General features: G+C 37.7%; 1 protein-coding gene across 1 annotated transcript; it reads left to right on the plus strand.

Moving 5' to 3' along the window:
- The first annotated feature begins 56,800 nt into the window (after positions 1 to 56,800).
- On the plus strand, positions 56,801 to 112,730 carry LOC139725230 (uncharacterized). Its single transcript, XM_071636320.1, has 22 exons — positions 56,801 to 56,958; positions 84,801 to 84,865; positions 86,017 to 86,195; positions 89,990 to 90,130; positions 92,130 to 92,305; positions 93,628 to 93,815; positions 94,074 to 94,272; positions 95,228 to 95,292; positions 95,888 to 96,508; positions 96,991 to 97,260; positions 97,849 to 97,946; positions 100,084 to 100,363; positions 102,030 to 102,143; positions 102,795 to 102,925; positions 103,176 to 103,322; positions 103,617 to 104,031; positions 104,685 to 104,881; positions 107,469 to 107,633; positions 108,088 to 108,197; positions 108,775 to 109,037; positions 110,547 to 110,616; positions 112,166 to 112,730. The coding sequence occupies exons 1-22, from the start codon at positions 56,801 to 56,803 to the stop codon at positions 112,728 to 112,730; spliced, it is 4,617 nt and encodes a 1,538-aa protein (XP_071492421.1).
- The last annotated feature ends 13,408 nt before the right edge of the window (positions 112,731 to 126,138 follow it).

Genomic DNA, 126,138 nt, shown 5'->3' on the forward strand with positions numbered 1-126,138 from the left:
GAACTCAATCAAGTTTCTAAACCCGACCGTTCAAGTACTGCCGGGGCAAATACCGCGCTCATTCAGAAATATCAGCAAGATTTCTGAGGTTATGCATCGCGCTACTGGTTCGCACTAATTTTCTGTTGTGTGTGTGTGTGTGTGTGTGTGTGTGTGTGTGTGTGTGTGTGTCCACATGTGCAAAAGACTGGAGTTTGCTAAAGGGTAACAAAAATTGAGTTCTGTAACATGCTAATTTGTGTACGTGTGAACCCCCTATTACAGGTATGTTGTAAGACTTTTGTTGGACTTTCCTACAAAAGGAGATTTGATTCTAGCCTGCTCGCTTGCTGTGTTCTATCATTTATTTTGCAGTAACGTGTCTGTTTGTATTGCTGGTATGCCATACGGAATATTGTACCATGAATCCACCTTCCTGGGGACCGTTTCATGAAACTTTTTGTCAGTGATTTACACTGACTACTGTTAAAAGCTACTGAAATCCTTGCGTCTGATTGGCTGATGGCAAATTTGTCGGTGAAAACCTCCGACGAACTCGTTGATGAAACGCAACCCCCCCCCCCCCCCCCCCCCCCCCTTGATCTACTTTGCGATTCGTTTGCTTTGTATACGCCCTTGAACGGGTGGCGGTTTTTTTCCTTTCTCTCTCTCTCGCTCTCTCTCTCTCTCTCTCTCTCTCTTTCATGTCATGATGATGATAGTCGTGTATTGAATGTTATAGGATATGACTATAAAACTGATCTGAATAGCAATGGTGATGACAATTACTACTGCTGGCATAAGTGACAGCTAAATGAACAGATGTTTCCTTGTTCTGATTTCACCTCTCCCTCATTTCTCACTCTTGTTTGCCCCCTCCTATGAATGATAAAAAACAACAACAACAACAATAACAACAACAACAACAACAACAACAACAACAACAACAACAACAACAACAACAACAACAACAACAGACTTAACCGCACAAGTCAGATAAATGCGTGCTGGCAACCAATAGACCTACGTGACACGTATCTTTTAGGTTGAAACTAACTTAATGGCCACGACAAATCATATCAGAGGAAATAATGGCAGAAGAAAAAAAAAAAAACTGACAACTTTTCTAGTGTAAATTTCTGCGAAAACAGGTGGCCAAAAAAAAAAAAAAATGCGCGCACTGCAACTATTTCAGGTTATAAGCAGTCTGTAAACCGACCGAACGGCATAATTCTATTAAAATGTCGCCTTATCTTGGCTTCTTTAACAGTAAAAAAAACCACACGTTGAACAGTATTGGTGTATTACACATTAATGTTAACACTACAACAAAACAAAGGGGTTATTCGTCGCTTCATACTTACAATCAAATCACGTGTCAAAAAAAAATAATGATGATATAAAAAAGGTCCCGAATGCCGAAGAAAATATCGCTTTCCTAGATGCCGTTGCAACAAGCTGAAGTTTATAGTGTAAGAGCTATACCTACCCAATTACACAACAGTAGGCCTACATAATATCATGGCAACATATATTGAAACTTCTTTCGATCTCACACTCATAAAATCTGCGTACCACTGCGTGTGAAAATTAGAATGAACATCACGGACATATCAACTGAGAAGTTCCTCTAGATACTTCTTCCCAACTTGGCGATCATCAAACAGTAAAAGACGTGACTATTAATTTATTTGTATCGAATGTAAACTGTTTACTGTAAACGAAAAAAACTATATGGAGTGCCTCCTCCGTTTATTGTCTTTGCCGTAACCATGGAGCTACTACGAAACCAAACAAGTAGCACGCATGGACGGCGCGTTTCATTGAACTTGATAACCACGTGTTTCGCACTTCGGCACATATTGCACTGCGCGAAACGTAGCGATTACCGTACTTGTGGCGGACATACTGACTTTGGTCAAGGAATGAAAATAGAATACATTAAGAAAAATATTATGATATTGAAATACCGACATCATGAAAATGTTTGGAAACAACGAATGATTATGGAGTATAGAAATGAAAATGCCAAACAAAGATTTTCATTCGCTCATAGGGAAGCTCTCTAGAAGAGATGAAAGCATCTCCCCTCGTATGGCAGTATAAGTTTCCACAACAAGCTGAGGTTAGTGAGGTGTACACCAGGGCTCGACACTAACGGTGGCTCGGTGGACAGGGGCCACCAAAAACGCACGTCGGGCCACCAAAAAAAGTCGGATGTTTGCCTTTACTTTTGGAAATGGACAGCGGTAACAGTCGACTCCGTATAAGATGCTAAAATAAATGTCAGATGTTGTTTTTATTTTTGGAAATGAATAACGGTAATATTCGACTCCGTACGGTACTAAAATAAATGTCGGATGTTTGCTTATACCAAGGATGCTTATACTTTTCGATTTGAATAACGGTAAGATTCAGCTCCGTACGGTGCTAAAATTAATGTCAGAAATTCGATTTTGCGTTCGGAAATGAATAACAGTAATATTCGACTCCGTACGGTGATTAAATAAATATCGCATGTTTGCTTTGACGTTCGGAAATGACTACTAATGATATACAACTCCGTACGATGATAAAAAAAATGCCGGGTATTTGCTTATGCGTTCGAAAGTAAATAGCAATAACATTCAGCTCTGAAAGATGTTAATATAAGTGTCGGAAATTTGCTTTGAAGTTCGGAAATGAATAACAATGATATTGAACTCCGTACGATAATAAAATAAATGCCGGATGTTTTCTTTCAAGCTCTGGATTTGTGGAAAGATAATAATGTACGTTCATCACTTTTTTTTCATGATTCATTCAAGAATTTCGGGAGTCTGACAGCCATCGGATCTCGTTACGATGTTTTTGTATTGTTTACAGACAAGTATGGCAAACATGAGAGCAAGGCTTCATAGAAGATGAATTACCCTGGTGGCAATCATTGAACGACAATTTCAATTCAATGGGCAATCGTCGGGACCACTCGCGATGTTAGAAAAAATAAACACCTCAGCATCGAGCAATTTCTATCATTGAATGAGCAATCGTCGGGACGATGTGCGACGTTTCAAACTCATACCAAACGGTGATTTAAGTTCAATGGGCAAGCCTAGGGACAATGCGCGACGCTTTAACAATTACTAAACGCGTCTCTGACCAGTGATTCAAGTTGAATGGACAATCGTCGGGACGATAGGTGCGACGTTTGAACAGTTATGGATTAACAAACTCGCCACGGAACGGTGATTTAAATTCAATGGTCAATCGTCGGGACGATGAGCGACGCGAAACCATCACCAAAACCTTTACAAAACGGTTAGTCAAGTTGAATACGCAGTCGTCGGGGACGATGTGCGACGTTTGAACAATCACTGAAACGCTTCGCCGATCGACAAAAGACCTCCTTAATTGATTAGTCGAGACGAAAAGAGACGACTTCGTTCCGACTCGTCGGAACCATCTTTTGTTGATATTTATGAGCCAAAAAGAGCGCAGTAATGGGCACATGAGGCCCAAAATTTGGATCGTCGGGGACGATTGGCGACGATATTTTGTCTCATATCGTCGCGACGAAGATATCTCCCTAACACAGTTTTTCTGTTGTGCCTTACCCGAATCTTATTTTGATGTGCCCGCCTTTAACTCAAAATATAAAGATGCCAAGTTTTCTGATTCATTTTCATTAGTTCATTTCAATTGTAGAAGTTTGTCGAAAAATTTTGATAATTTGAATATGTATATAAGCAGCATTGATCATAATTTTAAGGTAATAGGACTTACTGAAACTTGGTTAAGTGAATGTTCTTCAGTTGAAGCTTATATTATTTAGATGAATATAATTTATTTTGTAATAATAGAATTAATAAACGAGGTGGTGGAACAGGTGTTTATGTTCATAATTCATTACATGTATTTATTAGACAAGAGTTGACAATTACATCTGAGTCGTTTGAAAGTATTTTTGTTGAGTTAGTAAATAACAACACCAAATGTAAAAAAAAACAATTATTGGTGTAGTATATCGTGCCCCGAATTGTAATATTGATATTTTTTTGAATGAATTTGCAAATTTTTTACATAAGGTAAATCCGCGTATATATAATTGCTTCATAATGGGTGATTTGAATTTAGATTTAGTGAAAATAGGTTTAAATTCCAAAATTGATTTATTTATGGATATTTTGTATGGATTTTATTTGGAACCTTTGATTAGCAGTCCCACTCGGATAACTGCAACCTCTGCCACTTTGTTGGACAATATATTTACAAATGTTAATATTTGTACTCACTCAGGAATTTTGATTAGTGATGTAAGTGATCACCTGCCAATTTTTTGTATGTCTTCATCTATTGCCCATTGTACAAACAAATCACCTCCCATTTATGTAAAACGCAATATTACTCAGTCAAATATGATTGCATTTTTAACACATTGAAAAATGTTGAATGGGAAAATTACATTGGTGTAGGAAGTGTTGATTTCAAGTATAATAGTTTATTGCAAGTATTTAAAGATATCTATGATGAATGTTTTCCTTATAAATCATATGATTTTAAGAAGAAGAATAAGAATCCATGGTTGACTAAGGATTTGATTAAGCTTTGTTGTAAAAAATCAAGTATGTATAAAACATATGTTAAGAAACCAACCCCTTATAGAAAAGAGGTGTATAATAAATTTCGAAATTATGTTACACTTCGATTAAGGCAAGCAAAAAAGAAATATTTTAATGAAAAATTTCATCAAGTGAAAAATGATATTAAATCAACATGGAAAATTATCAATAATCTTTTAAAGGGTACAAGAAATACCAAAAGTAGTTTAATAGAAAGTCTTGAGATTGGGAATGAAAAAATAACAAAAAATAAAGATATAGCTGATTGTTTTAATGATTTTTTTGTTAGTATTGGGGAGAAACTACAGATCTGTAATGACAAGAGAAAGGAAAATTCATATGATAAATATTTGAAATTTCCTAATAAAAATAGTATATTTTGTAAGCCAATATCAAAAAAGGAAATAATTACGATTGTAGAGGAAATGAAAAGTAATGTTAGTTCAGGTGTAGATGGTATAGATATAAAAGTTATAAAGTTTGTAGTTTCTATTATATGTGAACCATTAAGTTTTCTCTTCAATGACTGTATGTCTGTTGGTTTTTTCCATCAAAAATGAAAATTGCACGTGTAACGCCTATTCATAAAAAGGGTAACCGTAATGTCATTAATAATTACAGACCAATATCGGTGTTAACTATATTTTCAACGATATTAGAGAAATGTATATTCAATAGACTGATTGAGTTTATAGATAAACAAAGTATTTTGATAAAAAGTCAGTTTGGATTTAGAAGGGGTCATACAACAGCCACAGCAATATTAGATCTTGTGAAAAAAATAAATGATGCTATTGATAATAAAGAATATGCTGTAACAATATTTATTGACCTTACTAAGGCTTTTGATGTTATAGATCATTTTATTTTATTACAAAATTATATTATTATGGTATACGTTCCCCCCCCCATTCAAACGTTTAAGTAGTTATCTTAAAGATCGTCAACAGTTAACTGTAGTTAATAAAATTGAATCTGATATCAGAACAATTAACTGTGGTGTTCCACAAGGATCGATTTTAGGCCCTCTTCTTTTTCTTATATATATTAATGATTTACCTTTATCAACTCAACATTTAAGTTATGTTTTATTTGCAGATGATACCAGTGTATTTTGTAAAGGCTCAGATCCATTTAAACTATTTGATATTGTTAATAGACAATTGCGTAATATTAGTGACTGGATGGAAGCCAATAAGTTGATTTTGAATATAGATAAAGCTCATTATATTTCATTTGGTATGCGAATTATAACAGACCACAATTTGCAATTGTATTTTAAGAATATGAAAATAGATAGAGTTGTAAGCACAAAATTCTTAGAAGTAATTATAGATGAAAGATTATCTTGGAATTATCATATTGATTACATAGCCAGTATTATATCAAGAAACATAGGGGTTTTGTATAAATTACAGTATCTTCCTTGGAATGTCCTTAAAATGTTATACCATGTTTTGATTTCACCACATATTAATTACTGCAATATTGTATGGGGATTCACTTTTAATAAGAATATTGATCGAATTTATAAATTACAAAAACGGGGAGTGCGTTTAATAACCAATTCAACATATGCTTCCCCCAGTTTACCTCTGTTTTTAGAAACTCAAATATTACCCATTCAAATTCTAATTTCATTAGAGTCTGCAATATTTATGTTTAAACTTAATAATAGTTTTCTCCCTGATGTATTCTCTGATTATTTTACCCTCAATTGTTCAATTCATGATTATAATACCAGAAATGCTCAGAGTATTCATCCTCCATTAAATCGCACATCATGTACGCAGTCATCAATATTTTACAAAGGTACTATTTTATGGAATAATTGGAATATAATTTTCAGGATCAGTAAGACCGTAAGACAATTTAAAAGATTATATAAACAACATCTTTTTGATGCAATTAAGTTACAAGCTGACGAATAGTTAAATATGGAGTTTTCTTCTTTTCTTCTCTATTTTCATATCTACACGTATCTGGTTTTTTTTATTGATTCAAGTTGTAAACCTTATCGTATTTTGTATTCATGTTTGTTTCAATTCAGTTACAAACCAATGATTATAAATGATTACATATATTTACATCACAATATTTCTTAAGGGATCATTTTCAATAAGCCTACTTTGTGCTTCCCATGATTCCGCCACTATCATATTTGACACCATGTATTTTTGTTTGTTTGTTTGTCTGCCTGTTTGTTTTTAATGCAAAGTTTGTAAACCAATTATGAAAGTGGAAATAAATGAAATGAAATGAAATTAAAACATAGTATATAACATATAAATATATAACATATATAGTATATAAAAAAAACTAAATGAAGAGTTTTGGCAACTCGTCTAAATTTAAAGTGATTAGGAATTGGTTTTAAAAGAATCGATAAAAATAAATCGTTTAGCAACATATCTAAAATGCCATTATTGATATGTTCTCAATTACTTCAAAGTCACATATTATTATATTCTTATTTTTCTCCATTTCTCGCCACTGATTTGGCAGAGACTGGTTGACTGTTGGAAGGTAGGCCTCGTGACGTGTTTAATGTGGCAAGATATTATTATCGTTATGTATCAAAACTACACACCAAACACATTCTCATCATACAGCCATATTCCAACGTCCTGAGTTATGACTCCACTCGATTTACTAATTATAATTACAGGCGTTGACAACAGAATATTATGTTCAATCAATAGTATACACGCTTTATTGTCGTGTACATCATTATATCACACGCAGGTGATAATTATAGGATATTTTCTACAGAATTATGGATTAATCAGTGAATTGATTATAAGACTCTCCATGAGCAATTGCACTAAATCATATCTGCTCAAACGTTTAAACGGAGGTCTTAACTTGAGGGGACATACTACATGTGGTTATATTAGGAAAAGGGGGCTACGTGGCAAGTATTATGGGATAAGCCTACGTGTACCTTTTTACATAACCGTGGTCAAAGGACTGGTCAGCAAAAATTAGCTCTTTTTTATCTTTTGCCATCGGAGAGCGTCCGTAGAGGGTAACATGATTATACCGATTAAAATAGCTCCCTCTTTCGGCCGGTGACTTACTGTGAAACTAACGGGGTACGTGCTGCTACATGACTTACAACTTTTGTTTGCGTTTCTCTTTACTCTGTCACGTGAAAGATACTCTCTCCCGACCTCCCCCTGTTACTCCTCCAAGTTCATATGAGAAATTTCTCATTGCGCAGGTTCCTTCGTACCACTGCTTTTTTTCTTACTACAAATTCTAGCTGTTTGTAGACTATCAGTAACAGTCTCTGTCCAGACGAATCGGCGCAGGAGCCCCTCACGACAGCTTCCCTTGAAACCCTGAAGCCCACTGATCCCGACGAGGTCCAAGCTCTTCTTCGCAGATTACCTCCAAAGTCATGTTCTTTAGATCCAGTCCCCACTGTATTGATAAAAGATTGTTCATCCATTTTCGCTCCTATTATTTCAATGATTGTGAACCTAAGTATTGATCAGTGTTACGTCCCCTCATGTTTGAAATCTGCATACATAACACCTCTTTTGAAAAAACCTTCCTTAGACCCAGATTCACTCCAAAATTACCGCCCCGTGTGTAACCTTCCATTTTTGTTTAAAATTTTGGAAAGGATTGTTTTCTCCAGACTTACAGATTATCTCTTGGTTAATACTTTATTTGATCCTTTTCAATCCGCATATTGTCCTTACCATAGTGTAGAAACCCTTCTCCTCAATGTGTCGAACTTCATCCTACAGGAAATGGATCGTGGAAATGTCACTGCTTTGATTTTACTTGATTTGTCCTCCGCCTTCGATACTGTTAATCATGCAATTTTGTTAAACACCCTCCAATCTCTTGGTGTAAAAGGTCAGGCATACGAATGGTTTAAATCTTACCTTTCATGCCATTCACAGGCAGTGTATGTCAACAGCTGTAAATCAAACGCTATGCCTCTCAAATGCGGTGTTCCACAGGGCTCTGTGGGCGGGCCCACCTTGTTTTCCATCTATCTTATTAGCCTGGGACACATATTGCGCCAGCACAAAATTAATTATCACATATACGCTGACGACATTCAATTGTATTTGTCTTTCAAACCTAACCAGGCCGATGCCTTACATGCTTTGAGTCAGCTTGAGAATGCAATGAACGATGTTTATTCATGGCTGAACTCACATTCTTTGAAATTGAATACGGATAAATCTGAGTTTTTAATGTTTGGTTCGAAGACACAATTAGGTAAACTTGACATTAATTTCATCTCTTTTTCCGGCATGTCAATTAGTGTGTCCCAAACCTGTCGCAACCTGGGTGTAATGCTAGATTGTAATATGACTATGTCTCATCAAGTTTCTAGCATTTGTAGATCTGTAAGATACCAACTTCGTAATATCGGCTTCATTAGAAAATATTTGAACCGCTCTTCTACCGAAAAATTAGTCCATGCCTTGATATCCTCTAGGCTCGATTTTGGAAACTCTGTCTTATTTAACTTACCACAAACTCAGCTCTCCATGCTACAGAGGCTTCAAAATGCGGCAGCACGCATCATCACACTATCCAAGAAGCACACTCACATCACCCCTATTTTGAGATCACTTCATTGGTTACCAGTCAAAGATCGCATTATTTTTAAGATTTTACTTTTGATTTTTCATTGCATTCAGGGCGCTGCTCCTCAGTATAACATTGACTTACTCCATAATTACATCCCTGCTAGATCTTTACGCTCATCCAACTCCGGTTCTCTGATAATTCCAAGATTCACTACAATATGGGGCACACGTGCCTTTGGCCATGCTGCTCCCACCTTATGGAATAACTTACCTTCAGCCGTTAAAAATTGTTCTTCATCAGACTCCTTTAAAAGCAGTCTAAAAACTCACTTGTTTAAAGCCTCAATTTGATTACTCATTACATGTACTTGATATTTGTATGTATTTTACTTCGTCACTTTCTCTTCCTTCCGCGCCTAGAGCACTCTGCAGAGTGGATTTGGCGCTATATAAATCATATCAATTATTATTATTATTATTACTGCTGCATAAACTCCTCAGAAGATATGGATATCTTCACTCTTCTTGCTCCGGTCTGAAGACTTTTGGCCTTGTGCATTCCAGTTTTGTTCTCCCCGGTTTTGGTTCTTGAATAAACTTGCCTATAATAGATTACACTTTAAATTATTTTACAAAATCATAAACATTGGGGCAGGCAAACCGTACACCCAACACTATTGGTCTTAATGGATACACCCCTTTGCTCTGGAGGAGTGATTTTTGAGGAGTGAGAAAATGTCTTTAGGAGAAACACGTTGCTTTATGTGACCACCAGCCGACACCAGTGTGGACATTTGGCAGGTTTACGACTCCCTCTCCGCACCCTGCATGAGTCACACTCTTATTCTCCGCTGCTGACATACACAGACCAGATATTGGTACCACCTGAGGTGGCAATATACCTTTTTGGTGTCAGTTTGTTTGTCGGGCATAGATATGCTTATCAAGCTATGATAGCATTTCCAAATGAGTAGCTTAGTCATAATAAATGAATTTTAAACCAATTTGGTTTCGTTGTTATATCCCTATACTTCTGAATCGAGACCAACCGCTATACAAAGAAGAGCACTGTCTTCTGTACGTTCACAGGTGTTCTGTTGTAAACGCGGTGCGCTTAGTCTTTATTCAAGGCAGCGAAGGGAATATCCAATGGTTATGATGTCCACAGCGCTTAGTATAATATTCAAGACGGCGAAGGGAATATCCAAAGCTTATAATACTGTGTATATCCCTTTACCTAAAAACAACAACAACAAAGCAATTCCTCGTGAATTTTTCCGTATTTTTCAATTATTTATCATTTTCCTGTGAAAAAGCTAATACCACGCCAATGTCGCTTTATTTCCATCCAACAATGAAACAATGAAAGACAATGCAAAAACAATGTACCGGTACACTACAATACATTATTATAATAATGTTGTAAATGAACAGAGTGATTTTTGTTTAAAACTGATGTATTTGTTGAGAGAGTGGTATAAAAACAGTATAGATGATCCCTTTTATTAGGAACTTTAGATATGATAACGGTACATTGTTCTAGATAAAGACTAAGCGCACCGCGTGACAGCTGTGGACATCATAACCCTTTGGATATTCCCTTCGCTGCCTTGAATAAAGACTAAGCGCACCGCGTTTACAGCAGAACACCTGTGGACATACAGAAGGCAGTGCTCTTCTTTGCATAGCGGTTAGTTTCGATTCAGAAGTATAGGGATATAAAAATGAGACCAAATTGGTTAAAAATGCATTTATTATGACTAAGCTACTCATTTGGAAATGCTATCATAGCTTGATAAGCATATCTATGTCCGACAAACAAAATGACACCAAAAAGGTCTTACCACCTCAGGTGGTACCAATAACCCATTTTTCGGGTCTCGGCCCATGGACTAAGAGGGGTGATTGCCCTCGGTCGGTCCTCCGCAATACAAACACGTGGTATGTTTTTATAACACACATACACATACAACCACACATAATGATCATCGATTTGGTGGGAGAGTCTTACTGTAAGGGGGATTAGCACATGAAAAATGTATCATAATTAACAATGACGTAGTAATAGATGACAATTTGAGGACCAAAACGATGAATTAAATGTAGGCCCTAAGTGAAAATAGTATCATTGAATTCATATGTTGCAAAACAATTGATTTGTATCAATAATTCATCGAATATACCTTGATGATCATTTAGGGAATGATGGATGTGTAAATCTCTCATATATAGTTATTTGTATTTTGAACATTGTTCTAAAAAAGTTAGCAGTAGTATGCATTCCATCTGAATATCAGCTGAAAACTAATGTTCCAATTCCCTGTGCATTTCTGCGCTAAAAAAAAAAAAAAAAAAAAAAAAAAAAAAACACGCTCGAATTCACAGTTGAATTCCGGCGCAAAACTAACGCTCGAATAACCTTTGTATTTCTGCGCTAAACTAATGCTCGAATTCACAGCGATTTTCTGCACTGAACTGACGCTCGAACTCCCTGTGTATTTCAGCGCCCAACTAACGCTTGAATTCACAGGTGAATTTCAGCGCAAAACTAATGCTCGAATTCACAGGTGAATTTCAGCGCAAAACTAATGCTCGAATTCACTTTGTATTTCTGCGCTAAACTAATGCTTGAATTCACAACGATTTTCTGCACTAAACTGACGCTCGAACTCCCTGTGTATTTCAGCGCTCAACTAACGCTCGAATTCACAGTTGAATTTCAGCGCAAAACTAACGCTTGAATTCACTTTGTATTTTTGCGCTAAAATAATGCTCCAATTCACAGCGATTTTCTGCGCTGAACTGACGCTCGAACTCCCTGTGTATTTCAGCGCTCAACTAACGCTCGAATTCACAGTTGAATTTCAGCGCAAAACAAACGCTCGAATTTACTTTGTATTTCTGCGCTAAACTAATGCTCGAATTCACAGCGATTTTCTGCACTGAACTAACGCTCGAAATCCCTGTGTATTTCTGCGCTCAACTAACGCTCGAATTCACAGGGATTTACTGCACTGAACTAACGCTCGAATTCCCTGTGTATTTCTGCGCTCAACTAACGCTCGAATTCCCTGTGAATTACTGATATCACATATTCAAATTTGTGACATCAATAATTCAATTTGTGATATCACAAAATCTAATTTGTGATATCAGAAATTCGCATTTTTGATATCACAAATAAGAATTCTTGATATCACAAATTCACATTAGTGATATCACAAATTTATTTCGTGATATCACAAATTCGAATTTTTGATATCAAAAATTCATTTTGTAATATCACGAATTACCATTGGTTTTCACCTGAAACCTATTTTTTATATTAAGAATTCAAATTTCTGATATCACAAATTCATTCAGTGATATCACAAATTGAATTTTTGATATCACAAATTCGAATTTCTGATATCACAAATTGAATTTGTGATATCAAGAATGCATTTTGTGATATCACAAATTCGATTTCTTGATATCACAAATTAAGTTCATGTGCTACACTTACGGGAATTTGTGATATCACAAATCTAATTCTTGATATAAAAAAATTGATTTTTTTTTTGATATCACAAAATGGAATTCGTGATATCAGAAATTAACTTTAAATGTAAAAAAGGCTTGCCATACGAGCGAGCGAAGCGAGCGAGCTTGAAAATTTTGACATTTTAGAGTCCCCAAATTGCCGTTTGTAGCTATATTTTTCGCTTTGGAAATTAAGGGGGGCGCATCGGGCGCAACTGCTGTCAATCACTGGCAGCAACATCAGGAGAATGGAATAGAAATAGAAAAATTTTGACATTTTACAGTCCAAAAACTGCCGTTTGTAGGTATATTTTTCGCTTTTGTTTGTCCCTTTTCATGAGGGAGCTTTTGGTAAGTGAAAGATCTGCGGCACACTCTTTGTCAAAATGAGGAAATATACGTCAATCTCATAAGTGTACAAAGTCTATCGAAAGGGATCCAGTGTAGCGGAGCTTTTGCATGTTTATGATTGTAATTCAACGATCTGGTGGATAGTTCTGGCGGTATTTGGACAATTTTCCATAAAGAAAGTTTGAGATTTGTTCTCATCTCGGGAATTGCTTTGGGGATAAATGATATGTCTGCCCAAACACTTCCGTAGGGGCGGGTCAAATACCCCTTTGCCGCCCCCCCCCCCCCCCCCCCCCCGAGATAGATTCGACGCCCCTGATATTCCCTGGGTACGCCCATAGATGTATCCTGACTGAGTCATCAGTCATTGTCGTTTCTCACGAATATGATTCGGGAAATGGAGGGGGTTCAATTATGGCGATATGGTTTTTGTTATTGTTTGTTTGTTTTCGTACATATTTTGCAGATGGTCCCCAGTTACTCGCGTCATAGCATGTTTACATGTAGGCCTATACTCTTTGACGTTGTCAACGTCTGAGCCAAACCTTACAGTGTATGTCGATGTTACTTTCTTCGCGAGCGAGCGCTTGAGAAAATTATGTATACAATCATAATGTTACCTGTCTGAAGACCGGCGTACAAAGTAGTAGTAGTAGTTTATTCTTTATTAAAAATCACACCCGTCACACGGACGGCCGGCCTAAAAAGGCCTATGAGTGATACATCAAACATCATAATTAATACAAAATATATATATGTATCATGTAAGACATACAGACAATAAAAAATAATTTAACATAACAAAAGAGAGAATATGGTGGGCTAAATAATACATAAAAGAGATAATCTGTTGTGGGAATATAATAAATTATTACGGCACGTTAAAATAAGGTTGGCAAAACTGGCTACTTGACAGCACAGTGACTCTGATGACATTAAAAAAAGGAATTGTTGGTAAATAGGTAACTGAGGGAAAGCAGGATCTCTTTCTGATATAATACTGAATAATTGTGATCTGAAATCATCATATGCAGAACAAATCATAAAACAATGAAACTCATCTTCTACATCACCAGAATTACAGATTATACAAAATCTTTCATCGTGTGGGACATTTTTATAACGTCCGGTTTCAAGGGCAATAGGGGCACTACCACTTCTGAACAGAGCTAATGCTCGCCTGTTAGATCTATTCTGACACTGAATAACATAATTAGAAGTATTCATAGAATGTTTGAAATTACGATAAGTTCTGAGTTTGTTTCTGGATTGGGGAACTCTCCTCCTATCATCAAACAGTGAACATTTCCACTTATTTTCAACAAATAATTTACATGCTTTGGATACGGTACTCACAAAATTATGTGTACTAACAAGCTCAGCCAATGGTTCAATATGTATACACTGCAATTTTGCAAATAATTGTTTAACCTTATAACACCAATTTTTAATACCATTATTTGCCAGGGACTTTGACCATAAGAAAATTTTTCCAGGGTAACGGTCACTAGTATGCTTACTCAGGTTACACCAAAGCCTAGCAATTGACTGACACTGATAATAAAAAGGGGGATCCCAACCCGTATCATCCATAACTGCATCATTAGGGGTATATTTCCCCACTCCAAGGTAGAAACGACATGCTCTATAAAAAACACTATTAATGGCTGAATATTCTTCTAAGCCCCAAATACCGCTTGCATATTGCGGTATGGGCAAAATCATAGCATCATACAATTTTTTGTAGGTCATAAACAGAGAACCACCGATCAATTTAAATTTACTAATAACCACTCTAAGGGCCCTAGTTGCAGATTGAGCCAATATCTTGGTTCCTTTTTGTAAACTTAAAAATTCATCAAACCACAATCCAAGATATTTATATGAGTCAACAATATCAAGCTTTTGACCATTACAATAAAATATAGATGTGGTTTTTGCTTGGGCTTTTCTCCTGATATGTACAATTTGAGTTTTTAAAGTATTAAATTCGATCCTCCACTTCTGGGCCCACAAACATACACTATCAAGCTTCAACTGAAGATCATTTTCATTGTCAGCAATTACCACGATGTCATCTGCATACATAAGCATATCAATGTTTGTATCTAACACCTGAATACCTCTGTTGCACAGCCTCACACTATCAACTATATCATTAATGAAAATATTAAACAGGACTGGGGACAAAAGACAACCTTGTTTTACCCCTAGATCCACATTAAAAAAATCAGTAAGATTACCATTTACATTCACCGTACATTTAGTATCTTGATAAAGAGCCTTTATGGAGTTATACAACTTGCCATGAACACCAATAGACCTCAGCTTGTACCATAACAAAATCCTGTTAACACGGTCAAATGCTTCTTTTTTTTTTTGCATCAATAAAACAAACAAAAGTATCTTTCTTACGGAGCTTTCTGTTTTCAATTATAGAATAGAGGCTATATAAGTGCTCAAGACAACTCCTTTTTTTTTCGAAACCCGTTCTGTTCCTCATTGATAACACATTCTTTTTCAAGGAAATTAATCAATCTTTCTTTTATAGTATCACAATAAATCTTACAAATCACAGATATCAATGTAATACCTCTGTAACTTAAAGGTTCACGTTCATCCATACCAGGTTTAAGAATTGGATGAATAATACCTTTTTGCCATATCTGAGGGGAAATACCATGTTCAAAACAAAAAGAGTATAAAGCATACAGAAACTGAATAGAAACTTTATTTTTTACTACCTCAGCAATAAAACCATCTATTCCTGCTGCTTTATCTAATTTTGCTCTGTTTACTGCTGAAGTTACCTCTGATAAACCAATAGGATGATTCAGATCATCTCCCCGTATATCAATTTCCTGAACATTTAATTTCAACTCCAATAATTTCTTTTTTATACCAAACAAAAAATCATCATCAAAACCAGCATTATCAGTAAAAAGAGAGGAGAAATCATTTTGTGATTTACTCAATACAATATCAAAATTCTCAGTTATTTCTCCATCACTATTGACTACCTCCATAGAAATTTTATGACACCTGTTATTTTCATCTGAGCCAATCTTCCCTATCTCCTTCCAGAAACTACTAGAGTCTTTATGAACCATTGCATCCAATGCATTAATTTTTCTATGCTAATATGCTCTTTTTGCTTGACGTACAGCTTTATCAAAATTTCTATGTACAGCTTTATAATCATCAAACTTGATCTTTCTACCATAAGCATTTTTACATTTCAACCATTCTTTTTTTTTTACATTTCACTCTATTCCACAAAGACTGGAGATTTTCATCCCACCATGCTTTAGGAGTGTGAGGGAGACCTTTTACGGGTCTATTGGTTTTCTTTTTCCTACAATGCCTGTGTACTGCATTTTGCAGAACTTTTTCAAATTCACCATATACTTCATCCAAATGCTCTTGTGATAGTACACCGTCTGCTAATCTTCTCAAAAGAGAATCTACTGCATTTTTACTTTCCTCATCACACATAAATCTATCATTCATATCATTTAAATGATACAGTTTTGACAGATTTTGAGGACTAGAATTAACAGGCTCTGTGCATTTGGCTCTGTCACCTGAAGGATTTCTGTCGAGTGACCAGCATAGAATAGAATGGTCAGGAATTGAACCTAACACTGGAATAGACTGCTTGTCAATTAACTCTGCAACAAGCAGAACATAAAAATTGGAGTATAGGTTTAAATCATGGTACGGTACGATACAGTAGTCCACAACTGAACTTCCTTTATAAGATACACAAGTAAAATCATCATTTGTATACCTACCACTTAGGCAGCACAAATTTGACGAAACACAAAAATCCATAAATGACCTTCCTTGAGAGTTTGTTTCAAAGTCAATAGTCTTTCTTTGCCTAATGCAATCTATGCCTTCGATAATATCTGATAAATCTCCAGTTCTCGCATTAAAATCTCCACAGATTTGAATTTTACCACAATCTTTATATCTGTATACTCCGGAAAGTAGCTTGTCAAAAAATTCTTCACCATGTCCCCCTCTGCTTGAGTTTTCTGGGGGTAAGTAACAGACGCATATATAAAACAAATCCTTTCCTTGCTTGTCTTTCAACTGCAGCCATAATATCCCATCATATGATTTCTCCAAACATTTAACAATAATACTGAAGCACACGACGATGTATCAAGCAGCCGACTCCACCAGATCCTTTCCTTGCATTTTTGTGCAATTGTAACCGGTTATGCCCAAACCAAAGGTAGTTGCTAACTTGAATTGTTTGACTTTCAACAAGATGAGTTTCCACCAGACAAATAATATCAAAATCACACTTCGCTAAAATGTCATGCAATATGCCAAAATTGATAAAATCTCATTTCTGCTTCCTCCATTTCTTTTTCAAATTTCCAGGGGAGGGGGGGGGGGGGTGATTGTACAGGTCATTCCCCCTCCTCCATTTCATACCCCCCCCCCAATCCCCCGGGTTTTACGCCCATGGTTTACATGTAAGCCTATGCTATTTGACGTTGTCAACGTGTGGACAGAGTCGATATTACTTTCTTCGCGAGCGAGCGAAGCGAGCGAGCGCTTGAGAAAATTATGTATACATTATATATCCAACAAGATAGAATACTGTTCAGCTCTGTTACGTGTCTGAAGTACGGACGGACGTACGGACGTGCGTACGGACGTATTGCAATATGCCAAAATTGATGCAATCACATTTCTGCTCCCTCCATTTTTTCCTCAAATTTCAGGGGGGATGATTGTACAGGCCATCCCCCCCCCCCTCCTCCATTTCGGGGGGGGGGGGGGATATATCCCCCCATCCCCCCCCCCCCCCCCCCCCGGATTTACGCCCATGTCATCTTGACACATTGTCGCCTTTCAGGGGAGAGCTTTTAAAACAGCTCTACAAAAGCATTTGCATCTGGACTAAGCGCACTACATTCACAGTCACGTTATGAGTGATGCTCAACCTGAGCTTTCAGAGTAGCAGAAGATCCAGATCCAGATCAAGAGCACTCCTGCACAGCGTAAATTTATATCTAACATTTTCAATTATATTTTGAACTGGCCAATAATCGTTCTATTATAGCTAGAGCATCACTGTGCAATAAAACGTCTATACCATGGGCCAACAAAAGACTTAAGATTCTACCCTTATACACACCTTTGCAACTGACTGTCATTAAACTTTGATAGAATCCCAGACATAATAATTATATCTCCTCAAATAGGGTCTGTAACAATGGAGTAAGCTCTACCTTCTAGCTGATATAACTTGGAACGGCTGTGATATTGATCGATATATTTTTCAATTTCATTTCAATTTATTTTCATATTTCTCACATATATCACAATAAAGTACACAAATACGAAAATTATACAAAACATAATTTAGATGAGACTTCATCGGAATGTACAGAAGTTTGATTTGGTATAAACACAAGGTCTGTATGCATGCGAATTAAACTGTGGTTATGATGCGAAAAAATATAATGGGGCCTGCGTAAAAGCATTAGCTTGTACAGCCGCAGGTCCCTTGTGTAATCAGATTAGGGGAAGTTTAGAATGCGGATGTTTTTTTAAGACCAACTATAACTGGGGAAACCGATAAAAAGAAACAAAACAAGAAAATCCAATTAAATATATGTCACTAAATAAAAATACACAAAGGTACTGTTGCAGCAGTATAACCTACTATTTAGTAAGGATATTGGTAGAACAAAAACTGGGATTGCAGAGATTCAAGGGGTGTGTTGCAGAGTATAGAAAATGGCGTAACTGTAGCTGTGTTCAGACGGAGGCAGTTTTGGTCGGAGTAACTTCGGAGGAAGGGTCGGAGGAAGCTCGGTCGGAGTAACTTCGGAGGATAGGTCGGAGTAGTGCCCGTCTGAACAAGGTCGTGGTAACTTCCTCCGATCGGAGGAACTTACCACGACCTCTTCCTCCGAACGAGATACTCCTGAGTTTTCTCAGGAGTATCTCGCTACCACGACTAGCCGGTCGGAGTAAATTGTCCGTGCGGACAAGCCCTCGGAGTATCTATGAACTTACATGCCTTACGACCTATAGGTAAAACTTCCTGGGTCAAATCGCAATGTTGACATTTTGCGACTTGAAGTGCGCGTGTAGTGCAATTCTAACCTAGTCGATTGCGACGAAGAAGCTAGCGCTCGTGCAGAAATTTCTGTCAACAAGAATGAAGAAGACAAATAATGTCACTGGTAAAAAAAAAAAAAACAATCCCAAGGTCGACGAATGCGGCGCTACCACTTCCGGAAGTTACACCGACCCTCGCACATAAATTGGTCGGAGTTTCTTTCCACGACCAGTCGTGTGGCCACTATAGGGTCGTGGTAAGATGTGCATTAATTTGAATTTTAATTGTCGTGCCATACATTTTTACTCCGACTAGAAATACGTCTGAACATCGCTTGTATGACATAAATACATAAGTAGAAGGTGCAATAATGATGAGATCTGTCGTGAATGTAAACAATACCGTGTACTAGGGAAATAAAGCTCAGGAGTAACATTCCAGCATGGGTCCTAAAACCAAGCATTCCGTGTGACCATAGAAACCGACAGCTTTCACGCGCGAGAATTTCGAAAACCGAGTAGAACAATAGGTGCATGAACAGCGCAACAGACAGACTGATCAAAAATAGTGTTCATGGTTAGGATCCCGCCGGACTACTAATAAGGGATAGACAAGGGGTAACATAAAGAGCAACAAGAACTATACACTATGCATGCCGTACAATGTAGCTGCTAAGAAGATATTGCTTCAGTTTTCGTTTGAATGAGGTTACAGTGGTACAACTTACAAGTTCCGTAGGGAGTTCGTTCCAATATTTGGGCCCAGTGAACATAATAGTTTTTTTTTTTCGCGAAAATTGTTCGGGTAGGTGGAAGGTGATATGCGTAACGTTGACGAGTTGGATGATCTTGGACTGTATAATTTCTTGTAAACATTTGGGAAAATACGTCTGGTAATCGGCCAGTTGAAAATTGAAACATAAACAGGCCAACGTTGTAATAAAATAACTCGGGAATTTTCAAAATTTTCTTACTAACAAATAGTTCGTTCGTGTGGGATAAATATCCAGTGTGGTTAACAATTCTAACAGCGCGGTTTTGTACAAGAAATAACGAATCGATAAGGTTTTTAGAAGCATTTCCCCACGCCAGAATCCCATAGTTGAGATAGGGAGATATCAAAGTTGAATATATGCTCTGTAGAATATTACATGGAAAATAATAGCTAAGTTTGTTAAGAACCCCGGTATTTCTAGCAATAATTCTGCTTACATAATTAACATGGGTTCTCCAAGATAAATCACTATCGATATAAAGACCCCAAAATTTTGTACTGTTGACCTGTGACAGATCAATGTTGTTTATCTTGACAGAGAGAGATAACACAGGTGGCGAATTACTGAATAACATATACTGAGTTTTATCAATGTTTAAGGATAATTTGTTGGCAAAAATCCAAGATTGAACAGAAACAAGTTCTTTATTTATTATGTTTATAAGCGCATCAGGATTTTGATGAGAGAAGAAAAAATTTGTATCATCTGCAAAACAAACGACAGAAAGAATCTTACAGGAGTTCTGGATATCGTTAATATATAAAATAAAGAGAAGTGGGCCTAACAAGGAACCCTGTGGAACACCACAAGAAATCAGTTTTGGTTGGGAGTCATGACCGTGGATACTTACAAATTGTTTTCTATTTGTTATATAATCAGTGAACCATTCTAGCGCCCTTCCCCGAATTCCGTAATGATTTAACTTATAAAATAAAATATCATGGTCTATTGTATCAAACGCCTTGGAGAAGTCAAGGAAAACACCGACAGTGTGAGAAACGTCATCTATAGCATGAGCTATCTTATCAATAAACTTGAGTAATGCGTGGGTTGTACTATGTTTTTTCCGAAATCCAAATTGAGATTCAGTAAATATTTTTGCCTGAAGAAAAAAAATTAAGGGTGCGTTTATACACAAGTCTTTCGAGTATCTTTGAAAAGAGTGTTAAATGAGAAATGGGGCGATGATTATTGACAAGGTCTTTTCGCCCTATTTAAAAAATGGGAACAACTCTGGCTACTTTAATTTTTTGAGGAACTTTACCAGTAGATAAAGATTGATTGAAAATATAAATAAGAGGCGAAATTATTTCATGAATCACATTTTTTACCAAAAAGTTTGCGATTCCATCATATCCCGAACTCTTTTTTATTATTTAACTTATCAACAATCTTTATTATTTCATCTTCGACAATCGGGACAAAAAATAAAGATTCCATATTCCTACCACCCAGTAAAGAGTGAAATTCCCGCTGCACTTTAGGAATTCTATCAGCCAGATTTGGCCCAATGTTTAAAAAAAATCATTAAAAACTTCAGCTATATCTATGGGGTCATCCATACGAACATCATCCTCTTGAATATAACAAGGCGCGTTGTTATCAGTATTACGTTTCAACGCTCGGTTTATCACCCTCCACGTACCCTTCACATCAACTTTACATTCGTGGAATTGATTCATAAAATACATCCGTTTGGCTGACCGTAATGCAGAAGTGAGGATATTACGATACTGAGTATATCTGGACTTATTTGTAACTGTGGGTACTTTGCGATATCTATAATAAAGTTTATTTTTCTTATTGATTGATTTTAAAAGTGATTTTGTAACCTATGGCTGCCGGGGTACTTTTTTATGATTTGTATTAGAGAATTTACGACAAGGGATAGCAATATTAAGCTGAGTTATCAAAATTTCTATAAAGATATCAAAAGATAGATTTACATCATTTGATTATATACAATCGACCAATCAACGAGTTTCAACCTTTCTCTAAAACTATTCATGTTTGAGTCTGACATAACACGAAAACCGGAATTTTTGTGCACACTGTCAGCAAGAGGGTGGATACTACCAATAAGTGCATACACAGGAAAATGATCAGAGATATCCGTAACAACAATACCAGATGAAATATCAGAAAATGACTTGTTAACAAATATATTATCTATTAAAATAGAAGAGAGGTCGGTGATTCTTGTAGGTCTTCTTATGAGAGAAATAAAAGACTTAGACAACAGTTGATTAAGAAACTCTTGACAATTATGGTTATCATAATTTGCGGGATTTAAATTAAAATCACCCATAAGAAAACATAATTTGTTCTTGAAATACTTATTCGACAAAATACCGTGGAGTAATTCACCAAATTCAGTAAAATTAGAGTTTGGTGGCCTATAAATTTCTCCAACAATTACATTCCCTTTATTTGGTGCTTTTATCTCAATGAAAATACTTTCAAAAAATTCTGTCATAAAACTGAACTTTTCTAATAACCGATGGTTTAAATTTTCTGCTACATAAAAACCAACTCCACCTCCTTTCTTGCACAATCTATTGTTTATAATCAGTTTGAATCTATCAATATGAAACAAAGAGGAAGATGACACCCCCTGTAACCATGTTTCACCGAGGCCGATGACACCATGTGTGAATCGTAATTCATCAATGAATTAGCGAAATTGATCAAAATGTCAATTGGTTTAAGCTCCTAATATTAAAATGAGAAACAAAGATTTGATTTGGGTCCGAATTGGATAATGAAATGACATCTTTTTCGAAGCAGTAACTTGTAGAAAACATGTGAGGTGGAATATCATTAGGATCAAAATCAAGTTTTAATTCATCGGTTTCTGTGGTTGAAAAAAAATTTGAGTCAGTATTGTCACCGTTCTCATTATTTGTAATGGTTACAGAACTTTCACCTTCCAATGACTGAACATCTACAAAAGCATTACTCATATTCATTGTGATAAAACTCAAAGCAATTCATCCTATTTTCGTTGGGAAATGTAACAGAATGTAGAGCAATGTTGGAAAAGCCACATTGGCCGTTGACCTCGACACAAAATGGTAGAAGACACGTAAACATGTTTGTCTTTGAGACATACAATCCCATGCACCTGGACAGTTGATGCCGACATTGGAAAAACATGTTTATGCAAGAAGGAGGAAAATAATACACCAGCTTGAATGCATGGAATTCGGAAATGCGAATAACGAGTGAACAATTAAGAAGAACTGGGGCACTGCAAATGGGAATGGAATGTGACACTAGGTGGGATAAAGCATGAAACAATTTTCCAGAGGTAAATATGAGAACATAGGGATGCATAGGTTCAACTTGTGCGGATGACACTTCGGTACGTTCAATTAAAACTTGCAAACATGTAACCTTCCTTAAGAGCAAACGTGCACATTTGGCGTTGCTAATGAATACAAAGATGAAACATTTAAACATCAATGCAGAGACAAACGAAAAAATAAGCATGTACAACTCTAGCTCTACCTTAGAGCACATCACTAATACTAATGATAATAAAGTGACAAAAAATGACTAATGATAATAAAGTGACAAAAAAATATCAAACTACACATTTCTTTCGAATCATAGGATATCGACAGCCAATCCACCCCCTCTCCCTCGTGCGATTTACAATCGCAGAATTAAGTTTTAATCCATGATGTGAAATAAATTATTAAAATCTAATTATCACAGTTTATGATAAAGTTCATTATATAGTACATAACGGCATAAAAAGAAAGAGACTCATTACATTATACCTTGTGCATGTCACATGAGTTTAAAACATGGAGGGAATAATTATACTCCGGTAGCCGTGGAAGAAGAATATACTATACAAATGCACTCAATTCTGGCATTCTCCCTACTCAAGCACTATAGATCAGAACACATTTGAGAGAGAGAGAGAGAGAGGGAGACACAGAATAAAAAAAGGCAGCACCATATCTATCCGGATATTATAAAAAAATATATATAATTTTTCCTATTGAGACATTTATAAACCTAAATATACTGCTGTAGTAAGAAAGAATATAGCTTATGGAATAATGTGACAGATATTCTCAAACAAAAAAGACTAACTCTATAAACCAGTAACAATTAGTGATTTTAATACAATATATATCATACTGATGTTCAGATTATCAATAAAAAAGGACAACTTGACGTTTATTCCATATACCCAGCTTACGATACTATATCTACAGTACCCCCCCCCCCCCGAAAAAGAAAAGAAAAGAAGAAGATGCCTTGAACATGCATGTTATGGGAATCTTTCCTTTATAAGAGGAGCAAAACAGACAACGAATGCATAATACTAGTAACACGCAGTTATTAAACCTTCAGTTAATCGTTGCTTAAATCACCCGAAAGCCTCCTGACCCACACACACAATACACGGAGTCGCAGCTAGGCCGCCAAACTCGCAACCTCCGCAAGCAAAGCCTGCATGGTTCTAAAACAACATGGCGGTCGGTCTACTTCTCTGACCCGTAACCGATGCACATATCGGTAAAATATCAGAATACAATTTATCAATACAAAGTTATGATTCAATTCTTCTTCACTATTGTAACAATAATAATGTGGGTATCATCATCACCTTTGTATACAATTATAGCCAAAGAGTATAAACCAATTACACAGAGTATTGTATTTATAGGAACTCAGAAATGGCAGAGTTTAAGTGCAAAATGCGTGAATGAAAAAGACGAAATAAATGAAAGGACAATACTCATGTTAAAGATTCCAGTCCGACGCAACCTTTTCTTTCCATTTTAGCACAACCTTGGTTCCAGCGAGAAGTATTTTTGTAGAGACACCTTTCTGCTTTCGTAGGTCGTAGGCAATCTTCGCGAGCTCACCTCTCCGAGCTTTTAGACTGGGAGGCAGGTCGGTACGCACGGTAATTCTGCGGTTGGAGGGTCCTGGGTCATCGCCAGCCCGCGTATGACGCTGCCGTGTCTCAAACGCGTTGAGAACGAGGTTCCTGTCACGTATGAACACAAATCTGGCGATGATAGCTCTCGGGGGAGGGTCGCGGGATGGGCCTCCAGAGGCCTGGTTGGAACCGAAGTCGCGGCGAGGAAGCCGGTGGGCATTGGCAAGCTGGATGCCATCAGCATCGGTCGCGCTGAACCTAAGATGAATGAAGGCGTCACGAAGAACCCGGTCAATTTGTTCGTTCGGTGTTTCCGTAAGGCTGCGTTCACATAGCAGGCCCGTAGCCAGGGGGGTGCGTCGGGTGCGTACGCACCCCCCCCCCCCCCCCAAATTCTGAAAGGTCCACTTTTTCATAATAACGGTTTTTAGCAATTCTCAAGATAACAATCCAAATAAATATAAAGACACATTATATGCTACGTAAATGTGGAAGAGTACGTTTAACAATGTTAAAAATAATTGTACGAAACCCTTTTGTTGTATGAACCATCGGATCGTCCCCATGCACACAAACACAAATGTTATGTATCAATTTGTGCGAGCTATTATTATATTGGCACTGCATGCCATGGCCCTTGGCGCGTGTGACCGGTGTTTTTTTTTTTTTTTTTCCACTGGCCGCCCGAGTACGTGCGATTCGTGGATGACATTGAGGTTGACACTTGCATTTTTTCACAGGAACAGAGGTAAGTGGATGAAAATCTAATAGCCTCAAGTTTACATATATGATAAAAATTAAAGAAATTTCCTCGAAATTACTATAATCGAAAACCTGAGACATTTTATATCTACGTCTCACAAAGATATAGTACATGTATACATAAGTACATGTTGGCATGATAATGCCTGGGGATAGATTATTATGTCAACTATTTTCCATTATGAATGCATGCTCCAATCAAATTGTGAAAAGGTGGTCATGAATTAGCATTTCTTACGAACGATCAGGAGAGACAAAACAAAATGAAAGGCCTGTCTTACTCCAGTTCTCTATTAGTTATACATTTTCTCATGTTGTGACAGTTCGATTGGTTCTCATTTTGAAGTGAGCCAAAACCTAAGAACATTCTCACTTATTTCCAAAGAGTACTATGCAGGCACGCAAACTCAATTTAGTTGTATTTCATTTAAATGTAATGGGTAAGAGGGTATGAGAGAGAATGCTGAGCTATGAAGTAAAATGGTAAAGTAAAAAGTTTGTCAGATAGTATTACAAAGCCTGAATATTGCAAGAGCTCCGGAGTAAAAACAGTCAGGGAAAAACCCTATGTATGATAACATTGTGAGAGCGTTAGACTGCATTGTGACGCGTCGTTATTTAATTTACATTCTTTATTCATATTTTTCATAGAAAAACACAGGTAATGAGCCGGATTGGGTTAAAATTCTCACTTACAGCTTTGTAGAAGTCTGAGTCAACAGTATCACACAGTACTTCAAGACGTATTAGTACAAACGATTTCTTGAGCCTGCACCGTTTCAGGCTCTGTTCTGGATACGGCGGTAGAAACTCATTCTTTTTTGTTGTTTATTTTATCATTATTTACTAATCTCTTTTCTAACTTACAGGTAGCGGATTTCTTTGCAGGCCAAATTCGGAAATGTACTGTTGATTATTACTGATACATTTTCTCATGTTGTGACAGTTCTATTGGTTCTCATTTTAAAGTGAGCCAAAACCTAAGAACATTCTCACTTATAATTTCCAAAGAGTATTATGCAGGCACGCAAACTCATTTTAGTTGTATTTCATTTAATTGTAATGGGTAAGAGGGTATGAGAGAGAATGGAAAGTGCTGAGCTATGAAGTAAAATGGTAAAGTAAAAAGTTTGTCAGATAGTATTACAAAAGAAACTAATTCTTTTTTGTTTGTTTATTTTATCATTATTTACTTATCTCTCTTCTAACTTAAAGGTAGTGGATCTCTTCGCAGCCCAAATTCGAAAATGCCTAGAGACAGCTAGTAACCAAATATGCTACTATTATTTAATAAATAAGAAATAACCATTCCAGTATGTATCTTAGTGTGCACAGTAAGACAGATCAAATCAAATAGGAAAACATCTGAGCACTAAGCCTGAGGTCTGAATTTGCACTCAACTTCTTCCAATGGCTAACGGATGTTTAATTTTTGAATTTCACTGACCTCCAAATTTCACAAAGAAAACCTTCTTAGCATGATGGTTAATATGACATTTGACTGATATTAGAGATGTTTGCGAATCGGATCTACTACCTTTAATATTATTAAATCTAAAATGATTATTTGAAAGTTCGGAAATGCTGGAAATATCCTACCACAAGGAGGCAAAATATAAATGGTTCACATTTACAATTCATTTTGTTTAAAAAATTTTCTTATTCATTTTTGTTTTTGACAAACTCGCATACCAACGGCTGATATACTGTATAGTAAAGTGAATGTTTCATCTTCCAAACAGCATCCAATGGGATGGAAAACTCCAACTGAAAGGTGGACACCGTGACCATACTCGCTAAAGAAAACGCGTAATAGGGGTCGTTTTTTCTCACGGATTAGATGGAAAGTGTGATGTACGAGCGTATCAAAGGGTATCAGAAAGGCCGAAATTTGGGAAAATGGTATATCGTTCAATCATGATGAAGTACTTCTTTAGGGTGCAGGAAACATTTAAGGAATACTTGTTTTTAAGGCCCGAAAAAATCATATGATCATTACTCGTTTAGGGGCCATTTTGAAAGTCCATGTATGAGCATGGTGTCCACCTTTTGTTTGTCGCTACCCCTCCCGGGACAGTATCAAAGGACCGTTTTGTTAATTAACGCAATCCCCCCTTCCTTTAAAAATCCTGGCTTCAGGCCTGCTAACGCGGGTATACAATAGAAAAAATAGAAGTTTAAACAACACCAGGAAAATCACTATTCTCAATTTTGCGGCGCGCTACGCGCGCAGAGTCTCGAACACAATTAAACTTTGCAACTTCCTGGCAAAATGAGTTTTTACTATTTCCTAGATGAAATACCGTAACGCGATTGCATGCAACAGACAAAAATACAAATTTCCTCGAGACTTTAAAACGTCAATAAAACAGTCAAAATTCACGATTTGCGGCGCGCTTCGCGCGCAAATTCTTATACAACTTTTGTAGTTCGGTCGTCCAAAGAATATATATACATATATATATATATATATATATATATATATATATATATATATATAATTGTGTGTGTGTGTGTGTGTGTCATCATTGGTATTGGTACCGAAGGTCCGTTTTTTTAGTGACCGCACCCCCCCCCCCCTTGAAAAATCCTGGCTACGGGCCTGCATAGAAGTATTCGCTATTCGCTATTCGCTATTCGCTATTCGCTATTCGCTATTCGCTATTCGCTGTTCGGGCACCGAGTACACCATCACCCGCACCGTCAACTCACCATCCCATGCAGTGAGGATTTCTTCCTCCTACATCCCAGCAAATCTTATTTACAATTTCTAAACTGCATCACAATGTCAGTCTACATGCTTATTTTTGCTAAAGGGCAAATCCAGACCAAAATTGTCATTATTTCATAAACGAGAGACGGTATACGCTGCAAGAAAATCGAACAAGTTCGATTCCCACTTTGCTATACTATTCGCAGCTATTCGGTACTTTCCGAATAGTGCCCTCTTATGTGAACCGGTGTGAGAAAATCCTGTCGTTCTATTCAAGCTATTCGCGTGCCCTCGAAAACGAGCCCCGAATACCCGAATAGTATACTTCTATGTGAACGCAGCCTTACTCCGTAGAATCGGAGGTTACTCCGTCGGCCATGGATTTCCATAGCGGTCAGCTTATCATTGAGTTTGGAGATCTCGTCCGCCATCTTGTTCACGATATCTGGAAGCTTCCTCTGTTCAATTTCGATGATTTTATCGGAGTTCATTGAAACCGAGGCTTCCAGTTCCGAGAGTTTGCCATTAATTGCAGTGATTTCTAGCTTTAGGGCGTCCAGTTTCTCGCAGACTGAAGCGGATGAGCGGGAAACAGACCGTTGAATGTCAGCTAGAGTTAGGTTAGAAGCGTCACATGGCGTTTCAGTGGTATCAGCGTAAGAGCTGCTATCACTTGCGGGCGGGGCGGGTTGGTTGACATGTGTATGGAAGCAGGAGCCCGTCAAAAACACGGATATACGTCGCGTAGTAATTCGAATTGCTACGCGACGTAATTCCGAATTACTGCTCAACGACTTAACGTCATGACATTAAATGAATTAGTGTCGTGTTGTAATTCCTAATGCTACGCAACGTAAATAATTACGTCGCGTAGTAATTCCAATTACGACGCGACACAAATAATTACGTTGTGTTGTAAATAATTACAACGCGACGTAATTCCGAATTACTGCTCAACGACTAACGCAGCGAATTAACGTAGCGACATTAAATCAACCAATGAAATCGTTCGTTATTTGCTCAGTGATGCATCACGGTGCACGTGCCAAAGGGCTAGACACTCATTTTCCTACAGCATGTTTGTCAGTACAGAGTACTTGGTCAGCTGGTATACCTTGAATACATATATTTCTGATACAATGTAGGCCTTATAATGATTTAGGTTATAAACATTTCATAGGATTGTACTGTCAGTATTGCTGTATGTATGCTTGAACGTTAGAAATTAGTCGGGCACAGCGAACAGTCCCACACCAGACCTGTGTGGTGTTTTTTTCCCAACACTATCACAATTTCTTTGATTAAAATCCCGTTACAAAATATAGACGAATAACACATATCCTTTGCAAGAACCATGAATGTATTTGTGAAAGGCGGTTGTTCAATGTACAAAAAAAAAGAGAGAAAATCGTCCTTCACGCCATTCTTTTCTCGCCAAGTGAAATGTTATCTCGCATTGTCAAGATGTTAAAGGTCTAGTGGGAGAAATGATGCAAATACGTATATATATTTTTTTTCGTTGTGACATATGTTATGTGTTATGCATATGTAAACACAGTCACAGACACAAATTACTAATGACATGACTGAGATGTGATTTGTTTTTAACTATTGTTGCATAAATGTCAGTGGAAGCAAAATTTCTTTGCCCTATGATACACCAGTAAAGATGAATCTTAATCTTAATCTGACCTCAGCAAAATGAAGGAAGCTAAATTACACTTTTGGCTCCCTTCCCCCCCCCCCCCCTTCCCCTTACTCTATTGCTCCCTTTCATTGTGCAAACAATGACCTTCTTTTGAAAGATCTAGAGAGATTGATAGGCATTGAGGTTATTGTTCCATTTTCTGTGAACAAAGAGCCGGACCGTGTGGGGAGACTGAAATAGTTCTGGACGTCCGTATTAAACTGGATGATTGAATATTGCGATTGCTTTTATTCAGCAATGATGCCCATTATTTGTTCAACATTTCATACAAAAACAGTGAATGAAGGAATATATATATATATATATATATATATATACTCAGCAAAAAAAGTAAGTTCCCCCCTAACATTTTTGGATATATCTCAAAAAGTATTTTACGAATGTTCATAATTCGAACGGGAATGGATAGGGAATTTCATTACTCATAACATGAATGGCATATCATTGCCACCAGATATCATTATCGGTGTAAAAAAATCGCATTTTATGTCAAAATGCTTGGGAAAAAAAGTTGCACTTTAGGCCATAGGAAGCATATTGTTTACATTTCCTATGTAAGTTATCAAATGATCTTTTTAAATTGTGTAATTCTCAGGAATTTCTTCAGGTACAATGTGCTTCCCTATTAAACAGATGTTATGCATACTTTTTGAACAATAGGCCTTCTCAATATGAAAATATTGGCAGAAGCCATGTGATTTGTAATTTCAATTTAGGTTGATCACATTAATGTGCCTGTGGGCATTTTGCATCATGCCCTCAAGTTGTAGATCAGTTTGCTGAGGGAAATGGCATCGAACGTATAGAGTGGCCTGCAAGATCCCCTGACTTTAATCCAGTAGAGAATCTTTGGGATATCATTAAGTGGAAAGCGAGCAAGAAGTTGAAAGATGACACTTCACTGCAAGAATTTCAGCGCATCTTGCAGAGAGCATGGGCCAACATTGAGCAGCGCCAAGTACAAACTTTAGTTAATAGTATGAGGAGGAGATGGCGGCTGGTCATTGCGGGTGGTGGACATATCAATTATCAAATACTTCACTATATGCTCATGAAAAGAAAGAGATAGAGAAATATGCAATAACCCATGCTTAAATGTTCAGAATCATGAGTGATTGTTTGATTATTTGTGTAAAAGTCATTGCAAATCATTAAAGTGCAACTTTTGTTTCCATGCATTTTGACATAAAATGCATTTTTTTTCACACCAATAATGATATCTGGTGGCAATGATTTGCCACTCATGTTATGAGTAATAAAATTCTTTATCCATTTCCGTTTGAATTATGAAAATCGGTTGAATACTTTTTGAGATATATCCACAAATGCTAGGGGGGAACTTACTTGTTTTGCTGAGTGTATATACATATATATATATACATTATGTGAATACATAATTGAAACTTGTACTCCAATATCATAGGATCTACACGCCCTTTACGCCATTGTGCGTTATATTCAAAGTGGTACAAGTGTCCTCGTTAAACGTTGCGGTGTACAGTTAATGACCTTCCAGAGCGTCGAAGAGGCAATGCATTTGTTTTGTCTGTCCTTTTATGTCCGGTTTTCGGGATTGAAAGCACAACCAAGGGTGCTGCCTGACATGCCTGAAGGAAGTTAGATGAGATCCATGAGTGGCTGGCCACAAGGTCATCGTTTCCCGTGTGGGTATGAGTGTGGATAAGTCGGGTGCACGTCACGAGACCCACACCCACGAGTCATACAGCCCACAAGCCATACAGCTCACAAATCATACAGCCCACGAGTCATACAGCTCACAAGTCATACAGCCCACTAGTTATACATCCCACGAGTTTGACATTGAGTAAATAAAGCCCATGAGTTCGACATCAAGTAACATAAGCCCACGAGTTACACGGCCCATGAGTTCGACTCTACGCACAAAATGCTCACGAGACCAACAATAAGCAAAAAAAAAAAAGCCCATGAGACCGACACTACGCTTAAAAGGCTCACGAGACCGACACTAGGAAAAAGAGGCCCACGAGACCGACACTAGGCAAAAGAGGCTCACGAGATTGACACTAGGCAAAGACGAGACGAGACCGACAGGATGAACAGCGCCACCTATAGACCAATTAATTGTATAGGGTGTCCAGATAATAACATAAAGAAGCTATAAGAGATGGAAAAGGAGAGTTGCTAGGGTATTATCTCATCAATTGCCCTCCCCCACCCCCCGAACGGTTCAAGATCTCTAATTGTGTTTGCGTATGTGAGTGTTTGTGAAAAAATAAACAAAATTCAGTAAAAGTGCAAGAGATGTTTCAACATTACTTTCGAAAATGCCAAAACACCCTCGTTTCCTTTAATATCTGAAAAGCCCATACCGGTGTACACCTACTCAGAAAAAAAGTAATGAAATGATGTGGACATTCAGATCAACCGAGTAGAAAAACACCTAGGTATGAAATGAAGTTCACTACAAGAAAATTATTCACAAAATGGTCAGTGTTGTAGTACACACCTGCTTTACATGAATGGAAGGGGGGGGGGTAGTGATCTGCAAAGGCGTTAAAATGATTGCATAAATTCACAGAAAATTATGTAATCGTCAATTAACTCAGCGTTAAAAATTCGGAAAGAGACAGATACATAAATGAAAACAACTTTCCTATTTCATTAAAAAATGTACCGTTTTAAGAAAAATTATTTTACAAACACAAGCCGCTGAAGTCGAGGTGAATTGCTGCGATTAAAAAAAAAAAGACGTTTTCGTCCGTTGAATTTCATATATCATAGTTAAAAAAGAAATTACAAAATAAACTCTAAGCATGCCGATACAAGCAGGCAGACAGGTTATCTAATAAGGTCTACTTAACTTGTGAAGCGAGAAAGAAAAGGGAAAAAACACAAACTTAGATCCTGTCCACCGTCTAATAATAGAAATTAGGAAAACCTATTAAAGATATTGCACGATGACATCTAAAATGAAACCATTCATCGTTCTTGTCCTCTATCATTTTTTCATACATTTTTTTTTTGGGGGGGTGGTCCCATTAAGAGGACAATCTTATTCAAAAAAGAAATAAGAAGTAAAGAAAAATGGTAGCAATGTCGCTCTCCGTAGCGTGACAGAACTGCCCCTAAAAGCCACACGTGTACAAATACATACTAAAAGTCGATGATAATAACCCGTAGATGGTGCTGTTATTAGTTAGTTACAATCTCTCGCTCGACAGCGTAACGAAATTGCACCCGCCAGTATGTAATTTTCTCCTTAATGGAACACCCTGTACAGGTACATACTTGTAATTGACATGCAAAAGGCGCTGTTCATCCTGTCGGTCTCGTGAGCTTTCTTTGCCTAGTGTCGGTCTCGTGGGCTTTCTTTGTCTAGTGTCGGTCTCGTGAGCCTTCTTTGCCTAGTGTCGAACTCATGGGCTGTATGACTTATGGACCAATTTTTTATATCGGTCTCGTGGACCGTATGACTCGTGGGTGTCGGTCTCGTTGGATAACCCCGGATAAGTGTGTCTATATAAACAGGAGAGAATGGAAAAATGAATATCCTCATTGATTCGATGTGTGAAACTGATAAAGCATCTATGATGATGAGAATTGCTCATGACATTTTATAGAAATGAGTAATGATAATGATCTATTGCACAATATAAATACTACAAGAACACGAGAGAACATATTGTTTGTACAAGTAAGTGTAGGCGGGGCTACAAACAGAAAGCAACCTTTGTTTTTGTAGTGGGTATAGAAGCGTGTAATTAGTATTTAGCAAATTAGCATAGTATGAATACTACAAATGATGTACAATTTCGTAAATGAATTAGTACCTTGTGCTTTACATTGACCAAAATCAATGACAAGATATTCATAACGGCCTCGGACGAGCAAGACTACAACCTAGCATGCACTTTCATTAAATAATGCCCTGTATGCCTACGTACGGAATATAATTATTTCATATCAAAAGTCAAAATGAAACAGAAATGCACTATGAACATTTTCATTACACAAACGTCATTGATTGGGGATGAACTATAATCATGATATCTACTTCTCTCTCTCTCTTTCTTTTTCTTTACACACACACACACGCACACACACACGCATGCACACACACGCACACACATATATGTATATATATATATATATATATATATATATATATATATAAGATATGCAAAGATTTACAATACGTTGCAGTGATAAGTTCCTAAATAAGAATGGATGCTACGTGTGTGTGTGTGCTAAGATAATTCCTTCTCTGATCATACTCATGTATCATGTTCATGTGAACGATTTTTTAACTAAATAATTTCATTCATTTTGTCCACCCCCTCCCAAAAACAAAATAAAATATGGCAAAAGAAGCATTTCACGATAGGTCTGTTAGCTGTTTTGAAATCTTCATGTATTGATTCAAAGATATTACATTTTGATGCGATAAGAAGTAATGTTTTGAAAACATTTAGCAAGTTCTAGCAAGTGAAAGAGAGGTTAGTATTTCTTATTCCTCTTTATGACGACGCAGGAGAATCTCTTGGACATTAATCGCTAAAAATGCAAAATTCAGTTAGAGTTTAAACATAAGTTTCTGCAAGCAAAGAAAGAATAGACAAAACTCTGTGAGAGTTTCAATGTTGGCAGAAAGTTTTGCCTCCATGGACTACTACAATAATTTTTCAAGATGATTCTTCACAACCACAAAGCAAACAAAAACAGCCAAATGATGTAAAGATTAATCATATAGAATTTTGCTCCATACCAGATCTACAATCCTTCTCAAATTGAATCACATCTGCACAAGGTTTCTTGTAGGTCCAATAGGAAAATATACGTACATATCCCAGTATGTGTGTAATCCATGCTCGACACTATCATAGGGGTGGCTGTGTGACACGGCGTAACCTTTTCTTTTCTTTTTTTATGGAAATAATGTTTCGGTGACCCTTTCTTCATTTTTATGATCACAGATTTCATTGTCGAGCTAACAAAAATAAATTTTAGTGTCGATCCTTGTATCCTATAGCAGTATGATTGTGTGCATGTGTTCGTGCGCACGCATTTGTATCTGGTTGAACGAACGCGAGGAATACTTGAAAAGAGATGTGTATTTTGTCGGAAGAGCGCGTTGGAGCAATATAGGGCTCATACCTGTAAATAGAATGGAATGTCCCAGACCACTTCACAAATTCGTACCAAAGATACCAATCTAAATGAAGAAACAAATTAATCAAAAATCAAAAATGCAGTTTGGCAAAATATTAAATAGCTACAGATACTGAGTATGAATTCCTCTACAAACTGCATTTTGGTTGAAAGATGAAAGCTTTTCTCATGGGATTTGAAGGGACTGTGTTTCATTAGGTGCATGTACAGAAAATAGGTGATATTTTGAGTGAAAAGAACTCGTAATCTGGCTTTGCGGACCCTTGGACCAAGTTTGAGCTGAAGAACCCACCTTGGGAATTTGATGGATGAAAGGATATATCTCACTTGTCCAGGTTAGTGAAGATGAAACACCTCATTTCTCCCACCTATTTTAGAGAATTTTTTGAATTTTGAATTTTAACACACGTCTCTATGGGGAATTATTTACCCGTGTGAGCCCTAGAGAATGCACGCAATGCACACAAGTCAATGGCAAGAATTCATCCCATACAAGTTCTGCTCGTTCATGTTGATCTCTTCTGTCAAATATCTCCCTCCCCCTTCCCCCTCTCCTCTCCCCTACCCCCACCCACTCCTCAACCCCCCCACTCTGCTTAACTACAATTTGCTTTCTTATTATGTTCTTGTGGTACTAGATATTTTAGTCATCAGTGTCACACAACTTTAATGATTGTTGTATTTCAATGTATTTCTTTGTTTTGGCCACCACTGAAACAGGTCAAAATACATAAAGGCAATCTGTTTGATAAATCAAAGTCTTTTACAGTACTTCGTAGGCAATAAGGTGATGATGACTGTCACAAATGTACACACTAGTAATTATGTACATGTATGATGTACTGTATGCATGGTTGTTTTAATGTGTATGTACACAGGTTGACCAGATTAATGGAGAACATTCTATGTGGTATAGATATAGTACATACAGGCTGACCAGATCAGTGGAGAATTTTCTAGGTGGTATACAATGTAGCTATACAGTACATGCATGTAACAGGAAATACATTATAGCTCACTCAATCTAGAATGATTTCACCCCTTCCAGAATGTTCTAGGAAGTGCTTACACGTTTGGCTGAGTGAGGCACTGTCCCTGTAGCCCAATGTGATTAGTAGTTAATTTTGGCAATGATGTTATGCAGTGAGTCATCCAGGATTCCTGGAACTTGGACTTGCCAGTATGTTCAGGTGTGTGGTCCCAGGTTGGAGAGAGTTACAGAATGTGCTAGAAGGGGGTGAATGGATAGTATATAAGCCAGAGCAATTCTTCAGTAGGCAGAGTACCCAACACCTCTGCTCTGAGAGTTACGTCACTTCTGGCTCTGAAGCGACTTGTTATAGTCAGTCCTGTGTTACCTGCTGACCTGTTATGTTTATGGAGATAAGGCCTGGGAGACATTATGCCTGCAGAGAATTAATGTGCCCTCATTGGAGATAGACTCCATTTTTGTGTCAATGGACATTGCTACGACAAAGCTGTGACGGGCTGGACTCCTAGCTGAACATTATTGAGCAAATCATCATTCACCGCATCGACTGGACGTGGTTGTCATAACGTTGGATTCTGCACGTCTCGCTGTGAACATTATACCGTGGACCTATAACGTGGACATTTACCCTGGATTTATACCGTGGAGTATACCATTATAACCTGTGCCTTTGGATTTACGTTGGAGGTATTATTCATCGGTGCATCGCGCATCATTCATTTGTGCATCGAGCATCATATTTGGACATTTCCAGGGATATTGCATGTAATACATGTAAGTGATTCCATTACTGACTTATATTTGTTTCCAGTGATCATTATTGTACTGATGTGAAACCCGATTACGAGTCTGTGCCCACAATATCACTGTTAATAAACCGCCTGAACATTAGTTGATTGTTTCTTTTGTGCGATCATTCTCACAGTGATTTTGGTCGTAACAATGACAACCCCTTAATCAAGGAAAACTGCCCGCATGTATGTATTCATCTGATGAAGAACTAATCAATACTGCAAGATTTGTTTTTGAAAACACCCCAAAGGGCATCAGTTTCAAAAGTGTCCCTTTGACCAGCTTTACAACTCTTCAACGTGCAATTTCTCATATGATGCAGGGGCAAATATCATCAAAAACACATTTATGATGTTAAACACGCAATTGAGAAATATGACCTCTACTATAGGAAAGTTAATGCACGTTAGAAATCTCCGGAAGTCTGAGCCATTGGTTCGGTGTAAAAATGGCAGAGGTAAAAATGGCAGAGGTAAAAATGGCAGGGGTAAAAATGGCAGAGGTGAAAATGGCAGAGGTAAAAATGGCAGGGGTAAAAATGGCAGGGGTAAAAATGGCAGAGGTAAAAATGGCAGAGGTAAAAATGGCAGGGGTAAAAATGGCAGGGGTAAAATGGCAGGGGTAAAAATGGCAGGGGTAAAAATAGCAGGGGTAAAAATGGCAGAGGTAAAAATGGCAGAGGTAAAAATGGCAGAGGTGAGAATGGCAGAGATAAAAATGGTAGAGGTAAAAATGGCAGAGGTAAAAATGGCAGGGGTAAAAATGGCAGGGGTAAAAATGGCAGAAGTAAAAATGGCAGAGATAAAAAATTATGTCAGTGGTAAAAATGTCAGAGGTAAAGTTGCCAGTTGTCGAAATGTAAGTGGTCAAAATGCTAGAGATAGAAATGCCATTGATAAGGATTTAGTCGTCGAAATGCAAGAGGACGAGGTAAAAATGACAGAGATTTTTTTTTTCTTCATGTTTCTGACACCTTTCTCGCATTACGCGCTTTTCGTGCTTACTCCTGAAATAAAGCACGGGGGAGACCGGGGAGAAATGGGACACGGGGAGAAATATGGGACACTCATGTAACTTGAAAAATGCTCGGCCGGTCAACAATATAATTATATCAGTAAAAAGACGAGCCTCGGTACACCTGAAAATGGACATATTAACCACTATACAGCTCTACAGGTATCTTGCCAGTAAAATACCAAACTTACTATAGATCTGGTATAGGTCCTATAATATATTAATAGGTATTTTAATAAGTGTGCAAACTTCTGAAAATAAATTTGCTTGATAACAGACATGCAGGTATGAAAAATTGGCAGGGATCTTTTACTGTTTCTGTTACCACTGAGAGAAATTTAATAGGGCAGTGTTACATTTCTCCCCGCGGCACATGTAAATCCGTCTTTGGTCATGATGGTTATCCAATTTCTCTCCAGGTTGTCTCATTTCTCCCCGCTTGATGTCCCATTTCCCCCAAAATTAGGGGTTAAACAAATCATAAAACATGTTTTATATATAAAGGGGTATCACTAAATACTCTACTATAAACTTCAGAACCTATACTACATAATTATGATTATGACCTAGCTTGACAAAATATTTTAGTAAGTTACAAGGAATCTTTCATGATGATGCAAATATGTCCCATTTCTTCCTGGTCTCCCCTACACTTTCCTGCATTTTTTTTTCTAACGGATACCCTCTGCGTTTTAATGGAAAGGACCAAACCTCCCATCCAGCCCCCAACGTCTCTAAACTATTGCAAATGGAGCATGTACAAAAATTGTCCGGAATGAAACCTGCATTCTTTCACGACCAATAGGGCCTACGTACACGTACAAAATATTCCCCTCGTTTTCCTCACTTAAACAGGTAGAATCATAGCGCCTCACCTGGCCTCTTTCTGGTTTATCCGAAACATCGGGTTATGAGATAAGAGTGCATAAACCGTGACGTTAATTATGTACGATATTATAAACGTTAAAACGGGAAAAAAAAGTATACATGCGCGAGAAAACACGCGTAAAGATTTTATTGCACGTGTGATGTAAAGGGTGGCAAAATTGCAGAAGTCAGCCCTGTTCTCAAAAAGGTGACCCTCATGAAATCGACATGTTTCTATCTTGCCTAGCATTTCAAAATACTGTACAAGTAATTTGTAATAGACCCTATCACTTTTTGCAAACCCCTAAAATACTTTTTACTGAATCGGTTCCAGAAAAAAAAAATAGCGAAGCACTCTGAGAGCGAAGACCTCCGTCAAGCATGCAGCTCATTTCCACCACTGATCGTGTTCTTCCATTGAACATAAAAAAAAAACGGATTGTGAAATTATCTGGTGTAAATTAAATATGGCGGGGTCTAGGACTCTTCATATGGCTGCGTACTATAGGCCTCGTTAAAATGACGAAGAGAGTCTTGCAGAGCTTCAGCGATCCCTGTGTAAATTGAATTGCGATCATATGGTAGTCATAGGCGGTGATTTCAATCTACCTGGATGGGATTGGATTTTCTTTAATACTGTTGTTGTATAACGAGGAAACAACGTCATTTTCGGTGGCTGAATCTACCAATCTTTAGCAACACACCATGTTGATAAATTTACTACGTTAAACATAATGGAATCTGACTTTGGAGCAAGAGCTAAGTTTGAAATGCATCAAACATTTACATTTTTTCGCCTGCGAATTCGTTCAACAATGATTGAAAGAAATCCCATGGCAAACTATCGGTTTTTACTCTCACCAGAACAGTTTATTGCTAAAGTTCGTCTCCAGTTTTAATAGGCATAAGTTTGTAAAGTGACCACAAAGTGTTCATTAAACTTCGAGATGTTTGTTTTTGCGCCATATGATACTTGAACAATGTAATAAAATATTTTGCAAGAGCTTACTTATGTCTGCCGATACATCTGCTGTAGTTTGTTTTGTGCGTTTTGTATTTTTACTTCTACATTATGTCGTAATCAGGCCTTGTGAGATAAATAGGCTCCTACGAAACCTGAATGTGAGAAAATAACATAGAACAGGTGAAAAATTAGCGGTTTGCTTCGACTATGTCTCCTTCACTTCTTTACACTAAACAGTTCAAAAAATGAAAAATAATGACAATATACTAGCCTGGACATGAGCGGAATTCCTTTGTGTAAGAGTATGTATGTGAGAGTATGTATATATGCGTATAGAAGTATATTATGTTAACCAAAAGTGGGTTCGTGCGTGTGTGTGTGTGTGTGTGTGTGTGTGATAACTTTATTGGGCGAAACAACGTAGGATTATACTGTTTAAGGGCTTTGCAGCATTGTTGGAACCCCCTATAATGATAGATAATAGTAATAATAATAGTAATAATAATAATAATAATAGTAATAATAATGATAATAATGATAATAAAGACAATTTCCCAGAGGTCTACTAGGCTCTTAGCTGGTTTATTATTCCTCTGAGCAGACAGATTACGCTACTGCACTTGAATCAAACTAAGAATAATGAGAGTGCTCTGATCTTTTTAAAACATAATTTGATAAATATTCGTCAAATCTGCAATTTGGATTTGATCATTTGATAGATACAGTTTGCTCTGGCTAGGTTATCATTCAAAACCTATTCATTCGTTTATCTCTGACGAAATTGCTCTCATTACTTCTGACATTTTGCCTCTGACATTTTTACCTCTGACATTTTTACCTCTGACATTTTTACCTCTGCCATTTTCACCTCTGACATTTTTACCTCTGACATTTTTGCCACTGCCATTTTATATCTCTGCTATTTTTACCTCTGACATTATTACCTCTGCCATTTTTACCTCTGACATTATTACCTCTGCCATTATTACCTCTGCCATTTTTACCTCTGCCATTATTACCTCTACCATTTTTACCTCTGCCATTTTTACCTCTGACATTATTACCTCTGCCATTTTTACTTCTGCCATTTTTACCTCTGCCATTTTTACCTCTGCCATTTTACCTCTGCCATTTTTACCTTTTCCATTTTTACCCCTGCCATTTTTACCTCTGCCATTTTTACCTCTGCCATTTTTACCCCTGCCATTTTTACCTCTGCCATTTTTACCCCTGCCATTTTTACCCCTGCCATTTTTACCTCTGCCATTTTTACCTCTGCCATTTTTACCTCTGCCATTTTTACCCTTGCCATTTTCACCTCTGCCATTTTTACCTGGCACCGAGCCGTTACGGCCTGAGCTGAGCTAATTATATTCACCGTGAAATCAGTTCACACAATGATTAAAATGCTCTTTACTTTTTGTTTGACTTATTGAAGAATAATACCAGAAGATCTGTATGATTGTTTTCTTTGGATTCCTCGCGGTGTCTCTTAGACTATCCAAGTTTTGATTGAAATTTTCGTATGTCACCGCCACAATACACTACACCAACTTTCCAGACATCTAGTTACAACTGCTGAATAACGGGTAGGGAAAGATTTTGGCCATGATGGTCAAAGGTCAAGTGAAAATACTAAAATGACAGCATTCTCCACACATTTTTAAAAAATAATGGCTCAAAGTAATCAATTGCCATGAAAATAGATTTGTCAACTTGCGAGTAAAAATGCTCAAATGTCTTAATACTTGCTCTCTTAAACAATAAAAGTCATCCATTCACACCTACTTCAAGTAAAGTAAACATTCGACGCATTAAATTTTGTGACAAACATGGCATTTTTTCTTCTGCCAATTATGTGAAAATGTCGTGTAACATTGTCAAGACGAACTCTACACCTGCTAAGAGAACAATGCATGTAATATGACAAAGGTAGGCCCTATACCCACGCCGTTTGTACATCTTTGTTTTTTTAAATGTATTTCCTATCTATTCAATGGTCCCGGTCATAGTTTATATTTGGTACGGATGTCACTGAGGAATATCCATCATATTTTATCCAGGTAGGCCCTATAACTTGTGCTTTCGTTCAATAACAGGTCTTTTTTTAAAAACTTATTTCTAAACAGTTTGATATCATTTTACATAACTTAATACGCATTTGCCGATGATGTTTCATATGGTACATTACACATAGGTGTATTCCTTTTGAATTACAGGTGGCCTTCATGTCAGTTTCATACATACATGGTACTAAATAGGATGGTAATCGATCAATGTCGATGGTTAGTTATGTGCGAAACAATAATAACTGTTGAATTCGTCCAGTGGTGGATCCAGAGGGGGCGCAACCGGGCGCACGCCCCCCTTTAATTTTCGTTAAAAACAAAAGAAATAAAAAACCCGAAATGAAACCCGAAAGTGGTACCAGAAATATTAGTTGCGCCCCCCCCCCTTTACAGAATTCCTGGATTCGCCCCTGTCGTCTATTGTCTGTGCTCAGCTATAATTGTAATTATATCATTTTGTTATACAATATCCTTGTTCCCTTGACAACTTAGTAAATACTATAGCATACAGTCTAGTAAAAGTTTACGACACGGCATACTGAGAAATCTTCTTTTATTTTTACGGCAATGATTTATCTATCTAATCTATTTTCACGAATTATGTCCTGTAGACAGCTTCCCCTATTATTCATATTTAATGTGTGCTTGTGGGAATTTGAGTGTGTAAAACTGATTGATTGTTGGCTTTGTTCAACATGGATGGAATGAAAGAATGTCCTTCCCCAACCGTACACCCTTTCTCTCTCCCTCTCCGTCTCTCCCCCCTCTCTCTCTGTTAAAAAAAAATAGTCAAGCAGTTATGACAGTAATGACAATAATGACAGTAATTTATTCTCATGTCACTCCATAGCATTAAGGTATTGGAGAACTCAATTTCAACATACGTGAAGAGTTTGTTTGCAAAAACCGATAAGTCCATTGTTGAAGATTTTGAAGTACGATATCTGTCATAAAGTACAAAATGATACCTTTTAAATGATATATTGGTCACTACATATAAAGGTACATTTCTGAAGTTGTGGTGAAAAGAAGCAAACAATTTCTTATTATTCTCTTTATTTTTCTTGACCTTTAATCGCAAATATCTCCATTTGGCAAATATGGACTTATCGGTTTTTGCGAACAAACTCTCCAATATTAACATGAAACATAGTAGTCACACTTTGATGCAGATTTTTTTTTTACACTTTTACACATATTTATACTTAATCCAGCAAAGTGTCCAGTATGAAACTTATTTACACTGTATGATGAAACACATAATGGAAAGACCTACTTACTTATTGTTTATTTATTGAAAGGTTTATTTATTCATATCACATCTCGTAGCCCAAGGGCTAAATTGCGTATAATATAACATAAAATAATTTATATACATACAAATTCAAACATTCAGACAATTACAGAATAAAACTTATACACGTGTGATAGAAATGAGTGGGAAAATATATAACTACACAAATCAATAAGTTGAGCATTATGCAAGATAAGAACATATTCCGCATTTGTCAAAACAAACAGAACTACACAAAAAATACTATGACGACTGATTTGCCTCTACTCCAATAAAACTACAAAACATCATACACAAAACATCAGATTTACATGACTGATAAATAAAAGATATTTAGAAATTTGATTGCACAACCCCCAATATAATTAAATCAACTGTTTTTAAATTTCTTAACAAACCCTAACAAAAAAGTCCTGCGGTAGGGTTGGGGGTACCACGTATCGTCACCCTAAGGATCTGTAGCTTGTTTATTCTAAAAATATAACAAAAATCCGCCTAATTCTTACCTCAAATATGCCATAAATACTGCAGTTTTGAATGTCGCGACCGTCTCGTTGATTATGAATCTCCGTTTTAAAATAGCGCAATTTTAGTGCGTGCGTTCCGTTTTCTTCGCGCAGCTAAAAAGGGAACCTTGCGATCGGCACCCCCTCCCCTCCATAGGTATACACGTGAATTTCACAGCATAGGTAATACACGTGAATTTCACAGGCCATAGGTAATACACGTGAATTTCACAGCCATGCGTCGTTACTGAGCGGATGTGTAATTTTTAGCTTGGTTTGTTTGAGTTTGATTTTCGTTTCTTCGTTTTTATTGTCTTTATAGCTAATGACACTTAATCCCGCGCGTACCTTTTCGTTCTATACGCAAACAGCCATGATACGCAGGGTGCCGATGGATAGGTGCCCTGCCGATAGGTGGTGCCCCAACCATACTCCCTGTGGTACTTGTCGGTACCACACAATGTACCACACACTTGTAATGTTACCACAGGAAATGTGTGGTACTGTACCACAGGCTTGTAGGGTACTCCCTGTAGTACTTGTCAGTACCGCACAATGTACCACATAAATAAATGTTACCACAGGAACTGTGTGGTACTGTTTTACAGGCTCATGTGGTACTCCCTGTGGTACTGGTCGGTACCACACAATGTACCACACAAATATATGTTAACACAGGAACTGTGTGGTACTGTGTCACAGGCTCGTGTGGTACTCTGGGATGTACCACAGGGCAGTACCATAGGACATTACCCCAGGAAAGTACCACAGGACAGTAAACCAAGACAGTACCACACGAATTGCCCTGTGGTATTTTGGGACGTACCACAGGACAGTAACACAGGAGCTGTCCTGTGGAATTTGGGGACGTATACCACAGGACAGTACCACATAAATTGTCCTGTGGTATTTTGGGACGTACCACAGGAGAGTACAACAGGAAAGTACCACAGGATAGTACCTCAGGACAGTACCACACGATTTGTTCTCAGTACCACACAGGAGTACCACACAGGAAAATTGTAAGGCAGAACCAACTGAAATAACAAAAATATAAAATAACAAAAATCACATATTAATATTTCTCAATTAATTGATAGATGAGTTATGCTGTGAATTATAGCAATTGATTTGCCATTACTTAACCTGTCCTATACTCCTACAGTATTACCTATTTAGTGAAAGTGCTGATGTATAAGCATGAGAAATTTCATAAGGACTTCTGTGGTACTCCTGTGGTACTCCTGTGGTACTCCTGTGGTACAATTTTTTACATAGCTCATGAATATTCATAAAAAGCACTCAAGATTTTAGAAAATACATAAATGACTTAAAAAGTCAAAGTAGTAATGATGGGACTTACTTTGAACTTTATGAAAGATTGTCTAATTATGTTATGTTATTCCCAATATCATAGATATTGTTATGAAAGTGTAATTTCATATCTTGATAATAAAGTATAATCTAGTAAGTAACCATGCCTTAATGCTTTACGGATAGACGGCCATATATATATATATATATATATATATATGTACTGATACAGTCAAAGGCTACCTAGGAATAGGATATGACTACATAGATCTATTATAGGACTAGAATGGCACTTGGCCATTAAACTCTCGTTTCAGGTTTAGAAGTAGGACTGGTTATTAAGTAGGGCCATGTTTGTCCTGAAATCCATCACTCACCTATCAGGAATATGCCTTGATATGTGGCTAAAATGCTCCCAGATTTTTTTTTTCGATCTATCCTATGTGGTACTCTCCTGTGGTATCATGGTAATGCTGTGTGGTACTGCCCTGTGGTAATGCTGTGTGGTAATGATTGACCTGTGGTACTGTCCTGTGATACTGTCCCAAAATACCACAGGACAGTTCCTGTGGTACTGTTCTGTGGTACTAGTCCTGTGGTACTGCCCTGTGGTACGTCCCAAATTGCAAAATACCACAGGAATTCCTGTGGTACTGTCCTGTGGTACTGTTCTGTGGTACCGGTCCTGTGGTACTTTCCTGTGGTGCTGTCCTGTGGTACGTCCCAAAATACCACAGGACAATTCCTGTGGTACTGTCCTGTGGTACTTTCCTGTGGTACTTTCCTGTGGTACTGTCCTGTGGTACCGTCCTGTGGTAATTACCACAGGATTACCACAGGACTTTTTCGTAAGGGAAATTTCATTCTGATGGCTGAATTATCACATGTAACTTATACCCTGGCACTCTCAACCGACCCCTACAAAGCCCCGTGACCCACATTCTTCTTTAAACATCATCAAAATAACAACATCAAATTCACAGAATAATTCGTCTAACTGTCCAAAAATATGGATAAAAATTTCATATTTCTCCATTCAGAATTTGCAGAAATATGTGGAAAGATAGCGTTATGAGAGTGATTCTCAACGTAAGTATCAATACGGAAGAGATGTGGAGTAGAGATACGAGAGAGATAGGGGGAGAAGGAGAGATAAAGATAGGAATAAGTAGATTTATTTATTTATTTATTTATTTATTCAGTTTTATTTTTAAAAAAGAACAGGGTAGTCACGTTCAGGGCCCAAGGGCCTGCTTTTCAAGTGAGCCCTGTTACAAATAGTACATATTGCGAGTAAAAATCACAAAATACAACAGCAACAAAAAAGAAAGCAAACGAACACATAGAAACAAGCAAGATGTGATATCTACATAAGTAAAAAAGATACAGCATTAACAAATTAAAAGTAGAAACAGCAGGAGATTACCATATGCAAAAATGAAATAAATTATGTTACCAGAATGTACAAAAATAATGGCCAAAAAGTGATATGGCAATGGTTAAAAAGTACACTTTCACACTTTGTTCAGTATATTGAAATATTGCAGGTAGGTTTACACAGTGTAACGCAATCAAAAAGAAAAGAGAAGAAAAAAATAGTCGAAACAAACATACGAGAGGTAAAAGAAAAATGTGAGAAAATAGAGAAGCGTTATCATACACAGATGTAGATTCAAGGATAACAAAATGTAGCGCATATAAAAATAGTACCAAAGGCAAGATCAAAAATCATAATATAATAATGTACTAAAAACAATGAGCATTGAGAAACATAATGATACAGAAACAAATGCATACTAATATGTATAAACTCTTAATTGCTCGTCATTTTAACATATCAAAAAGCTGAGTTTATATTTGCTGATCGAATTTGTCTTTTAAACCTTTCGAGGCAGTTTGACGATTGAATAAAACTGGGAAGATTGTTGAAAAGAGAGCAAGCGAAGAAGGAAAATGTCCATTTTTTGTATTCTGTTTTGGGCATGGGGATGAACAATGGGCAAGATAAGGCATATCGAGTTTCGTACGTTACTTGACGCCTTGTAGCCATAGGACATAAGTATGATGGGGCTAATCCGTTCAAGACTTTATATACAGCTACGCAGTACTGATACTCAATGCGTTCTTGTACACTTTGCCACCTCAATCTGTTCAACAAGTTGTGAACGGGAGAATAATAGTCTGCCTTCATTACGAGTCGGGCAGCTTTGTTTTGTACCCTTTGTAATTTGACCCAGTTAGTCTTGGTGCATATGCCCCAAACAATGCAACAGTAGTCGATGTTTGGCAATACCAGTGAGAAGTATAGTTGCGCAGCTATTTTCATGGTAATACAAGACCGAATGCGCCGAATACAAGCTAATGTGCAGGCCGTCTTTTTTATGATACGTTCAATGTGAAGCGACCAATCTAGACTGTCTGTGATAATTACTCCAAGATATTTGATATCATTGACAATATCCAGATACTGACCATCAAATTTTAAACTCATATCTAAACCATTTCATTTCCTTTTCGAAGCAAATATCATAACTTTTGTTTTTTTCACCATTAACCCTAATTCCGTTGTTCTGAAACCAGGAAGAAAGAGTGTTTAAATCTTTTTGGAGCGAGGCCTGAATTGTACGAACATCCTTAGAAGAGTTGAAAATGGCTGAAAATTCTCGTCTTATCATGAAATTGCATTCTACAAATGTCGTTCATACATACACAAAAAAGAAGCGGCCCAAGGATAGAGCCTTGAGGTACACCGGATAACATTGGAAGGAGCCCACTCATTACACCTCTGAATGACACACATTGTTGTCTATTTTTTATATATGAGGCAAAGCACGTAAGTTCGTTGCCCTGAACACCATAATACGGTAGTTTTTCTAGCAGACCTTCATGCGGTATTATATCGAATGCTCTTTTAAGATCTAGAAATACAGCGCCGGTCATTAACCCTTTGTCTAAACAGTCCAAAATGGAGTCGCAAATTTCTGTCAGACAGGTAGTTGTAGAATGTCCTGGACGAAATCCAGATTGTCTCTCAGATAACAGGTGTTGCCTGTGTAAATAATCATATAATTGCTTATGAACAGTTTTTTCAAGGATTTTTGAAACGATGGACAGAATTGATATAGGTCTGAAATTCGACATCTCAGTTAAGTTTTTGGAGTTTGGAATAGGAATGATTTTCGCACGTTTAAAATCACTGGGTACGTCACCAGTTTGTAATGAACAGTTAAACAAAAGAGCCAATGGTTTTGCTAATAAATGAGATCCACATTTGAGAAGTCTTGGATGAATATCATCAAGTCCTATACTCTTCTTGCAATTGATTTTATCCAGTTCTTTCTGTACAAAATTTGTTGTTATCTCATCAAAAGTGAACCTTGAATCTACGGCTGCTAGTGTAAACATCTTATTCACATCAATTGAGGGGAAGTTGTTATTCATGTTCCCTATACGACAAAAGAGAGCATTGAAGTCGTTTGCCAGCCTTACACGGTCAGTGACAATTTCTCCATCGACAGTGATGCTATTATCTTGAACCTGTTTTTTTTTCTGTGTGTGTGTGTATACAATACATATACAGGTGTACACAATACACACACATACACAGTCATTTGCATGTACACACAAATAAACGAACCTTTCTATGGGGGGGGGGCAGAGTTTAAAGAATAACATATCTATGTCCTGCATAGCTTTGTCAGTAAAACATATATCATAAACCACACGTATTTTTAACAGATATTGAAAAAATAAAAAGATACTCGGTAATGAGCAGCAACATAATCAGAAAAGTAGCCCCATCAAAATAATAACATTATCAGTGAAAAATTTCGCCTGCCGGAGCAGATGGGAAGGACAAGGCAAACTGGATAAAAAAAGGGTCTAACAAATATTTGGATGTTGAATACATACATATACAGGTATAATCATACTGTACATACATACACAGTCACATGCATGTACATACATAAATGGAGACGTTTGTATGGGGATGCAGAATGAAAAGATGACACATTTATATTCTATTTACCTTTCACAGTAATAAATGCATACATACATATCATGGACCGCACATTTTAAAATTGCAAAGATAAAGAGATACAACAACGTGAAAGGGAAGGTGGCCCCATCAAAATGATAACAGAGTCAATGAAAGCTTTCGCCTGATGGTAGAACAGATGGAAAGACCAGGGTAGAATGGGTAAATGAGGGGTCTAGTAAAGATAGAGAGGGAGAAGGAGAGATAAAGAAAGGAATATGTAAGTGTGTGTATACTCAAATAGCTATACATATACGAACACAGCCATAAATGCATGTACAACCTTTATACTATACAATATCACTCTGTATCATGACGCCTAGGAGCTTCACTGACGTGACTTCGTTCATCACTTCGTTGCAAAGTGTAAAATCGAAATCTGGGAGGCTTCGTTTCCCGAAGGAAAGCCTCATGACACTGCACTTTTTGGGGTTGAGCATCACACGATTGTTGTCACACCAATCTTCCAAAGAGGTGAGGACATCCTGCATGCGGTTGTATGGGTTCCAACATCGATCAGAGCACAGGGTGAGCGACATGTCATCCACGTACTTCCATCTGTTGTCAGGATCACCACACAACGCGTCATTGATCAGAGTGAGGAACAATGCAGGACCCAGACGAGTACCCTGTGGGACGCCCGCTGTGACAGGTTGCCATGGTGACAACGCTCCTTGGTATCGGACACGACATCTACGTCTAGTGAGGAACTCACAGATCCATCTAATTATCGATGGGGAAAGCTGTAAGTCCACGAGTTTCCTCAGCAGGATTGTGTGGTCGATCCGATCAAATGCGCGGCTGAAATCAGTTGACACAACAGTAATCTCTTGGCCGGCGGTCTCCATGTTCCTGTAGAGGAAGTCCATCAGGTCAACCAGGCAATGCGTAGTAGAATGTCCAGCACGTGCTCCATATTGCTTTGGGTCAAGATGAGGAGCTAACTCTGACATAACGCGTCTGTAGACGAACAGATCAAGGATTTTTGCAAAGTGGTTAGTCAGAGAAATAGGGCGTAGTTTGTCTACAGGTGCTGGTGATTGTTCTTTAGGAACTGGGCACACAATTGCATCCTTCCAATGGTGTGGTACGTAGCGGCTTTCGTATGACGAGTTTAGCACTTCGCACAATGGTTCAGCTAGTTCAACGGAAAAAGTCCGAATAATCCGAGCAGGGATATCGTCTGGCCCACCGGATTTGCCAGGTTTCATTCGCCTCAATTCCCTTTCAACATCCCAGGGTTGAACGGGAGGGATCGACACAGGTGAGGGAAGAAACGCAGGAAGAGTGGAGAGATCAAGTTCGGGGATATCGTCAGCGATATTTGCAAGGTGGCAGTTGACGGCATCGGCTATCCCAGCTTTGTCTGAGGATGAGATGCCCGGTACCGTTATGGTAGTCTCCTTCTTCTCTTGGGAGGTCATAACTTTCAGAAATTTGAACCAGTCAGACGGGTTTTCGCGTTTTAGGTTGTGTACGCGATCGCCATAAAACATTAATTTGGCGCTCACGATTTCCCGTTGGACTTTGTTGCGTAATTTTCTCCACTCGTTCTTGTTCTTATGGAAGGCAACTTGTCTCCACTGAATCAGGGATTTCACACGTGGAGTAATCCATGGCTTGTCCCTCCCATGCAGTTTGACAATTCTGGTTGGAAAGTAGTTATTCAATCCTTCGGTTAGAGTCTCATAAAAGGCATCACATTTTTGTTGTGTATCAACACACTCAGCTACATTTGCCCAGTCCTGCTGCGCAATCCATGTGCCGAATCCGCGAATGGAGGAGTCTTTCATACACGTAGGTCTGGTCAACCGCTTCGTGACAGCATTAGTGTGGTTGGCGATAGGTGACTTATACGTCCATACCACAGCGTTATGGTCGCCACCGCGCCCAAGGGGAGATGATATTTGAGGTTCCTTGTACCACTGATAGATATTGGTAATGATCTGATCCAATATAGCGTCTCCACGAGTGGGCTTGTTGACGACTTGGCGCAGTTCTCCAAGGACGAGTGGCGAGATATCAAGTCTATTAAGGTCACCCAGTATGATGACTCCGGCGTCGGGATGTTTTGTCTTTATGTAATCTACTGAATCTGTCAGGTATCGGACAAGCTCCTCTTCATTTTCATTTGCCGGTGGTGAATATACGGCTGCCACGAAAATGGACGACACTGTACGAGGCAAGCGTCTTGGGCGGAGTTGTATCCAAACCACCTCATGCTCCGGTGGGACTGGTAGGAAACCGACAGAATCTGGCTCGAATTCAGGCTTCGCGTAAATCGCTACTCCTCCGCCTCGTCTGCTATTTCTTGATTTCGTAAAGACAGCATAACCATCTATCGTAAAGGAGTGTTCCGGTTGATCACCTTTGAACCATGTCTCTGTTACGGCGCACAAATCCACATCCATGTCCTTGATAACAGCCTCGAATTCATCAAGTTTGTTATTCAGTGACCGCGGGTTACACAAGTATACCGACGGGAATGTTAGATCATGCTGACACCGGTTTCGATTTGTCACGACACGTATCATTATTCGCTGTGGCGATCCTTTGAGGTCTGTCCCGATGTATAACCTTGATTGGTCCCCTTGTGTTCGAGCCGCCACGGCGGCCACGGTACTTAAAGATCCCGCATTCCTTCGCTGCTATATACGCACATTGGGTAGCCTTGGCTTTGATGCGTTGAGTAATAGGTGCAATTGGTCTACTGTGTATCTTATAGGTGTCAGGGGGCCTATTGAAATCGAATGACCCCAGTGCTGGGCGACCATCACTGTTCCTAAACGGCCTAAGTATCAGGAGCTCTCGGGCAGGCAGAACATCAGGCATCCGTATGTAGTTAGCAATGTTAGTGCGGTGATGAGCGGAGACATAGTTTCCACAAAAGTCGTCAGAAAACACAATTTTGATGACTTACGCGAAACGACGAGATCTGAGGAACAACACATAACTATAACATCCACAAGTTGCGTATCAGGAAGTTGGATATTAGGTGATAACCAAGACAAATCCAGGACACATTTTGAAGTAACTGAACTGCAACTGACACGGCGCCCTCTATTGATCTACGTAAAGAAGAACGAGAAGGCCTTCCCGATCATAATCCACGGTAAAGACGACATGTCTAAACTTAAGTAAATATTCTCATCAATTTTGATTTCTAATTGTTTATCTTATTATACAATGTTAACAAGATTCAATGTTATTGGAAACGAAACAGAAGAGTTTATTCACCATATTATTCATCATAGCCAGGAAGCAGACACAGTTGCTGAAAGGCTAAATTCTATCACAATGTCCCTTGAATACTGCATCGATGAAGGTTCTGAAACAATTTTACCACCTTCTTTTTACCAAACTGAAAAACATGTTTGTGAAAATCAAAATGCGAATGAAGATTTTTCCCTTTTTCACTTAAATATTCGTAGCATTAACAAAAATTTTGATCAGCTGAATTTACTCTTAAATAACATAAACAAAACATTTTCTGTTGTCGGACTTACTGAGACATGGACCTCTCACGATTGCAACGGCATGTTTGCTCTTCCTGGCTATCATAGTCCAATTACAAATAGCAGGCTGAATAGGACAGGTGGTGGTGTAGCTTTATATATCTCCTCTTATTTTGAATATAAGCTTAAACCAGAACTTACTGTTATGAGTTAAGCTTTAGAGACTCTATTCGTTGAATCGGTTATTCCCGGCCACAAAAATATTGTAATTGGAATTATACACCGCCACAGAGTAGTACTGAAGTCTGTATTAATGAATTACAGGATATTCTCTCGAGCCCTTTATTGAATAACAAAACGTTGTTTCTAATAAGAGATTTTAACGTAAACCTCCTACAATTTGGAGAAAATATTTCTGCGAATACTTTCTTGAATACCCTTATTTCATTTGCTTTGTTCCCACTCATTAATAGGCCAACAAGAATCACTGATACCACCTCAACCTTGACAGATAATATCTTTACAAATTTACACTGAACACTTGCGGACAGTTGCGAATATTTACGGAGAGTTGCGGGTATTTTTGGATAGTTACGGATAGTTACAGATTGTTATACATAACTATGGACAATATGGTTTTCTTCTGACGATCCCTGCCAAGTCAGTGTATTATGACGGCAAGTTTATCACATATTGTACACTGTGGAAAACTGAAATTGAATTACGTACAAGTAGTGAAAAAACTTTCGTATTCCTTTAATTTGCTTTACAGTAATAACAGATGAGCTTTTGAAATTGGAGTTTGAATTTCATTTGTGCAACTCAAATATGAAGTAACATCATAAATATAAAGAATACATAACATAATTATACCACAGATAAAATACAATATAGATCGATACAGTTAAACATTAGAGTAAAAAAATATTACTTGCAGTCATGGAATAGACAAACTATGGTTACGCTGTCATTGTGCAGTGATATGTAATACACATTCCATCGAGCGTAAAGTCGGTAAGACTATAATATTATAGAGAAATATTAAATAATTAATTTGTATAGTTTATCGCTGTCCAACACCTTCCCCGGCCAGAAAAGTGAATAAAACGCTGTCACCCCATCCCCTACCAAAAAAAATTGCCTTTAAAAAAAAAATATACATTCAAAGAGTGCAAGAAAAAAAAGTTCAGCACCAAGGGTCAACCGCTGTCATGTGTATATGGGGGATACGTATAAGATAACCATTTGTGGGAGAAATTTCATAACTTGACCATGCGGTTCTGCCTCTCCACTGCTCCGACCGTGTGTGGCATTCCTTCAGTTAATTGCGCTGCAGCTTGTCAACACGAGTTGTGTGGCTTCCCACGAGTCTCTGTGTTCCCATGCGAGTGGAAAACGGAAAAAGTCGAAGGACGTAATCGTGCGCAGCATCCGTAACTGTCCGCAAATATCCGTAAGCGGACGAAAATGTTGTGATACGTTGACTTGCGGTTACTTTCGGATGCTTACGATGGATGTATACGGACGCAAACGGACGGGAGGCAAAACTTTTTGCGGATGGTCTGCGTCCAAGCTACGGATAGTTACGTTCAGTTACGGATAATTACGTTTGGTTACGGTTACTTGCGTAAGTCTGCATCCGTGGAGTCCCTCGGCGAAATTTTGAACATTTCAAAATTTCGCAGGCTTGGTGCCGTCATTTTGCGTTTCTTTACGGGTGAGGTACGGACAGTTACGTCTACATACGTCCCTGCGGATGCCTGCGTCCACGCTGCGTCCCCCTGCGTTCACTCATCCGTATCTATCCGCGGCGGACGTAGCCCATTGTAAAGCACTGTGTGACTTGGGCATGAGCGAAATGAAAAGTTTATTTGTGAAAATCGGTTTTGGAAGGCCTGCGATATCCAAACGCAAAGCAACACAATGTGGTCCTAATTAAAAAAAAAAGTTGATCCTACCTTTTATTACGACTGCTTAACTATGTTTAGCTATTTCAGCCATTTTAAAACCAATTTTTATCAAATCTCAGAAATCCTCTTAAACATTTATGGTCGTTGATATTTCATGAGTGTTATCTGATTATCTTCCAAATAATGTTAAGAGCTGAATCACAACCTCATAGCCAAAACTATACCAACATTTTAATGAACCAGTTCAGATTGTAGGTCCTATTTTGTAATTAATTCTCAGAAGAGCGAGCGGGTAAGGGTATATACGGGCATCATAAGTGCCGTGCTATTTAATGAGTTTACAGTTTCCTGCATACATTTAGCACGTTATTCCTTGTTCAGACAGGACGTAAAAACTGATAGCACAGCTATACCAAAAGGACAATCAGGTGAAAGAAATAGCCTTTGTCAAAGGCGCTATTGAGTTATTCCAAAACCATCGAGAAGACGCGAGAGTAAAAACAGCAGCTTAGCCATTCCCTGTAACTAGACAATTAGGAAAGAGGATTCATATTTATAGATAAAGTATTTGTTCAGAGGGTATAAATCTGATTTTCACTGTTTTTCACTTTCCAACAGCCGAGTTACACCTCCCGGAACAAAGGTCACATTTGGTACAAAAATGATGCCTCCTTAGAACTTCTTTTAATTTCACTATTTAGGACATGTTCATTTATCTGTAGATTCATAATTTTTCACACAAGGTCATATTTTATAACCATTTTACCATATTAAGTTAGGTTCTTTTTTTTATATGTAAGGAACTTGACAACGTTATTATTAGATTGAAAATACCCTCGAAATGTGTCACGCGAGTCACAAAAATATGTCTGTATTTTAGATTGCTTAGAAAGTAGTAGATTGCATGAACTAAAGTTGATAAATAATGAGGATATTAGGGTCCTCAATCATACCAGGAAACAAGGTTTCCATTTGCAAACTCCTTTATTGTGAACAGTGGCGTATCTAGGGAAAACGGCGCTAGGGGCAAGCGCGAAAGTTGCGCCCCTAATTTCTGAAAAAGTGTTCAACCACAACCCCATCCCGGTAGGGACTTTCAAAAAGTCCACATGATATGCTTTTTCAAGCACCTAAAAGGGGTCTATTGAGGGTGATTTAAATGAAATAAATGTTGCTAAATTTTTGTTTCTCAGCTTACAAAAACATGGAATTCTTGTCATTTTTTGCTTATTAAATCTTACAATTCTAATATAGATAAAGTGACGGCCTTATAGATAACGATTTGTACCAACATACTGAGGACTTGAAAAAATACTCTTAATTAGTATGTGCGAGTGAGCCCAAATTTGTATACTTCTGCTTCATCATCACTTTTTATTCTCATCTTTTTTTTTGGGGGGGGATAAATTTAGGCGAGCGAGCTCAGCCAGCGAGCCGAAAATTGTTGTATTTCAGCTTACAAAACATGGAATTCTTGTCATTTTTTGCTTATCAAATCTTACAATTCTAATCTAGATTATAGTGACGGCCTTATAGATAACGATTTATACCAACAAACTAAGGACTTGACAAAATACTCTAAATAATACGCGCGAGTGAGCCGAAATTTGTATATTTCCGCGTCATGATCACGTTTCGTTCTTAGCTTCTTCTTTTTTGGATAAACTTTGGCGAGCGAGCCCAAAATTTTTGTATTTCAGCTTACAAAACATGTAATTCTTGTCTTTTATTTTTTGCTTATTAAATCTTACAATTCTAATCAAGATATAGTGGCGGCCTTGTAACGATTTATACCAATAAACTAAGGACTTGAAAAAATACTCTAAATAAGTATGCACGAGTGAGCCGAAATTTGTATATTTCTGCGTCATCATCACGTGTTGTTCTTATCTCTTTTTTTGGATAAATTTTGGCGAGCGAGCGCAGCGAGCGAGCCGAAAATTTTTGTATTTCAGCTTACAAAACATGGAATTCGGAATTCTTGTGTGAACACAATAAACATTGTTATCTGTCCGCGTCATCATTCCCCCGTCCGGGCGAGGTTTTTTTTTTCCCCTTCTTCTTCTTGTTTTTTCTTTCTTGTCTTCTTCATCTTCTTATTTTTTTTCGTTTTTTACGTTCTTTGCGCCCCAAAGGAGTGGCGCCCGGGGCACGTGCCCCCCTTGCCCCCCCCCCCATACGCCACTGATTGTGAAAAACACCAGAACAATAATGTCACGCGAGTCACAGAAAGATTTCTTAGGGTTTTCATGCGAATCACAATTTACAAGTTTGAAAAAAATTAAGGAGAATGATTGAGATTTTCGAAAGAAGTAAATTGCCTTGAAACTAAATCATGTAAAATGTTCAATTATACCAATAAATGTTATTTGATAAGTGGTGGAATGAGATACAAGTGCAGGCCTAAAAGTCAATAAGATGGTGGAAGTTGCCTTCAGCAGGAAACATCCCCACTGCATCTATATACATGACACAAGGCTCCCAAGTTGTCAGAAGCGAGGTTTACTTTCGTCACCTAGAGAAAAAGGAAGATATATTCTACTGGCTGGATAAAAGAGCTCTGGCAGCCTGCATCACATGTCTCATGCAAAGTACAGCAGCCATAATCTTGTCAACAATAGGAGGGTAAGTTAGTGAATAATGAGATTGAGTCTTTAAAAAAGATAAAAATGGCCCCAACAAACTGCATGTAGGTATGAAAACCGTCTGAACAAACCAGAGACAAACGTTCTGAAACTACAGAAAAGACACTGTCAAAGAAAATTGAATTGAACCTATAAAGTATGTATTTTACTTTAAAAAGAAACAAAACATGGTGACCGTTCTTCATATCAGATTTGATAATGGCAGATAAGAAAGAAAAAGATCATGTGTAAACATTATTCATTATACTATTATAAGAATAATCAAGGACTATTGGTGCATTAAAGTAACTTTCACGTTTCAAAAATAAAGCTTAAATGTATCCATACAAATCCATAAGCAAATATCAAAGTTAAGATAAAGAAAGTTTGAATTTGATTCATTTTGATAGAAGACTTGTCAATACAATTACAGTGAATAAGAAAGAAAAAGAAAAAGAAATAGTTGAAAAAGAATGATTTCCCAGAACTCTTCATTGCAACGGAGGAAAAAGAGGTTAAAGTGAATTTTTGCTGGATTTTTTTTTTTTGTCTTTCACGTTTTATGAGCTCCCATGTTCCCATCAGAGATCGGAATTAGATGCTTCCTTTGTTTTAAAGACATGTGTGATGAAACTAACCACAAATAACATGTTAGGTTGGACATTTACCTCATTTTACTCAATAAAATCATTATAATTGGCTCAACTTTTGGTTCTGAATGACACTTGTCAAGTTAGTCACATGCACGTGTCACGCGAGTCGCATTTTTTAATGCCAATAAAGTTGAAATGAAAAGTCAAAGAATGATGACATTTTGACTTCTTGTCGCCTAATGTCTAAAAATGAATCCAAAAAAAAAAAATTGCGTGCATAAAACTAGTACTTTCTTACGAGCATCCAGTCAAGGTCAGAAATCTTCAAAATTGTCGCGTCACGCGAGTCATAAAGAAAGTGAAGCATCTCTAACAAGAATGACTTCACATCAAAGATTTCTGTGAACTAATGTGAATGGAATGGCTGAGCTGTAAGAGGCAAATTCCAGAAATAAAGAGCCACTTTCCCTCACGTCTGCCTGTGCTAACGAGATAAGGGTCTTGTGATAAGTCAATGGTCGCATCGAAAGCATACTGTTTTACCCTACATAATAATGTAGAGTAAGGAATAGTTGGACTTTAAAGTAATTTTGTAAGTAAAGATTTGGCGTAAATATTCTGATGGGAGTGATGAAGGCCAAAAAACCCCTCAAACAACCAGAACAACAACGACAGACGCTTGAGATGATTAAACTTGAAATTACATCACACCACTGAATCAAAACTCAATCAATGCTTAACGACGTCGTCACCTAAATAATTAGTTACATATGCGCTAGCATGTTGATGAATTTATTCACACACATCCTGCACATAGGTTTGCCTACGTCCCTTAAAAATAGTCACCGCGAAAGTGACTGCAAAAGTTTGTGCTTATATTTCCGCCAAGCATCCTTGGAATAGCAGAGAAGGTCCTCCTTCGTTTGTGTGCCAGGTACTTTAGATAGTGTGCATGAAATGCTGTAGGACTTTTAATATAGGTTTTCCCATCCATTTTCGCACTTTTGTTATTCAATGTCAAAGATTTATAATTCAATTTCGTCCCGAGAAGCACGTGGAACGCAAATCCTAACTTCAATTTCGACAATTGTCATTGTAATTCGTTTTTCGTCAAACATTTTCGAAGACATAGCATTCAGAATCGTCAATTGTCATTCAAATTCATCCCTCCCCCTGACGGATCGCAAAATGTGAAGATCAAATTCGTTTTTGTTCACACAATTTCATTAATTTTTCATTCAAATTAGTTAGATGTTGTCGATTCTTTATTTTGATGGTGAACCAGTTACTTCAAGCCGCATATTTTTACTTTGTCTCGTAAATGATATCGCTACGCATTATTCCCTAACCATTTGTTTAGACAATACACACGAAAAACATGACTGCCAACCAAAATTGATTGAAGGATAAACGACAGTCAAAAGTCATCACCCAGGACAGTATGTAAGTGTCACATTTTGAACTGTAACTAATGATCAGGTTTTCGCATCATAATGCATGAAGCAAACTTTAAATTTTGTACCCTGGAAAGCAGCAAACATGATTATGTTATCCACTCTATGACATTAAACAGGCTACAATTCTACACTTATATTTTGTCTTTAATCATGTTTGCCTAGAAATCGTTTGTCAGTGTTTTCGTTTGCGAGACGGTACGTCAGTTTGTGTCAATGTGTACTCGGACTGCATGTCATGCATGTGTGTGTGTGTCTCTGTGGTTCTGTGTGTGTGGGGGGGGGCACTTGTGTGTATGTGAACTCCAGAATGTTACAGAAAAAAAAAAACATGAATGACTGGAAAATCACACCGGACAGATATATGAGACGAATATGAATAAAAATTCAACGAAAATGATTGACAAAAGACGAAATCGATCCTGCTGGTTTGAGTGTTGCGAGTGAGACTGACGAATTTGAACTGTAAATGACGAAAATGTCTGCCAAATGACTAAATTGAATGGACTTTATATGAAAATGAACAACGAAAGACGAATTTGAAAGTACGATTGGCCTATTCTCGACATCCTGCGACGAAATTGAAGTAAAAATTTGTGAAATTGAATGAAAAGGTTGAAAATTAATGGGAAAACCTATATATACTGCGGCACTCGAAGCACATACAACTTTATAGGGTTGAAGTAACCGTCGTGTGGTGAATGTGAACATCAACAACAACAGCAACATTAACTTACAAACAGACAAAGACAAGAACAACAACAGCAAAGATGACTAAGACCACAACAACAATCATTACAACAAAATCAATGAATTAATGATCATCATTGTAAATTAACCAAATGACACAGCATAAGTTGAAAGAGAAACTGAAAAAAGACCGGTTTCAGCTCCTATATAGTCCAACCCGTCTCAGGCCTAATTACGTTGAAACCCCACCCCTCCCCGTGATTGTTACCCTGCAGCATTTTTTGTAAAACTGTTAAATTTTTATTTCATTATTTTTTTTTTGCAAACTGTTATTACATGAATATGTTTCAAAATAGATCCTCATTTACCTTTCATCTTGCTTTATTTTGTTTTCTTTCTCCCTTTGGTCTAGGTCCGCCAATAATAATCGACATAGGCCTACTAGTATCAGACGATCAGTTGGGTGAGCAGGTCACTGTTGTGTGCACTGGATGGGGTGTTCCTATCCCTCGTGTGTCCTGGCTCTCTCCCGTTGGAGAATCTCTGAATGGAGATCCAATGGGCTGTAATGCATACACCATCGAGATCGCAGCGGATACAAATATCACGTGAGCTACTGCTTCTTAGTAGAGAGGCATAGCTTGAAAAATTAGAGGAATTGTGCATTTTATGATAAAAGCACCAAATTTCGTACACATGTTGACAACTACATTTGAAAGAAATTCAGATATTGGGCTATCGGAAATAGCGCCCTCAACGACCATGGCAGCCATTTTTCAAAATGGCCGCCATAAATGCCATTTTTCGTAAAGAATTACACATTTCAGTAGGGAAAATCAATAAGATTTTGCAAACGAGTGGGAAATTACATTCAAAATAAATTTTCATATTGGACCATCGCAAATTGCACCCTCAACGGCCATTACAGCCATTCTTTAAAATGGCCGCCATAAATGCCACTTTTTCTCTGAATTTGCTATTTCCAGAAGAAAAAGGTCAATAGATCTTGCATTCAACTTAAAAATACGTTTAAAATACATCTAGGGCCTACATTATTGTAAATAGCGCCCTCAATGACCATGGCAGCCATTTTTGAAATGGCCACCATGGATTCCATTTTTTTCCTGATTTCACAAAAGTAAACGTCAATAAGATTTTGAACACAATTTGAAAATTATACTCGAAATAAATATTTGTATTAGATTGTAGTAAAATGGTGTCCTCAACAACCATGGCCGCCATATTCCAAAATAGCTGTCATCGTTTTGTTTTTGTTTTTGTTTGAATAAATGGTAATTTCAGAAAGAAAAGTCAACAAAATGTGTACATAAATTGAAAATCATGTTTAAAATCAAACAATGTTTTAAGCCATCATAATTGGGGCCCTCATCGGCCATAGAGGCCATTTTTCAAAATGACTGCTGTAGATAACATTTACTATTCTGAATGTTTACAAAACGCTAATTTATAAATTTAGAAGGAAAAGCCAACAGAATTTTGCACACAAATTGATAACTGTGTCAAAATGTAAAGACATTAGATGGGGCCATCTTTGAATTGAGCCCTCGAAAGTTATGGCAACACAAGGGAGCTTTTGCATATTTAGTGAAGTTGAACAATCTGGTCACACTTTTTTGGGGGTAAAAATTTGCAAATTTTCAATCAAAAAAGTAAGAAAACTCAATATTCATAGACAATATTGATGGTTGAAATAGGGGATCTGGCATCTCTTGCACTGCGTGTTCAAAATAAAATGTGACCCGCTACAACAAAATGATCCTAAAGTCGGGCGAGGTCGATTATTTGAAAATTGCATGCCACAATTTCCTAATCTTTCTGCTTTAAATTGATATATAACATATCTTATAAAAATAATCGGCTGCGGAGATATCGATGTTTAAAAGAGAGCATGTCGAGACGTCTGGGAAATCACTGTTTCGAGAAAAGCGCCCTAAAAGTTTTCCTTGCGACGCAATCACGATCAAGGGACACGCAAGTCAGTATTCACCTCCGGACAATAGAAGGTAAGCCCTAGCAACCCCCGAAATGCTCATTCAAACACAGCGTCGGCGGTCTCCTCACCGACCAATCAGTGACCAGGATGCCAGGAGAAGCGGCTGGGCATGGCGCACCCCGCCAGCTCCTACCAGTCGACTGGGCAGTGTGCGAGCTTCACGCTTCGGTTAGCGGTAAGCAGCAAACTGACAAATGAGATCACTCTGGTCGTTGTTAGGGGCGGAGCCTATCTGTGGCGCTCAATCCAAATGTTCGAACCAGTTTCTGCTTCCTTGAAACGCCAAAACACATGGCCCAGAAAAACGCTATTTATTGGTCTTTCCTTTCATCATTTTGCTTCAAAATTTCGACAGATGATAGAAGACATGTCATACTCTGATAATATGTCAAATTCAGAAAATCGTAAGTTTTGACCAATTTTGATGCTCTGACTTTAAACTCGATTTTCACGGCTTCGACCGTGCGCGACTTTAGGACCATTTTGTTGTAGCGGGTCACAAAGAGAAATAGATATGCAGGGATAATGTAAACGGCTCTTTCATTTTTTTTTTTTTTTTGTGCTAACTCGTACTTAGTTTTCCGTGCTTGCGTCTTTTCACAATATACTACAAAGTCCACAGAGATGTACCGAAAGGGACCGTGTGGAAGGGGGCTCCCCTTACCAAACGAGGGAACTTTTAAACTTTCTGAATTAAAATTCAGCGATCTAACGCATATTTTCGGTGACAAATATGAAAAACTAATAATAATTAATAAAATCAATAAAGAATATGAATATCGAGGGACAATGGCGCCATGTATTCAGTTTGACAGTAACACCATAATTATCATTCAATATATGCAACTATATGACGTTGATACATTTCAAAATGTAATTTCATAAATATTCTTAAGACAGATACGAAAAATGGCCTTTCCATTAATAAAAAGAAAATGACTGCACTTGCTATGTTGCCATTAAAACCATGCCGTCAATCCCTCGTTTGAGGCGAGACCCCACTTCCACGAAGCTGATGGGGTGCTATACCTCGCTAAAGATTTTTCGTTTGGGAGTTGGGAGTCGAAGTATTTGTCCATTGCAAATTAACTTTCTGCTCAGGCGTGACAAACCTGGAGGCCAAGCCAGGGTTTAATGACTCCAGCAGCTGTCGTATTACGTAAGAGCATGATAAGGATATCTGCCTGTGGCAGACCATTCAAAGTGAACTCAATTTTCTCTATCCTTTCTAAAGTTTTCAATTTTATATTCTATTGAGAAATTCTATGGTCATCCATTTTACATTTCGAACGAAAAAAATTGACCCGTAAATAACGAAAATACAGGAATAAGAAGGAGAGCATTGCCAGTTTGCCGGTGCTGACAAGGTGTAATGCACACGTACACACACACGCACCATGGAGCTACATAGCCCATGCCAAAACCAAAACAATCTCCTCCTCTCGCGGTGCCCCCCCCCCCCCCCCCCCGTGGCGCTGTGGCGATGACTGATGCTTAGATTAGGCCAGGGTCAAGAAACAGGTGTTTTATATCTTTGGTTTTTAAGTCATTGATTGCCAAGATATACACTGGCATTATTTACGGGGGTGTAGCCTCTTCAAACGAGAGATTTGCGTCATGACATACCTTTGATATCCATACTGTTAACCGTCACACGTGAAATACTGTTGTTAAAACTAAAATGAATTTAGAACTAATTAACCTACCAATGAAACCTTTTTAAAATTTTGATTTCTTTGCACACCAGGTTGCATAAGATGTAATGGCTGTTTAGCAGTGTTATATTGCTTTATCCTATTGGAATAAGCAAATTAAACAAAAAGAAAAAAAAGGATTACGTGGAACCCATCTAAACAAAGAGCTGCCACAGCCGTTGGGAGTGGTGTTTATATGGTGCTCAATATCTAAATTTATTGGAGTATGTTATTTTCTTCTTGCATTATCAAATTTTAAAGAAATAGATGGCATCTATCTGCCCATTTTGAAAATTAATGGCTACCATGGTCGTTGGTGGCGCTATTTGCAATGACCTCATATATATATCATTTTATTTTAAATATGATTTTCAACGTACATATGTACAAATTTCATTGATTTTTTTCCTCTGAAATTAGCAAATCTCCCCCCCCCCCCGAAAAAAGGACATCCTTGGTGGTCAACATTGCCCTTGAGGGCGCCTTCTAAGCCGACCTTATACAATGTACTTAAATTCATTTTTGAGCATGATTTTCAACTTCTCCTTCTGACATCCATGGCAGCTGTTCTGAAACATGGCTGCCATGGCTGTTGAGGGTGCAATTTTGGATGGCCTATTATAAAATTCAGTTTGAAAGTATTTTTTTCCACCTTTGTTGAAATTCTTATTGATACCTGAAAAACATTACCCAAAAAGACATTCATGGTAGTCATTTTGAAAAATGGCTGTAATGGCTATTGAGGGGGCAATATGCAATGGTTTATTAAATAATCTATTTTGTGAATGTAATTTCCAACCTGTTTGCAAACTCTTATTGGCGTTCCTTATTGAAATTAGCTTTCTTTTCGATAAAGTAGCATTTATGGCGGCCATTTTGAAAATGGCTGCCATAATCGTTGAGGGCGTTAATTTCCGATGGCCGAATATCGAGATTTATTTTGAATTTCACTTCCCATTTTTATTCAAAATCTTATTGACTTTTCCTTTTGAAAATAGCAAATAGTTTTGTTTTTTTAGTGAAAAGGTGGCTCTTATGGTGCCCATTTAAAAACAAAAAATTACTGCCATTGCCATTGAGGGCGCAATTTCCGGTGGCCCAATACATTGTATCTATATATTTTTTTCAATGTTATTTCCCGCTTGTTTGTAACAAAAAAAAAAACCTTACCCTTCTGAAGTTTGCAAAATTTCACCAAAAAAACGGTCGTTCTGAAAAATGGCTGCCATGGCCGTTGAGGGCGCCATTTCCGATGGGTCAATATCAAGATTTATTCTAAGTGTAATTAACATTCATGGGACAAATCTTATTAACTTTTCCTTTCTTAAATTTGCAAAATTATCGAAGAAGTGGCAGATATGACAGCCATTTTGAAAAATGGCCGTCATGGGCGTTGAGGGCGCAATTTACAATGACAAAACATTTGAATTTATTTTGAATGTAATTTCCCACGTGTTTGCAAAATCTTACTAGCTTTCCTTTCTGAAGTTAGCAAATCTTTTTAAAAGATTAAATCTGTGGCGGCCATTTTTGAAAAATGGCTACCATGGCCGTTGAGGGCGCAATTTGCGATGGCCCAATATCTAGATTTATTTAGAATGTAATTTCCCATTTGTGAGCAAAATCTTATTGATTTTTCCTAACTGAAATTAGCAAATTTTAGGAAAACATAGCATTTATGGCAGCCATTTTGAAAAATGGCTGCCATGGACGTTAAGGGCGCTATTTACGATGGACCAATATCTAAATTTAACATGATTGTCAACCTGTGTACGAAATCTTGTGCTTTTATCACAAAATGCGTAATTGTTTGGCTATGCCGCTCCACTATCTCTTTTCCTTTATCGAGAAATGAGCTGTGGGACAGTGATAATGATAGGCTACCACGCAAACTGCTTGGAATTGGCCCTGCAAGTGCACTGCATATGGACAAAGAAGACATGTGTAGATTGATGCCATAGTTTCTACATTGTTATCCCTCTGTATATCCAGTGTGGTGGCATACAGGGCTCACACGGGTAAATAATTCCCCATAGAAACGTGTGTTAAAATTCAAATTTCAAAAAAAAAAAATTCTGTAAAATATCTGGAAGAAATGAGGTGTTTCATTTTCACTAACCTCAATAAGTGAGATATACCCTTTCATCCATCAAATTTCCAAGGCAGATTCTTCAGCTCAAACTCTGTCCATGGGTCAGCAAAGCTAGACTACGAGTTCTTTTCACTCAAAAAATCACCTATTTTCTGTACATGCAGCCAGTGAAATATATAATCCCCTCAAATTCCATCAGAAAAGCTTTCATCTTCCAACCAAAATGCACTTTGCAGAGGAATTCATACTCAATATCTACAGCTATTCAGTTTTTTGCCCAACTGCATCACTGATTTTTAATTGATTTTTATTTTGGTATATTTGGTACGAATTTGTGAAGGGGTCTGGGGCATTCCAATTCATTTACAGGTGTGAGCCCTATAGTACAGGTCATATTTCTTATTTGACTTTTTAACATCATAAATGAGTTTTTGATGATATTTGCCCCTACATCATATGGGAAATTACACATCCAAGGGTTATAAAGCTTCTCAAAGAGACACTTTTGAAAATGATGCCCTTTAGAGTTTTTTAGAAAATAAATCTTGCAGTTTTGATTAGTTTTTCATAAGATGAATACATAGATGCAGGTAGTTATCCTTGATTAAGGGGTTGTATTCATCACCTATTGCCTACAAAGTCCTGTAAAACACTTTTGTTTATCAAGCAAATTAACTTGATGTATTTTTAGCTGTTTCAGTGGTAGCCCAAACAGAGAAATGCATTAAAATGACACAATCATCCAAAGTTGTGTGATACTGATGACTAGTTTCTACCAAGATCTAATACCACAAGAACATGATAAGAAAACAAATTGTAGCTAAGCAGAGTTGGGGGGGGGGGGTAGAGGGGTCGAGGGGAGGGGTGGGGGTGGGGGAGGAGAAGGGGGAGGAAGAGATCTGACACAATAGATCAACATAGACCAGCAGAGCTTGTGTTGGATGAATACTTCCCATTGACACGTGTGCATTACGTGCTTTCTCTATACACACAGAGAAATTATTTTTCTATTAGGGTTCTTATTTTCACCCTACGAGCAAAGCTAACCAAGTGGCACCTTATAGGGTTCGGGATGGATGTAGGGGTGCAAATCCGAACCCTAAAGGGAGCTCAGTCTTAATGGTTCAAATTTGGAACCATTTCATAGTCTTTCCCGAAAGCTGATATGTGGGTGTTGAATGGTGTTTGCTTAAAATGCCACACTATTTTTGGGTATTATCGTATATTTTTATTTGAAAATATAACTACACGTTGTTAAAGAGTAACAGTGTCATCAATAATACTCTTCTACAATAATTACTATTTGAATTAAACATTTGTTGTTTTTTTTCTTCTAGCACCGGGATCAAGAATATCATTTCAATGACGTTATCATAGAGAGAAAGCAAACGAGTACAAGTACACGTATTATGCGTGCACGCGTGGACCGTTGAGCACTTGGTCAATGGCAAAGCTAAAATCTAGCTCGCATGCGCACGCCGCGCCGTAGGTCGGTGCGTACGTGCATACTACTGATGTTCCTCGTTTGGAATGGACAGACGACTGTGAGGTTGGGATGATGAATTGATCCTTTTGATGAGCCAAACGTTGTGAGTAGATAATTGTACTGTAATTCCGTTGAAAATATTTCACAGTAATCGATGATGATATGTGTGAATTATGCTCATAGAATGCTGAGTGGTGACAACTGATGCGAAAGAGTTGTATCGAGGTACTATTGTGTACATGTCAGAAGTGCGATCATACTTACAATAAAGCATAGCGAATAAGTCAATGAAAGTGCACGGTAATACGGAAAGCCTCTACCAAGGTACTAACTACAACCAGCAGCCCCATACGCATAGCGTAATTACGCTATGCGTATGGGCTGCTGGTCGCAGTTACCAAGGTACGTACATAAATACGTGACCGGATATAGTCGCATGATTTTCGTTAATGGGAATTAGTACGTTTGCGCCGAGTTGGGGCTCAGTTTGGATATTGTTTTCTGTGAAGTTGACAGAAAGAACGATGTAGGCATGTATGATGTGCCTAATGAAGAAAAATAGTGTTCCTGGTTCATTTAGGAGAATTTAAGACATGTATGAAGATTGAAGTCAGAAAATTTAGGTTGGCCTTGACTCCTTGTTGTTTCTCAATGAAAATAGAATGTGTGTTATAAATTAGGAATGCCATAGTCACAGAGCATACTTGCAATGATACACGGTATGCGAATTTAGATAATATCCACTGGAGAAGTTGCATGTGCTAGACATGACATAAAATAAGTCACACAAACAAGGTATATACATGTACATGTAAACGGTAAATCACTTCAGAAGTACAACTACTTGATCCCATACTTTTAGCAGGTAGATATTCCGTTAATATTGATTTTATGTCAAACTTTGTTTTATTCAATTACAGGTTGAACCATGCTGATCCATGCTGATGCATGGTGTTAGCTTGGTCTCATACTGGGCCAAAGGGACCTGTGTTTGATTGATTATTTATCATCGAGTTCAATATGCATCAAGTTCATGGTCTTCAGGATGAGTGATGCAGGTCAACCTCGAGAGACTGGTGAGCCATATAGGATGCCAGAGCTGGAGATGGAAGATGTTCAGGATGTCAATCCTGGTTCCTCCTTTAATCAGTGTGTTATGATGGAAGCCACGCCAGTTCTTCTGAGAGTGATGGCCAGAAGGGCATGCTATTTGGCAGCTGAAGCAGCTGCTATGGAAACGCATCAAAAACTAGAGCTCGAGGAGTTTCGACTTATGCAGCGTAAGATGAGATTAGCTATGAAGACCAAGCTGCAGGTTGCTGAAGCAGAGGAGCAGATATACCTTGACTACGAGAACAAGAAGTTGGGAGTCGGCTTTCCTGTGAAAGCAGAGGATGAAACCTTGCTGTACCCAACTGAATGCACCAACCAACGAGTACACACGAGTACACCGATTTCCCTGACTGGAGAAGTAGCAAAAAAGTTATTTTCAAATTTTCTTTGAATTTTAGCAGATATAGTCCAAAAGCCAATAAGATCATTAGCATCATGTAGTATCCCTGAACCAGATTTGATGAAAGCCCATCAATTTTTCCTTAGATACATCCGTACAGACCGGGAGACAGACAGGCAACCTGAAAACATATGCCTCCGGCACCCTTCAGGGCGGAGGCATAATAATGAAACTCCCATATGTCATATATGTTTAAACCCTATCAAATTTGAGACGGGTCACATTGAATCCCCCCCCCCCCCAAATTAGAATTGCTAAACACCACGGCTCTAGAAACATCTTTCCATTTTAATCCAGGAAGTAATCACCTCCCTGTTTTTAGCTGAGGGTGAGCATGAAGCCACTCCATGAAATGAAGATTAGCTTCTTTTTTTTTGTGCAAAATATAATATGTGAAAATGTCTAATTTCATAGATAACGATAACTATTCATTCTGTCTTCTAAACTGTTGTCAGGTCATTCCCTTTCTTAGAATGCACTGGCCTTGAATATTTACAAGAATACTCTAAAGAAATATATTATAGAAATACAAAAGAACGAACTTGCAAATTACAAATTTAAACACAATCTAAAGAGAACTTGACTTCTATTCACTTTTTTTTGGGGGGGGGAGGGTGGATTATGGATGAAAATATGAATCTGCTAATGGATGTGAAATACTCATAAAGTATGCTTTCCATCATATTTCATACTAGATGGGGTTAGTTTTGATTGTTCATATTTTAGATGTTTCTTCACCATCGATAGCCTCAGTGCTTCAACAACACATGCACACTTTGAATTGATTGTTTAAGTAGGGAAACGAAAAAAAAATAAGTCGCCTGCTGTTTTTTTACAGTAGACAGTCACACAATGTATGTCAATTTTGGGCAATCTCTGGCAATGCAATGTCATAAGTGGAGTAGCTTTGTAACAAATGCACACATTTTCATAGCACGCTTGACAAAAACATAATTTTCTCACAAACCCTTTATGTATATAAGGATTGAAAAATAGAGTTTGTTCCAAAACCTGAGAAAACTCAACATATTATATCTACTTTTTTGCATTATAAAAGAACACTGGACTTGGCTCTTTAAGAAGGCAGAAACTATTACCATTACCCTTACATACGTCAGTGACTTGTCGAGGAAATGTGCATGTTTTTCCTAAAAGAAAAAAAATTGAAATTCTCTTTAAGTTTTCCTTGAATTGTTCTACGCATGTGACATCATAAACTGTAGTACTCTTTTCACTCTGCTGCGACTGCACAAATAATTTAAAGATTATTAACTTTTGAAGTGAATGTCCGCTTTTCCTCAATTTTTTGCTGATGTGTTCTAATAGTATAAGCCAGTTCGGGGTACCAGTTTGAGCATGAGCAGAAAAAGGTCATTTGTACCGAGAGACAGGTTCGTTTTTTTAATTTCACTGAGATAAGCATCTGTAATGCTATGATTATTCATGGAATCCTTATAAATGGTGCCTGCCAGTACATCCACTTGACAGCAAGCCTGGTATTTGGCAACGTTAACAACAAAAAAGTTTGTTAAGATATTCAAAACAGCACTTAATAAAATAGATGATTCCCTAAGTGTTGATTGACGAACCACACTGGTCACTTCATCTACACAGGTTAGGTTCATTCTTTGTTCGAATATGACTTCCATAAATGGCTATGGTGGGCAAGCTGCTGCATTATGTCACTTTGAATTGAGTGAAGTGCCTAACCAACTGAGAAAAATGAAAGGTCATTTGTACCTATGTGCACATGAGCTATCTCCGAACTGGCGTATTGCTGCGCATTCACTCAATCCACATGTAGGTCTATATGAAGGATTGGTGGACTTGCCCTCTAGCTCTTCTTATAATTTTAAGCTTTCTTTAAGTAGGTTGTATAAGTATATATTTGTGTGAGGTTTGGGGAAAATTAAGTGTTAAAATGATTGGAAGAGTTGTGAGACTGTAACATCAACACTTGAGGTATTTCTCATGCATGATCATAAATCTCTGTAAAATATTGATAATAATAGTAATAATGATAATAATGCTGATGATAATAATAATAATAATAGTAATAATAATGATAATAATAATAGTAATAATAATGATAATAATAATAGTAATAATAATGATAATAATAGTAATAATAATATATTTTTCTCCTGATCATTATGCTTGTGATGGTGCCAATACCAATGCCTGCCTTATAAATGTGAAAAATCGACTGCTCTTTACAATATTTTGAATGTTGGGGCTAAACTGCATACATTGTGAAATTTTATTTATGGTCTACTGAGCACAATGTGCTTCTTGTTTCCATCGCTGGAAAAGAAAACCAATGTATCAAAAAAAAAATTGTTTTTAAACTTGACTCACAAGACATATTCCTTCCTCTTTATGTCCAGTTTGTCATACCACTGATTGGTTAACCGTATTTTCCCTTTCTGAGGTAACATTTTCTGTGAAATTGTTAATGTTAATTTGATGCAATGAAAAGTGTGTTTCAGATGTGCTATTCTGCCCGAGATTCATAACTGGGACATATCTTTAGCTGTGTACATAAAAAAGTAACCAAATTTAGATGTGCATTCTTCATTTTTTAATTCATTTTTTCACCTTTCTTATCATTGGTGTAATTGCATATGAAAAACAAAATGTGAAGTATACTAATTGTATAATGGGGCACATTCGCAAGCTCTCAAGCTTGGTGTTGGATGGAATATGTCAGTACAAGTAGTGAGTTTCAAATATATATGACAGAACTTTGCCATACCCTTCATTGTTTTGGCAATAACTTGTTGTGTACGAGAAATCAGAGTTGACATATCGCTGTTAATGTCTAAGAGCGTCATAACGGTGTTTTTGATTACTGTAAGATGTACCGGTAAATTCAAGGCACATATCTATGATCCATTCTAGAAGTAGAAAGACATTGTGAAAGATATTTGTCACATAGTTTACTTATACTCTGCACAAGCTTCAGGGATAATTTTTTTTAAATAAAAAGAATTAGTGCTTTCTGTCAATGTGGTAACTTCCTTTAAAAGAAGAAAAGTAATCATTACATGGAAAGAACGAATATTTTTTTCTTATTCAATTTACTGACCAAATTTCATACATTTTTCATTGACATTGCCCTTTTCATGACAAAATATGCATCTCGTATTAAAATTTGTAGAAATACAATGTATATTTGATGTTCACTGTAAAGTATACCATGAAAAAGAAAATCGCTGTTAAACTGTCCCTCTTCCATGAGACATATATTAAAATGTTAATAATTGCTATGTAAGTATGCACTGTATTCATCATGTTTATGTTCTATTTGTTGTTGAATTGAAGTCTCTGACTTCAGTTTCGGAAGATAGTGGATTTAATTGACTGAGAAACTGTGTGTAAATCTATGCATGCTATTTTGCTTCATGTCTGGAGTGTTATCTTCGGTAATTGTTTGTGAAGTCAGTAAAGGCAGCCAGTATATAATTATTTTGGTACAAAAAAAAAGTTATAATTTTCACCATATGGGGTGCAGAAAGGTAACCTTAATATAGAGGTGCAAATTTTATTGCATCCTATATTGTGTGACTTTATCACCCCATAGGGTGCAAAATTACAACAATAGCAATGTGAACCATAATGGGTGCAGGTATGAGGTGCAGAAGGGGAACCCTGTATAGAGGTCCATATTTGCACCTTAAAGGGTATTGAATATAGGGTGCTAAATAAGAACCCCCAAAAATAGAACCCTAAATGGAGCCGCTGGTGTTACAACGATATGAACCAGAAAGGGTGCAAATTTGCACCTGAATTTTTGTTCACCCTATGGAGTGCAGAAAGGGAACCCAATGGAGGGGTGCAAATATGCACCATATACGGTGTTAAATGTAGGGTGCTAAATAAGCACCCCCAAAAATAGAACCCTAAATGGAGCCGCTAGTGTTACGATATGAACCCTATTGGGTGCAGAAAGGGAACCTAATGGAGGGGTGCAAATATGCACCATATATGGTGTTAAATAACAGGGTGCTAAATAAGCACCCCCCAAAATAGAACCCTAAATGGTGCCGCTGGTGTTACACCGATATGAACCCTTTACGCTGCGAAATAGAACCGTAATTTCTCTGTGTGTAGGGCGGACACGGGTAAATAATTCCCCATAGAGACGTGTGTAAAAATTCAAATTTCAAAAAAATCTGTAAAATAGCTGGAAGAAATAAGGTGTTTCATCTTCACTAACCTGGATAAGTGAGATATACCCTTTCATCCATCAAATTTCCAAGGCAGGTTCTTTGGCTCAACCTCTGTCCAAGGGTCCGCAAAGCCAGACTACGAGTTCTTTTCACTCAAAAAATCATTTTCTGTATATGCAGCCAATGAGGTATAGACCCCTCAAATTCCATCAGAAAAGCTTTCATCTTCCAACCAAAATGCAGTTTGTAGAGGAATTCATACTCAATATCTACAGCTATTAAGTTTTTTGCCAAACTGCATCACTGATTTTTAATTAATTTTTTCTTCATTTATTTGGATATCTTTGGTACGAATTTGTGAAGGGGTCTGGGACATTCCATTTTATTTGCAGGTGTGAGCCCTATAGTGACACCATGCATCTCACCGTGCACCCATAGTTGTATAGGTGCTTTTGATGTCACAGAGGTATTCAAGGATACAGGTTCATAATCAGTTCATGAGACATATCCATATCATACATGGTAGAAAAAAAAGATACTGATCACACGGAGCAGATGAAGAGAAGGAACGCATCAGTTAAGCTCTGTACCATGTAGAGACACAGTTCGTCTCCCTGCAATTATTCCATTGTGAGCTGTTGCTTCTATCTCTCATAAGCCGCCCCCATATGTTACGTTTATCAACTTTCCCCTGTTTAAACGGCTTTCGATAGCCCTTTCCAAAACCCTTTCCAAAGCCCTGACTGCCTGTACATGTACTATTAATGTGCCGATTGTTTTCTAAGAAGGGACGGCGAAAAGCAATTACCATCATAAAGACATATCTTCCTTTGAGAGTGACGAGTCATAATGCAATGCCACATGAATCAATTGTCTTCCTATCTGTGAGGCAGCTCCAGTTTAGCACATACTTCAAATATTTCTGAGTGGCGGCATGAGACTTTGGCTGCGTTTATCAACTTTCCCCTGTTTAAACGGCTTTCGATAGCCCTTTCCAAAGCCCTTTAGAAACGGCTTTAAAAATAGTTGCGTTTATCAACTCTCTTCGCGAACACGATTTTTTAACTGGCCTGTCACTGCACAGCTGCATTGCGCTATTCGACCCGAGGAGAAGTACAAGTACTGAAGTACAAGACTACAATGCCATTTCAAAACAGCTTTGCGTTTATCAACTTCCAAAAGGCTTTTACAAACAGGTTTCTGAAAACCTGTTCAGGAAACCTGTTTGGATAGCCACAAATTTAGGGCTTTCGAAAGGGCTTTTCTAAAGGGCTTTCAAAACAGCTTTGCGTTTATCAACTCGTCAAAATTCCTTGAAAGCTGTTTGGATAACCTGTTTCTGCCCAGAAAGGAGAGTTGGTAAACGCACCCTTTCGTAAAGGCTTTCCTAAAGGGCTTTCAAAACAGCTTTGCGTTTATCAACTCGTAAAAATTCCTTGAAAGCTGTTTGGATAACCTGTTTCTGCCCAGAAAAGGAGTTGATAAAGGCACCCTCAGCAACCCCTTGATTCGTGCTCGATTTTGGAAAATTTGTGGGGGTGCTCGCTCGCTAAAGCAAACCGTCCTAAACGGGTTAAAGTGTAATTCTACACAGTTTCAAATCAGAGTAATGGTCTGTACGTACAATAATTGAGCTTTTGATGGGCAATTCAGTTGGTGAAATTTCTTTCCTCCCTGAAGTTAAAGGTCCAGTTTACCTTTGGGAGCAGTGATTTAAAAATGTTCAAAGTATCCCATTTGGAGCTTTAGGTCTGTTGTACCACAAAACATCCTACCATATAAAATTTTCGCAATAGAGCCTAATATATAAGGAGCTACCGGTATTTTTCCTAATGAACCGTAACTGTAGACGGTTTAGCCTAGAAACATTTTTATCATGTTTATTATAAATAATATTGTTCACATTTTATACATATTTAACAATACTTAACTTTGATTTTACTGATTCAAATTTTTATAATGGTTGTTTCTATCCCTAACTCACAATTTAGAACTATTTCAAAGCCCTAATGCTGGTTTTTTTGTTTCATCTGCAAATGGTAGATTATGCCTTTAAGGCCATAATTCTTCTAGATTATAGGAGTACTAGAAAACTACAATGATTGATAAAAAACGCAATTATCATGATATTGACTTCAAATCGAAAGGAAGGCTTAGTGAAGATTCGTACACATTAAGGTGATGACAGCATCTGCTCTGTCATTTGTAAAGTGGAAAATCCAGTTCAAATATAAGTTAGTCTGATAAAAAAAGTAAAATCTTACGAGTTCAACAGTGAAAATTTGACTTAAAAATTGCATGAAAAATGGGGAAGTTATGACGTTTTGAAGTTTTTCTAATTCTGCACAATTCTTCTACAGTGGATATGAATGTGCAAAATGGATGAGCTACCCTTGTATATCCTCACAATTTTCAATGGATCCTGAAAAAAAAAACTATGACAAAAATTCAATGTTTCTGTCATAGAAGTCTGAAACCTGATGTTATGCCTGACTGAATAACTTCAGAAAAGTGTCAGTTTGATATACCAGGATTTGAACACTGGGCATGTTATAATTGCGTTTGACTTAAAAAGTGGAAATTTCAGAGTAGATGGCAATTTGTGAGGGTATGACATGTCCACTTTGCCATAGGCATATTTATATTGACCGTTCAAGAACTGTTTCTTGAAAAATTAGCGAAACTTCAATATGTCATAACGTCCTTATAGTAGGCCAGCCAAGACGATTTTTTTTTACTTTGGACGGCAAAATTTGTTAATGCTAAGTTTCCCAGCTGAAAGTCTTGCAAAAATACTGAAGTTTAGCGTACGGCCGGATGTCAAGCGCGTTTTTGCCGAAAAATGCCTTTTTAGCCCAAAATTTGAAAGAATGTAAAAAATCACGATTATTATTTTTTTATCGAAATAAGTAATGGTTGATAAGTAACTTTCAAACTAGAAATGTGATATCTTCCATTTCAAGTTTAGAACCCGACTAATATACATTTGAATGTAGAAAATTACACCCACATATATGGCGCAATGAAACAAAACCGTGATTTACTCAAAATTGTACTTTGTAAAATATACCAATATTTCAACGTTTTTTTAAGCTACCTAAATCAATCTATTGAAAAGTTTTTATTTTCTCGAAATATAATACATGTCCTGATATCTTATGCAGCAAAGAAATTATAAGATAAGGCGAAAGATAACTCGTTTTATGTTATCCTAAATGGGACGATGTATTTTTTCTGGACGCGCATTTTGAATGAAAAATCGAGTGTATAGCGTAGGCCCATATATATTGTACATGCTATTGTGAGTGTAGGTATTTATCTTACATAATCGGCGAAGTCAATGGACAGGTTGGATAGCTGACTGCAAAAACCCTTTGTGGCACCTTGATATGACTGAAATGCGCTTATTTGCAAAAAAGTTGTGACCATGGCAACTGATCATTATTAGGTCACTTCCTGAAAATTTCAAATATTCATGATTGTAAAACGTGCAAGTGTTAAAACATGTTTTGTGTGTGTGTGTGTGTGTGTGAAAATGTATCCATCTAACTAATATATGTTTAACAATGAAACCTAAGACTTATATACAAATTGTTTACTGTGTTTGGAAATGGTTGTCATGGAAACCGTGATAGCAAATCACGTTTTACTGGGAGAAATTACGATACCAAATCTCCCATCATGCATACTCACCCCTCCCCCCCCCCCCCCCCCCCCCGAGAATGCTTGGTAATTCATGGTTATCAATACAATGCTATAGTTTGCATTCTCAGACCCTGAAACGCAGCCCTGCAAGAGATAGGCACGAAATCACTTCTACTTTTATAATGTTCTAAGGCGAGGTGTTTGCATTTTATTTTGACCTATCCTCCCGCAGAAGACTTACTAAATGTTTCTTTTATGATGGTTGATTGTTTACATGAACGTTGTTTGGAACGCACACTTATTCGGCGACATCAGAATATTATGTATCCCAGATATTTGTGTGAAAAAGTAAGGGAAATATCACCCTCAAAAAAGAAAACAAGAAGTAAAAAGGAAGTAGAATTGAAATGCGTACAATGCAAACAGCCTCATTTCCCCTTCCCATCATTAAGTCGGTTAAATCATAGATTCTATAGTGCAGATTATATTTATCCTTGGCCAAGTTCTATGTCCTTAGAGCAGACATGTAAGTACAACAAATTGTTTGTTTGCAATTCGATTTTTTTTGCTATATTATCACATCTTTGTGATCATTTTAAAAATCAATTTTAAAAATCATTTTAGTTATCACCAACACTCTAAATTCCCAGTCAACCAACAAAACGTACTACACAATGTGCACACGCCCGCAACCACCGTCTCAAACAGCGTTCACGGACTATATCAACACAAAATAAAATACAGTAAACAGTAAACGAGGCAATTTCTCTTTTTTAAAATGATGATTTGCCAGGAGTGTACATTTACTAGAATAGCAGATCTTGACATCTATGTTGCTGGTTACCAAAATGCTGATAAAAATACCATACACAGTAAGAACATGCTTGAATTCTGCAAAAATTTAAATAATTATTTGTCTTCAACAGTATTTCGTTTTGAAAGGTAAAGAACCTCAGTCTCGATTTGTGGATATCTATAAACAAAAACAAAAACTCCATCTGAAAGCAATCTTCTAAAATGATTAAAAGCATTAAAAAAGAATGAGTCCTCAGTGAAAATGTTTATCATGAACAAGTCTCTGTGACATACATCCAAAGACTTTGAAAATCAACAATACAAATTGCGCTGACTACATTAACTGCATTAATAAACTCATTTTTTTTTTGAATGTGACATATACTATGTGTCCACCATCACAAACGTTACACCAGCTGGAATTTTTTTTTCTTTAGGCAATATGTCAATATCTCTATCTTTTTCACAGTTTGTGGTTACATATCTTAGCTAATTATGACTGTATGCTGTTGCATTGAACTTTCGTCACTGTACAACTGAATTAGAATGATGACTGCCAAATTTTTTAAATTCTACTTTTAGTCTGATATTATTTTTGTGTTCTGCAGACCAGTGTGATAAGATATCTGTACTTAGTATTCGTCTCTCAGTGAAGAAAAAAAGAAATCACCTCTCCAACACGCGTGGGTAATGCTTCCTTCTAATACTTTCACTTATTCCAAGTACCAGAATACATTGCTGGGGCCCTGAATAGCTAACATATATTACAGTATTACCAACATCATGACAATTATGGCACATGTGAAAAAAAAAAACTGGCTAAACATACATCTTGACCAGATCATATTCTTTTCACTACTTCTTGTACTTGGTGTTTGGATTGAAACCTTATGTCTTTTATATCTTAAACTAGAAAAAACACGCTCTGTGCTATTTCCCTTCAGATTCACCAACTGTTCTTTTGTGAAGTTTTCTCATTTTAAGCACTTCAACGTGCAGTTTTTTCTTTTTTTTTCTGACCAACATGTCTTATATTTTCCTCCATCTGATGAAGAAAGGCAGAGTTCACTTCCCTTTTGTTGACCCCCCCCCCTAAAAACAAAAACAAAAGACATTCCATTCTGACAGGATTAAAATGTTGGCGTTTGGGCTCCAAAGGAAATAACAGATCAATTTCCATGAACTACTAGTATGCGGCTTGTAACTGTTAGTCTCGAAGGCATGGTATAGTTTTGGTTGAGATAGAGATTCAGACTTTAACTTTTTGCAAGCAAATTAAAAAGAACTTATGAAATATGAAAGAACATCAAATTTTTAGAGTAATTTGAAGTTTGTTTGATTAAAGTTGTTGGTTTTGAAACGGCCGAGAAATTTTTAAATAAGTGACACAGAATGATAATAATTAAATGTGGGCGCCACACTTTTATTAGAACCTCTTTGTTTTTGTACATCTCAGCCTTTTCAAAACCAATTTTTAGCAAATAAATTTGGAATTCCTCTTGGTATTGTTTACTCTTTAATATTTCATAACAGGGTTCTCATTATTTCACAAAATCTCCATCTCAGCCCCCATCTCAACAAAAAAGTAGACCATCCCTCATCCCTATAATGCTGCAATCAAAATTGGAAGAAGATCTGTATCAAATCATATTGTAAATTATATTTGCCAAGTAGTGTTGTGCACATTTTGATATCAGGCCTTGTTTTACTTCATCACTAAAGAAAAAAAGAACACAAAAGATTAGAAAAGAAGCATTTAATCTGGATTAGTAGAAATTCCTAATATATACACAAGTCTTTCATATGTACAGCTGTATTCAACTTCTATAATAGTCCTGAAAGCACATTGTGATTACATTTGAGAAGTTTAGATGGATTCATTCCACATGTAAGTTCAGGTTCTAATGACATCCTTCATACGGAATGTGGATGCCGACCGGATAGCCTGGCAGGGTTGTTTCTGGAGAGAGAGAGAGAGAGAGAGAGAGAGAAAGAATGGTGTATCTGTCTTTACTTGATGAGAAAAGTGACATGGGCATTTTAATTTTTGGTGAAGACACAGTGACATAATTATACGCTAAAGATATACGGTTACTTGATTTCCTCCATATGTAGTGTGTCCTTAAAACGGTAAGGTATATTTTATACAGTAGATCCTAATTGTAGCAATTTAACCGTGAGTACAAAACGAAATATAAAATGTAGGAAATTTCCATGATCCAAATATCCAATTATTTCCATTAAGCTTTTTATTCCATTCAGAAGAATTTCAAGGTAGTGCTTGCCTGATACTGCAACTTGATACATTGAACCCTTTCGTGCATATAATAACCCTGTGACCTTTCACATCAATACCCCCATAACTAATCAAAGTCAAATTGATTAGAGGTTATGGTAACTTTGCCATCCAAAGGTAAATACAATACCATGGCAGCAATGCTCTACAGTCAATAGAAATCAGGGTTTCCATGTAATTTACAATCAGCAGCAAAGTCACAACAGAAACTAAAATGATAAAAGGCCCAGGTAATTATCTCTTCTGTATAAAACCAAATTTGAAGATGATTATAATGATAATGATAATGAATAACATTTATATAGCGCTTAATACTGATGTTTCTAAGCGCATTGATCCGGAAAAAAAAAGTATGACATTAAAATAAAATACAGCATTATGTAAATATACAAATTATGATATAACATGCAACAGCAAAACAACATAATTAAAGTTGAGTAAACAGATAAGTTTTCAACGATGACTTGAACTTATCAACGTTATCAGCATTACGAATATGGAGAGGAAGTTTATTCCAGAGAGACGGGGAAATAACAGAAAGAGCCCTATCACCATAGCGGGTGCAGGTGCGGGGACCATGTGATAGTTGGAGAGTGGAGGAAGAACGAAGAGAACGGGTTGATCTGCCGAGTACATGTTAAGTTATTGCAAGATGAGAATAGGACAGATGTGCCACGGTGGGAATGGATGACTGCAACAACATAAAGACTCCTGCAACCCCCTTTTGACAGAGGCTCAAAAAAAAAATAATAATCAGCGTTAATTCATGTGAATCTTGGTTGTTGGAGTGATTGACTACATGCATATGCAGTACTGCATTCATTTAGCAAAACATGCATTAATTTTCTGCACAATGAACGATCGACAGTCAAAAATTTGGTGAAGATGTCAAAGGGTTGACAAAATATTCCAACCTGTTTGGGGTTTACATTTTACATGCATTATTGCTTACCTCCCGTATTTTTTTCGAAATAGAGTACAGAATGCACAGATTAAAAGTTGGTAGTCAGGACATCTGTCTCTGTCTTTTTCTCTCTTGTCCATAGTTGGCTGTGGTTTGCAGGGTCCATTTTGTCCACTTTGTGCTAATTCTGGTCGAAAATATGATTAATGAAAACTTAAATAAATTATCATTTTTATGAGTGAAACAGGATACATGTACTTATACTGCAACCAAAAACAAACACATTCATCATGAAAGAGAATTAATCATCATGATCTCATGAATCCCTTAGTATGAGATTTTGGATCTTCAGGTCACTGTCAACATTAATTTGTATTACATGTAATACATTAATCACGTCATTATTATCATCTTTGATGCTCTAAAGCCATATCTTACTGAAAATGAATTATATAGGATGGAAGTCATCTTGACTCCTGTAATTCCTGTACACAAATACTTGATTGTATCATGCTCTCATTTGTATGTGGATTAGGATATGATTTCCTTGCATAAATCGGTTTGAATTCATGAGATAATATTCCTAATGTCAAATCGTTGACACTTACTTGTGAGCTGGAAAGGGCATCAACATCGCAGTTAAGACATCTTTCTATCTCCCCCTCACTCTAGTGGATGTGATCTCAAACTCAGCATGTCCATTTGTTGCTGACACCTTGATAAAAATAAAGAATAATACATCACAGCATATATTACCCTTACGTCATACTTAATAACAACAACTCAACATAATAATAATGGAAAGTAAATTGATTTGAGACTACAGACGTATTTTCATCTGTGCACACATTAAACACTTGTGCCACCGCCATTTCCAATTGACATGGTTGAGAAATATTCCATTACATATGATGTCTTACTTGATTACATTTATGTTTGATTTTTATATCATCTCCTCTTCAGTGGATAGAATACTGTTCTTTCATATGATCCTCTGCAATAGAACATGCAATGAATTTACAAGAAAACAAGAATACACATTTGATCATAGATTTGCTCCCCTTTGTATATAAATGGAGATATAAAATTCTCCACCTCTCTTTGTTTGCAAAGTACTTGTACATTGTATTGTAATGCAACTGTCAAAGTGAAAACATCCTTGTTACAACTTAAATGGAATAGGAATATTCAATACTGAATGTATTTAGATTTGCCATTATTTTCAACTGGGCACTGAACTGATACATTTGATAATCAAGCACTTAGTAACTTAGTATTTAAAAGATATTTGAAATTAGACCACTATAATGTATTTCAGACATTTACCGTTTCTTACCTTCTGGTTGTTCTGCACTTTGTTGCAGGTAGAAAGAGCTCAGTCTTTACAATTAGATTTTGGCAAGTCAGGATATGTCTCTCTCTCTCTCTCTCTGGCGAAGTGTGAAGACAAGACTCAGTCTGTCCACTTGTTGGTACATCTAGCTGAAAACAGAAATCAACATGACTCCAATAATTTTTTTTTCATCTTTAAAGCAGAGCATTATAAGCTATCAGTGAACAAAAAAAAAAAAATCTGAAATTTGATTGTTTTGAAAAGGCATCTTGGCATTGACATAATTTTCTTTATTCCCCATGCGAATCTCTTTTATTGAGATGTGATTTTTTTTTTTTAGCTTTTTGAAAATTTAAAAAAGAAGAAGAAAGATATTCAGGTTTCAGTGAGTCAGTATAAACGATCCATTAAAAATATAATATTTACATTTTTTTTTTCAAATGAACCTTTATTCTATGAGACATTAACATGAGAAGTTGGTACTTATGAGTAAAGACATTTCTAAATAGTTCCTTTTTGACTAGATCTATTTGTAAACTATTATACACAGCCCAGTCGCTGTACGTAGGTACGTCGCGACAGCATACTTACAGCGTCTGGTCGGGCTATTTGTAAACTAGAAGAGTGCATGTAAATGATTCACAGATTAGGAGAGGTTGGCAGTCAGGACTGAACACTTTCTCTTTCTCTCTCTTTCGGGCATATTCGAATGGCAAGATCACTTATTTGTTGTAGACTAGAGTTCTAGCTTTTACATATAAAACACCTAGGCCTAAATCCTAGACTCTTTTTCTAAACCCATGTAGGTCTACAGTACCATAAAGAGTGGAGTCAACCTTAAACCTCTGCTCTAGAGACTAGTATTAGTGCTAATGTTAGAGCTAATGTTAGGATATTCTAATGTTAGATCAAGATAGAATTAGAAATGTTAGACCTAACGTGAACTTTTACTTCGATCAAAAGTTTAGTCTAACGTTAGATATATAAAATATATGCATAGATTTTAGAACCTCTAGATGTCTAAACTTAGGTCAAGCTAGGCCTTGTTAGCTGGGTCTTTATAACAAAACTGCCTAGATATCTAGTAGGTTACTAGAAATCTCTAACGTTAGGTAGAATCAGTGGCCCAGATCTTGACTAAGGTTAGATCCTAATTCTAGACACCAGCTATTTATACTTCAGACCCGCTAGATTTTATACAGGTCTAGTATTTGATTAGACTCTAAACATTCGTAGATCTAGTCTACATGTACACCTTCTGTATAGACTACAGTCCTTTGCCCTGGACCTGGCTCTAGCCCTACAAATACATCTAACGTTAGTAGTATAACTAGTAGTGGGCCTGTACTGTCTATGCAACTGCTAGTTCTAGTGCTATTGTGATTAGGGCCTAGCTCGATTGAATAATTGTTTTGGGTTTGGCATACAACAGGCGTAGCCGTAGGCCTACATCTAACACTGAACAGTAACCCCTATATAATGTCGACAGTTAGAGAGAGTGTAACCGTTAGATAGATTAGACCTAACGTTAGACGAGGATACAGTCTATTCAACTGCATGTGATGAGGCCATAGATTAGAAACCTAGATCGAACGAACAAGACACCTAAATCTAGACGTAGACCGATAAATGTAGGCCTCTTTTCGCACCGTGTCAAGACGTGCCTTACGGAATAGGTGCGATATACAGTCATAAGACATCGGCCTATTAAACGTTAGATTCTACTAGCGCTTGAACCTTGATATTTACCAAGTCTCAGATCAAAGTTGTACATCTAACTGTTAGATCAAAACAGATTTTATACAAGTTCCCTTATACAGTGCAATAAAAAACTATGTATTTATTTACTAATTTATACTTACATTCGAAGGAAATAGTCCCTTTTTCAATCACCACGTTTCCAACTCAACGACCGAAACATGCTGCTCTTGCGCGAGATTTTACCTGTAGCTAATAGACGTACGCACACGTATTAAGTATTTGCGCGCACACAAGCCGCGCGGGGCTACTGGAAAATGCTCGAAAATGCATTTTCTGAGTTCCAACATGTTCAGATTTCTGATTAAAAGTAAAAATTTCTTCAAGAAAACTAGAAATGATATTGACACATTCAATTAAAGAAGCATTTGTAGTTTTATAAAGCATTAAATTACTTTTGGAAGATCATCTAATTAGCTTGGAAAAACAAACTTTTCAGAACGTTAATTAATCTGTGAATATTATTTCGAGAAAACAACACCCAAACATTTGAGAGCCCCATATATGGCTGTACAAAATGACATTTTAAAATGCTAAGGAAACACATTTAAATTGCAATTTCATTAAAAGAGACAATTGAAACTCATGATCTTTCAAATATGAATTGAATGCAAACAAAAATCAAAATCGTGATTTTTGACATGCTTCTGAATTTTGGGCTAAAAATGACATTTTTCGGCAAAAGTACGTTTGACATCCGGCCGTACGCTATTCCTTAGTATTTTTGCAAGACTTTCAGTATGAGAACGGAGCATTAACAAAAGATGCCGTCGAATCCTTATCTAGAGCCTTTTTTGAGGTTTGGCTGGTCTACTATTATTTTTGACCCGATTTTGATCAAAGTTTTACATTTGAACTCGTATGGGATAATTTTACTCTTTCTTATCGGATACTGGATTTTCCTCTTCAAAGAATGTGGTTGCAATAAATATATCTGATTCGTGAAAACATGACGACGTACATGCTGACCAGCATAAGCAGCGATAAGCAGCGATAAATTTTTCACTAGTGGTTCTATTTTGATAAAATATCTATTATTGTTTTCGTATGATTATACTCTACTTGACTTAGCCAACTGTAACATGGTGTAGAATTGGAATTAACCCTGCAGGTACCATTAGTAGTTGATTTGTCAAAATATCGTTATCTGCACGATCATGGAAAATAAGGACCAGAAATGAATGCAACATAAGTATGCATATCATCTGTTTGACTTCCATGTTACTCGATATTCAAATTCTAAGCGAGGTACTGCGATGTCTGAACTCATTCGGGGTTGGTGATACCAGTGCCGATGTCACGACATTTCCTGATAGCTCTTGGCTTCTACAACTGATAGGAAAATTTGAGCACACTGTTTGAGGTGATTTTGATCATTTCATGTATTGCTGTGTTTTCTTGCAGCCTCACATGTTTGGTGGAAAACGATGCGGGAAACGCAACCGGAAGAGTGCGCGTGTCAGCAGTTGGTATTAAACAACCAGAGTTACACGGTAGTTTGTTCTATTTGGTGTAGACTTTGATATCATTTTGAAAAACATTCAAGATTACGTCAGATTTCATTTGAATTTTAAATTGTATCTTAATTTGTTTCTGCATGGACAATTGGTCAAAAGCAATTACTCAGTTGTTTGTTCCATATATGGTGAAGACGCTGATTTTGAAAAAAAAAAATATTCAAGATTACGTCAGATTGGATTGAAATTTGTTTCTGCATTTATCCAGGCAAAGATTGACAAAGAAATTAACCAAATATAGGCAAACATAATGCGAGATGCATGTGTAATTGGTAAGTCCATTTCATAACAGAGCGTTTATTTTTTATACATATCGCAGCTGCGTACAACAAAGGAAAATAAATGCGTGATAAATCACGTGTAAGTAGAAGCAAATAGACAAGAATAACAAAACAATTTTGCTTGGATGTGATATTCAACAAGATTTATAGTAGAAAAAAAGAAATAAATAGTTGTTTAAAAAAACATTAACAAATACACTAGGACCGTATATTATCATACAATGGGGTTTGATACGCTTTTCTTTATACTTTCATATTTTGACTGTTTGCCATTTCAATAAAGCCACTCAATTCAACTTGTATTACTTAGGCCAGTACTTTCAAAGCTATACCAGCATCATTGATTTTACTAATATAACTACGACATATCCGGCTCTGTGTGCACTTCTGTTTGTACTATGCTGCGGACAAAACAATGACTGTACTTATAGATTTACTGTAAGGAATTTGTGTCACGCGGTTTACATAAATTACCGATAGCTAACCTCTCAATCCGTAAACTTTAACAAGTTGTTTTCCAATTAGACTTACTTTGCAAATTACTTATATCAAAAGTTGTTTTAATCTATCAAGCCCGATATGTAACAAGTTTTACTTGCAGTGTCTGCAAGTTGCACTTTGGTAGAGAAAACCTTTTCATGCCATCGAATTTGAAAATGCAAGGAAACTGACCCTGTGCTGAATGTAGTAGGCCTATGATTAATGCTGAACGAGGGATACCATGAATGAAAATCAGTTACCTTATCCCGTGATTGAGACAGGAAATTTTAATTGTCTTTTTTTTAATCAATGAATTCATTAATTTCGTCCCCTCCTCGCAAGATGACTGTGCTGAAGCAGATCGATTGGCCCTGGACTTTGAAGCAAGATGCACAGCCCTCAGAGTGAACAGCAGCGCAGAGCGCCCAGCTGATTTTGCCTTAGAGGGCCCAGCTGATTTTGCCTTAGAGGGCCGATTTACTTTTGTGCCGCTAATAGAAACACCTTCCTGGATTGATTCGGTGAGACGATATCCGTCAAAGAATCTTTAATCTTAATATCCATTTACAAATGATAGGTAATTGATAATGATAATAATAAATGATCATCATCATTGTACAATGTTCGCTAAAATGTTTCAAATGTTACTCAATAAGTGAAATTAGAGAATCAGACGTATTACGTAATTATGCAGGTGCGGATCCAAGAATTCTGTTAAGAAAGGGGGCGCAGTTTATATTTCTGGCGTCACTCCCGGCTTCCGAGTTCCATCAGCTAACAAGTTTTTAAAAAAGTAAAGGTCATCGTGCGATTTCATGTTTGATTTTGTTTGAGAGGAGCGCCCCCCCCCCCCATCAGCTATTGTTATGTCAATTACTTAGTACAATTCTTGTCTGTTTGTTAGTAATTTTTAAAATGACGTACGCGACAATAATTATCACTTTCTTGCCGTCTGCGCCTACCTCTTTTTCTCTCCCTAAAGTTTGTCCGTGATCCTTGCCTCTACCTGCCTCTCTATCTCCCTCTCTTTCTTCACTCATTACTTTTATCACCAGTTAGAGTGATCATGTGACAGGGATAAAGTTGTTGTGGACGGATGCACGTCATTCGAGCTCGACACCAAAAATTCATAGAACTCGTGAGTCATACAGCCAACGAGCTAGACATGCGTAAGTAACCCATGTCGCCCATGACCACGACGTGAAGTAAATTAGGACCACGGGCTGAGTACGGTCCACCAGCTCGATACTAGTCCTAGGCAAACAAGCTTATCCATGAGCTTGACTGTGACAAAAGAATAACAATGATGATGATGATGATAATAATAATAATAATGATAATAATCATGATACTACTACTACTACTACTACTACTAAAGATATTATTGTTATTATAGGTTTTCCCTGTCAATTTCATAATGTTGTCACTCAAATTCATTAATGTGCATTCAAATTCACGCAGCGCACGCACGTGAAAATATTCGGGCATTCGAATTCAGAATCCGAGCGATCAATTTCATTTATGAGCGTTCTATTTCGTTTTCGTGAAATCAAATTCACAATTGGGCATTCAATTTCAAAATGCGAGCACCGACTTTCTCACTCGTGCATTCAAATTCATGAGATAGTCACGTGATAGTCCTTATGAGCTTGTTTGGATCGTTCAAATTCATTTTTAGGCGATCAAGTTCCTACTTCGTGCAATCAATTTAACGAGGAAAATGGAGTGGACTTTTAAGAAAGGAAAAAGGGCCAACACAACCAATGAAGGCTTGCATAATAGTGTAATTATGATTGTTTACAGGTTCTACATTGTTCTCTGTTCTTGTATTCTTTGTTTTTCATCCCAATAAATTTCAAATTGTAACGTCCAATCAGCAGTGCATCCAAACAACACGACTAGTAATCATATTTCTTGATGATACTGCATGCTGACAACGCCCCAACACCAACCACATAATGACAATTAATTAATTTAAAGACAAACTGACACACAATGGTCTCACATAGTCCTGCAAAAGTAAATCAATAAGACAGCAATACACAACAAAAACACGTATTAATGTTCATGTATCAGTTTCAATATAGTCGAAATTGTTTGTTTTTTTCCTCGAAAGAGTAAACCAGCCCTCCGTATTATGCTCGTCTGTAGGCCTATTTCAGTGCTTATGTCTGTTTGTTTCATTTTCCATCAAAGAATATGGCTGGATAACCCATATTCAGCTGTAAAAGCTGGTCATCCATACGGGGTCCAGTTGGATGTTCTGCTCTTTGCGATGAATAAATGAAGTGGGATCTTTTACGTGCATGAGTTGTGACTCTCTCACACATGGGACCTCCATTTTATGTCCAATCCGAGGGACATGTGCCTGTATATTCCTATTTGCTAAGCGCGAGTTCAAAATTGTCAAGGAACAGGTGGACCTCTACTGCAAAATAAATGATCATCATCAATCCCAATATATTCAAAGCCAAATGAGAAACACAGGCATACACGGCCCCAAATTAACTAAATTAAGGACTTCTTTTCAATTGAATGCAGTTATCTGGAACATGGTTGCCTATTCACGAATTTGAACGACCGACGAGATTCCGTCACCAGCTTGACATGAATTTGAATGCTCATTGATGAAATGCGTGCTCCTCTCTTAAATTTCAATGCTACGATAGTGAATTTGAATGTTCCGATAGTGAATTTGAATGCTCGGATAGTGACTTCGAATGACTGGATTTTGAATTTGATTGCTGATTCAGTGCTGCGAGCGTGGAATACGTGAAATTGAATGCCCGGAATAGGAACTTGAATGACAAAAGTATGAAATTGACCGGGAAAACCTATGTTATAATTACTATATTTTGTATCATAAAAACTGATAATGATGATAATTATTTAATAAATGTGATAAAAATCAAATTTACGCATTGTCAAGATCTTAAGCCACCCTATTTTGTGCCTAGTGTCGAGCTGTTGGGTTTTATTTCCTGGCGTCATGCATATGGGCCATATTTAGTTAGTGTCTTGCTGGAGGGCCTTTTTTTTTGTTATGGTCAAGTTCACACAAATGAATGCAAGGCGGTTTCAGTGAATTGGACTGAACAAATCTTCCGGATCTTTATTAAGAAACTGCTTAACAATCGGTTTCCGACCGGAATAACAAAATTCTTGTTTAAAACATTACAGCGAAATTAACCATAACAATTCAATGTTAGAAGGGATCGTTTCAACGAAAGATAATTTAAAACAGATTATGTGATACCTGGCCAGGGTTTTACCCTAACAGAACCAACGTCGGGGCCCAACTCATCTGCGACGTGACGGGGAGGCGACGCAAGACGCTATCACGTCGAGAGCACGTCGATGCACGGGGACGTCGTCGAACCAGCGGGCGACGCTATCTCGGTACAGCTTGCCGCTCCGCGACTACACCGGGTAAAAGGGCGTTGGCTGCCAGGTGCGCGTTGCCACTCACACAGTCTCGACGCCCTGGATCGACCTCGGCGTGGCTCCCAGTAGTTGCCGTGTAGCAATCACAGGAATCACAGGTGGGCGTTGGCTCCAGACCGCCTGGTGGTTCGCCTGGCCAAATCAACGAAAAACTATCGACGCCGTCGTCGTCGGAGGGAAACGGGCTAGAAGCAGGTTGACATCTCCTGGATTACCCTGCTGTTTAGCACTTTAACTCAGTCCGCAGGATACTTGTCTCAGGGAGAGCAATTTCTCCCAAGACCATGGACGGGACGTTGAGAAAGTTATAACGGTCCTCTCTAACCGGAGTCTGATTGTCGACTGACGCGAGCAATGGATTTTTAACATGAGTAATATTACATACATGGAAAATTCCATCAGACACGCCAAGCTTAATATAATCACAACATTACACTCTACCTGGGCGAAATGTGTGGGGCTGCGGGTCAAAACGAATGACTCAATATTAAGATTACATATCCGGCGGTATTTACAAACATTCGCGATCGCGCACGTGTGATCGCATACACATGATCAAATAACATAAAACCGCATTGGTAAGTGATTATATGGGCAAATTCGTAACAGCTAGTAACGAGCTCATGGGCTGTAGGCCTACTACTCGTCGACTGTATGATTCTTGACCTGTATGACTCGTAAACTTTAAAAAAACAAAAAAAAACAAACAAACAAAAACTTGCCGAGCTTTGTGAGCTGTATGAGTCGTTGGTGTCGAGTTCGGGAGATTTCACCATTGTGGACACAGAGCTTGAAATCTGTTTCGATATCTTCAATTAAGAAAGAAGGAAATTTCTTAACGGCATTACCTTTAATTTGCGTCAAAATGTAGGTATATTTCAACCCTGGTATGAGCATTCTATTCGGTGGTATCAGCTTGAACGAGAGCGCCTACTTCCTCTTCAACATATCCGCCGTGTCCGCCACAGCGCAGACGACTGAAAACATCGAATATGTGACGATATATCTAAAGGTTAGATATTGAACCTCAGGCAGGCAGGAACAGAATATCTATTTCTGATATTTTTTTCTCATTTCTTTTTCAACATAGATAAGATAATAGTAAAACGAAGAGTCCCTTTTGGGCAATGACATTACGTCCCGTTTTGGTAGTACCTCATTATAGCATAAAGAAAGTTTGTCTCGGAAATATCTACGAGTCTATACACTAATTTCTAAAGAAGCAATGTTTTGAAAGGGGATCTTTGTGAATTTCGCACCTTGTGAAACCAAACTCAATTTTCATTGAATGAGGCCTCTGTTTTGTTTTGCTTTTCACTAGAATTTTATTACTTTAAGAGTTTACTGTATCGAACTACTAAAATGAATAAAAAAAAATGTCAAAAAGTCAATCTGATGAAAAAATAGTATAACATTTTGCAAAAAACCTCTTCAATTGTTTGACAATTCACGGGACACTTCGAGACAAGTTTAAGGGGAATTTACCCCATATATGTAATATCTTCGATTGAAATGGTGGATTTACTCGTCAGTGAAGTTTGAGGAAAATCGGAAAGCCCTTTGAAAGGTTTGAATCTGTTCAGTTTATATTTCTGGGTATGAAGGTTACAATAATATATTATTGACTGGCCCTGAGGGAGGTACCAGAAAATATTGCCCAAACTGAAAGCATATTGCCCGAGTCGAAGACGAGGGCAAATATGTTTTCAGTGCGGGCAATATTCATCTGGTACCTCCCGAAAGAAAGGCCAGTCAATATCATAATTATTACCTATCCCCTAGGTAAATTAAGAAAATATGTGAATACGGCTATACACTATGATACAGATCAAGCCACATTTGACTACCTGTAGACTATCAACATGTTGAATAATTGCAAAATTGTTCATCGATGTATATCATTCAACTCCAACTTCAAAGATACATATGTAGTTGTAACAGGCAAACTTCAAACATCTGAACGCTCTTACACTTTATTTTTACTTCTCTATTTAAAGTTGGAGAGTTGTAAAACTAATGGTCACTGTGCAATTACTGAGCACAAATGGACTAGTCATTGTTTGACGCCTAGTGCTACTGTAAGTGGTCGACCTTGTACGAGTTGATTTATCAGCGTTCTTCTGCGGCGCGTGTAACTGACACCCTGGTCGTCCTGGAATGTTTTCTTTTTGTGGCCGATCGGAATGTTTACGTTTAAAGCAGGGAGGTGGGGAGAGAGATTCCACTCTTCCCACCTCCCTATTTTACAGTGCACTCCTATTATAACGACCACGGTTATAACAAAATTCTGGTTGTAACGAAGTAAAAATTTGGGCTGCAATGTCATCCACTACATGTATTTCTATTGTTTATTTGTTCAGTTATAACAACATTCCGATCGAGGTTTACGTTATAACAGGAGTCCACTGTATGTGTAAAACCCCCGGATGCTCGTGATATGCTCTAATGTCGCCTGCTGAACTCCCGACCCTGCAAAATACCAACTGTAATTGCCTCGCAAAACTACCTCGTATAGGTAATAATATGTGATAACACAGCAGGACTGTGGGATGAACATCTAGAGAAAATATAAAGAGAATTCAACTTATTTTCATTTTTCTACCACATTGAAAGAACACTTATATAGGGAAGGCAGGGGAGTAATATTGACCTTGCCATATGTCAGTAACAAGTAGAAGGAATTTGAACTTTTCATTAAGAAATGAAGATTTTGTTTCAATACTTCTCATTATGTCTATTTATCATTGCTCTTCTGTGGCATCACCAACTGGTATAGTCTTATTTAGCCTTCTTTCATGACGGTCATGAATTTAACCTAAATTTTAACAATTCATAACATTCAAACGGACTGTGTGCGATTTTCCTCAAGCTTCAATAGTTTGTAATACTACGATACCTTGAATCGATTGAATACACATGCATTATATCATAGTCGAAGTAAATTTCCCTTTAATCTTGACGATACGTACCATTCCTGTTCACAGCATCCTTCTAAATTTTAAACATATCAGGATCTAAACAGTGCAGCTGGCACAAAACTTCAAAGACCAATTCCAGTCGACCCCGAGATAACCGATTCTGTGATCGTTGAAGTTCTTTACGCGCTCAACGCTCCTCCGAGCGATTCAAACCCGTATAGAAGCCCGGACTTCCTGGATCTTGACAGTGTTCTCATCGGTTTGCGAACGTAAGTGGAGTCCATTCCATTTTCTCTTGATAATAGTTAGTAAGTGTGAATTTATATTGTGCAGAGTCTAGAGGAATATATACTCTGCAGCCCATAACAATATGCTAGAAATTACAGAATGACAAACATGATATTGTAGTAAACAAATAACATGAATTAAATCTTAACCCAAAATATTACAATACATTAAGGATTATTACAGAGTTTAAAGTAGCTGATAATGACATAAATCAATCTAATTCACAAAAACAAGGTATCTGTGAAGTAGGCCGAGGTGTGTTGCAACATGGCTATGAGAAACTTTCCTAGGATCGAGGAGTTTTAAGAAGATTTTTGAATACTTTGATTCTTTTCCTTGTCATTAAATATCAAGGATAATTGCGTTCTTTCACAATTCAATAGAAGCATCCTTCTCTTGAGTACAAACGTAGGAAAAATGTAAACTACTCTTCCTTTGATGAACGAAAGAAAAAGAAAGACCATTACTAGGGACATATATATATATATATATATATATATATATAGGCCCTTTATATCCTGATCAAGACATTTTGTATTGATTTCACGTTCTCAACACTTGTTTTTCAAACGGATACCATAATTTGGACCTAAAATAGATGATAATTATCATACTGAGCTGAATAAAATCTATCCAAGGGGAACACAAGTTCTTGGTTTGTTTTATTTTCATCCTTATTATCATCCGTTATTATCCTCTTGAAGGCATTAGAACAAGTGGAAACAAATTTATTGTTATAGAACTCAAAGAACGTTTGTGCCGTCACCATTTGATTGATGTCACATTGTTCCGAAATTCACGCAAGATGTCCGAACGATTATGGAATGGTAAATTTCGTCCAAAGTCGCTCCCAACTTGGTTAAAGAGAGTCAGAGCCGAAGCACGGTGCTTATACACCTGAACCACATACACTAGAAGACCACACGAAGATTGGAATCTTTGATATTTAAATCAGCCATTTCACATTTTGGGACTACTTTTTGGCTTCCCAAAGATTTTGCCCCGCTCACCAAGTTGCTGCCGGAGCCTGAGAAAAGCTATCGCGGTCAATCGATGGCTTTATTAATTAAGATGGCCTCATGAATGACAACAAAAAATTGTGTACGAGGATGGTCGAGTTTGAAACTTTCCTTTATCGTGGGTCCAGCTTTGCTCAGTTTCGGGACAGTGTGACGCCTGCATTTAGTGTCTGTCTCTTGAAATCCGGGTTATCATTGATATCCGTACTCAAATAGGTGATTGGCTAAGAATGTTTGTTTATATTTGCTTCATTTTGGTGTGTGTACGTGTGTGGGTGTTGCAGTTTTTATCCTGACTGCGCCTTAGAAGTGGAACCTTCCGTGGAAGCATTAACGTCTACAAATAACAACACGTGTCTGTTGGCGGCGTCAAAGTTTCAAACAGCTTTAGAGAATTCCGTGATGAAGGGAGAGAGTTGCGAATCGCAGAGACTTGGAGGAATCTACCAGGATGAATACGGAGCTTGCTTCTGTGAGTAAACATAATTATGATATCGTGTATGGATGCCTTCTCCGCGTCACCCATTGCTCAACACACAACACACACCAATATAACATGATTGTAACCATACACTGTACAGTTTTCAAGTGTAGATATGCGCAAACTGTTTATTGAGTTTTCAAATACTGTCATGTTTTGAACTCCGATCTATTTTGAACCTTTGTTGTTGTTGATGTTATGTTATGCAGCTGTATGCTGTATTTCTTCTCTTTCTTTTAATCTCTCTAGCTGCTCCAAGCATTGTACAGATATCCGGCAATCAGACAGGGGACCCAGGAGACCCAATTCTCCTATTTTGTGCGACTTCTGGTTCCCCTAGCCCCATCGTGTCATGGCAACCCCAGATGGGAATCTCTCAGAGTCAAGGTAGCCAGGGCGAACCTTTCACGACACTCGCGTTTACACTGCAGAATGGCACTGATACCACGTGAGTTTCAAATCTGTCACTCTTTCAAGGGTATTGTGATTTATGATATATTCTCGGCACATGTAATATATGTAATACACGACATATCACATATACACTCACAAAAGAAAGTAAACACTTTTTCAATTTCATCTTTCTCATAGATAATTTGGCTAATAATAATGCTTTATTTATCAAGTCAAAGGCAAGTCGATTGCCTATACCCTAGTAGGTCAATAAAAAGAGAAATTTTTCGCGAGAGTGAAGGCACAATAGTAAAAATTGCCAAAATGGATAAGCTCTTATTCAAGCGTATGTATATGTGTTCTTCCAATAACAATGAGAACAAAAAACAAATTCAACACGATAAGAAATTCAAACTAATTTGCAATCTCTATAATGCCTCTGTATCATTCCAACGATAAAGAATGACAAAAAATAATGGAGCAAAAAGAAGAATCTTCAGTCAAATTCATAGTAAAACACATTAGAGAAGAAGCAATGGTATAACAAAGATGGTAGAAATTTGAAATCTTATTCCAAATTAAGAAAATTTTTATTTGCCTTATAAATTCTATTCATTTTATCACCTTTGTGGCGTACTCCCTATGTCATTTAAATTTTGAGTTGACAAAAAAATTCTTATGTCCCCCTCCCCTTCAGTTTCCCCACGATGGTTTTGTTTGAGAATATAAAGAGAAACAAGGGAACGGAAACATATTTCTGCTATTTCATTCATGTCTCTCATTGAGTTTGATTGGTCATTTGTTTTCATTGCTGACTTGAGGGGCATACGCAAACGAATTTCAATATGTCAATTTCTGCAATTTGTTGCTTTTCTGCCTTAGTGTCTGAAGATTAAAAAAATGAATGTGTTCACTCATGCGTGAAATTCCCCATTATGTAAACCTACCAGGTTGATAGCCAACTAAATAACCTTTAATATGGTATCTTGTCATTTCTACTTCTACTTCAGATTTACCTGCTCTGCAACAAACCTGGCCGGTATGGTTTCTGCGCAGGTGCATGTAACGGCGAGAGGTGAGAAATGCAATTTTGATTTTATACAATCCACGTAAATCCTTTTACAAGATGCACTTTTCTGTCTCATGAAATCTATACCCTATGAACTGTAATCGTAATAATAATAAAATATCAAAGATATGATTGCTTGGCAGTAAGGCTGTTGCATTTTCCAATTTTGAATTATCTTAGCATTTGTGCTCATATTATTTTTACATATTTCATTTTTGTTTTCCCACGTTTTTACGTTTTTTTTTAATTTTTAAATTGGTAAATGAACTAATTTTATTCATTCATTGTGGTCCCACACTATCGTCCAGATATTGTTTTTTTCCTCACTAGATGTAAACAAAAGAAATGGATAAAACAGTTTATTCCGTTTTAGTTCGGATTTACTCAGACAATGATCCCAAACTTAACTGAGAAGACGGCAGGGTCTTGTTACCAAAAAGAGGTTTTTACGGGATCTTTACAAATGCAAAGTGGCGACGTCTTGAAGGAAACGATTACAGTTATAACCTTATCAGTATTGAATTCCATTTTTTGTGTTGCTCAGGTTCAAGTTTCCAAGATTTCATTTCGTTCTTTGTTTCCTCTTCGGTCCCCTTGATAGATTATAGATGCAGTGGTTTGGAAACGGATGTCATGAACTTCACCGAGGAGGGATTGGTACCTCCCTGTCCCACGCTAAGATTTGCTCCTCCTGGTCCAAACCAGTTTGACTCATCTCTACTGTACTTTGCTCCACAAGATGGGTTTCTCGTGTCCGTGTTTGCCCCCTTTTCCTTGAGGGTGCCAACTCGCAGTTTTCGCGTTTTGATAACCACAGAGCGTTATTTTACTCTCGCTTTACCGCAACGGAGGAAGAGAAGGAGCATAGTACCCGTCATCCATCAGCAAGACTACATAGATGTTCAAATTCAAGGTGAGCAGTCAAAAGTCCAAGTAGATTTCTTCCCCGCCGTTTTCGTGCGTGGAGGATCGCAGCTGTACGTCAATTTTTTGTCTCTCGATGATCAACCCCTTGATCCATTCTTCTCTGAGGTTCTAAGACCAGCAAACTTCTTGCCATGTCCACAATCCCTTCCTCTGGTTCCGATGAACAACGCTTCGTGCTACGAAACATTCGACATATGGGAGAGTCTTGAAGACGAGCTTGTTGGACTTCGTTGCGTTGGAGACCGATCCGTTGGGTTCCAGGCCTACCAAACATGTCTGAGATTAACAAATACACGTAAGTATTAAAACGCCAAGTACAGTTCGATGACCGAAAGGGGTGTGTGTGATTGTGTGTGTGTGTGGGGGGGGGGGGGGGGCGTTCCATCTAGTGATTGTACATGTACCATCATTTGAGAATCGTAGAGAGCCCCCCGCCCCCCCTTTTTTTTTTTTTTTTTTTTTGGTAAGACCCGGTAAGCGTAGGAATTAAAGTGGGGAGGCTGGCCGGGCTAGGTTTTGATGTTTGATCTTTATCCCTATCTGGCCTTTCAGAATAGAAAAGTGTTGATAAACTACAAGAAGGAGACCATGGCTTGGAGCTCTAAAACTGGAAATGATATTACTCATGTAGCCCTATCTGACTGTTTCTCTCATTCCATTGCATTCCTTCCCTCTCTCCCTCCGCCCATCTCTCGCTCCATCTTTCTTGCCATATCTGTCTTTCTAACCATGGAGCTACATGTTCTAATCTATTAATTTTACATCCACTGTGTACAGCTCCAGAGGTGACCCGTGAGATCGTTGTTGCGCCCATCCAGTATAGAGAGAACATCACCTTCACTTGTCCCATCGAGGGAGCGGTGCAAAGACAATGGCTGCTCCATACTAGTCAGGGAAGCGTGGCGCTGTTTGACAACCCTTCGCCTGTCCTCCACTTTCAGACTTTCGGGGCCCAAGACCAGGGTTACTATCATTGCGAGGGACTTGGAGGGGGAGAATTCAGGGATGAAACGGTCTCAACAGAACCTCTTCTCATCGCCTTAAATGGTAAGGACAAGATGACTCCGATTAATATATTCTTCTCTGAATAGTATCTGTCTCTCACATTTCAGAATCAGACTTCTGAACCTCGTCTAAAGCCGTGGGACGACATCATACCCATTGAGGCAATGTAGATGCCATATCACCCACAGGGCATTCAATACTTTGCTTACGTCAAATAGAAAGCATATTTTTCTCTTCTCTATCCCTCACACACACCCACACACACACATACACCACACACCACACACACAAACGTGCTAATGTTGTATCATTTGTTATATTGTGAAGCACACGACCAATTCTTTTGAAACAGTTCACAAGGTAAGTTCTGTAATGATATCTTGTTCACCTTGTCTACGCTCTTCGTTAGAAATATTCCACTCCTCTCATCCCTCCTCTTTTTAGCAACTGTTTTCAACCTCAATTCCTTAACTCTCTCTTTATTGACTCTCTTCTACCGCCTAGCGTCACATTTTGAACCGATTTCTTTTAAATGAATGTCATTTTTTTAAGCTTTCTGTCATCTGCCTTTTGGCAATGTTTGGTGTGTTTTACTGCTGGATAAATGCGTAACTTTTGCCACTTCCACAGACGCGACCACTTTGGCATTTTCGATGACCTACGACACGGAGTACGTCGAGTTTGGGAGTGAAACCCTGACAGAGATTGCTTCCAGATATATTCAGGAGGTAAATAATTAAATTGCTGTGTTTGGGCTGGATTTTCCGAAATTTCTTTAATGTCAGATACAGAACGAAATACAACGTATTATAATGTCAGATTTTAAAATATTATAAATATAATATCGGAATAGTTTAAAATCACAGTGATCATTGTCACTAACGTATATCCATGAAAGTTAAGTCCTGACTGCGTATCTGTGTGTGTGTGTGTGTGTGTGTGCATGATTGTATACTCTAGTGAGTTGAATTGAATTGAACTGAATTTATTTCCTTATCATGTAGCGTAACATCACCCTTATATATCAGCAAAGCTGGTTCAGAGATCCACATACCTGAATAACGATAAGATACAGAGAATACTTTAGAGCTCAAATACAAACAAATATCAAGTGCACACACGAAAAATATCCAAAATGCAATACTTAAAAGATAGACCAAGACTTAAACTCAGAAAATATACAACATATAAAAAAGCCCCCAAACCACCAAAACCACCAAAATATGACAGTGAAATAGAGTAACTTTAAACTAACGGGAAATTCAATTTAATCATTCATATACAGTATGAACCTTTCAAATACAAATATAGAGTAGATAAAAAAGTACGTTCTAATTATATTACTTTCTATGAATCTGAAAATAAAGCTAACAATACTCCAAGAAAAATAATTGAAAAATAATTTAACATTTAGGGCAAGCTATTAAGAATGCATATCTGCGCATGCGGTAATTAGTTTTGGGCTTGAATAGGCAACTTCAATTGAGAATATCCAGATCGTGTATCCAGATCGTGTAGCTTTTTTAGACTTCTTTGTAACGAGAAATAATGCTCACTGTTGCATTGAGGGGGTGGGAATAAGTCAAGCTGGCTGACAACTAGAAAGAGGGCATGAGCTAATTGTTTGGACCTACAAACATTCAAACGATCAAGATGTAGAATATCGCACAGGTCCTTTGTGGAGAACATAACCTCAAAACCATTATTAAAGGAATGGTACAGTATTGGTGGAGATGAGAATTGGGCTTTTAACTTTTTGCGAGATACCAAGAAAACTCAATCAGTCTGTAATGATCTCATGATTCGCGAGAGATTTAGTCCAAAACCACGATTAATTTCATTAACAGATATCCCATGAAAAAGACAAAGTTAAGGATGCATTAAAAAAATTAGTCTGGCAGCATTGATCTTTCATGTGTAAGTGGAAGAAAGAAAAAAAGAAACGATTTTAGCCACAGTCTGACTTTAAAAGGTCCTGTTTACCATTGGGAGCAGTGATTTCAAAAATGTTCAAGATATCACATTTGATGCATATGTGTAGGTCTGTTGTATCACAAAACATCATACCACATAAAATTTTCGCAGTAAAGCCTAAACCATAAGAAGATATCTTTCTCAATAAACCATAACTGTGGACGGTTTACTCTGGAAATAATTTTTATTATAACTATTGTTCATATTTTATGTATTTAACAATAACATTGATTGGACGGATTCAAATTTTTACTCACATTCTAGAACTACATTGCATTGTAAAAACACTAATGCTGGGTTTTTGTTTCATCTGCAAATGGTAAATTATGCCTTTAATGCCGGCCAAAACAAAGACATGAAAAAAAAAATAGAACTATATCCATTACCCAATACCCCCTCCCCCCCCCAAAAAAAAAAAAAAAAAAACGAACAAGAAGAAGAAGAAGAAGAAGAAATTACGGAAATTTTCAGGATTTGCAGAAGAACAGCTTTGCTGAAGCAAATTGCCGTGATTAAATGAAATAAACTGAACTGAACTGAAATATACCGTACACTATACGGATAAGAAAGGAAAGACTGATATGTAAATTATTTCCTTTAAAAAAAGATGTGTTTTATGTGTTTGTTTTGATGAGTGCTTGAAATGCGACGGTTGTATTTCTAGTGTCTGAAAGTGTACTCGTTTGTTCAGGGTTAATGTGTGCTCGTCAGTATAGCGCAAAAAAAAAAGAATTGTTTGGAGTAAGCGATGAAAAACGAAGGCAACTTAGGGTAGGTTATCGCTCTCTGCCCCTTCGTGTGGAGCAGACTTAATATTTTTCCTGAATTTTCTTCAGTCACAATTAATCCCCCCCCCCTCTCTCTCTCTCTCTCTCTCTCTCTCGTATGCAGATTAGATTTGCTGTTTTGGGAGGAGATCTAGGAAACGGTCGATTGTCAGATAGTCTCCTCGATGAACTAAATAATTTTCCCCGGATCGTCAACACCAGACCCGGTAGCATGATTATTGACTACGTGGTGTCCTTTAACAGTAGCAGCTGGGAAAACGAGACCACCCTTATGAACTCTTTCACAACCGCTATTGAGGATTTCTACGCAGGTTTTGAAGGCGATCAGAGCAGCAGGCCAAGCGGTAATTACGTCGACAATAGTCTCGTCGTGGGAAGTGCATGTAAGTGTTCCTCCGAGCATACCTATAAATGTATCTATACTACCTATATACATATATATATATATATATATATATATATATATATATAGTGGGCTCGGCTTTGTACGTGATGGGCGCTGCATTTTAAGTATAGTCATAGTAGTGTCGTTTCTCCATCACTATTATTATGTATATAATTATGTATATACCTTATATACATATATATAGATATTTTTGTCCTCAATTTGAGGGACTTTATTTAAATCAATTATTCAGAATCATGCACAAATCAATACAGGCATAAAACAATTATTGCAGTCATAGTTCAATTTACATCAAATGAAAATTTTGTATGTAACGGATTTTTTCATCGATTGCTCGAATACTTCTTTTTTTTTTGGAGATGTCATTACAATATAACAGAAACTCATATTTGAATTCTTTTACAATAAATGATGCAATGCGTCGCTGGTTTCTGTATTCTTCCATGAAATATGCCATATAAATGGCATATATACAAATATATATTTATACATACATAATATATAAAACACAAAAATGATATTCATCTCAAGACAAAATACTCCATAGATTGATGATTCGCTCGTCTATACAGTATTGACAGGGATCTCTTTGGGATTTTCAAAACTATGCCCAACGACGTGTTTGCCACAGCACACTTCTAGTATATCATCTCTTTCTCTCTCTCTCTCTCTCTCTCTCTCTCTTCTAGTACTGCGAATACGCGGAGCAATATATATATATATATATATATATATATATATATATAGATTAATAGATACAATATCGATAACAGACAAACACCTAAATGGGCAACTTGCAATTCAGTGGAGAAACCTTTCGATAAAAAGCAAACAATTATAAAGGTTTCGCGAAATCAGCTGAATATCCATTACGGTCTTGATTCTGACGATAGGAAAGTGATCAAAATAATGTGACGTCCCACCGCAATCTTGATATTACTATTATTTGGTATGTGACGTTGATGCCAACTTAGAGCTGCGCTTCTTCCACGACAACTTTAAAGTGGTATATGACTAAAATTTATGAGACTTAACCGAGAAAAAAACAACAACGGTAGATTAAAAAGTTGTTGAAAGAAATCAATTTTGTATTGTCAATTTGCAGATGTGGCAGAAAATCATTAGTATTGAGCCAAATAAGACTGCTCATCAGTTAAAGTCATATTATTAGAACATATCATGCACGTACTTTTTGAAGCCTACTGAGTTTATTTAAAACTGATTTGAATAAGTAGGGAATTGTATCTCTGACATCATGTTAATGCTAACTATATCAAGGATATCTTGCCATGAACACTCTGTAAAGCATAGACTGTAAAGCGTACAGAACACTCAGTCACTGTCACAGATTTGGATTTTCAAAGATCTAAACATCCTTCTTCCTTTAAAAGGTTACATACTTTATTCCTATTTAAACTTGTCAATTTGTCATGTCATAAAGATCAATTTGGTATACTATAGTAGGGCGTGGTGGTGAGAAGTTGCTCACTCACCTTTGTGCATTCACTTATGATTTGTTGGCTTCTGCAACTCAAGGATTTAACAAAACACAGTTTACTGAATCAGTAATACCATGCACCACGTAACTGTAATTTATGATTAATTATGATATGATCTTATGATATAATTATGATTAATTACAGCATCCTGCCCGCGTTCTGAAGTGAGTGGGGCATTCGGTACCCTAACCTTTGAACCCACAGCAATTGGCGAGACTGCGGACAGCCTGGAATCATGTCAAGATTACAGCAGGAATAGTAAGCCACAATAATACTTTACATTTCAAAAGTACGGCTGTTATTCTTTTCATCCTTAAAGGGAATGAAACCTTTGAATTGGGTGGATGCAGCAATAGGCAATCTTCAGTAGATCACATCAATCAGGTTTAAAGAAAATCGGACAATCCCTTTGAAATTTATACGAATTTTTGAAGTTTGGGTGCATCCATTGCTGGATGAGAGTACTACTGCAGTTCGTGACATCACGTGCTGTATGTACAGCGATATGAAAAAAAGAGAGAAGTCAACAAAAATTAATTTTTGAAATAACTTTCACATTTATCTTCGACTGTAATGTTATGTTTTTTGACATAGATATTGATTTAAAAAAGACAAGAGCTCTTTCATCATGCCGTCAGGCGATGGCCCTGCCATTATTTTGACAATAGTACTTCAAGATGTAACATTCACCATCAAAGAGGGCATTAGTCAAACATTGTCCAGGGATTTGAACTCAGATTCTCTGTTTAACCTTTTCTCTGTCTGCCATTGTGTACAACGCTTTAGGTTTACTATGTTTACTGTACCCATCGGAATTCCAAGCATACACTTCAGTAGTATGTTACTCCTGGAATGTACGGTAATACCCACTATGGTTTGATTTTGTTTGTTTGTTACGTCTGTCTGAAGCTTACTTGCCACGCGCCAGACTTCAGTGTATGGGCGATCTCCTCTCACCAGCTACGTGGGGAGAACTAATGTTCACCGACTGCTTCACCGACGAGGATGACGTGAACGAAGTTCTTCAAGATTTAGCGCTGGTGAGATTTAAATCATGGCCTTATGATTCTTCATTTGGCGAGTCTAATTACTGTAGAAATTATTGTCAATGTGAAACATTAAAGCACACGCTTGATCATGACGTGTAGTAGACAGCGTGCAATGTGTAGCATGTGGCATGTGGCATGTATAGAGTGAAGTGTGAAGCGCGTGCCAGAAGTATCACGAATCACGTAATGTCGAATATTGACTGGAGTTATTACTAGTACATGTATCTGTCTTCTCTCACAGGCTCCAGTTACTCCGGAGAACGTGACAGCGTATTCCAGCGATTTGGCAGAAGCAACTGAAGGCGGCAACGAGATAGACGCCAATGGGCTTGTTGCTATAGCAACTGCTCTCTTCAACATTGTAGCCATTCGAAACTCATCTTCAGAGGTATAAGAAAGCCTACCCACGATTCATCCTGTATATTATCTAGGCCTACAGTTTGTCAATTTTATTTCCATCTCTTGGTTACATTTTGTGAACCAGTTTGCATCCTTTATATATCTGTATTTTCGGAATAAAACTGCTATTTTATAATTTAATCATTGCATTCTCCTAGCAATTTATCAACCTTCATTTGTTTTATCCCAACTATGACAAAATATGAAAAGCTATCGACATGATCTCATACGCAACATTCTTTTCTTTTCTTTTTTGTTTCTCCCGTCACCGCCAACATTTTAGGTGACCGCAAACGTAATACGAGTGGTGGACAATGTGCTCACTGTTGACAACGTTGAGTTCGTGGATTCGGTTGAATTCGAAGCACCAACTCAGATCTTATACGCCTTGGAGGACCAGGTTACCCTCTTTCAGACAGAGGGACCTGGCAACAATCTCACTGTAATTGGTGAGAACTTGACGGTGGTGGCGTTGCAACTCCCCAAGGAGTCGCTGGTGCTGGGTCTCGGGCTTGCTGCTTCCTCGGACGATGGTTTCAGAGGAGACAGTCGGTATTTCGAAAAAGTGGTAGAAAACGGGACTATGATTTACTTCGACACGGAGGATATCCCGAGACCTGAAATTGATGCTTCCATTTACCTCCCAGAGGGCATATTGGACTTCCTCCCGCCAGGTAAGTCTTCTCCTTATATCTCCTGTATTGTCTTATCATCTTCAATGGAGTTACAATCGATTTTATCGTAATTTCTTAATTGTTATATGCATCGAAAGTTTTCGGAAGAAACTCATCTATTGCCGTTATTGCTATGAAATGATAATTGTGCATCGATGATGATAAGCGATATTTTTTCTTTAAGAATATGCAACAGTATCATAGGAAATGCATCGATCGCTTTGGTCCTTTTTTTTTTGGAGGATTTATTTGTGTCTTATTCATTTGTGATGCATTCTTGTGTTTAAGATTGCTGTATGAAAAGGTCGTCAGACGAGAATAATATTGTTGTTTGCTTTCTTTTGAGCCGTTGGAAATCAAATACATCCGTCTACTTTATAGGAACAGGAATAGACTTCCAGAATATAAGCTATATAGTAACAACTTCCACGAGTTAAAGATCTCACTTCACTTTTTGCGAAATGCATTAGTCTGTTTAACACACTTTCCTAAAACGGGTGCATAATTATCGAGCCCTTCTGGTCCAACAAAGAAAGCCCGATGAGACATCGAAGCACGATTGAATAGACTTCATACCAGGAGTCAACAGGCCTTCTTTACAAAGTGATACATCTATATTTCCAGAGTACCAACGGTAATTCTATGTACCAAACTAAATCTTCTCATTCTATTGCTAGACAAAGACAATGTCCCCATCAGTTTCTTCGTTTTCAAGCAAAGTAAGTTGTTTCAGAGCGAGGATCAACAGTACGATATTGGTCCGGGGCGTCGCCTGGCTGTTGGCACGAGTGTAATTTCGGCTACAGTTGAGGGTGTCATAATCAAGGGGCTAGCAGCCGGCCAAGAAGTGGAAACCGTATTCTTGGAACGTAATGTAAGTACAATGAATCATGGAAGGTATTAACACTCATTCACTGAAACATATTTACAGTAAGGTGCATGAGCGTAATATAGAGTGTACTTCAGATCAAGTTGAAGAAATAATAGTTATGGTCTTGTAGTGCGGTACCTATTGTATTAAAATGTTGACGTTGGACGATAAAACAGTCTGGTGTCATGACAATCAGATACAGAAACAACAAACTTCGTTACGGATCCCGACATATTTACCCATCCAGCAGATACTTGACTCTCGGGGTAACTGTTATACTAATGATGCACAGGATAGAGTGTGTTAGTGAAGGTGCGGCGCGCTCGAGAGTATTGACAATGGTGCGACATGCACGAGGCGCAGCCGAGTGCATGTTTGCAACCGTTGTCAATACTCGAGAGTGAGCCGCACCTTCACTAACGCCACGAAATAATCCTGTGCATCATTTGTTTTATAAAATGGGTCGAAAACTAACAGCATTATTCACGTACCTTTGTGGGTCAATACCAGTCAGCTACATGTAGCACTCGCTCAAAAGTCGAGATGTCCGAAGATGTTCGTCCCAAACATTTACGCACGTCGCACTCGGAAATCCCGCACATAAGTACTGTACGTACGTATAAGAGTATACGTACGCCACGTACTGTTATGCACAAGAAAGGCCGCCGGCTGTTGTGGCAGCCCGCGGCCCGAAGAACTAGAAGTTGTTTACAGGATTGACAGCGCGTATAGTAGCGCGTGACGCACTTGTAACAACTGATTGAGTGCGCACTGCTAGTGTAAAACATTGTGACGTACGTCAGGCCAGGGAGGTGGAAGAGAGACTCTTCTTAGTGCTTACCTGAAGAAAATAATGCACGCACACGTGACTCATTTCAGCGCTTCCAATTGGCTACATTCTTGAACCCATTTTATAATATACAAATGATGCACAGGATAGAGTGCGTTAGTGAAGGCGTATAGTGCACTCGAGGGTATTTACAATTGTGAAACATGCACGAGGCGAAGCCGAGTGCATGTTGCACTACATTGTAAATACCCGAGAGTGAACTACGCCTCCACTAACGCCACGAAATAATCCTATGCATCACTTGTTTTATAAAATGGGTCGAAAATTCGAAAACTAACAGCATTTTTCAGCGTTTTTCACGTACCTTTGTGGGTCAAGACGTCGGAAGATGTTCGTCCCAAACATTTACGCACGTCGCACTCGGAAATCCCGCACATACAGTATAAGTATGATGGGGGGTTGGGTTTCCGGACACTTAAGTTCCCGCATGAAAACTTACTTATTTTACATAGAATATGCACCCTTTACCTTAAAGACTTGATATAGACTCCTCATATAGGCCTACTAGACAACATACTCTGAAAACGGCGTGAGAATTAACCTGCTAAATCGTTGGATTTGCCCTTCAAAGTGACTCCATGTACACGTCCGGTCCCACAACGCTTGGTCTACAATGTGTACGTAAGTAGAGTATAGTATACATACGCCACACATTGTTATGCACAAGGGAAGAAAGGCCGGCCGGCCGGCAGCCGGCCCGAACTAGAAGTTGTTTACAGGATTGACAGCGCGTATGCATGCAATTCAAAGGAGCCGCCGCGCGCACAGACGATCGGCAATAGGATTTAACACGCAGTGCAATGGGACTAGAATAAAGGAAGCATACGTGACTCATTTCAGCGCTTCCTATTGGCTACATTCTTGAACCCATTTTATAATAATGTAACAATTTTAGGTGGAACATCACACGTCTGACAGTCAGTATTGTACAAGGTCGAAAAATATTTTTCTCAGTTCTTATTTACTGCTCATTGTCCCTAAATCACCCCTTGCATATAATGACTACCATATCCAGTCGAGGACAACGAGGTATTTGTAGTTTTCTATAGATTTGATTTATAAATCGTGTACTACATAGCCACTTAATTACGTTTTCTGCTTTCACAGCAACTCAAATAAGTTTGGGAATATATACACAAATGTGTGCACTTGATTTTTTAAAGCATACATGAATATATAATTGTATGTATACACTTGGGGATTCTATCCTTCTATGTAGAGTGCTCGATATCCTCAAAGGAAGGGCTTTAGACAGAAGTATTGGAACAAGTTCACGCGGTTGACTGCAGGTTCATCCGTATTTATTGCTACTCGGAGTTTCACGCCACCTCCATGAGGCGCAATCATCAGGCAATTCATCATCACTTGTTCCAATACTTCTGTCTAATTGTATATAATCATAGCCATTGTTCTTTATTCATTATTTTTGTATGCAATGTATTTCTCATGATGCTCCGCTAAGTAGAGTATTACTGCTAGTGATGTATCTCTTCATTTTTACTATTTGCCCTTTTTTCGGAAACAACCAATCATACTCACTGGTGAAAGGATGCCGAGCTGTGGTGCATGGAATATGCAAAAATTGTCAGGAAAGAAATAGAAATAGATCAAGTCTGTGATCACTATCTACTACACTGTCAAGTGCGATGCATTGCGATGGCAGAGACGTTATCAAAGTAATCTGAAGATGCTTTGCTGGTCCAAATCTCTTTACTCTGTTCATATAACGCTTTAACGCAGGTCACGTTGCAAGGCGAACAGGTGGACGGTCGGACATGTGTGTTTTGGGAGGAGACGATTTTGGGAGGACGATGGTCATCCGAAGGGTGTCGAAGAGAGGATCTACCCGACGTTGACCGCATTCGTTGCCTCTGTGATCATCTCACAAGTTTCGCTGTGCTTCTGGTGAGAACGTCTTTTTTTTTGTGGGGGGGGGGGGGGGGGCGTCTTACGCCGTTATTATGTTGCGATGTATCGATACGAATCTGAATTTCAATCAGGATGAGTTTTGTCAGTACATATGCCACTTAAATGACTCAAATCAACCCAAAGTAGGGCATGACTGACACATTTTAATAGTCAGTGACTTCTGTTATTACTGTGTTTGGTGCTGATAATAGTGCTGAATGTATTATTTTGTTGCACGAGATCACGTTTGCTGATATAGTGCTGAATCAACCTGAAGGTATTATTTTGTTGCACGAGATCACGTTTGATTTAATGATATTTATGCACATATCTTTCTATCTATTTAACTATCTATCTATCTATCTATCTATCTATCTATCTATCTGTATATCTATCTATCTGTATATCTATCTATCTATCTATCTATCTATCTATCTATTTTGTCGTATAGGACATTTCTGGGGATATCGGGCACCGTGTTCTCGACGTACTCGGCATCATCGGTTGTGTTATCTCTATCATATGTCTCGTCATCACAATCGTCACATATCTGGGCATGAAGTAGGTATTCGGCGACCTCGGTGTGGTGATCGACCTTTTCGGTCTTAGATACACAATAAATCTTTATTCTCTTGTTGTTATTTTTTGCCATCGTTTGTTGTGGTAGACGAATGCAAGAATTAATGATCATATACTATTGCAAAAGTGAAGGTAAATATACTGGCAAAACAATATCCTTTACCCCATGTGAGCGCTATGAAGGAACACAATGTAACAGGTTATGACGATGCTAGTTATTTTTGGCTGGATTTGCAGTTCGTTACCAGAATCTTATTGCAAAAGTGAAGGGAATTAAGCACGTTTCGTCTGGTTTTCAACGTAAAAGTATCTACCAAGATTTCGTATACTACAACAATCCTTGAAGAAGTTTTCACGATTTTATTTTCACCATTTTAAAGTTATTCATTTATTATTATTATTATTATTATTATTATTATCATCATCATTATTATTATCAATATTAGTTTGTTTGTGTGTTTGTTTGTTTGTTTGTTTTTTTGGGGGGGGTACCACTTTCAGATTTGCAATTTCAATCTCAATGCCATCTTGCACTCTATTCTTATATCTTACCTGCCAGGAAACTCCGCACCAAACAGCCTCAACAGATTCTACTCAACCTCTGTCTCGCTCTACTCGGTCTCTACTTCGTCTTCGTCATCGGAATCGACCGACGATACCCTACGGCGGGTTGCGTGATCGTTGGCCTGCTCATTCACTACTTCCTCCTAGCTTCCATGTGCTGGATGGCGGTCGAGGCCGCCAATATGTATCTGCGCTTCGTCAAGGTTCTCAACGCCCACGTGTCGAAGTTTATGCTGAAGGCCTGTCTCTGTGCGTGGGGTAAGTTACACAGTCCGTCTCCTTACCTGTATCCATTATAATCCCTGCAATCTAAAGCTAATTTTACACTAGCACAAATCAACGGTCAAGGTTTACAATTATGTGATGCTGCGGGCGGAGTCAGAACTCATTTGTTTTAAGAAGCGGGTGATTGTAACATAAATTATAGCAAAGATATTTCTTCTTTCTTTCCTCTGGAATGTTTTTCTCGTTTCTCTGATTAGAGATTCATTATTGTCGCATCTTAAGAGTGTGTGAAGTTTATTTTCCCAATGATGAGAGTTCAGTATCATGTCGCACTCAATACTCTAGTTGCTGTCAATTCTTGCAGAACATAACTGTTGGCCCTACTGCACTTGTCTGGTGTTGAAATACGAAACGATACTTTTGACTCATCGAATGATATTAACTATTTCAATAGTCGAGACTCCTCTCCCGATTGCATGCGATAGTTCGAGAATAGTCGTGAACCAGTATAGTGTAATACATATGCCTCTCTTAAATGCATCTTTTCTCGGATTATATTTTCCAGGAAAAAACATCATTACTATAAACTCTTCAAAAACTGATATTCGAAGAAGATCTGCTCGCAGTTTGGAATAACTAAGAACTTATGGCCCAACGCTTTTTTAATATAATCGGATAAATCTCTTGGTGAGGGCTTGCAGAATGCAGATGATTGATTTTATGAATAAGATTATTAGATAATGTATATGTTTTTGTAAAAAAATTCCTTACGCCCATAATCATTAACATGGATATTCCTCTGTAAACCGTCATACAATTATAGATTATTATTGATATAAAGATATTAACAACAATACAGTTTTGATTGACCTTGTGAGAGGACCATGTAATGAAAAATAACTGAATGACGTCACATACTACTACCACTGCCTTTACTACTACGTACTTCCAAAACTACTACTACCACTATTACTACGAGTAATAGTTGGCCTACTTGCAGTAAAATTAGTAGTACTACCACTAGTAGAAGAAGTAATAGTAGTAATGATAGTGATAATGGCAAAATAATTCTGATCAGCATGATAACAGTATAACTAATAAAAATAGATCTTATAATACTCTCGTAACGATAGCATGTATGATGTTTTTATTGATTACAATTGTAATTATAATGGGAGATAATAATTGCATGTTAAATTATCATTATCATTTTTTTGCTGTTGTTGTTGCTTTTGTCGTTGTTATTGTTATTATCATTGTTATAAACACCATTACTATTACTGATACTATCTTTACCGATATCTTTATTTGTTGCTGTCATTAGTATCCTTATCATTATCATTATCAGAAGTAGTAGTAGTAGTAGTAGCAGTATCACTAGTAGAAGCAGTAGTAGTAGTAGTAGTGGTTGTGGTTGAGGTAGTAGATGCAGTGTCATTGAAGAAAGCTCGCACGAACCTGTTGAGTCCTAAACGCATGTTCGCCGTGTCAGTTTCTACCGCCTTATCATCAACTGTATCATACGTTCTTGATTCCACATAGGTTTGCCCCTTGTCGTGTGCATCATAATTGTAGCTTCGGACCATTCCATGTACTTGGGTGACAACACTTAGTAAGTTTGTAATCCCTTTCAAAACTCAAGTCTTTCAAAGCGATATGTATTGTGTGATCAATCACTGTCATCAGGAAGGTACTAGAGAAGGAGAGACAACTCTCGCTCTCCTTTGAAGTCATGCGCGGCACCGCCGAGAAGTTATGCGTTCAACTACAGGTGTTACCCATGTGCTTTGACAAAAGAGAGCATCAATAATCGGGACTAGCGCTCTCACAATACTAGTACTTGCCCCTGCTGCAATTCGCTCTCTCTTTCAATGTGATGGCAACAATGAATTTGTGTGACTTGACTTTGAGCAGCGAATTAAAATTTAGTGTACAACTGACAATTTTAACCGCAAATAGTTTAAAAACACGATAGAACACGCTATAGCGGAGTACTTTATTTGAAAGATCAAAATATCACAGATTGAAAGATAAAAAACTAACATGCGGAAATGTGCGCATTACAGAAAAATACTAGTTTTTTTTTTTTAAAGAAGGGCTAATTTTCATTTAATTTCGATTCGCGCATTACGAAGAGACTAGAAATACATGTTTATGATATTGAATTTTTTCCTAAACTATTCTAAATCAATTCGAGTATTTCATTTAAAATTTTACGGTGAAATAAAGCTTCTAATTAGGTGAAATGCGTTCTTCGTCTCCGAACTTCGTCTTGCAACTAGAGGGGTGCCGCGCGCATGACCTAAAAGCGTAGTGGAATACTAGACATCCCATTGTAACGCATTGAACCCAAGCATGTGTTCGCATGAATTACGAAGAGTTGCCACTCCATCTCTGTAACACCTCCCTGCTGTCATCGTATACGGTAATTTCTTTGCAGTATTATATTATTTTGCCATCTCTTGTCATAAGGGTTTGATAAACTTTATCCGTTTGGAATGCAGGAGGTGCAAACAAAAATTCAGTAATTCTTGCATGCATATGGATGAGTATATCGAATGAGAATATTTATACATGTATATATATATTTTTTCATTTAGAATGCCTAAGTAGGATCTACATCTCGCCATAAATAATATTATTCTTAACCCATTCCATACTCAATTCTGAAATGCCCATAGACTTAACACGCAGGCCACCAGGTTCCCGTACGGAACGGGTTAATTGCTAACTATCGACGCTGATACAGAAATACATTATAGCTGTATTAGCAGTTGAGATTTAAACGCGAAATCCCTAGTTTCAATGTACGAAACAAAATTATCAAAGTATGCAAAGTCGCTGTCATGCAACAAAGATAGTCATTTGTGATCGAGTATCTTATGATAATCATGAAAGATTAAAAGTTAACATTTATTTTTAGCAATAATTATTCTTTTTATGATAGGCCAATTATTGTGCTCCTAATATGCTTTATTATGATTATGGGGCAAATAATTTGATGTTTAGGGCGCCAATTTTTCTCTCTTTCTCTTTCTTCTTTTCAAACAACAATAACATATGCATTGATATATTTTTGTTTTTGTTTTTTGTGTTTGTACAGCGTAATTAATCACGGGGTCCATGCATTATCTCCATACGCTGTTTTAATTTCTTTCCAGTTGCTTCGTCAGTCCTGGCCCGGGTCTGTATTACGGCGTCCTTCTCTTAGTGGCCGTACTGCTCCTCGTTAATTTCGTTATCTTCGCGTTGGTGCTACAGCGGTTGACTTGTCGCAAGACCGTTGCAGCACACAAGGCCGACCAAGGAGAGACATGGCGACGAGTTCAAAACGCCATGGCCATCTCGGTACTGCTGGGTTTGACCTGGATCTTCGGCTTCCTGGCTATAGGGGGCGCTCGAATCGTCTTCAACGTTCTCTTCCTCATCTTTAACTCGCTACAGGGCTTCTTCGTTTTCGTCATGTTCTGCCTTCGGCAGCAGGAGATCCGCGACCAGTGGCGGCGCTGGCTCCACTGCCAGTTCGGAGAGGAGAGGCCAGGACAGTTCCGCGGAGAGAAAGTCAAGGCCAAGCCGACACCTGGATCGGGAACGGGATCCGGTACAGCTTCCGGCACGCGTGTGACGTCAGAGAAGTCAACCAACGGGAGTTCTTTGGATCCCGAGAGTATCCAGCTGACGAGTGGCGGGACCCTCAGTACCAACGCCTCGAGTGTCAATGCGTGATTGCTCTCTTCTATGCTGTCTCAGGGGATGCGAGCGCGTGTTAACCTCAAGTGGCCATAGCAAGATGTTTTTAATGGTGTGACACATCGTAGCTAGACATTCGGGAAATCACATACGACAGAAAGTTACTCGTCTAATGTTTTTGTCGAGCGATGCTCTCAGCAGCCTTAATTGATTGTTAATACAGGGCATGACACAATCTTTTTTCCCTGATGGCCCGTTCGGGCTACTGGAATTGTGAAATTTAAAAGAAATATTGGTTGCCGGAAAAGAAATATCTTGCCCGAAATGAATAAAAATAAAACAATCCATATTGAATTAGACGTGCCACATCGAGCCACCAAAATTAGGCTTTTTTAAATTTGGTGACCCGACATAATTGTTTAGGGTCCCCGGGACAGCGGGCCAGCGGTCCACCGTTTATGTCGAGCCCTGCCCTGTATCGCAGAAAGCACATCAACGTGTCCCCGTTTTCAAACTTTTTTTTTTGAGAATGACACGTGTAGTGATAAGTGATAATTGCAAGTCAGATGATAGCAGGGGCATCGATCCTTGAGTCGGGCAGCCCATATACTTCCATAAAAATATTGAGGAGACAAACGGATGGACGCCCCTGGATGTTAGAAGATCCTCATTTTTTTTTTTTTTTTTTTTTTGGGGGGGGGGGTTCGATTTCGTTTAGTTTTTACGTTTCAAGATTTCAACAGTGGTGTTCATGTGCATCAAGAACTAGGCCCAGTCAAAATTTCTTTTAACCAATCCAAAAATAGCAACAAACGTCTACGCGTCAATTTCTTTCCAGCTGGAGGCAGCAGAGCTATACGAAAGTTAATTCCAGTAGCATAATATGAAACAGGCTGATAGAGTAAATGATTTCAAAAGCCTCTTTGAAAAAGTATCTCTTCTCTCAATTTTTGTTGATGGATAAAAGTGTACACGTTGTCATTATTTTAAACAATTTTCAGTTCATGTCGTTTTCTACCTCTTAAATCTTCTTTCCTTCATGTCTATATTTCCCTCCTTAAATGAGCATAGAGACATCAATAATATAATCACTGTTGTGACTTGCGGTAAATGAAAAGCGTTGTATTATTACTATTATCCACAGTCACCCGTTGGTCTTGCTGCAAGCCTATAATGAGTAAAGTCTGATGCACTCGCATTTCTATTCATCAGGTTGAGATGAATAATGTGAGTATAAAAAATGATGATTATTTGGATCATTCGATGTAAATAATGATACCGTTACAGAGAGTGATTGAGCAAAAGAACATAGAAAGGGAGGGGAGGCTGGGAGAGTGGTAGTGAGTGAGGGATATTTCGTCCTCCTGAGTACGCAGAAGTAGCTATAATCATTTTGTCTCATTTTGTGAATTACAGTCGTTTCAAAGTACATTCTTATATGACTTAAATTGTGTTTGTTTGTTTGTGTGTGTTTGCGTGTTTGCGTGTTTGTGTGTAAATTCGTACAAAAAACAGAATGCCTGAGGGTAGTTCGGTATACTTTGCCATTAATTTCGCCAAAGTTCTTTTCATTTTCATTGTGGGTCAAGTAGAAACGAATCTTTTTCTGTGCTGAAATTCATTGTTATTTGTATATATACAAGTGTATTAGTCATTGAAATGATTGTGACGGCGTATGTAGGCCTACCTGATATAGGAAATTATTTACATAAGTACAATAGCTTTTTGATACTTCAACGAAATCATTTATATAAGAATACGTTCTGCTGTATAATCGATAGTATACCTACCTCTTCTTACATGATGCACTTAATTGCATAAGTTCCACGACTTACAACGTGTACTTTTATCATAAATATACTCCGGCAATATTAATCGACTGTTGATGATACCCTTCCAAGTTTATAAGAGGTTGAATTTGTTTCTGCATGGTGACTCGCAGTTAAGATTGCCTATACATTTCTTGAAAATTTTGCGAAAGATTGTAGAGCAGGTCCGTTCTTACAATGTACTTGAAAAACTTGAAATAATTGATTCAAATTTAAAGTTGCCTTTGAAATTTTGTATATCCCTGTTCGGTTTTCGTACCAATTTATTTGAGTGTGTGACTAGTAATTCAGTTTTCTCATCAACATAACTAATCCATCAATGAATCACCAACAAATATACGAATAAATTCGATAAAACATGTAGTATTTCATACAAAAGGTTTTATCCCAGTGAAACAAAACAAAAATAAGAACATCATCAAATTCAAAACAGCCAAATAGCACAAAACGAAACAAAAACAGCTAAATAACCGATAGTTAACAAAATTGAAGAACCATTCAGTATTTGTCTACTTATTTATTTTAGTTATTTAGACAGGATAGCTTCTTCAATGTCACAAATATGTCTATTCGATTTGATTTGAGTTTATTTGATTTTATTGTTCCACATCTCAAGCACAAATACCATAATGCAATCGACAGAACATAACACTAGACATAACGCCGTAATTACAGGAGAAGACAAGCAAAGACAATTTTACAAACATATATTATTGTGGGGGACCTAAAAGCAAAGTTTGTATTGGAGAGGTACTATAACAATAACATGCATATGAAACATAGTAACGCTTTTCTCCGTGTTCAATCTATCTTTAGGCAGGATTAGCTAACTATTTGTTCTTGGGGAACCGGGTACTGTAAGAATGAACTTGGTTCATGAAAATAAGTCTTGATGGGATTTAACTCAAAACATTACTTCTCATAGAGTAGTGTATATGCTTCTAATCATCATTCAATGCTGCCTCAATTTCATTAACATATAAGTGGCACTTTACATGTCATCTAGGTATATACATCACCATATTGCTTCTGTAGTAGTAACATATTTGGGAAGTCATGCATTATTCATTTCGTTTATTTCATTTCATTTCCAACAATGTAAATCATTTTTCATACACAAAATAACGCAATATCAATACAATGTAGCAACAAAGAAGAATACGTGAAGTTAACAATACTACGCATCATAAAAGCAAATGAAAATTGAATTAAAACTAAAGTTGCAGGAAATGGAGGAGACATGCTTGAAAAGCTAAGCTTGTATTTTGCAGTCTCCTCGTGGACAAAGACTGTATTTTGCAGTCTCCTCGTGGACAAATGACATCAAAGAAGCAATTTGCTAGATACAATATAAAAGGTGTACAACACACACAGAACTAGGATACAAACAAACAAAGAAACAAACAGGCGGACAAACACAATCAACCTCTCTCGTAAAGAGAAAGATAGAGAGAAAAAAACACAGTGAAGGAAAAAGAGGAAATTATTTTGAAAGAAGAAACAGAAAGAGACAGGACACAGAAAAAGGCGAGAAGGGAAAAGAGATGATGGGTCTATTCATAACCAGCACACGCGAGGCACATGGTGCGATAGATCACCGAGGTATATGTAGGAAAGGAAAAAGAAAAGAATGAGTATAACGAATAAAAAAGAAGGCTGAAAATTAATGGTAACCAAAATGTAACTCATTCAGCTATATAGGAATTTACGAACAACTTCTTCAGTTTGAATGTGAATGTGTTTAAACTTAGAACTTGTTTCATGCTATCATCGAGAAAGTTCTAAAATTTGGGACCAGTAAAAGAAAATAAGCAAACAGAGTCCTAGTTAATGGCAAATGAAATGAGTTGGATTGCCGGGTAGGATAAGATGAACAGATCTATTTTAGTGAACATGGACTCAAACACAAAATGGGAGAGAATTATTGGTAAGTTTATACATGAATTGTCCTACATGTAAAATATACAAATCCTTTACCTTTAAGATTTTGTTTTCATGAAATAAAACATCACTGTGACTTCTCCACGATTCATTGCAAATGATACGAAGAGCTTTTTTTCTTTGACAAAAGTAGTCTTTCCAAATGCGAAGAATATATGCTTCCCCAGGCGAGTATACCATAATTCAAATAAGGTAAAATTAGAGATGAATATAACATTAAAAGAACGTTCTTGGGTAAACAAAATTCAACTCTATTTATAACACCTATATTTCTTAAAATAATACGGCTTATGGAATCAATATGTAGATTCCTAGTGACTTTACGGTCAAGAATCAAACCTAAAAATTTAGCTGAAGACAATTCTTTAATAACTGTGTCATTTAGATAGACATTCCTCGGTACATTTTCCAAAGAATACTAAAAATCATACATTCAGTTTTTTTTTTTGGATATTTATTGACAATTTATTTGCTCTTTTCCATTGAAGTAATTTATCCAATTGGATATTTAGAATATCAATTAACATGTTAGGATCAGAATGTGACAAAAATACATTAGAATTATCAGCAAATAATAGAAAGGAAAGAATACTTGATGAATTTGGCATGTCGTTAATACAAAGGATAAATAGAAGAGGTCCAAGCAAACTTCCTTGAGGCACTTCACATAGCAGATGTACACTGTATGTCCATTAACGTAAACAAATTCTTTATACTGTTAGAAAGATAACTCCTGAACCCCTCCAAGGCCTTTCCTAGGATACCATAATGTGGTAATAGATACAAAGAATATTGTGGTCAGTGGTATCAACGGCCTTGGAGTAGTCCAGGAAAACGCCAATGGTATGATGAAATTGATCAATAGCTTCGGAAAATTTATCTCGAAAGGTAAGTATTGCGTGGGATGTGTCGTGGTTTTACCGGAAACCAAACTGATAATCAGAAATTATTTTGTGAATTTCCAAAAACTTTAATAGTCTAGAATGAACAACTTTTTCAAGTAATTTCGAAATAGAAGTCAACAAAGATATAGGTCGATAATTATACATCTTCCCTATACCCCTTTTTATGAATGCGAATTATTTTAGAAATTTTCAATCTTTTATCCAGAGTGACGACGCCTACTAAAAGTGATTAATTCATGAATTTAAGAAAATCACGCTTCCTATTCCTGGAAATAATATCGACCGGTTGCGGCAATCACGCGTAATCACAAAATTGAGTGATTATATCCGCATTTGAACTTTGCAACCATAAATTTGGGCAGCTAAAATAAACAGAGGACACAGTACACAGGGGCGTCACCAGCTTTTTTTCAAGGGGGGTGCGTATATTGACACTAAATGTAACGAGATTTTTTGGACAGAGATTTGGAATTCAGGAAGCTCTCAATCCCCAGACTTTTAGGGTTTTTCAGGGAAACCAAGTGGGGAAAGAGCACCGGCCTATCTGGGATTTCATTACTTAGTACATTTTTGTGTGTGTGTGTGTGTGTGTGTGTGTGTGTGTGTTTTTGTTTTTTTTTTGGGGGGGGGGGGGTGTTAGTATGCGAGGGAGCGAAGCGACCGAGCCCGAGCGAACGGAGCGAGCAAGGTGGGGGGATAGTATCGGAGGGGCTCCCTCCCTTGGTGAGAACTTTTTGCATTTTAGTGTTGTAAATGGTGCAATTTGATGCATGTTTTTGCTTGTTTTATCAACTTGAAATATTCCCACTTGTTGAAGGTAGCAGTATATTTTGATGTCGATTATCATTGAACAATTTGCCTATAAATAGTATCACCCGAATAAACTTCTTGTTTTCATATTCAACTCTGAATATTATGAACGCGACCAAGCAAGAGCGAGCGGAGTGAGCAAGAGGGGAGGGTGTGGTAGGGTTGGTCCCCCCCCCCCCCCTTAGAGCTTTTTTTTTTCATTTTGCTGAGTAAATGGTGCAATTTGATGCAGGTTTTTGCTTGTTTTATCGACTTGAAAGGGTCCCACTTGTTTAAGGTAGCAGTACATTTTGATGTAAATTGTTATTGAGCAATGTGCCTATAAATGATATCATGTAAACAAACTTCTTGTATTAATTCTTACACTGATGTCATGAACGCGACCGAGCCCGAGCAAGCGGAGCGAGCGAGGGGGGAGGGTGTGGGACGGGGTCGTCCTCCCTAGCACGGTGAGAACTGAAATTGCATTTTGATGTTGTAAATGGTGCAATTTGATGCATGTTTTTGCTTGTTTTATTGACTTGAAACAGTCCCACTTGTTTAAGGTAGCAATATATTTTGATGTAGATTATTGTGTGACAATTTGCCTGTAAAATAGTATAGATCATCAAAATAAACTTCCTGTTTTGATATTAACACTGAATATCATGAACGCGACGAAACAAGAGCGAGCGGAGTGAGCGAGGGTGGGGGGGGGGGTGTGGGGAGGGTGTAGGAGGGGATGTCCCCCTCCGACGGTGAGAACTTTTTGCATTTTGATGTCGTAAATGGTGCAATTTGATGCAGGTTTTTGCTTGTTTTATCGACTTGAAACAGTCCCACTTGTTTAAGGTAGCAGTACATTTTGATGTAAATTTTTAATGAACAATCGCCTATAGAATGGTAACATTAAATAAACTTCATGTGTTAATTCTTACACTGATGTCATGAACGCGACCAAGCCCGATCAAGCGGAGCGAGCGAGGGTTTAGTGTGTGGGAGGGGGTTGTTCCCCTCCCACGGTGAGAACTTTTTGCATTTTGATGATGTATAAATGGTGCAATTTGATGCAGGGGTTTGCGTGTTTTATCGACTTGAAACAGTCCCAGGTAGCAGTATTATACATTTTAATGTAAATCATAATTAAACAATTTGCCTATAAAATGGTGTGATTTAGATAAACTTCTTGTATTAATTCTTGCACTGAATATTATGAAAGCTGTTTGTTGCAATCAAACAGAAAAAAGCATGCACACGAGGGTGTACATAAGGGGCATTTCTCCTCCCAAACGAAGATGATTTTGTATTTTCAGACCTGAAATTCAGCGATCTGGTGCAAACTTTTGGTGCAATACAACTGTACTTAAATTTTTTTGCAGCCCCCTCCCAAAAATAATAATTTAAACAAATAGTTTTTTTTTTCCCGGTGAAATGCTAATGGCTCTTATTCTGAGTGTGCATCATCTCTGTGCACGTACAAACTTAGAGGGAGGATGTGGGAGGGGGATACCCCCTCCCGCGCGACGGAGCTTTTGAGTTTTTAGAATTGAAATAAAGCGATCTGAAGCACACTTTTTGTGGAAAATCCGGAAATCGTCATTCCCCATAGCGTACCAAGTCTATAGAAGGGACAAGGCAATGGGAGTGTGGTAAAATACCTCTCCCATATTCGATTATATTTTTTCCGCCTTCCAAATCCCGGTCAAAATCTTGGGGGGGGGGGGGGAGGCGACTGCCCCATACCCCCCCCCCCCCTTGGCTACGCCATTGGGAAAGGGTTAATTGTTAATTGAAAGGAGATAAAATCCCCTCCCCCTCGACGGAACTTTTGCCTTTTTTTCAATAAGTAAAGTGACAGATTTGGTGCACATTTTCGATGAAACATGTAAATCTGTCAATCTATAGGTGTATTAAGTCAATGGAAAATAGACCGAACGGGGGACGGTGTGGGAAGGGGTATCCCCCTCCCACACAAGAGAGACTTTGCTATTTTAGACTGCTTTTTCACACTTTGAGTGAAATATTTGGACAGATTTCTAACAAAAAAAAAGGAATAATATCTTTTCATATTGGGAATTATAATTATGTGGGGTGGGCAGATATTGTGCGCTTGCCCCTTGAGCATTTTATGGAGGTAACTTTTTTTTTCCTGTCAAAATGCAAGAAAATCTTCTCATCTCACTAATTATTAATTATGGGGGAGGGGCAAAATTATGATATGCTTGCCCTTCCAATGTTTTTTTCAATATGGATTGGTGAGAAGTAACGGGCTGTACATAGACCCTATACATACTTTTAAGTAGCCCCCGTACATGCAAACGTGTACGTGCTCAGACCGTACAGATGTACAGTACGGTCGATAAATAGTAAACACTGTAGAATACTCGTAATATGTATAAAATCAGTGTTGACAGAGCCCAGGATGGGAATTGTTTTTGCCCACGATTTTGTTGTCCCTGGTGCGAAATATTTAAAAAAAAAAGGAAAAAAAAAACCAAAGAATAATTATTTAGGCGTCCGGCGTTGAGATCGCTCGCCAACTAAAGTGGTGATTCTTTTTTTTTTTTTTTTTTTTTTGGTCTGTGCTGAAGGGGGGTGCGTCCGCACCCAACGCACACCCCCCCCCCCCCCCCCCCCCCCCCGGTGACGCCCATGGTACATTAAATATTTAGACCAACGCCGCTCCAATGCTTCGAACAACGAACAGCGGCTAATGAAAGTAATTAATTCATGAATATCAGAAAAACTACGCTTCTGATTCCTGGAAATAATAAAGACCGGTTACGGCAATTCAAGCGTAATCACAAAATTGAATGATTATATCCGCATTTAAATTTTGTAACCATAATGGTTTACTTTGGGCAGCTAAAACAAATAGGGGGTACTTTACATTAAATATTTAGACCGACGTCACTCCAGCGCTTCAAACAACGAATTTGAAAGAAAATCAGACGGGAACGATTAATATTTTTTAAGCAAAATTGGCCAGCAAAACATAAAATGGAAACAACGTCTATAATCTACACGGGCTGTGTTGGTGAAGCTCATTGATGCAAGTGTAAGCCTACCGATAATACTTTTCATCGACATTTTGCGTCTGAATCTTTTATTGTTTACATGATGTGTGAAACATTTTATTTTGAAGCATGTAATATAAGAAACGCTGACGGCAAAGGTTTTCTACAGTCAATTCATAATTATTATGCAACACAGACCAGAATGATCATTCAATAATTCTGCGGTGAAGCCTCCTTATATCACAGGTCGCCGTGCAATCTGAATCTGAAGGGACCTAAGTCCCTTTCACAATATTGGTCTGCGACCGTTTGTGACCATTAATTGGTCCCACAGCAGATTGTAACAATCTCCAATCCCTATATTGATCTCATCAGCTAGCAGAAAGTCCATTAAAAATGCAACACGTCATGCAACAAAAGCGGCTAGAAGACAATGTGCTTGTTCGAGTGGTTGCACGAGTGATTTCAAATGGTTAGACGTCAATCATAATGTAGACGCACGACTGCTCACATGACTGCGTTGCTGAGAAATATTAGAAGCAGCCCCAGTCCGCCCCTGGATTTGCAGGTGTGTACGATTTTGTTTCAGGCGTCAAAGGAGAATGAAACCAAAACGTTAAAATATGTGGATTACAACGAATTAATGGATCATTTCATTTAATCCACATAATTAAACAAAATCATACACACCTGCAAATCCAGGGGTGGACTGGGGCTGCTTCTAATAATTCTCCTCAACAGATTAGAGACTAATTTTGGTCTTCCACGAACAGTCGTGAGATGGATTGCATCTTACTTGGGTGATACACGACCGCCACAAGATGGTTACTGTGAACGGTGCATTTTCTCAGTCGTTCCCTCTCACACATGGTATCCCCCAGGGGTCTGTGGATGGTCCTTTACCATTTCTTCTATACACATCCCCTCAGAGTCTGTCTTCGGTAATCAACTCTCATGAAGATATTCTACATGTTATGTACGCCGACGACACTCAAATCTAACACATAATCATACAACCAAAGACCCAAGTTGGAGCACTGCAAACTAACTAGATGTGTTGATGATATTAAGCAATGGTCTCACGATAATTATTTGAAATTGAATTGAATTTTTATATGTTCATTCTTAGTTCAGGTGGGGTAGTTCTCTCGCAGAATTTTCCCTCGAAGATAGTACTATTAACATCTCTCAGTCCGTCAGAGATCTCGGTGTTATTGTAGATAAGCATCTGAACTTTTAACAACACATTAAGAATTCATGTCGTTCTGCTGTTCGGGGTATTCGTAAAATTGGTAAATTTCCTAAGATATTGGATCAGTCTTCCACTGAACGTCTCATTCACGCATTTGTTTCTTTTCGTTGATTGACTACTGCAATTCCCTTCTTGTTGGTCTCCCTGCTTCAAGTACTGCACCACTTCAAAGAATTCAAAATACAACTGCTATGCCTTGGACCCTTACAAAAAGATCTGACAACATTAGTTGTCCAATCCCTCCACTGGCTCCCCATTCATCAACGTATCACCTTTAAAATCCTCCTTATTGTTTACAAGATATGCAATAATCTTGCCCAATCTTATCTTAAGACTTAATTTCCTTCCGCTCCTCCACTTCAACCAGTTCTCTCCGTTCTTCCTCCACTCTCCAATTATCACGTGGTCCCCGCACCTGTATACCCGTTATGGTGATAGGGCCTTTTTTGTTATTTCCCCCATTTCTTTGGAATAAACTCCCTTATTATATTCGTAACGCTGAAAATGTTGACTGGTCTTTGTTGAAAACGCATATGTTTTCTCAACCTTAATTCTGTTGTTGTTGTTGCTGTCGTTATGTCATAATTTGTACATAATGCTGTATTTCACCTCTATGTCATAGCACATAGAGACACCACGGTAGTGATATGCGCTATATAAGCACTGTGATATATATATATATATATATATATATATATATATATATTATGTCATATTTTTTCCCGGATTGATGCGCTTAGAAACATCAGTATCTTGCGCTATAAAAAATTTATATTCATCATCAATTTCATTTTAGAAATATTCCACCATCTCTGCAAAGATTTTTATATATTTTCGGTATCGCCATCAATGAATGATTAGATCGGAAGTCAAGTAGGAAAGGATATTAAACAAATAATAATTTAAAGATAATCCCATCTATAATGTCATCGGTACACTCTTAAAATAGTTGGGCAAAAAATGCCCACCTTTTAACCAACACTGAGCAATATACTGTCCACACAACTACTGGTTAAAATCTGCCCAACTGATGCTGGGTATATGGGTTTGCTATGTGGTTGGGCAAATTAAATTGCCCATCAGCTGTTGACCAATCAATTTGAGTTGGGTAATCATTTGCTCAACCAATTTTACCCAATTAGATATTGCCCAACTTCCATTTTGTCCAACTATTTAGTAAGCTGAATTTTGGTTATTTGGTTAATTATCAAAGAAAGTGTAACATATGTTTTGCCGAAAAATGAAATAAACTTTGAATTGAATTGAATTGAATTGGTTAATCAACAAATTTGTGTTGAATTTTCCATCAAAAAAAGCAAGAAAATCTCCGACATCCCGAAAATTATTGGGAGTGGGGGGTAATATCATGGCAACTGACCCACACCCGTACATACGAGTTAGCTTTTGCATTACTCTAAAAAAAAGAGGAAAATATCGTGGCATGGGGTATTTCCCTCCAACACGACGCAGATGTTTTGAGAATACTGGTGCACATTTTGGATAAAAGATTGGGACAGTTTCAATCAATGAAGAACAAAATACTAATCACATCTTGAAAATTTCTTGGAGGGAATGATATGTTTGCTCCCCCTCCATAGACGTTCCCCTGGGGGTACCCTCCCCCTAAATAAGGGAACTCCTGCATTTTTAGAAATGGAATTCAGCAATCCAGTGAGCCCTTCATGCAGGTAGCATATTTGAAACATTGTTCAATAAAAAGTAGGAAAAGTAGATATCATGGGACAATTGGAATGCTTAAATAGTGCTATCTGCACATAGAAGCTTGTTCAGTGAAAGTTTTGCATTTTCAGAAGTGAAATTCAGCGATTTGATGTACACTTTTGTTAGGATATTTTGACAATTTTCTGTTTAAAAAAACCAACAAAAAACAAATTTCCCTGTAAAAAGATACAAGTTGGGGGTGCAGGAGCACCCCAAACTTTTATTTTTCACAGGGGTGCTATGCCCCACTGCTCCAAAAAGTCAGGGGTGCTGCAGCACCCCCAGCACCCCCGGCTCCCAGGGGCCTTGTTGTTAGTGAATACAAATCTACCAGCAACCACGCATTCACTCTACCTATAATCAAAATGTAATTTGTATATTTCCCACGAGTTCCGGTGATTGGCTTCATTTGTGACTGTGGCTCCACCTACCACTGCACCCGAACCGCACCAACTGCAACACTCTGTCATTGCGAGTTTATACCTCTCTGTTCATACTTCACGCTGGAAGGTAATTGGAGGACCACCGTCCACCTTCAGACCGTTAAGCGTTGGCTCCCCGTGAAATTCCTCGAGCAAAGACTTTTTTTTAACGAAAGATTCGTTTCACTCAGTTTGAAAACACTGTGAGGACAGGCAGTCTGGATCATCATCATCATCATGGAGGTAAAACCTTTATCGATATATGATGTGTGGTGCCTTCTTCTCCGAGTGGTGGTGGTGCTCTGGATCACGGCGGCTCCCTTGTCCGTAATATGTCAGCTGACAGAGACTCCCCAACCTATCACAGATTTGGTGGACGCAGACAACATCATTACATCTTCACCGATAAGTAAGTGGATGAATTATTTACCTTTTTTTCTCTGATCATCTTGACACATTATCGCCTTTCAGGGGAGAGCTTTTAAAACAGCTCTACACAAGCATTCGCATTTGGACTATTAAAGCGGCACTACATTCACAGTCACGTTATGAGTGATGCTCAACCTGAGCTTTCAGACACTCCTGCACAGCTTAAATTTATATCTGACATTTTCAGTTATATTTTGAACTGGCCAATAATCGTTCTATTATAGCTAGAGCATCACTGTGTAATGAAACGTCTATACCATGGACCAACACAAGATTTAAGATTTTACCCTTATACACACCTTTGCCATTGATTGTCATTAAACTTTGATAGAATCCCACACATAGTAATTATATCTCCTCAAAGAGGGTCTGTAACAATGGAGTTAGCTCTACCTTCTAGCTAATATAACTTGGAACGGCTGTGATGCTAATCGATTTATTATATTCAGTAATGCTGTATGTATGCTTGGACGTTAGAATTAGTCGGGCACAGCTAACGGGTGCACGTCACGAGACCGACATCCACGAGTCATACAGCCCACAAGTCATACAGCTCACAAATCATACAGCCCATGAGTTCGACACTAAGCCAACAAGGCCCACGAGACCGACACATTACGGGCAGTGTTGTATCTGTCGAACTCGTGGGCTGCTTTTAGCTAGTGTCGAACTCATGGGCTTTATTTGCCTAGTTTCGAACTCGTGGGCTGTATGACTCGTGGGTGTCGGTCTAGTGGGATGACCCCCAGCCAACAGTCCCACACCAGACCTGTTTTTTCCCAACACTATCACAATTTCTTTGATTAAAATCCCGTTACAAAGTATAGACGAATAACACATATCCTTTGCAAGAACCGTGAATGAATTTGTGAAAGGCGGTTGTTCAATGTAAAAAAAAGAAAGAAAAGAAAACGATCCTTCACGCCATTCTTTTCTCGCCAAGTGAACTGTTATCTCGCATTGTCAAGATGTTTAAATTTTAGTGGGAGAAATATGCAAATACGTATATTTTTTTTTCGTCGCGACATATGTTATATGTTATGCATATGTAAACACAGTCACAGATACAAGTTACTAATGACATGAATGAGATGTTATTAGTTTTCAAGTATTGTTGCATGAATGTCAGTGGAAGCAA

This window comes from Diadema antillarum, unplaced genomic scaffold (assembly GCF_040938485.1).
Source record: "Diadema antillarum isolate AM-2024a unplaced genomic scaffold, OU_Dant_1.0 seq00000028_RagTag, whole genome shotgun sequence".
Classification (NCBI taxonomy): domain Eukaryota; kingdom Metazoa; phylum Echinodermata; class Echinoidea; order Diadematoida; family Diadematidae; genus Diadema; species Diadema antillarum.

Coding starts and splice junctions, on each gene's coding strand:
- LOC139725230 (XM_071636320.1), top strand. CDS start 56,801: ATGACACAAGGCTCCCAAGTTGTCAGAAGCGAGGTTTACTTTCGTCAC. Junction 84,866..86,016: donor AGTGCGCGTGTCAGCAGTTG/GTATTAAACAAC, acceptor CCTCCTCGCAAG/ATGACTGTGCTGAAGCAGAT. Junction 93,816..94,073: donor TGAATACGGAGCTTGCTTCT/GTGAGTAAACAT, acceptor TAATCTCTCTAG/CTGCTCCAAGCATTGTACAG.